We start from the raw sequence: 144179 nt of genomic DNA, 5'->3' as shown, positions 1-144179 counted from the left end.
CTAAAGAGGTGTTGTTATTGTAATTTTCTACCGTTTAAAGTAAATGAGAGTGAAGATTTTCGTAAGTATATTCCATTAAAATTATCGTTATCAATTTTTATCGTTATTATTATGTTTGTACATTTATATTTTCATGTTTACCTTAGTATAATGAGTAGCTAATTTCCCTAGTGTTTGCTTAGATGTAGAGCCCCTAGTGATGTGGATTGTTATCATTTGTAATAATTAAAATGCAACTTTAGTATTTTTAACATTGAGCCTAATTAAAAGAACCATTATTATGTATTTGGATATTTAACCCTTGTCACTTAATTTATTTGATTTAAATAACGAAAGTAATTGTTATCTATATAAATTAAGCTTCAACATTAAAAGTGATCTAGACGAACTTATGAATAATTTATTAACACTAAATTAGAAATAAAGTTCGGTGGTTTGGGTAATATCACGAGTCATATAATAGTGAAATTGTAAAAAGGGAAACCGTTATGATTTGGGTTTTGGCGAAGGTCAAAACTGGGTTGGGTCTCAATTTAAATACTTAAGGACTAATAACTATCTAAATATAATCCAATAAAAATTAGATTTAATTTAGTTAGTTAAAACTTTATATTTATTCGAAAGGAAAATATAAGTTTTATACTAAACATTTTAATACGAGTTTAAACTTAAAACAATCTATGGATCTAGAGGTGACACATTTAAGTAACCACTCCCATTTATATATATTGTAAAATTATTATTATTATTATTTACGTATTATTATTATTATTACACACTAAAATATAAAAATTACATCAAAATATTCAAATCTGTACCAGCACTGTTTGTCACCTGTACTATAACATACGCGGATCGTGTATAATTCTATACGATACGCGTATGTTTTAAAACATACGCGGAACGCGTACATCATTACGCGAAACGCGTAAGTATAAATACGAGTACTGTATCAATTAGGTTAAAATCTAGGGTTTTTAATATTTTATTATTATATTTAAGTTATTAATTTATAATTAGTATTAATTATTACAACTTTCTTTAATACGTGTTTTAATCTTACTAGAATTTATTTAAATCTCAAGGTTTTAATTAAAAGATTTATTATTAATTTTAAGTAATTAGTTTATAATTAGTTAATTATTATAATTCCTATTTTAAATTAATTAAAACTTGTTATGTAGTTAATTTATATAAATTTATATTATAATTGCTCAAAACAAAATTCTAATCAATTAGTTTATTTAAAAGTTATTATTTTATTAATTATCATTTAGTAATAAACTTATTAGTATAATTTCAATTAATTCACTTTTAAGTTAATAATTATAAATAATGTATTCATATAAATTAATAAGTAATATAATTAAGTTAAGATTAAGTTATATTTTATTATTATTATGTAGTATTATAAATTCCTAATCCAAAACCCCCTTTAAATAAGTTTAACTTCAAAGACTATTAAAAAAATAATAATTTGAACATTGTCTCCCTGTGGAACGAACCGGATTTACCAACAAACTAAACTACGCGAATAGGACTAGTTGCCTATATATGTGTGAAATCAACCTGAATTCATTAAAACACCACATATACAATAAATCAATTCGTGTAACAAAATAACTCAAATCCGTTCATAAATAAAGGTTACGATTCAGCACATCAATTTGTCAATATTTATGTATTTTATATTTATTACCATATACATACAATATCAGCTATGTATAAAAAGTCCTATTTACATATATAGAATCAATTTAATTATTTTATATCTTATTTTACTTATTTAACATTAATGTTTATATTATATTTTATTCTTTCTAATTATTATTATATATATACTTACATTTATATTTACATATTTATTTACACACAATTGTTCGTGAATCGTCGGGAATCGTCAAAGGGTAATCGATTACATGAATATAATTCCAAAACATTCGAGGCTTAACATTACATACTTTGCTTATCGGATCGGAATCAAATAAGATTCAAGTTTAAATTTGGTTGGAAATTCCCGGGTCATCACAGTACCTACCCGTTAAAGAAATTTCGTCCCGAAATTTGAGTGAGGTCGTCATGGCTAACAATAAATATGTTTTCCTGACGAATATGAGCTGATAAATAGAGTTTTATCATTATTGAATAATACAGATAAAATAATTTGATTATTCGAAAAGCACGAGTGAAGCTATCACAAAGAGTGAAATGAATATATGAAGTTTCATTTTAACTTTTGATGTTGTCTTGGTTGAATTACGGAATTCAAGGGATATAAAGAAAATCTTCGAAATCTAAAAGATTTGATTCTTTAGCGAGTAAGGAAATTAAGATCTCTATAGTTAAATACGGTGATCCGCCTCGATTACTCTGTCTAATATTTTCATTATAAATTAAACTCTTCCGTTCCATTATTTTCACCATTCCTATACTTTCTTTCTTAGTTCATGCATCCAAAAGATTGTGAAAATGCTTAATCTAGTTCTAATCCTTGATATTTCCTAATTATCATTTATACCATCCTTCTTTTTAATCTTCCGCCAGAAGAATCTGTTTACTTCTAGTATTACCTTGGGGTGATACTATTCTTAATTATACCGTGTCTTTATATTGCTATTCGTATTAATATCCATGGTTTGTAATTTATGCGTTGTTGTTGGATTTTATATTTTCCCTTATATTTCAATGTCCTTGCTTCTGTCTCCTATAATCATTGGCATCCACAGTTAATGCTCTCTCCTATTTGCTGCGATTTATACCCCCTTTCTATTTCGGAGCTTCATGCTTTTGTTTTCTTTTCGCAAGTAACGGTCCAAAATTCATAGGTGTGGAGTTTCGAATGAGATTAATGTTCTAAACAAGAAAGAACGTAATAACACGATTTGATTTGTCAAATTACCAGAATCACTGAGAATAGAACTATCAAGAATATATTTTCTTAATGTGTTCAGAAGTTAATCAGAATGAAAGAGTTATGTAACATGACACATGATGATGTTATAATCTGTGAATCATCATGTTCCATTTAGAAACTCAGCATGACTTACTGTAATATAATCACGTTGATCAAGTGTCATTATATTATACTAACTCTTGCATCAGTTCCCAACATTACTTCAATAACATTCATATTTTAAGCTCAAAAGTTTACAGAATATAGAAACTAACAGTTTTTATATGATGTAACACTGATAGCACGAAGATATTAATGATTTCAGATAAAAATAGTTATGAAAATATCTTCAGAAATATGGAGGATATTTACAATGAAAGATACGATGATAACTTGAAATTTCTAATATCGAAGGACGGTGAAGAAAATTTTGTCCGCAAGAGTTTGGAGTCAAAAGCAAGGTATTCGTTAATGACTTCAGCAGGTACTGAATCATTTAGATTATTTGAAGTCAAACTTATTCTTTGTGATTTGTCCACGACTTCCTTCATAGTTTGCTCAATTAGTTTTTCAGTTCCAACTTTTCTGAGCTTTTTCAACATACTATTCTTTATCATCAAACTTCCGATGATTAAGGTCATTTACAGTTGCCCACAGTTTCTGCTGCTTCATTCAGCTTTTTCAAAGTTCAATGTATTGATTCGTAGGCTGGGTACTTTTCAAAATTTCAGAAATGAAGGTCGTAATTCTAGGAGATAATTGTTATATGTATATATATAACTATTAATGTAGAAATACTACGAGATTCGAAGTACTAATTGCTGATTCTCGGTGATTGGTATGGCAATTATTGTTACATGGTATAGATGTATACATGATGGGGTCTCAATGAATATAATGATTTTTCGGAAAGTCCAAATTCATTGAAGTTGCTGGTAAGTTTACTGCTAATGTGGTGGAATATAAACGGCTCCCCGGTAATGATGACGACAGGCAAACTTATATATCGAGGTTATAATAAGGCTAATTCGAATGGAAGTCGAAGTTGATTTGCTGAAGCTATGACAAAATTGGCTAATTGGAAACAGAATTGAAATGTTATTTTCGGTAATAACAATGCCAAAGGAGCTAGAACAGACACGTGTTAAACGTTTACACAGGTTCCGAGTGTTTTCAGGTGCATAACTATATGCATCAATCTTTTCTTCCGTAGATGAAGTGCGGTTAGTTCATCCTCTCGATTGAGGTGTTTTTAAGAATCATGAAAGGTTTGAACGCAGATTGGAATCATCAAGATACAAATGAGGTTTAAGATGAAATCAAGTGGCAAACTTGAAGAATTATTTAGTTTCATATATTATAATCAATATTTTAATTCATTTTAATTGTCCAATGTCATTAGTCCACAGTCGATAATCCACAGTTAACAGTCCAATAATTCATATATAATTTAATATATAATATTCGAATTAATTAATTCGTATCGTGACCCGTGTACATGTCTCAAACTCGATCACAACTCAAAGTATATATAATATTATAGAATCAACCTCAACCCTGTATAGAGAATTTGATCATTACTGCATAAAGAGTGTCTATGGTTAATCCAAATAATATATATATATATATATATATATATATATATATATATATATATATATATATATATATATATATATATATATATGCGTCGATATGATATGTCAAAACCTTGTATACGTGTCCCGATATTTAAAGTGCGTAAAATAAATACAGAAATTAAATGACGATAAATAAAATTGCGAGAATGTAAATCGCGATAATTAAATTACGATAAATAAAGTGTAATCAGTTAGCTGTGAACAATTAGCTAGGAACAGTTAGCGTGGATTCTTAACAAAATTTCTCATAGTTAATTTGTTTGTTTCTAACAAATTTTATTTTGTCAAATGTTTTCTTCATTATGACACTTGTTGGATTCTGATAAGTCAAAATCCAAATATGAAATTGAATGAAAATGGTTATTCTTTGGTGAACGGATACGTATATCGGTCGTTGTAAATAGGATAGTAAATGACCGTTGAATAAGATTCGAAGAATGTACAGTGTAACTTATTAATGTGGAATATAAATATTCCTCGGGTATTACCTACCCGTTAAAATATTTTCACCATTAACAGTTTGTACAATAAAACTTTTAATTACAATCCTTATGAAAACATATATACGTATATATTTTCTTCAGACGTAATCATGAATTTAATGAGTCAATGTGATATTAAACTCATCAGATTTACGGCTAGAACTAGAGTACATAATCTCTAAAACATTAGAGATTACATAATCGCCATGAAGGACGAAGATAGTTTATGTAGAACGATTCGTAGAACGATGATTATGCTTGAGATATAGATTGCGAGGTTGAGACGTGTGATGATGTTGTTGTTGTTGGTACTGGTTATGCTGCTGGTGCTGCTGATGGTGGTACTGTTGCTGTCGGTGTTACAAGTGTTGTTGGTGCTGAGGTTGGTGATGATGTTGGTGTAGTAAGTATAGCTTGTAAATCACGCACCATTCTTGTCAGGGTTTCTATCCTACCCTCTATCATTTCTATCCATCTACTCATCTGATTCGATAGATCTTGATTATCAATTCGAAGTTCCCTAACTTCTTCTGATATTCCCCTTCGATTAGTATTCGGAAGTAGAGGTTGAATATTTTCTGAGATTGCAGTAATGCGACCTTCGAGGTGGAAAACTTTAGCAAGAAGGGTGAATACAGTGTTGCGCATAGGTTCACCGGTGAGTACATCGTTTTCTTCGATGTTAGGAGGTAAGTTTGGTTCGCGGTAGGGGTCGCCTTCTTCATTTCTCCATCGAGTGAGTAAGTCTCGGACCCACCCCCATCTTCTCCAGAAATAAAAATAACTAAATAGTTGAGGCACTTCTGGTTCATTGACTTCGGAGTCTGCTTCAATATACATCTCGAAATCGCTTCCGGAACTAATGGAATCCAAGCTAGGTGTAGGATCCATCTTTTATGATCATTTAGAGGATTTTTGATATGAAATGATTTTCGGTTATCGGATAATATTCTAATTATATAGAATATCTAATATAGTACAGAAGATCTCGTAGATTACGGAGGAAATTAAGGAAATGTGTCAGATAAAGTCTATAGTAACAGATACGCTAAGATATGAATTTTGTCTATACACTATTTATGCAGTCAATGCAGTAAAACGTGCCTAGACTAAGAATAATGAGCAGGTAATTTACTAAGGATGGTAAGCATATGATTTCCGACAAAAACGATAAGCAAAACTTTTGACATGCAGACACGGTCGAAGTCCAGACTCACTAATGCATGCTAATGACTATCAGTTAGACTCACTAATCAGACATGGTTCGCTAAGACCACCGCTCTGATACCAACTGTAGAGACCCGTCCTAATCCATCTGGACGAAGTCCATATTGATTATAAACAATTCACAACAGTTGATTACATCGCGACGTACTTGACCTCTATATGATACATTTTACAAACATTTCATTTGTTTTTGAAAAATCAATCTTTCATTACATCAAAAGTTGACGGCAGGCATACCATTTCCTAATATATCCAACTATAATTGACTTAATAATATTCTTGATGAACTCAACGACTTGAATGCAACGTCTTTTGAAATATGCCATGAATGACTCCAAGTAATATTTCTAAAATGAGCAAATGCACAGCGGAAGATTTCTTTCGTACATGAGAATAAACATGCTTTCAAGTGTCAACAAAAAAGTTGGTAGTTCATTAGTTTATCATAAATAATCATTTCATAATTTTAATAGAACACAAGATTTCATATTTCCATTTCTCATAAACATACGTCCCATGCATAGAGACAAAAATATCATTCATATGGATTGAACACCTGGTAACCGACATTCACAATATGCATATAAGTATATTCCCATCATTCCGGGATCCTCCTTCGGACATGATATAAATTTCGAAGTACTAAAGCATCCGGTACTTTGGATGGGGCTTGTTGGGCCCGATAGATCTATCTTTAGGATTCGCGTCAATTAGGGTGTCTGTTCCCTAATTCTTAGATTACCAGACTTAATAAAAAGGGGCATATTCGACTTCGATAATTCAACCATAGAATGTAGTTTCGATTACTTGTGTCTATATCGTAAAACATTTATAAAAGCAGCGCATGTATTCTCAGTCCCAAAAATATATATAAAAAGGGAGTAATGAAACTCACTGTACTGTATTTTGTAGTAAAAATACATATGACGATATTGAACAACTGAACAATGTAGGGTTGGCCTCGGATTCAAGAACCTATATCATTTGTATAACTATTAACACGTATGATTGTAATCGAGCGAGTTTATATATATTATTAATAATATGCTTGTTATATTATATATTATTTAATATATTTAATTTGTATATTTTATATATACTAATATTTATCTTTCTTTATAACAGGTTACAAATAAAAAACTTATACTAGGGTTTTTATATGATAAAAAGTATTTATATATCAATTGATATCTTTTATAACTTAATTAGTATCATAAAAAAAATATGGTGATATGTATTACTAATATTATACTAATGTAATTTTTATATACGAATATCTATTTGTACTAATTTTGATAATGATTAGTGATAATAATAATAATGATCTTTCATTTATAATTTCCATGAAAACAGTATATTTATTTAAAAAAAATATATTTTCATGAACCTGTTAATTTCATAAATAATGATATTGATAATACCAATAATAATACCAGTATTAGTTCTCATTTTATCAAAGTGTTAATATTTATAATGATAATGGTTTTTAACAATAACAATATTAATGATAATAATCGTGCTAGTAATAATAATAATGATGGCTTTAATAATAAAGACAATCTTATTAAAAAGTGATAATTTTAATAGAAATGTTAATTTTAGTAAAAATAATAACTTTAGTAAAAATGATAATTTTACTATAAAGGATATTTTTAATAATAATAAAATGATAGTTTTCCTAAAAATGATTCTCTTAATAATATAATTGTATTAATAATAATTTTTAATAATAAAAATTCTAATAATGATAATCATATTAATAATAATAATGATAATATAAATAATACTACTTATAATAATAGGTTGTATTGTTTTCTTAATAATGATGATAATAATAATAATCATAATCATATTAATAATGATAATACTTACTTATACTAGTAATAATAATAATAATAATAATAATAATAATAATAATAATAATAATAATAATAATAATAATAAGAATTTTATCTATAGTAATAATAACATTAATAATAATAATATTAGTAATATTAATGCTAATAATAACAATAACAATAATAATAACAATAATAACAACAATATCAATGATAATAAATAAAAGTAGGCTACCTTCCAAAAAACTTTAAAAAAAATAACCGCCGCCACCCGGGTTCGAACTCGAGACCTTCTGATCTCACTCAAACACACATAACCAATCCTCCAATCTCATTTTTCTGATAAACTACTAAACCGAAATATATATATCTTAAAATTCCTGTCTCTACTAACCTTCTTCTTCATTTTAATTTAATCGGCCAAAAATTAGATCATTATAACAATGATTTAATTACTTTCATATACATATACAAATCAGTACTTAAATAAATAAATAAAATTAAATAAAAAAACTAAAAAAACACCTGACCTGCTTGTTCGTCGCTGTCTACTTTAAAAAAAAATGATTTTGATTTCTGGGATGTTTTACAATATTATTATAATATGAAACATGTTTAAAATCATAATTAAAAACGTTTTGAATACACAATTTAATCTGAAGCAATCCCTAAAACTTCAATTTGATTATAGAACAAGGTTTGACTTTTAGAATTTAAAACTTTGACTTAAGAATTAGAAATCAAGAAGAGGAATTGAAGGCTAGAAATTTGCAGATAGTTTAAATGAAATATTCCTAGTAAAACGGCATTGTTAGTTTTTGAAAAATACTTCGAAATCAAGCTTTTGATTTTTACGAACACAAACAGGGGATACGAGAAAAAAAATATATTACAGTATCAGTTTAAAAAAAAACAATCACTGGATGCTGTAACTGATATAGAAGGTGGAGAACTCGTATAATTTTTCTTCATATTGAAAGGAAATCGATAGTTGTATAAAGGGAGCAAGTGGACGTACAGATATATTCGATTTAGATGGAGCAGATAGAAAGATAAATATAAAAAAATAAAGGGAAAATAGATAGCGATATACAACTGCTTCGTACTAGTTTCCTGTTTTTGATTTCCAATCAGTTTGTTTCTATATGAATTATTAGCTAATAATTATAAATATTACTAATAAATAAATATACTAATAATAATAAAGGAATTAATCATAATATTAATAACATTAATATCAAATAATAAAGTGTTATAGAAAATACTGATAATATAAAATAATAACAATAATATTACTAATCAAAATAATACTAATAATAATAATAGAAATACTAATAATGATAATAACATCACTAATACTAGTATTAATGATAATAAATAATGATAATTATAATTTTAACACTAATTATATTAATACTACTTATAATAATACAAATAATATTAATAATAATAATAATATAATAATTTATATATGTTTCAACTTTCATATTTATATGTTATCTATTGATATTGATAATACTAATAATAATATAACAAATTATTCATATCAAATTTTACAAATAATAATAATAATGAAAGTAATGATAATAACATTAATATAACAATTATATTCAACTTGTAATTAAATTTAATATAATAATATTACCTATGTCCTCTTTAAGATATATATACATATATACATAACAACATATTTTGAGCATTTAATTTATATCTTACAACAATATAATAATAATTATCCATAGAATTTATATTTGATTTATCAATATTTATGTATTTTATATTTAATACCATATACATACAATATCAGCTATGTATAAAAAGTCCTATTTACATATATAGAATCAGTTTAATTATTTTATATCTTATTTTACATATTTAACATTAATGTTTATATTATATTTTATTCTTTCCAATTATTATTATATATATACTTACATTTATATTTACATATTTATTTACACACAATTGTTCGTGAATCGTCGGGAATCGTCAAAGGGTAATCGATTACATGAATATAATTCCAAAACATTCGAGGCTTAACATTACATACTTTGCTTATCGGATCGGAATCAAATAAGATTCAAGTTTAAATTTGGTTGGAAATTCCTGGGTCATCACACCTTTATAGTGCTACCGGCTCCGTGGTTCGCACTTCGGTGTTACCGGCTCCGTGGTTCACACCTCATTTTATAGTGCTACCGGATCCGTGGTTCACACTTTGATGCTACCAGCTCCGTGGTTCACATTACAACACGTGCACCATGATGCTACCGGCTCCATGGTTCACATCATAGCACACTCGCACACACTATGGCACTCCCAGCTCCGTGGGTCATACCATATCATACAAATAAATATACTATACATATACATGCATAAATATACTGTAACGACCCGGATTTTTCCGACTACTTGATTATACTATTTACATGATTTAATAATTCCGACTTGATAAGCAATGAATTTTAATAAGTCTTGAACCTCCGGAGAGAGTTTTACACAAGCTTTTGGTCACCCTTTTATTCTTACGATTCACGAACGTCATAACTTGCATTAATTATATATATATATATATATATGTGTGTGTGTGTGTGTGTGTGTATATATATATATATATATATATATATATATAACTTGAAAATATGATAATTAAATATCTCATTAAGTATATTAACAAAGTATTATATATATATTTTCATACTACTAATTTAAAGAGTTTTTGAACAATATATATGTTACTATTTAAACGACGTAATTAACTTATGTTAAAATGTATTTACATATAATGTATTACGAGTGTAAATACATCCTTACAAGTATTGAATACACTTTATAATATACCAATACATATAAAGGATAGCTATACTCGTATTTTCATTCAATTTCCTCAAGAATTCTACTCGCATTCAAACGGTATTTTTATCCGTATTATACACAGCTTATAGAAGTATTTACTATTGGTATATACCAATAGAAATCTGCAATAATTTTTGTAATATGTCATCCAAGACCTAATCAATTTAATATGTCATCCATGACTTAATACATTTTAACTTATCTTATATATTTTCACTAAAAATCAAATTTTCAAGCCTATAAATAAGCACCATTTCTAACTCATTTTTACACATTCATTTTCCAAATTTTACTTCCAATTTTCACACACTTGCAAGAACTCTCTCAAGTTTTGTTCTACTACATCTTTTTAGCAACTTTACATTCTAAACTTGAGGTAAAAACTCTACTTTAACTCTTGTTCAATTCATATATTTATAGATATCTATATAAGAGTTTATAAACTAGAACATAGTTTAGTTAATTCTAAACTTGTTCGCAAACAAAGTTAATCCTTCTAACTTGACTTTTAAAAAACAACTTAACACATGTTTTATATCTATATGATATACTAAATTAATGAGTTAAAACTTGGAAACACAAAGAACACCGTAAAACCGGACATACGCCGTCGTAGTAAAACCGGGGGCTGTTTTGGGTTGGATAATTAAAAACTACCATAATCTTTGATTTAAAAGTTGTTCTTCTGGAAAAATGATATTTCATATGAACATGATACTATATCCAAAAATCATGGTTAAACTCAAAATTGAAGTATGTTTTTCAAAATGGTCATCAAGATGTCGTTCTTTCGACGGAAATGACTATCTCTTTCAAATATGGATTATAACTTGTAACTCCGACAACAAACCACCACTTTTTCAGTTTAGTTTCATAAATTATAGTTCGTTATAAAACCATAGCAATTTGATTCACTCAAAACGGATTTATAACGAAGAAATTATGGGCAAAACAATATTGGTTAGAAATGGATAATTTGACTACGGGATTAATTCATTAAAATCTATACTATCCATATCATAGCTAACTTTTCTTGTATTATACATGCATTCTAACATGTCATGGTTACACAATACATCGGATAAATCAAAAGACACCACATACACAATACGTGTAACTACAATAGCGGTATTGTGGGTCATGATTGAGTCTTATACAACACGTGTATACTATGTACTACTAATTGTGGACTACTAACTGTGGACTACTAACTGTGGACTACTAACTGTGGACTACTAACGTTGGACTGCTAACTTGACAATTTAAACAATCACACATGATTGAAAATATAAACTTAAACAATCACACGTGATTGAAAATATGAACTTAAACAATCACATGTGATTGAAGATACGATATGAATAATAGTTGTATTACATTTTGATATACATATATATTTGTTACAGGTTCATGAATCCAAGAACGACGGCCATATTTTTAATAAGTTGAAAACTTATTATTAATATACTTTTACTACCGTGAGTATATAGTCCCATTTTTAAACTCTAAAAATATTTTGGGATGAGAATACATGCATTTTATGTTTTACGTCGTGGACACAAGTACTTAAAATATATTCTACGTTGAGTTGTACCACCTTGCATATCTTCCCTAATAGCTTGGTAAATAATATTTACATGTTGTAAGAACATGTAAGCGCGAATTCTATTGATAGATCTATCGGGTTTGACAACCCCAACCGGGCTAGTCTGAAACGACCCGTCCATATTACTATAAATGCAGTACATTATTCATTGGTCCCATAGCGAGGTATTTGACCTCTATATGATACATTTTAGAAAAATATTGCATTCGTTTCATAAAAAGCACACCATTATTATACATAATGCATGTTTTAAACAAGTGGGCGATTATTTAAGAAATAATTCCCATGATACATCGGTTACCAAATACTACACACATGACATAACTGTCGAATATAATACATGACAAAGGTTTTATTGAATGCAACACTTCATTTAAACAAAAGCATGAGACTCCATGCACAGCTTGCGCAGATAATGCAACAGCGGAAGACTTTCTTAAGGACCTGAGAATAAACATACTTAAACAGTCAACACAAAGGTTGGTGAGATATATAGGTTTAGCATCGATATAAATATAGACCACAAGATTTCATAGTTATAAATATATGTACACTCGCAAGTGTATAAAAATATTCTATAAGTTGTTGAGCGCTTCGGTAACCATACTTAACCATTAATGTGGCATATTCCCTTTATTATGAAATCTCCCTACACTGTACCAAGTGTAGTAAAAATGAAGTACTATGCAACCGTTTACGATATTAGAGCGACTAGCCCGGTTGGGGTTGTCAAACCCGATAGATCTATCAATAGGATTCGCGTATACATGTTCTTACAACATGTAAATATTAGTTACCAAGCTATTAGGGAAGATATGCAAAGTGGTACAACTCAATGTAGAATATATTTTAAGTACTCGTGTCTATGGCGTAAAACATAAAATGCATGTATTCTCATCCCAACATATTTGTAGAGTTTAAAAATGGGACTATATACTCACAGTAGTAAAAGTATATTAATAATAAGTTTTCAACTTATTAAAAATATGACCGTCGTCCTTGGATTCACGAACCTATAACAATAATAACGATTCAGATAATAATACGACATATGAATAAAATAAAGCAAGTTCATAGAATACTTATATAATAATTTTTAACATTTTATGTTAGTAGTCCAAAATAGTCCAACAGTCCAATAATCGATATATATATATATATATATATATATATATATATATATATATATATATATATATATATATATATATAAAATCTTAGAATTACCCCACGACGTATTGTATACATATTGTCTTTGCATCAACCCAGAGACGTATTGTATACGTATTGTCTTAGAATTAACTAAGACGTATTGTGTACGTATTTTCTTAGGATTTATCAAAACATATTGTATACTTATTGTGTTAGGACGTACCAAGAATATTATTATACATATATACAATCACAGAATTAACCAAGATTATAATATTTTGTTATACTACTGATAACATGTCCAAATATATATATATATATATATATATATATATATATATATATATATATATATATATACATATAGGATATAGAAAAAGTTAACAAGGATATGGTTAATATAGTTTTTATAATATAAATTTCGTCCATTCAACGTTAATTTTAGCAGATTTTGTTTTGCTCGCCAAATATTCATTACAACTCCGTTTAAAGTGAATCAAATTACTATGGATTCATTAAGAAGTAAATTTTACAAAACCAATTCAAAAAGTTCATCCCATGTAGTAATTTTTAGAGCTTTACCCTCTTTTTGTGTCGGTGGACAGATTTGGAAAAATCCCGGCATCCACCCAATATATGATTTTTGATAAAAATACTTCCACTTTGTCTAAAATCGTGAAAAAATACTGGAAGTCTTATTTACATATATTAACATATTTCCAAAGTTTTAGCCTCGAACTCAAAGTCTAAGATAGGTTTTTAATTCCCAACCCAAAACAGCCCGCTTTTTACCGAATGGAGATTAAAGGATATATGTTAAGTTTCAAGGTGTTCTTCATATGTACAAGTTATAAGTTCTTATATTAACTTAATATAACATTATAATACATATAAATAAGTGTTATTAGAGTTAAGTTAGAAAGATTAGATTAGTTTTTCAAACAAGCTTGGTGTTCACCAAAACAAGTTCTAGTTTTTACAAGTTTTATAAATATAATAAGATAGCAACTATACAAGGAATTGAACAAGGATTTTGAGAAGTATTTTACCTTGATTATGAAGAGGAAAGTTGCTGAGATTAAAGTATGATATGAGAGCATTCAAGTGTGTGTTTTTAGTTTAAGAAAATGTGGAGTAATAATGAGTTAAAATGGTCCTTATTTTTGCTTTTAGTGAAAATATCTAAGATAAGTTAAATTGTATTAAGTCTTGCATGACATATTAAATTGATTAGGTCATGGATGACATATTACACAAATAATTGCAGATTTCTATTGGTATATACCAATAGTAAATACTTCTAGAAGCTGTGTATAATACGGGTAAAAATACCGTATGAATGCGAGTAGAATTCTTTGAGGAAATTGAACGGAAATACGAGTATAGCTATACTTTATATGTATTGATATATTATAAAGTGTATTCAATACTTGTAAGGATGTATTTACACTCGTAATACATTATATGTAAATACATTTTAACATAAGTTAATTACGTCGTTTAAATAGTAATATATATATTGTTTGAAAACTCTTTAAATTAGTAGTATGAAAAAATATATATAATACTTTGTTAATATACTTAATGAGATATTTAATTATCATATTTTCAAGTTAAATATATATAAATCCATATATATACACAATAATAAACAATTAAATCAAGACGTTCGTGAATCGTCGGAATAAAAGGGTGACCAAAAGCTTGTGTAAAACTCTTTTCAGAGGTTCAAGATTTATTAAAATTCATTGCTTATCAAGTTAGAATTATATAAATATTAAGTTTAAATTTGGTCAGAAATTTCCGGGTCGTCACATAGTCGCTCTAGTATCGTAAACGGTTGCATAGTACTTCGTTTTTACTACACTTGGTACAGTGTAGGGAGATTTCATAATAAAGGGAATATGCTACATTAATGGTTAAGTATGGTTACCGAAGCGCTCAACAACTTATAGAATACTTTTATACACTTGCGAGTGTACATATATTTATAACTATGAAATCTTGTGGTCTATATTTATATCGATGCTAACTTTAAACCTATAGATCTCACCAACCTTTGTGTTGACTGTTTAAGTATGTTTATTCTCAGGTCCTTAAGAAAGTCTTCCGCTGTTGCATTATCTGAGCAAGCTGTGCATGGAGTCTCGTGTTTTTTTTAAATGAAGTGTTGCATTCAATAAAACCTTTGTCATGTATTATATTCGACTGTTATGTCACGAGTGTAGTATTTGGAAACCGATGTATTATGAGACGACTCGTCCTAATCCATAAGGACGAATACAATAACATATGATTACATCGCGAGGTATTTAACCTCTATATGATACATTTTACAAACATTGCATTCATTTTTAAAAGACAAACTTCCATTTCATCGAAAGTTGACAGACATGCATATCCTTTCATAATATATCCAAACTATGAATGACTTAATAGTAATCTTGATGAACTAAATGAATCGAATGCAACGTCTTTCGAAATATGTCATGAATGACTCCAAGTAATATCTCTAAAATGAGTAAATGCACAGCGGAAGATTTCTTTCATACCTGAGAATAAACATGCTTTAAAGTGTCAACCAAAAGGTTAGTGAGTTCATTAGTTTATCACAATCATTCATTTTCATCATTTTAATAGACCACAAGATCTCATATATTGTCACGCGTAACTCGCGAATTAAAATTCATTCATATGGTGAACACCTGGTAACCGACCTTAACAGGATGCATATAGAATATCCCCATCATTCTGGGACTCACATCGGACATGATAAATCGAAGTACTAAAGCAGTTCAAATTCTCTGACTGGGGCTTGTTAGTGCCCATAGATATATATATATATATATATATATATATATATATATATATATATATATATATATATATATATATATATATATATATATGTATTTTATTTATTTATCAATATAGTAGTTCTAATTATATTAAGTTAATATTAGTACTGATAACAATAATGATAATAACATTAATAATATACTTATGTTAATAATTCTATTAATGACAATAACAATGATATTAATAATAATACTTGTAAAGATATTAATCTTATTGTTAATGATAGTCATGATACTGATTTTAGTAATTACCTTATAATAATACTTGTGATAATATAATTAATAATAATTATGTTAACATTAACAATTCTATTATTTATAAAAGGGTATTAATACTAATATTTACGAAAATAATAATAATCTGTATTATTTTCATAATAATAATAAGAATAATAAACCTTTTCATCATCACGATAATAATATTACAGCGTTAAAAATAATAATCTCATAACTAATACTCATAATAATAATGATAATAGGTATAATACTTATAATTATGATATTAATAATAATTATTATTATGATACTTATAACAATACTTATAATACTAATAATTTATTATAATACTAGTAATTATAATAATAATAATAATACTAAAATGATAAAATTTATAATAATATTAATAATAATAATAATAATAATAATAATAATAATAATAATAATAATAATAATAATAACAATCATAGTAATGACAATAATAATAATTAATAATAATAATAATAATAGTTATTAATAATAATTAATGATAATTGAAGGGTTACAACCTTTGTAGAAAGCTTTAAAAAAATACGCCACTGGAGGGACTCGAACCCGCGACCTCTTGAATACCCAATAACACCCGCAACCATTCCTCTTTTTTTATATTTCCTGAATAAAACCCATTCCATATCTATATATACATATCTATCTATTTACCACTCTATCTTCTTCTTCTCAATTTCCTAGTCGACCAGGGATCCAATTCATTTAATAACAAATTACTTTATTTGATTTAGGATTTAAAAAGGATACAGAATGTAATTTCTAAATGATTGATTTAATTAAAACAAAAGAAAAAAAATAAAAGAACAGATACTGTATTCAGCAAAAAAATTCGACCAAGAACTCAAATCCCAATCTGGAATTCTAGTTCGTTTTAGTTAAAAGTTATAACATGAAAGAAGTCGTAAACGATTCCTAGAAACTATATTGACCTTCAGTTGATCCTAAAACATCAAATTGCTCTCGAATTTCACGATGAACCAGAAAGTTGACTTTTTTTGATTTAAAGGTTTGACTCAAAAATTAAGATTCGATAGAACGAATTGGATCTTCAAATTTTGCAGAAAGATCATTTGAATAAATCCTAACAACTTTACATTTTTAGATTTTGAAATGTGTTTCGAAATCGAGCTTTTCAAACAATGAAACAAGAACAGAGGACCGACAGTTTTCTTGAGTTATTTTCTTTGATAAATTCAATCGGATAAAAACTGTAAGGATTTTAATTGATGGTGATAAATAAAGGACTGAATAACTCTCTCTAATATCATGTTTAATTGGTTGTCTTATAGCACTTTAAGTCGACTCAAGTTATTCGATCGGGTACAGATTTATATAAAAAAAAAACTAAAAGCAGAATTGATGTCTAACTGATTTTGGATGGAATTAAGTTTAATCTCCACAATTAGATACAGTATTTATCAATCAACTACAGTTTGAAAGGGATTTAAAACTGATATGGGTCCTTATGAGCATATAGTCGTATTTATAAGTGTATCCATAATTATATATATGAATTTATATATATATATATATATATATATAATGAATTGTATTATATATATAACTTGTATTTATTTATTTATCTATTTTATATATCTGTATTTTTATATTTATCTATATCTGTATATGTAATTTTGTATAATAATCTGTATTTTATGTAGGTATATGTATTCATATATATCTATAATTATTTATCTTGTTTATATATATATATATATATATATATATATATATATATATATATATATATATATATCAAATTCCTAATTTTTGAATCTAACCATTAATAATATATTAATACTATTAATAATTAATAATACTAATAATAATACTAATAATAATAATATTGTTGATAAAGATGATAGTATGATAATATTGATACTAACAATAATGGTAATCCAAATAATACTAATAATAACATTTCAAATTACATGTAACAAGTTTTATGTTTATACTTTTAATGATGCTAATAATAACTATAACAACAATTAATGTATTAATTATATTTTAAATTATAATTTAATATATTACAATTATTAATTATATATTTTTATAATATATATTATATAGTAATATATATATATATATTTAATATTTAATATTTATTAATTACATTATGTTAATAATTATAAGTAGAAATTATATACAGATTCATAATAATATGTATGTATATATATATATATATATATATATATATATATATATATATTCATTGTAATATTAACTTATTTATTATTATTTTACATTTTTAATCCTTCTGATGAAATTGTATTTTATGATTTCCAGTTATTATGTATTCTTATATTTATATTTATACATTACAATATATATAATAATAATAATAATTTGTTTATAATAATACTACTATTAATGATAATAAGATTAATATAACAATTATATTCAAACTTGTTACTTAAGTTTAATATGTTTTTATTATAACATATTTACCAATTGTATAATTTATTGAATCTTTAATATTTATTAATCATATATATATATATATATATATATATATATATATATATATATATATATATATATATATATATATAATGTTACCTGTGTATAGAATCTAGTCAAACATATATGTTTACATATTTATTTACACCTAATTGTTCGTGAATCGTCGGGATTAGTCAAAGGGTAATTGGTTATATGAACATAGTTTCCAAAACTTTTGAGACTCAACATTACAGATTTTGCTTATCGTGTCGGGAAAATATTTATAGATTAAGTTTAAATTTGGTCGGAAATTTCCGGGTCGTCACAGTACCTACCCGTTAAAGAAATTTCGTCCCGAAATTTGATTGGAATGGTCATGGTTGACAATAAGTATATTTTCATGACGCATACGAGCTAGAAATTAAAGTTTTATTACTGTAGAGTAATATGGATAAGATAATTGGATTACTCGAAGCGTGCGAGTGAAGTTATCACAACAGATTGAGATAGAGATTTAACTTTTGACGTAGTCACGGTGGAATTTCCGGAATTCAAGGGATTTAAAAGAAAATCTTGGAAATCTATAAGATCTGATTCTTCGAGATTTAAGGAAATTAGGATCTCTTTAATTAAATGCGATGATCTGTCCCGATTACTACGTCTGATATTTCCATTATAAATTTACCTTTTCCGTTCCATTAGTTTTCACCACTTCTATACCCAATTCCCAAATTCAAAAGATGGTGAAAATGCTTAATCCAGTTCTGATCCTTGTCCTTATCCTGACTATCGCAACAATCATTCTCCTCTTTCAACTTCCACCGGAAGAATCAGTTTTCTTCTACTTCGCCCTTGGGGTTATAGTGTTTTTAATTCTCCAGTATCTTTATGTTGCAATAAACATTGATTTACACGGTTTGTAATTTATGTGTTATTATCGGGCTTTATATTCTCCCTTATATTTCTGAGTCCCTGCTTCCGTATTCTATAATCATTGTCATTCACAGTTAATGCTCTCTCCTATTTGCTGCGATTTATACCCCCTTTCTATTTCGGAGCTTCATGCTTTTGTTTTCTTTTCACAAGTAATGGTCCAGAATTCGTAGATATAGAGTTTCGAATTATCATAATATACAAGGTAGAAAGGAAAGGTAGTAGCACGATTTGATTTGTCAAATTACCAGAATATTCGAAAAAGACCGAATCAACAAGAAAATATTTTCTTGATATTTTTGAGGTTAAATAGAATACAAGAGTCGTGTAACATGGCACATGATGACGTTATGATCTGTGAATCACCACGTTTCATTAGAAACTCAGCATGACTTACTGTAATATAATCATGTTAATCAAGTGTCATTATATTATACTAACTCATGCATCAATTTCCAACACTACTTCAAAAACATTCATACTTTAAGCTCGAAGGTTTTAGACTTTAGAAACTAAAACAGTTTCTTTTGTAATGTGACACAGATAGCGTGAAGAGGTAATTAATTTCGGATAACAATAGTTATATCTTCAGAAACATCAAAGATGTTTATAATGAAAGATATGATGATATCTTAGAATTTCTAATATCGATGGATGTTAAATAAGATTTGTCTATAAAGGTTTAGAGTCAGGAGCAAGGTATTCGTTAATGACTTCAGCAGACACTGAATCATTTGGATTCTTTGAAGGCAGGTTTATTCTTTGTGATTTATCCACAGCCTCCTTCATGATTTGCTCAATTCGTTTTCTAGTTCCAACTTTTCTGATATTTTCCAACATACTATTCTTTATCATTAAAATTTCAGCTGTTAAAGTCATTTACAGTTTTTGCTGCTTCATTCAGCTTTTTCAATATTCAGAATATTGATTCGCAGACTGGGTACTTTTTCAGAATTTCAGAATGAAAGCTCATAATCCTAAGAGATGAATGTTATACGTATACATATAACTGTTGATGTAGAAATGCTGCGAGATTTGAAATACTGATTGCTAACTCTCGGTAACTGGTATGGTAATTCTTGTGACAAGATGCGGATGAGTATATGATAGGGTTTCAATGAATATAATAATTTTTCGGGAAATCAAAGATCAATGGAGTTACTGGTACATCTGCTGATAATGTGGTGGAATATAAACGGTTCTCCGGTAATGATGATGAAGGTTTATTTGAATGAAAAATTGAAGCTGATTTGATAGAGCTGTGACAAAATTTGCTAATTTGCAAGGGATTACCAAGTTATTGTGGGTAATAATAACGCTAAAGGAATTAGCACAGCTACGTTTTAAACGTTTATTCAGGTTCCGAGTGTTTTCAGGTGCATAACTATATGCATCAATCTTTTCTTCCGTAGATGAAGTGCGGTTGGTTCATCCTCTCGATTGAAGTGTTTTCAAGAATCATGAAATGTTTGAACGCATATTGTAATCATTAAGATACAAATGAGGTTTAAGATGAAATCAAGTGGCAAATTTGAAGAATTGTTTAGTTTCATATGTTATAATCAATATTTTAATTCATTTTAATTGTCCAATGTTGGCAGTCCACAGTTAATAGTCCACAGTTAGCAATTCAATAATTCATATATATTTTCATATATAATATTCGAATTAATTAATACGTATTGTGACCCATTGTATACATGTCTCAGACTCGATCACAACTCCAAGTATATATATTATTTAAGAATCAACCTCAACCCTGTATAGCAAACTCGAGCATTACAACATATAGAGTGTCTATGGTTATTCCAAATAATATATATAGATGCGTTGATATGATATGTCAAAACATTGTATACGTGTCCCAACATTTAAAATACGTAAATAACAGTATTTAAATGACGATAAATAAAGTGCGTAAAATAAATAACAGAAATTAAATGACGATAAATAAAATTGCGAGAATTAAATTGCGATAAAATAAATTGCAATAATTAAATGTACAATAAGGAATTAACAGTTAGCTAGGAACAGTTAGCTAGGATTTTGTTAGCGTGGATTCTTAACAAAATTTCTCATAGTTAACTTATTTGTTTTTAACAAATTTTATTTTATCCAATGTTTTCTTCATTATGTCACTTGTTGGATTCTGATAGGTCAAAATCCAAATTTGAAATTGAATGAAAAATGGTTATTCTTCAGTGAATGGATACATATATCTGTGGATGTAAGTAGGATAGTAAATGTCTGTTGAATCAGATTGGAAGAATGTACAGTGTAACTTATTAAGGTGAAATCTAAATATTCCTCGGGTATTACCTACACGTTAAAATATTTTCACCATTAACAGTTTGTACAAGAGATTTTTTAATTACAATCTTTATGAAAACATATATACATATATATTTTCTTCAGATGTAATATGGATTTAATGAATTAATATGATATTAATCTCATTTGCTTTTCGATTTGAGCTAGAATAAATAATCTCTAAGACTTTAGAGATTACATAATCGTCGCCTAATAGTTCTCCAATGAAGTTATGAATCAATACTTCATCATTGATTCTTATTAATACTCCTTGGTATCTATGGTACGTACGACGTTGTTGTTCGAGGTACAGATTGTGATATTGAGGCGTGTAATGCGGATGTTGTTGTTGGTGGTACTATTGGTGCTGGTGATGTTGCTGAAGCTGGTAAGTTTTGCACCATATTTTCCAAATTGATTACTCGAGCGTGAAGCTTGTTGACTTCTTCCATTATTCCGGGATGATTGTCGGTTCGGACGAGCGGATAAATAAGATCTAGAATTTGGTATAGTATATAATCGTGACGAGATACTCTGGAAATGAGAGAGAAAATGGTGTTTCGAACAGATTCGCCGGTAAGTGCTTCAGGTTCTTCGCCAAGAGGGCAATGTGGTGAATGGAAGGGATCGCCTTCTTCTTGTCTCAAATGACCAAGTAGACTACGAACCCATCCCCAATTCATCCAGAATAGATGATGGCTAATTGGTTGATCCATTCTGGTCACACTGCTTTCGGAGCTCAAGTAGGATTCCATTTCGGAATCTGAGGGACTTGAACTAATGACGAATTCCATTTTGTACGATTGAATAAAGGATTTTTCGATATGAAATGATTTTCCGGCTATCGGAAGGTATTCTAATTACATAAAATATCCATATATAGAGAGCAAAAGATTTCGTAGATTACGGAGGAATTTACGGAATATGTCAGGCAAAGTTTACAGTAACAGATACGCTAAGATATAAATTTTGTCTATACACTATTCATGCAGTCAATGCAGTAAAACGTTTCTAGACTAAGAATGATAAGCCGGTAATTTCCGACAACAAATGATAAGCAAAACTTTTAACATGCAGACACGGTTGAAGTCCATACTCACTAATGCATATAAACAACTATCAGTTAGACACACTAATGCAAGACCTGGTTCGCTAAGACCACCGCTCTGATACCACATGAGATGATCCGTCCTAATCCATAAGGACGAATACAATAACATATGATTACATCGCGAGGTATTTGACCTCTATATGATACATTTTACAAACATTGCATTCATTTTTAAAAGACAAACTTCCATTTCATCGAAAGTTGACAGATATGCATATCCTTTCATAATATATCCAAACTATGAATGACTTAATATTAATCTTGATGAACTCAACGACTCGAATGCAACGTCTTTCGAAATATGTCATGAATGACTAGAAGTAATATCTCTAAAATGAGCAAATGCACAGCGGAAGATTTCTTTCATACCTGAGAATAAACATGCTTTAAAGTGTCAACCAAAAGGTTGGTGAGTTCATTAGTTTATCACAATCATTCATTTTCATCATTTTAATAGACCACAAGATCTCATATATTGTCACGCGTAACTCACGAATTAAAATTCATGCATATAGTGAACACCTGGTAACCGACCTTAACAGGATGCATATAGAATATCCCCAGCATTCCGGGACTCACATCGGACATGATAAATCGAAGTACTAAAGCAGTTCAAATTATCTGACTGGGGCTTGTTAGTGCCCATAGATCTATCTTTAAGATTCGCGTCAATTGGTGGCAATTATCATAAACACCAATTCTTAGGCTACCAAGCTAAAAAGGGGCATATTCGGTTCGATAATCCAACCATAGAATGTAGTATCGATCACTTGTGTCTATTTTGTAAAGCATTTATAAAAGCAGCGCATGTATTCTCAGTCCCAAAAATATATATTGCAAAAGCATTTAAAAAGGGAGTAATGAAACTCACAATACTGTATTTTGTAGTAAAAATAATATGATGATATTGAACAATGCAGGGTTGGCCTTGGATTCACGAATCTATAACATTTATATATTTATTAATATACATAATTGTAATCTAACACACATATATATAAATTCATTAATTATATCCTTTTCGTATTAGTAGTATATATATATATTTCATATATTCATTTTGTTTAAAATAAAATATTAATTTTTGTTATGTTATATATATATATATATATATATATATATATATATATATATGTATGTATTTTATTTGTTTATCAATATAGTAGTTCTAATTATACTAAGTTAATATTAGTACTGATAACAATAATGATAATAACATTAATAATATACTTATGTTAATAATAATTCTATTAATGACAATAACAATGATATTAATAATAATACTTGTAAAGATATTAATCTTATTGTTAATGATAGTCATGATAATGATTTTAGTAATTACCTGATAATAATACTTGTGATAATATAATTAATAATAATTATGTTAACATTAATAATTCTATTATTTATAAAAGGGTATTAATACTAATATTTACGAAAATAATAATAATCTGTATTATTTTCAGAATAATAATAATAATAATAAACCTTTTCATCATCACGATAATAATATTACAGTGTTAAAAATAATAATCTCATAACTAATACTCATAATAATAATAATGATAATAGGTATAATACTTATAATTATGATATTAATAATAATAATTATTATGATACTTATAACAATACTTATAATACTAATAATTTATTATAATACTAGTAATTATAATAATAATAATACTAAAATGATAAAATTTATAATAATATTAATAATAATAATTATAATACTAATAATAATAATAATAATAATCATAATAATGACAATAATAATAATTAATAATAATAATAATAATAATAATAGTTATTAATAATAATTAATGATAATTGAAGGGTTACAGCCTTTGTAGAAAGCTTTAAAAAAAATACGCCACTGGAGGGACTCGAACTCGCGACCTCTTGAATACCCGATAACAACCACAAACATTCCTCTGTTTTTATATTTCATGAATAAAACCCATTCCATATCTATATATACATATATATCTGTTTACCACTCTATCTTCTTCTTCTCAATTTCCTAGTCGACCAGGGATCCAATTCATTTAATAACAAATTACTTTATTTGATTTAGGATTTAAAAAGGATACAGAATGTAATTTTTGAATGATTGATTTAATTAAAATAAAAGGAAAAAAATAAAAGAACAGATACTGTATTCAGCAAAAAAATTCAACCAAGAACTCAAATCCTAATCTGGAATTCTAGTTCGTTTTAGTTAAAAGTTATAACATGAAAGAAGTTGTAAACGATTCCTAGAAACTATTTGGACCTTCAGTTGATCCTAAAACATCAAATTGCTCTCGAATTTCACGAGGAACCAGAAAGTTGACTTTTTTAATTGAAAGGTTTGACTCAAAAATTAAGATTCGATAGAACGAATTGGATCTTCAAATTTTGCAGAAAGATCATTTGAATAAATCCTAACAACTCTACATTTTTAGATTTTGAAATGTGTTTCGAAATCGAGCTTTTCAAACAATGAAACAAGAACAGAGGACCGGCAGTTTTCTTAAGTTATTTTCTTTGATAAATTCAATCGGATAAAAATTGTAAGGATTTTAATTGATGGTGATAAATAAAGGATTGAATAACTCTCTCTAATATCATGTTTAATTGGTTGTCTTATAGCACTTTAAGTCGACTCAAGTTATTCGATCGGGTACAGATTTATATTAAAAAAAACTAAAAGCAGAATTGATGTCTAACTAATTTTGGACGGATTTGAGTTTAATCTCCACAATTAGATACAGTATTTCAATCAACTACAGTTTGAAAGGGATTTAAAACTAATATGGGTCCTTATGAGCATATAGTCGTATTTATAAGTGTATCCATAATTATATATATGAATTTATATATATATATATATATATTGAATTGTATTATATATATAACTTGTATTTATTTATTTATCTATTTTATATATCCGTATTTTTATATTTATCTATATCTGTATATGTAATTTTGTATAATAATCCGTATTTTATGTAGGTATAAGTATTCATATATATCTATAATTATTTATCTTGTTTATATATATATATATATATATATATATATATATATATATATATATATATATATATTAAATTCTTAATTTTTGAATCTAACAATTAATAATATATTAATACTATTAATAATTAATAATACTAATAATAATAATATTGTTGATAAAGATGATAGTATGATAATATTGATACTAACAATAATGGTAATCCTAATAATACTAATAATAACATAACAAATTACATGTAATAAGTTTTATGTTTATACTTTTAATGATGCTAATAATAACTATAACAACAATTAATGTATTAACTATATTTTAAATTATAATTTAATATATTACAATTATTAATTATATCTTTTTATAATATATATTATATAGTAATATATATATATATATATATATATATATATATATATATATATATATATATATATATATATTGAATATTTATTAATTACATTATGTTAATAATTATAAGTAGAAATTATATATAGATTCATAATAATATGTATGTAGTTATATATATATATATATATATATACATATATATTTATTCATTTTAATATTAACTTATTTATTATTATTTTACATTTTTAATCCTTCGGATGAAATTGTATTTTATGATTTCAAGTTATTATGTATTCTTATATTTATATTTGTACATTACAATATATATAATAATAATAATAATAATTTGTTAATAATAATACTACTAGTAATGATAATAAGATTAATATAACAATTATATTCAAACTTGTTACTTAAGTTTAATATGTTTTTATTATAACATATTTACCAATTGTATAATTTATTAAATCTTTAATATTTATTAATCATATATATATATATATATATATATATATATATATATATATATATATATATATATATATATATATATATATACATACATATATATATAATGTTACCTGTGTATAGAATCTAGTCACACATATATGTTTACATATTTATTTACACATAATTGTTCGTGAATCGTCGGGATTAGTCAAAGGGTAATTGGTTATATGAAAATAGTTTCCAAAACTTTTGAGACTCAACATTACAGATTTTGCTTATCGTGTCGGGATCATATTTATTGATTAAGTTTAAATTTGGTCGGAAATTTCTGGGTCGTCACATATTATGGGGATTATTTATTAAATAATCGCTCACTTGTTTAAAACATGCATTATGTATAATAATGGCGTGCTTTTTATGAAACGAATGCAATATTTTCTAAAAACATATCATATAGAGGTCATATACCTCGCTATGGGACCAATGAATAACGTACTGCGTTTATAGTAATATGGACGAGTTGTTTCATATACCACTCACCTTAACACCAAGGTGATGATTATAATCCGCACGCCTCAAGCGAAGTACCTAATACATTAAGTACCCAAATCAACATACAAACTTGTGGAGCTAACCACCAATACTTAACTCTTGAGCATTTAATGACCCAAATGCATTAAATGACTCACTTACACCAAAACCGCCCATTAATGGCCAAGACTCATCATAAATCACTAAAAGCTAGTGATTAAAGTCTACCAACACCAACTAACATAAATTATGGGTATTTCATACCCATCTTACCCAACTAGGTCAACCATTAACCATTTGACCCATTTTAACACTTAGTCTTACAATTTTGGTCAAACTTAACCCATTAATAAATCTTTCATCACTTTACAAGTGTATTAGTGACTAACAACACAATTAACACTTACAAACCTCAATTTACATGACCAAACCCTAGATTATCACCATTAGGGTTTCCTTACATTAATTTAACCCAAATTCGCCTATTTAACCCCCAAATGGGTCTTACAAGTCTCAAATGAACAAACCCTAGCCCTAAATAAACTAAAACTCAAAACACGGAGTTAAGACTTACCAACACTATCAAATCGTAGCTAAGAACGAGGAGAACAAATTTACTTCTTGCTCCAAAGATCGATTCACAAATCTTCACCTTCAAAACTCAATTTAAATCTAAGTGGGTTTTATGTTTTGAGAGAAAATAGAGAAAGAAAAGAGAACAGAAATGAATAAATGAGATATGTGGCTGAGATTTTGTGCCACAATCTGCTCCACATGCGAAAAGACAAAAATACCCTTGAACCAACCCTTTTAAAAATTGAAATTCAGATCAGATTGGTAACATGGTCGCGGCGTGACCCCACTATGCCGCGGCGCGGTATTTAACATAAATTTCGAGCTGTTTGTTTCGCCTCCTAATCTTGATTCGTGTTAAGTGTCGCAGCGCGACCTATCCCCATCATGGCACGACAATGGGCTATAACTGACCCATTTTGACAACTTAAACCAACTATTGATTTACACGACTTGTACACTTCGTTCCCGCTTCCTATATACACTTAGACTACACCACAAAGTCTCACACGACTTAATACCTTCCTGACCCAGTGCATATACTTATACATGCATACATTCTCATATGTATATATATATGTGTGTGTGTGTGTATATATATATATATATATATATATATATATATATATATATATATATATATATATATATCGTGTACATCAAACTAAAACACTAAATCATTTAATCACAAATACGACCAAGTATAAACGTTCTTGAGATCAATACGTACCTTAAATCACATATGGGAAAAACGGGATGTTACATTTTCTTTTTCCATGATGATGGTGTTATCAGGTGGGTATGTATTTTTTAAGCCCAACTTATTTTCTTGATGTAATCTCCAATTTTTCACAATTCCGTGAAAAAATATTTTTAATTTAATTTCTAGTTTTTTTGCCAAAAATAAAAATACCCCTATAAGCTCACCATTAATTCCACAAATTGCTCAATAGATAAAACCAAAATTATTTTTCTAACTTTTATACCCTTAACAAACATGGAGTTTTTTGTTTCTCCTATTTTCTTTTCACTGTTGGCTTATTTAATGCAATTGTTTTCATGTATCTGATTTCACCCATTTCTTCTTTCATCAACATTGGGATTTAGGGTGTTACATTCTTGCTTCTAATTGTTTAGCTATTGCAATATTAGGGTTTGTGGTGAATTTTCTTTTTTACCGTTTGTCATTATTTGAATGACAAATTAGGGTTTATTAACCCTTTCATCAGCATGAAAGAAATTTGAAATATTTGTTATGTTTTACCGTTCGTCAATCTCCTACCAAATTACAATTCAATTTCAATAACCTGCCTACACTCGCATCAATCATTTTATGATGTCTAAAACGAAATGCGCCTTCCAATATTTATATTAGAATTGGCTTCTCTACGGTTAGGTCACAAGCATGTCGAATTATTCCTAATTGAATCCATCTTCATAAATAATAAATAATATATTATATTTATAATTTTTTTGGTGAAACCTCTCAAGCCAATTTCATTCGTTGGAGAGATAAACAGGTGGAAGATTCTTCAAATACCTAAAACATAAATGATAGTGAAAGATGAACAAGAAGCCACAACTCGAAGGCTATTTTTTTGGAAATTCCGTATAGAAGAAAAGGAAAAGACTTTTTTCTAGGACGAGCTTTCTCTCGTAAAGCCAAAGACACCCGAAGTCAAGTTCCATCTTGAGGGTCTCAAGCTAGTAATAAAATAAATAGAGATAATAAATAATATGTCTTTTATATTTATTTTTACAAACCTTATAACATAATCAAGATTATGTTTCTTGTAATTTGGATCTTTTAAAAAATCCTCTTTTAATTAATTTCTCGTTAAAAAAGTAAAATTACTCCACTCGTCTAAAAAATAGTATTTTTTGACTTTTTGTTGAATTTAAGATATAGTGATAAATTGTTTAATTAACAAATTAATTGATATATTTCTAAAATTAAAAGCCACATAATTGAAACTTTAATAATATTTAATAGTTATTTAAAAAGGACAATAATTTTGAGATAAATAAAAATCTATAATATCTAATAAATCTCTATAATGATTAATGATATCTATAATGATGATGTCATAAATAAGGACTATTCAATTTTCAAAAAAATAAAAAGAAAAAGAAAAATTTTAAACCCCCATCGGGGGTTCTCCTCCCTCGGTCAATGTATTCTTACTTACCGAAAAGAAAGACTAGTTAGGTACCGTAGGTAGAGCATATTCCAACACTTCGGATAACCACTTGACATTGGCACCTTGGCCAGGTAGATCTGTCCCACTCTCTGGACCGCATCTCTGCTTTTTTGGAGTCCGAGATTGTTACCAAAAAATGGTGTGTGTCTGTAGCCTGTTGATCGACTTTCTCCTATATGTTCTTCTGAACAATTCTAGAAAAAAAGGTGGTCCTATTTCCAATTCGTTAGATTCAAAAAGAAAGCGAGTCATTTTAGTCTGTAATATTGTAAAAGAGGGTTTCAACTAGACTACGGGTTGTTATTATAGTAAGCATAACCCGAAAGCCGCGCAAACTAGATCACTCTATACTTTATAACTCGCGAAGTTTCCCGGTGCAAGATTGCGCATTCAAATTGGCAACAAACCTCGGAGACAGCTTCTTTGGGAAAACGACGCATAAAAAAGGGTTGGCCCTTCAAAAGTGAGTCATAGGGCTTCCCCTCAGCTCAGTCTTTTTGGTTCTTGAGAATGGTCGTATGTTTCATCTTTCGTTTCCTTTTTGTTTGTTTCGAGAAATATATTGATCAATTCCGATTCTTTCTTTTTCTCTTGATTCTTTTCCGATCGAGATGTATAGATCCTGTTCATGGATTAATGAAAATGTGCAAAATCTCTATTTGCCTCTGCCATTCTATGAGTCTCTTCCCTTTTGCGTATGGCATCGCCACTCCCTTTGGCAACATCCACTAATTCGGAACTTAATTTGAAAGCCATATTTCGACCCGGATAAGGAATTAGCATATCGACTCGCTTTCATCCTTCCCGTTCGTGTTCGTAGGCCTTTTTTTAGTTTTTAATTTAATTTTAAGAAGGGTTGCAAGCAAGGAGGTACTTCATTATGATGTCCTTAAATAATTAATTGTATTTAATTAAAATATTAATATAAAATATGAACATTTTAAATGTATAATATATGAAGCAATATGTACAACCTTAGGCCGGATGCAATGGTCCGCCACCCACATCGGTAACGATCCACCACCCATTCACCACTGTCTGCAGCAAATCGTGAGCGGGTCCGCCAGTTGGGCCTGCAACGAGGGTAACGGTCCTCTGGTGGCCCCCTTGTGACAGATTTTGTGTTTTTTATTTGCAACGGTTTTTCATCATCATCTTAAATTCATCATCATCTTCATCAATTTGAAAAGCTTGTTGCTAGATTTGAGTTGTAAGAAATTAGGGAAACAAAGCTTAACCAAAAACGAAACCTTATTGTAAGAAACTAAGGAAACAAACCTTGTTGTTAGATGTTAGAGTTGTAAAAAATTCGAAATGCAAAGCTTAAATTCATCATCATCTTCATCAATTTGAAAACTAGGGTTCTTGGATGTGTGTGTGTGTTTTGGGTCGTGAACCAAAGAGGGAGAAGGGGACGAACGAGTCAGGGAAAAAATAAAAGAATTTTGATATTTGCTAACTTAAATAAGTGATAAAATCGTTACCCGATAACACACAGGTATTTAACTATTATCTGAACTCTTACGTACCTCGTTCGGTAACCCAAACGAAGTCCAATTTTAACAAACGAATGTAATGTTATTATTTTATTTAATAAAATGTTATTTATATTTATCTATTGTATTTGTATTTAAATAATAATTTTAAATTGACTAAAGTTTGAAATGAAGTGTATGATAGTGAGGGTTTAGTGAAAGGAATGTGAAAGGAATGTTAAAGTGTTTGTGCTGATTTGGCGCTGATGTGACGGATAAAAGTTGTGTTAAAATCATGAACCATTGCATGTGGCCTTTTAATAAAACACCCTCATGATCATATGTACAATATTTGAAGCACTATGTACAACCTTATGATAAAACACTTTCATGACCATATGTATAATATTTGAAGAATTATGTACAACCTTATGATAAAACACCATTGTGATCATATGTACAAACATAAAAATAAATTGTACAATCTTTTACATAACACCTCATGAACACATGTACAAACTTTGAAGCATATTGTACAAACTTCATAAAATAATTGTATTTTAATTTTTTTAATAATCAAAAAGCTTTTATTATTTATAGTAATTATTATTAAAAATTAAAAATATAAATACTCAATTTAAGCAAACATTATTATTATTATTAGTTATAATAATAATAATAATAATAATAATAATAATTATATTATCTATAGTTTCTATTAAATACTATAATGATGATGTCATTATTAGGCTATTCATTTGTTAAAAATAATAAAAAATAAAAGAAAAAAATCTAAGCATGATGGGTGATGTCATTAATCTAAATAATTTTGAATTAAAATTAAATCTTATTAATTAATTATTATTATTAAATCTTATTAATAATTATTTTAATTGTTAAAATTAAATAATTTTGAATTATCTTAATTAAATTTTTTGAACTGAGTACGAGAAGGTATAAAAGCTAGGTAGAAGGAAATCGATTCTAAATTTATATTTTAATTTACATTTTTAAAATAAAATGACAACCAATATTATCTTTTATGATTGGATGTGGATTATTTAATATGCATTTTAGGTATTAGATGAAATGTTCAGCTGACGAGTTTCTTAGTCAGATTATGTGGTTCCACGGATCATTAAATTAAATGACTTTAACATTTACGTTCACTTAATACCTACAACATATCATTAAACTGTTTCGTTTAAATAAACTCGTGGTTCCACGGGTCATTTCACTAGTTATTATTCAAATATGAGTTCCCTTTACGAGATTAATTACGTTACATATGTATGCGAAATACATATCTCAATAAAATGTTATAGTGTATGATTTTATGATAAGTAAAATAGTATAAATTAAAAAAATGTGGTGGTAGAATAAATGTAAGTCATTTATTCTTCTGACCAATTTAAGTACATCAACGTGTTTATACACAAATTTTTTAGTCGAAATCCGTAATTTTATGAATAAATCATTAACATTCACTTACTAGCTAAAATATATGATTATTAAATTTCAATTCAATTGCGTATTGATGTCACTGACGTCACCGTTAAGGCCAAATCATCACCTCCTATCTATCACTCTATCTTCCAAAAAATATCCATATGCAATTTCTTTGCAGAGCTGAAACTAACAAAAATGGCTTCTTCTCCACTTTCACGTAAATTCATCACCACATCACGAGATTCCATTTCTACTCCGACCGTTATTAACCGCCTCTCACCGCCGATCTTCCTCAGCGTCCACTCTCCAACCACCGCTGTACTTCACTCCTCTAAATTCAAATGCTCCGCCGCAGGTTCCGAAACCGGATTCTTCACAAAATTAGGTCGGTTAATTAAAGAAAAAGCGAAAAAAGATGTTGAGAAAATATTCTCCGGTGGATTCTCGAAAACCAGAGATAATTTAGCGGTTATTGATGAATTGCTTCTGTACTGGAACTTATCTGATACTGATCGTGTTCTCGATGAATTAGAAGAGGTAGTTTCGTAAACAGTACTATGTTTTATGTATGTGTATTCTGATGGTAAATGTGTGTATGATCTTTGTGTAATTGAAGGATCAGGTCAAAGTTTTAAAAAATAACGTTGACTTATTTGTAACTTGTTGTAATTAGATTAGATTTGAATATTGCATGATTATTGATATAAATGTGTAAATAAGAAATAGTAATTGCTAACTAACTTTAATCAAGTGATTGCCATTTAGAAAATTAGAGGAGATTTGTAAGACTTTTGTGCTAGTATATAACTTCTTATTGATACTTTATGGTGATGGTGATTTGCTAGTTTTTATTTTATTTTTTTATTTATTTATTTTTTTGTGGTTAATGATCCTAACTCCAAAAGTAGGGGTTGCTTGCATAGAAATGGAAAATTTGTTTTGTGTTTATAGAAGAATATAATCTGAGGATCAGTTGCTTGTATACTTTTAGAAAATTGTGGCATGAAATTGTTTCTTTTATCTATGCATTTAGGCATTATTGGTTTCGGATTTTGGTCCAAAGATCACTATAAAAATTGTGGAAAGCTTGCGGGATGATATATACGCCGGAAAGCTTAAATCAGGGACTGAAATAAAGGTAATTTATGTAAATGTGAACAAGTATTTGTTATCTTTGTTGGCCTACTTTAGACTGATAGATTGTGGTGGATTCAAGATTTTCATGGTGATATCGGAGAGTAGTTTAACCGTAACAATCTTTTGCCCGAAGATAACTTCAAAGTGAATTTTTTTTATTATTGTAAACGCTACAAGTAAATTCTTAGATTTTTTTTTTATACAAAACCACTAAAAGTAACCAAATGAAGTTGTCCCATTTTTTTTACTCTTTAGAATTTAGGGTCCAACGATATTTCTCTGTATTGTTGTTGGTATATAGGATGCTCTGAAGAAAAGTGTGTTGGATATCTTGACGAAAAAAGGTGCTAAAACAGAGCTTAGACTTGGATTCAGGTTTGTGGAATGCATAATCTTTAGATTTAGGATCTTATGTATGTTTGTACGTTTGGATTTATGAATGGGTTGTTATTCATGGTGTTTGTGTTCATAGGAAACCTGCAGTAATCATGATCGTTGGTGTCAATGGAGGTGGAAAAACTACATCTCTTGGTATGTTTGATAATAATGGTTCTTACATCTTTTTTTGTTGGTGAAAATTATGCTACCACAAGTTTATTATAATATAGGTGCTGAATATATTACCTTCGTACTCATGTGAGTATGTGAGTAGTGTAGAACCCAACTAATTGGAATGGCTTAGGTTGTTAGAAAGAAAAAGAAGACTTTTTCAAAGCATTACATATTGCATATTTTAAAGACAGTGAATTAGTAATCAACATAATTCAATATGTCCATATGGTTCCTATGCATATGCTAGTGAATTTCATAGTAGTTATATACTTATATAATGCACACACCTAGAAGAAACAGAGTTAAGAAGCCTATCTTGTAAAAAAAATATCAATGGAGAGGGGTTCCTATTCACCAATTTGATTTTGGGGTTCATCTATTATAGGGTTTTGAATTTATTTTTAACCTGAGCATGAAAGTGACCTTGTTAATAGTTTAGTTTTAGTTTGGTTAAACAGACTTGTGACTTTGGTAGTTGGTTTAGAAAACCTAAATTCAAAGTGAGCACACTAATTCGATAGAAAAACATTTTCATACTAGTGTGAATTTCTTCGCTAGAAAATGAGTGCTGTTTTCAAGTAGACTAGTAGTATAATATTATATTGTTATTAAAATATAAAATATATAATTCCTTCTAACGCTCAGCTTAATTTGGGTATTTCGGTTGCAAACTGAAAATTAACATCTCTTACAGTTTCTGATTGTCAAATGCAGGGAAATTAGCTCATCGGCTGAAGAGTGAAGGCGCGACAGTGAGTTCATAGTTTGCTGATGCTTTTATGTTTCTGCATACATTATTAGATATACGGACTTCAAAATCAAATCTTACGTAGTACTATTTTTTTGTTCTGTCCACTGTACTATGAAGTTATGTATTTTTGTGGTTACTCAGCTAATGGAATTGTCTATTTGCCCGTTATAGCACCTTATATTCATCATACTTCTGTTGAAATTTGTGTAGATTCTATTGGCGGCTGGTGATACATTTAGGGCAGCTGCGAGTGACCAGCTTGAAATTTGGGCCGAAAGGACCGGTTGTGAGATTGTTTCAGCTGAAAAAGAGAAGGCAAAAGCATCATCAGGTAGACAACTAAACTGAGTTGTAATTTGCTAGCTTGGTTTTGTAACAACTACTATTGCTAACATGTTATCTTGAAGTTCTCTTTGTGTAGTTTTATCACAGGCTGTTAAGAAAGGGAAAGAACAAGGTTACGATATCGTGTTATGTGACACTTCTGGACGTAAGACATGCTTTTGGTCGATATCGTTACTTCAACTTTCGTCATAATGTGTGCTTGCTGACTGTTCTTTTGTTATTATATGGTGAACAGGTCTACACACTAATTATAGCTTGATGGAAGAATTGATTTTGTGCAAAAAGGCAATTGCTAAAATTGTTCCTGGTGCTCCTAATGTACGGTATTATAACCAGCCAACTCATTCTTATTAGATGTACTACCCTGTCGTCTCATAAACATTGGAACAATTGATCTCGTGCATTGTATAAAACGAAATGCCCAAGTGAACTTCTCTAAAATCAAGAATTAAGATAGAGGAACTTTGAGTATCAAGATTAATAAGTTTGTTGTTTTGTAACGATGAGTTGATGACAACAGGCAAATAAGCAATAAGCAAGTATTGTTATTATAAAAATATTTCTTTTTTTAGGGACAATGGAAATACTATGATCCTTGCACCTGGAAAATAGTAGAGCATGAAAAAGATTAAACGAAATAAATTTATTTCTTTCGTTACACCAATGCCAACATGCATTTTTATGTTACCTTTATATTACTTTTCTCAGTTACTTATTATTGTTCTTTCTTATATCATTTTTTCATATGGTGGGCCCTATTTTTTGTACGAAATTCTTCTAGTTTTTAATATTAGACTATCGATTGTATTGGAGAATCTTTATTCTTTTTGCATATTGATACCATTATTATATATTTTTGATTGTAAGTTTCATCTATATTTTACAAGTTCACTTCGCTTACCATGTAAAGAGAGCACATGAAATGAAAATACTGTATGGCTTAAATGCCTAAACATTGTGTCAAGTCTTGTGGATCTAATTGATTGTTCATAATCTTATAGGAAATTTTACTCGTATTGGATGGTACTACGGGTTTGAATATGCTCCCACAAGCTAGGGAATTCAATGAGGTGAAGCTTCCAAATCCATTTTTTTGCAAAAAGACATATCACATTGAAATCATATATTCATATTTTATATACAAAAATATAAAAATTACTAAAATAAAAGTTGAATATCAATAATTCAATTGTGGCAGGTTGTAGGAATAACTGGTTTCATTTTGACTAAACTGGATGGCTCTGCAAGAGGTGGCTGCGTGGTATGTGAATGTTTTCTTTCTGTTTCGGGATTTAACAAAAAATGTCGTATTAAAATCACTCCATTATGTTCTGCGTGCAGGTTAGTGTAGTTGATGAATTAGGAATCCCAGTTAAGTTTGTCGGTGTTGGGGAAGGGGTGGAAGATCTTCAGCCGTTTGAGGCAGAAGCTTTTGTTAATGCAATCTTCTCATAAGGCGTCACAAAAGGTTACTTTGTTTCATTACCCTTTAAATTTGCAATGTTAATCACATGGTTTTAGGAGATTCTAGAATGTTAATCACATTGTTTCATCACTTCGTTTCATTAGACTTTTTGTTCTAATACTTCTGATTTACATGAATGCTGTCATCAGTTTAGTCCCTCCCTTAATGACATTAAGTTATTCGTAGTTGTTTAGCTGACATTATAAAAGTCAAACAAAGTCTACCCTTACTAATCAACGGTGTTCTTGCAAGTGCAGGTATTATTGTTGTCTAAGATTCATTAAAGGAGTATAGTGCTTAAGAGAAGGGGCTGAATAGCAGAAGGGTTTAAATTTAAAGCTAGAAACATGCGGACCATGGGCGGTTGTAGGGTGGGCAGCTGCCCCACGAATCTTCGTACAATTAGTGTTATTGTTTTGAAAAGGTGATGCTATAATTGTTTCCGGCCCCTGTAAAAAACTGAGATAGTTGGGTAACAATGAAGTTGTAGCTAAGTAGCTTGATGGTTGAGCTATAGTTTCCCCTCTGTGTGGACACAAGGTATTTTCTTATCATTGTTATCTATTCATTTTTCCTTATATTGGTTTATCGCATGTGCGCGCACGCACTTACACAGACACAAAATACATACTTATTAAGCTATATGTAAATTGGATTTTTATTCTAACTCACACCAATGTCCCCGTTAAAATATAACAGCTGAAATCGCCCGTCCAAATATTATTATTCATTAAGGTATTGTTGTTATTGTTCATATTCTTGCCTTCTTTAGCTTTTGAAACATTTCAATTAGTTGATTCGCCTTTTTTGATTTATGCTCTGACTTTGTTTTCGCTTTCGGTGAGGCTCCTTTTTTTGTCTTCATAAAGAAACTTTTTGTACCAAAGTGCCGAGTTCTTTGGGTACCTTTGTAGATCTTTCAAGTAATCAACATAGATTAGACCAAATCTAACACTATATCCTGCAGACCATTCGAAACTATCCATGAACGACCATACGAAGTATCCCATTACGTTTACTTGCTTCCTGCAACGTTTTACAAGACCAAGATCTTGTCAAAAATATGTACCCATTACATGTTACTAGGATGAACATTCTCGATATAATCAGATTCATACACTAAAATAAATGAGTTAGGGTTGGAAGTATTAACCCGTCAACTCATTTAAACTTTCGATCCGGCTTTAAAAAATCCAAACCCACCAAATTGGAACTAACCCATCAAATTGGACCCGAAAATAACCTCCCTCAATTTAAAAACCTTGACCTAGTTGACCTGAAATCGACCCGCCAACCCCTTTACCTAAGCACTTTGCGTGAGTCCTGATTGAGTACTTTTGATCTGCCAATGGGTAATCCCACCCCCAACCCAAACCTGCCAAACTGACCTGACCCAAATTGCCACCCTTGCATTATACATTATGATACTATAGTAACATATGTACTTCGACTTACTCTCTTGCATTTCTAATTGCTTTTAGATGCTCTTTGATGTAATTCATCCGATACGTATCATTGCGCACTTGTTCATAAGTTTTTCCTGCATCATTCTCATCAGAAGATCCTATATTCAACATATCAAAATGTCAGTCATAATTCATAAACTGAAAGATAATTAGAAACATATACGACAATAACTTTTTTACCATTCTCAGTGATAAAAATTTCTGTAGTAACTTTATACGTTTCCTTGATGTAAACCAAGAGTTCTGTAAGCTGTTGAGGACAAAAGATAAATCCACGAGCCTTCATATGACTGTAAAAATGGATATATCAAATCAATCAATTAACAACTATAAAATAAACAATTAAATCCATGAATATGATCATAAACATGAACATGAACTTGCACATGAGTACTGTTTATGCTTTTGTGCAAATAACATCGTCTTACCGGCTCTCCAATATTATTTCCATCAGGATCTTGACCTAATGTAAAGGAAACAAAACTTATTACCGAATTTTAAACCTTTCGTATACGTTTAGATGAATTATCTTTTACTAGTAAACATTGTTGCGAATGAAAATTTCTAAGTTTTTTGTACCTGATGCCACATAATGACAGTCGGTAGAATATCCAAGTGAAAGTTTATCAGAAGAAGTAGGCAATCGGGCATAATTCGAAGTGTAGTAGTTTATTCCCAAAAAGTCGTATGAATTGATCAACTTTGTAAGTTGATCTGAGGAAAATGTAGGCAAAACGCGACCATTTGGATAGTCAGAAGTTGGAGTTTGAGCGAACGTCAGCATACTCTCCGGCCAATTACCTTTCGTTAACGGCTCCAGAAACCTTAAACATGTTTCATCATAACATTAGTACACGAGTACTAGTTTTCAACATTTAGTGAACTACTAATGTATATTGTTTGCTATGTTTCATTGTTGTAAATTTAGTGTAATTTTGGGTTTTAATCTACACTTGTAAATGGGTTTGGAGGTACGGAGTGTACACCCATTAAGTGATAGATTACCCGAACCCAAAAGTGGTTTTCCATTATTTACTATCATGACTTGGTCTACCTGAAATTTGACTAAGTGTTTTCAGTACTAAGTTTTCTTAGTAAGCTGAAATTTGGCTAAGTGTTTTGTGCTGGTTGTTCTGCATTGCTGGTCCTTGTACTGGTTGTTCTGCATTGCTGGTCCATGTGCTGGTTGTTCTGCATTGCTGGTCCTTGTGCTGGTTGTTCTGCATTGCTGGTCCCTGTGCTGGTTGTTCTGCGCAGCTGGTCCCTGTGCTGGTTGTTCTGCGCAGCTGGTCCCTGTGCTGGTTGTTCTGCGCAGCTGGTCCTGTTTGCTGGTTCCTCTGCGCTGCTGGTCCTGTATGCTGACTTTTGCGCTGCTGGTCCTGTATGCTGACTTTTGCGCTGCTGGTCCTGTTTGCTGATTTTTGCGCTGCTGGTCCTTTTGCAGTGCTGGTTCTTAAGAGACAGCAGTAAGAAAACACTTAACACAATTTTGAGTGATTACGGAAGAATTATTCTTGCACCCACTTTTGCTTTAGTGGTTGAAGGAATAATACTTGTTTATTATAAAGTGATCACTCATGCTTTGATAGTTGTAAAATATAATATTTGTTTATTGTAAAAGTAACAACTTTTACTTTAATGATGGAAGTGATAATATTTGTTTATAGAAATATTCTTCCTGTAACCACTTTTGAATATTATAGAAGATACTTTTATTAATCAATCGGCCAATTGATTTTAATAAAAGACTCTTTCATGATAAGGGTGTATATAAATATATTAACCAATATGCATGAGAATATATACAAGTTATGAACACCAAAATATTCTTCTGAAAAAGGAATTCTTGTTTCTGCCAAAACAAGAATTTAATCTCTGTCTTATCCCAAAGTGATATTCGTGTAACCCAGGCTATAAGGGTCGAATAATTACTTTCGGAAAGTGATACCACGATTCAGTGATTTATCCGGCTATCGATTATTTTACCCTACACGAAAGAATTTAATAAAACCTCCAACAATCGAAAGTAATTATTTGTTATAATCGATGGCGGCTACGATGAAACACATGACGGCGAATTTCTCCAAACTTGATAAGTTTGAGGGAATTGATTTTAGGAGATGGCAAAAGAAGATGCACTTCTTTCTGAGCAGCATGAGTGTGGTGTACGTACTCAGCACACCAATTCCTGAAGATCATGGTGATGATGCCACTATTGAACAAATTCGGAAAAGGTGCAAGTGGGAGAACGATGACTACATCGCTAGAGGTTTAATCCTCAATGGTATGGCTGATTCCCTTTTTGATATTTACCTAAATATTGAATCTTCTAAAGAACTATGGGACTGTTTAGAAACCAAGTATATGTCTGAGGATGCTTCTAGTAAAAAATTCCTTGTGAGTAATTTTAATAATTACAAGATGGTCGATTTTAGACCGGTCTTGGAACAATACAATGAGCTCATTCGTATACTTGGTCAATTCACACAACATAAGATGAACATGGATGAGTCTATTCAAGTCTCAAGCATAATTGATAAACTACCTCCATCTTGGAAAGAATTTAAACATTCTTTGAAACATAAGAAGGAGGAGTTAACTCTTGTTGAGTTGGGTAGTCATCTGCGTATTGAGGAATCCCTCAGGTTGCAGGATAATGACAAGCCAAAGAGCAACGAAGTTGCTGGTACGTCTGTTGTCAATATGGTGGAACATAAAAAGTTCACTAGTAATAATGACAAAAAGGGCAAACGTAAACATCAAGGTTATAACAAGGCTAATCCGAACAAGAAGTCTAAATTGACTTGTTGGAAGTGTGGTAAAACTGGACACATGAAAAAGGATTGCAAGGTTATTTTTGGTAATAATAATGTCAAAGGATCTAGCACAAGCGGTTCGGGAAATGGTTTAAACAACCACAACTCGAAAGGTCAGAATATATTTAATAATTCAAATGAGAATTATTATGTTTCATATATATCTGAGGCTTATTTTGTGCAGGATGATGATGTCGCGTGGTGGGTTGACTCGGGAGCCACCACCCATGTATGCAAGGATAGATTTTGGTTCAAGACTTACGAGTCCGTGACTGATGGATCAATTCTTCATATGGGAAATGAGTCAACAGCCTCTGTTCATGGACGTGGAAGTGTGGATTTGTGTTTTAGTTCTGGAAAAACTATTTGTTTGTTTGATGTTTTGCATGTACCACAAATAAGAAAAAATTTGGTTTCCAGTAGTGTGTTAAATTGTTGTGGTTATAAACAAGTGATTGAATCTGATAAGTTTGTTTTGTCAAAACATGGTATGTTTGTTGGTTTTGGTTATTTATGCAATAGAATGTTTAGACTTAACATTAATCACTTGAATGTTAATTTTGCTTTTATATCTACTTCTAGCATAAATAATTCTACACTTTGGCATGCTAGACTAGGACATATACACTTTAAAAGAATGCAAGATATGTCTAAAGATGGATTAATACCGGCTTTTGACATGAACAATGAAAAGTGTAAAACGTGTATGTTAACAAAGATCACTAAGAAACCATTTCAAAATGTACATCGTGATACTGAAATTTTGGAATTAATACATAGTGATTTATGTGATTTGCATGCTACTCCTACTTTAGGGAACAAGAAATATTTTGTGACTTTTATTGATGACGCTTCTAGATTTTGCTATGTTTATTTGTTACATACTAAGGATGAAGCATTAGATAAATTTAAAATATTTAAAACTGAAGTAGAATTACAACAAAAGGCTTTGATTAAAAGACTTAGAACAGATAGGGGAGGTGAATACATTGACCAATCGTATTTCCAATCCGTTGGTATTATCCATGAGACCACAGCTCCTTATACTCCACAACAAAATGGTATATCTGAAAGGAAGAATAGGGTCCTTAAGGAAATGGTTAATTCCATGTTATCCTATTCGGGTTTAAGTGAAGGATTTTGGGGGGAAGCTATGTTAACAGCTTGTTATTTGCTTAATAGAGTTCCTAACAAAAGAAACAAGATTACACCTTATGAACTTTGGAATAAAAGGAAACCTAACTTGAATTATCTTCGGGTATGGGGCTGTAGGGCGGTTGTTAGACTACCTGATCCCAAGAAGAAAAGTTTAGGTGAAAGAGGTATAGATTGCATATTTGTTGGATATGTTGAACATTCCAAGGCATATAGGTTCTATGTAATAGAGCCTAATGAGTTTGTCTCAATCAATTCTGTGATTGATTCAAGGGATGCAATCTTTGATGAAAATCGATTTTCATCTATACCTAGACAAAAGGATATGATTTCAAGTAACAATGGAATCAATAAGGATTGTAATGATGAAGTCTCTGAAAAGGCTGTTGATCAGTCACTTGAGCTTCGAAAAAGCAAAAGAAAAAGGAAACCTAAATCATTTGGACCAGATTTTCAACTATACTTAGTTGAAGGTTCTAGGGATGATGTTTCTACCCAATATTCGTATTGTTTCAATGTTGATGATGATCCTAAAACATATGATGAAGCAATGAGGTCTCAGGATGTTGCATTCTGGAAAGAGGCAATTAATGATGAGATAGATTCTATCATGGGCAATAACACTTGGGTGTTAGCTGATCTACCTCCTGGTTGCAAACCATTGGGTTGCAAATGGATTTTCAAAAAGAAGATGAAGGTGGATGGAACTATTGAAAAGTTCAAGGCAAGGTTAGTCATTCAAGGCTTTAGACAAAAGTCTGGAATTGACTATTTTGATACTTATGCTCCCGTGGCACGTATCACTACCATTAGACTGCTGATTGCTTTGGCTACGATTCACAATCTAGTTATTCACCAGATGGATGTGAAGACAGCATTCTTGAATGGTGAATTGGATGAGGAGGTTTATATGAACCAACCTCAGGGCTTTGTCATGCCAGGAAATGAAGGCAAGGTGTGCAAACTTGTGAAATCCTTATATGGTTTGAAACAAGCACCTAAGCAATGGCATCAAAAGTTTGATGAAGTGATTTTATCTAGTGGTTTTAAATTAAACCAAGCAGATAAATGTGTATATAGTAAATTTGATGATTCTGGTAAAGGAGTTATAATTTGTCTATATGTTGATGACATGTAAATCTTTGGGACTGACCAAAGTCAGGTTGATTTAACAAAAGAATTTTTGTCATCAAAATTCTCCATGAAAGATATGGGGGAGGCTGACGTTATCCTTGGCATTAGGATCAAACGTGAAAGCAAAGGAATTTCGATTTGTCAATCTCATTATATTGAGAAGGTGTTGAAAAAGTTCAATTGCTTTGAATGTAATCCTGTGAGTACCCCTGTTGATCCAAGTGAGAAGCTTATGCCTAATCAAGGTGAAGCTGTATCACAACTTGAGTATTCTCAGGTGATTGGCTGTTTGATGTACGCCATGACTTGTACAAGGCCGGATATTGCTTTTGCTGTGGGAAAACTGAGTAGATATACTAGTAATCCTAGTACTCATCACTGGCAAGCAATTAGGCGGGTACTGAAGTACTTGAAGAAAACTATGGACTATAGTTTATCTTATAATGGGTTTCCTTCGGTAATAGAAGGATATTCTGATGCGAGTTGGATAACCAATATTGAAGATCATTCTTCAACGAGTGGTTGGGTGTTCTTGCTTGGGGGAGGTGCTATTTCATGGGCTTCTAAGAAGCAGACATGTATTACCAACTCAACGATGGAATCTGAGTTTGTTGCTTTAGCTGCTGCTGGTAAAGAACCAGAATGGCTTAGAAACTTGATCCATGAGATACCATTATGGCCTAAACCTATAGCACCCATGTCTATCCATTGTGATAGTACTGCGACATTGGCAAAGGCTTATAGCCAGATGTACAATGGAAAGTCTAGACACTTAGGTGTCAGACATAGCATGATTCGTGAACTCATCATGAATGGGGTGATTTCTATAGTGTTCGTAAGGTCACAACAGAATTTAGCTGATCACTTGACGAAGGGATTGGCAAGAGACTTGGTGAACAAGTCTGCTGTGGGGATGGGTTTAAAGTCCGCATAAATTTCTAATTATAAGATACCTAATTCCCTTCTGATGAAAATTAGAAGTTGAATTCAATGTGGAAGGCTTATACTTAGAAATTTGGAGTACAAAAATTTTGTATCATCCCAAGGTAAGGTATGTACTCGGACCTGTTGAATGTGAGGATGAAGTTTAGCTTCTTAATGGTTTATTTGAAAAAGTGCAATAGTAGGTGCATGACTGAAATGAACTACCTATGTGAATGTGAAGTTTTGCCGCTTCAACAAAGCTTGGACTTTTGCTTTAGATACATTCATGAATGGATATGGACACATGGCTTGTAAAGTGTCAGGATAGCTTTAGAGTATTTGAAAACTTATGTGTATGTTATTTTCAGTTATTCAAATGGGTTGAAGGGTTCAATTCTTAGAACACCCCGATTCTCGAATATTTGGAATGTGTAATGTACTAAGGTGAAAATTCAATCTTCAAGATATTTTCATTTATGCATGAGTTTTGTTTTAATTTGTTTGATTCTCATGAAACGAATTGCACTAAATTGGGGAGGATTGTTGTAAATTTAGTGTAATTTTGGGTTTTAATCTACACTTGTAAATGGGTTTGGAGGTACGGAGTGTACACCCATTAAGTGATAGATTACCCGAACCCAAAAGTGGTTTTCCATTATTTACTATCATGACTTGGTCTACCTGAAATTTGACTAAGTGTTTTCAGTACTAAGTTTTCTTAGTAAGCTGAAATTTGGCTAAGTGTTTTGTGCTGGTTGTTCTGCATTGCTGGTCCTTGTACTGGTTGTTCTGCATTGCTGGTCCTTGTGCTGGTTGTTCTGCATTGCTGGTCCTTGTGCTGGTTGTTCTGCATTGCTGGTCCCTGTGCTGGTTGTTCTGCGCAGCTGGTCCCTGTGCTGGTTATTCTGCGCAGCTGGTCCCTGTGCTGGTTGTTCTGCGCAGCTGGTCCTGTTTGCTGGTTCCTCTGCGCTGCTGGTCCTGTATGCTGACTTTTGCGCTGCTGGTCCTGTATGCTGACTTTTGCGCTGCTGGTCCTGTTTGCTGATTTTTGCGCTGCTGGTCCTTTTGCAGTGCTGGTTCTTAAGAGACAGCAGTAAGAAAACACTTAACACAATTTTGAGTGATTACGGAAGAATTATTCTTGCACCCACTTTTGCTTTAGTGGTTGAAGGAATAATACTTGTTTATTATAAAGTGATCACTCATGCTTTGATAGTTGTAAAATATAATATTTGTTTATTGTAAAAGTAACAACTTTTACTTTAATGATGGAAGTGATAATATTTGTTTATAGAAATATTCTTCCTGTAACCACTTTTGAATATTATAGAAGATACTTTTATTAATCAATCGGCCAATTGATTTTAATAAAAGACTCTTTCATGATAAGGGTGTATATAAATATATTAACCAATATGCATGAGAATATATACAAGTTACGAACACCAAAATATTCTTCTGAAAAAGGAATTCTTGTTTCTGCCAAAACAAGAATTTAATCTCTGTCTTATCCCAAAGTGATATTCGTGTAACCCAGGCTATAAGGGTCGAATAATTACTTTTGGAAAGTGATACCACGATTCAGTGATTTATCCGGCTATCGATTATTTTACCCTACACGAAAGAATTTAATAAAACCTCCAACATTCATACCATCCAAGCTGAAAGTCGAAAGCGTATTTGACAGCTTGAACATCACTAGGACCATTATAAGGTTGAAAATAGTTGCTATTAAGTGTGATACCCACTTTTCCCTTTTGAATATCCTACAAGATCCTTAAGTTAAAAAAGTTTGATTTTAAAGTAAAACAATTTAAAATCATCTTAATTATATTACCTTGTAGCCTTCGCAATATTTTCTATATGCGGCTGCGTGACAATTGAGTAAGTTATATGCGACTGTATATGGTTCAGTTTGAGGGTCACCATCTTCGTTGTCTCCACCGCGACCTGGTGCCCATCTGCCGGCTACATATCCGCTGACGGTGAATTCACACGGTTCATTAATTGTCACCCAGTTCTTCACCCGATCTCCAAACTCCCAAAAACAAATATCCGCATAGTTAACAAAATCATCCCTGCATTATAAGTATAAATTATCAATGAATAAATAACTAGACCACTCTGTTGGACATAGTCTAAATTATTGACAAATATTTATGTTGTCAAATTGGAATTGAAGTTTGCATGCTAAACAAGTGGCTATGACTATTATATGCTTTCACATGCTTGCCTAACTTTGTTGAAGTTAAAGGAAAAGTTTGATTTGTATTTTGCATCTTCACATGTCAAGTTGGTTATTGGTTTCACATATAGTTTTCACATGTATATGTTGATCTATAAATACATAGCATGAAGAGATGAGAAGATCATCCAAGAGTGGGATTAAGTGATTCAAGAGAGAGAGGATCAAGATATCACAAATGAGAGAAAAACATAGTTGATAGGGTTTATCAACGGAGTGTGTTTATTTGTGAGGGTATCACAAAGTAGATAGGGAGTTGATCGGTAATATCAACGGGAACATTTCTTTGTGAGGTTGAGAGTTAAAGAGAGTACGAGAAACTTAGATTTTATACTAAAATCTAAGGGGCTTGGGTTTAACTCATAGTGTACTTTTTACTTGTACCGGATACTTTTATATTATAAGAATAAAGGAGACTCTTGGGGTGGATGTAGGCAGGGTTTTGCCGAACCACGTTAAATTGTTGTGTTATCAGTTACTTTATTTTGCTTTCTTTTATTTCTCGCAAGTTTGTCTCAAACAATTATATCCACGCTTCCGCTGGTGTGGGTGCGCTAGGCAAATTGTCATAACAAGTGGTATCAAAGCGTATCCAGGTTTATCGGATATTTTTTGGAGATGGCGGGAAATAGCGGTATGCATTTTAAGGTGGAGCCTTTTGATGAAACCGAAAATTTCACTTTGTGGCAAGCAAGGGTGAAGGATGTTCTGGTTCAACAAGGCTTGGCAAAGCCGTTGAAGGGTAAAAAGGACGGCAAGCCAGAAAAGAAGACGGATGACGATTGGAATGACATCGAGGAAAGATGTGTCAGTACCATTCGCATATCCATCAGTGATAAGATCATTAATAATGTCAGTGGCGAGACAACCGCTACGGGGTTGTGGGTGGCCCTCGAGAAGTTATATCTCGGGAAGAACATGACTACAAAGCTAAGCTTGAAGCGTGATCTGTATCGGTTGAAGATGGAGGAAGGTTGGAATATCATTGAATACATGAACGTGTTTAATGGTCCGGTGGATCAACTTGGAAAAGTTGAGGTTTATATTGAGGAAGAAGATAAGACCCTTATTCTTCTTGCCTCTCTTCCCAGTTCGTATGATATTATGGTCACTACTGTTCTTTATGGTAAGGCTACTGTAAAGATGGAGGATGTACTACCGGTAATCTTATCACAGGATAAGAGACGAAGATCCATTGACCATTTTTGAGCATGGGTTTGCTATGGTTGGTCATGAAATGGGAAGGTTTGCCAAGAAGAGATCTAGTGATAACAGTAGGTCTAGGTCAGGAGACAGCGTGAAGGGTATCCAGTGCTTTAAATGTCATGAGTGGGGTCATTAAGGAAGGACTGTCCACTCTAGAAGAATGGTGAAGGTAAATCTGGGGGTTCATCGGCTGCAGTGAACCGGTTAATTTGGGAGATGTTCTCACAATCTTCAAAAGTTCTACTTCTGCTCAAGATGAATGGATTTTAGATTCTGGTTGTACGATGCATGTGTGTTCCAAGGAAGCTTATTTTGATAAGCTTATGTTAAAGAAAGCGGGGTGCTGACTTTAGGTGATGGTTCAACATGTGATGTTGAGGGTGTTTGCATGGTGAAAATAGAATTGTTTCACGGAGTTGCTTACGCTCTTGGTAGTGTGGCGTACACACCAAGGATGTGCAAGAATCTAATTTCCTTATGCGTGTTGGATTCTCAAGGATACGGTTATTAGGCCGTAGGTGGAGTTATGAAAATCACACGTGGCGTGAAGGTGCTGATGAAGCGAGAGAAGTATGAGGGTTTATATCGTCTGGTGGCGAGTACAAAATGTACTCGTGTCTCGAAGGTTTAGAAAGCGTGCACGCGGGAAACATGTCGGGAACATGTTGGGACATGTTTGACCAAGGTAGACGATGGTGAGAAGGAAAATCCTAATGTGGTGGAAGAGGTGATTCGAGACTCCTCTTCGGTGTCAACTAGGTAAGTTGAAAGGGTTAGCTGCACATGATTATTGGCCAGTTTATTTGAATCGGGGTTCAGGATCAAGGTGATTCAAGGTGTGTGCAGCGGTAATAAGGAGACCAATGGTGAAAGTACTAAGTGATAGCATTTTCGGTGACAAAGAAGATAAATGTTCGTCAAGATGGAGATTGTTGGACATAGTCTAAATTATTGACAAACATTTATGTTGTCAAATTGGAATTGAAGTTTGCATGCTAAACAAGTGGCTATGACTATTATATGCTTTCACATGCTTGCCTAACTTTGTTGAAGTCAAAGGAAAAGTTTGATTTGTATTTTGCATCTTCACATGTCAAGTTGGTTATTGGTTTCACATATAGTTTTCACATGTATATGTTGATCTATAAATACATAGCATGAAGAGATGAGAAGATCATCCAAGAGTGGGATCAAGTGATCCAAGAGAGAGAGGTTCAAGATATCACAAATGAGAGAAAAACATAGTTGATAGGGTTTATCAACGGAGTGTGTTTATTTGTGAGAGTATCACAAAGTAGATAGGGAGTTGATCGGTAATATCAACGGGAACCTTTCTTTGTGAGGTTGAGAGTTTTATTCTTGTAAGGAGTGTAAAAGAGTGTACGAGAAACTTAGATTTTATACTAAAATCTAAGGGGCTTGGGTTTGAGTTTAACTCATAGTGTACTTTTTCCTTGTACCGGGTACTTTTATATTATAAGAATAAAGGAGACTCTTGGGATGAATTTAGGCAGGGTTTTGCCGAACCACGTTAAATTGTTGTGTTATCAGTTACTTTATTTTGCTTTCTTTTATTTCTCGCAAGTTTGTCTCAAACAATTATATCCACGCTTCCGCTGGTGTGAGTGCGCTATGCAAATTGTCATAACACACTCATATTTGTGTCGCCCTCAAAATGTTCTCAACAAGTTCTCAAGAGAACTCCAACATTAGCGTTCAACCCTTTAGAGCGAAGGCCCTTCGAGACCAATGCAGAAGGAATAAGAGCCTTTATGCCTTGAGCAGTGGCGAATGTAAGCTTTGGCACGCCGCACATGGGGTCACAGGACATCACTAATTGGAAAGTTTTGTGTAGAAATTAACCTTTAAAGTGTATAGGACACCATTAAATTTAACTACACGATCACATATATTTTTCGAATTTATAGCATTTCTATTAAACTATATAGCATACAACTAAATTTAGCTAGTCGGACCTCATATATATTTTGAATTTGTAGATTTTAAGAGTACACAACCATTGAAATATAATTAGTATTGAAAAAAAAATCAGGACCCTATTGAGTTTCATTTCTCGAATCGCCACTGGCCTTGAGCCTTGAGCGAAATCATTAGAGTTCTGATAAGTTCTCAACTTCTGCCCTTGGTTTCGTGACAGAGAGGAAGTGCGAACACACATTCTCAATAGTTGCTTTGTACATTTTGCGTTAACATATATACTTAGTGTTGTAAATCTCCTTATTTCTTCTCGAGATCTCTCCGAGATCTCATTTCTGGAAGTTCGCCGAGACGAGATGTCCCTCTCCCGAGATTTCTTGGTCAACGGGGTCAAACTTGGTCAAAGCCACGATTTCTCGAAATTTCTCGCTCATTTCTCGAAATTCCTCATAAAATCTCGTAATTTTCGAATTTTCTCGTTCATTTCTTGGATTTTCTTGCAAAGTCTTATAAAAATGTATATAAATATACATATATTGATATATTTGTATATATTTATATTATAAAAACTAAAAAGTCAACGTAAGTCAACGTCCGAGATCTCCTCGAGATTTTTCCGAGATGCTGAGATCTCCCAAAAAATGTCCAAACGAGATCTTCCCGAGATCCGAGATCTCCAATATAGTACTTTAATTTAATTAAGAGATTATATATTCAGAGGCCAACAAATTATCAAAATACTTTTATAAGTCACCTATACTTAAAAATGCTGATTTTGTAGTCATCCAAGTTTACAGTTTATCGAATTTATGTCAAAATGTAAGAAAGATCCAAGTAACCATTTGTTTATTGATTAATATACTTTATTATTATTATTATTATTATTATTATTATTATTATTATTATTATTATTATTATTATTATTATTATTATTATTATTATTATTATTATTATTATTATTATTATACATGATTATTTTCATTCTTTTTTTTGAAAGACAAATATAAGTTTATTACTCAAAATCACATAATACATGAAGATAGAAACCTATCTAATGTTCTCAACATCTATCTCTATATACATACAGTGTAGTCCAAGATGTCAACATGACAACTTGAAATTTGAAGCTCTCAATTTACTCGTTACTCATTGAAGAAAAATTTGAGGATTGTGTATCCAATTATGCCAATCGATAACCTTGTCGTTGCTCCTCTTCGCGACCCACTCATAACTTTTAACTTGGATTTCATTAAGAGCAACCGGTGCATTCCAAGTCTTATTTGAAAAGACCTTTTGATTACGGTTTTTCCAAATAAGGTAGCAACTTGACCATAATACCGCTTGCCAAATGTTATTCCCCACTCCCGAATTTGCTTGCCCCGTATCCGAAAAAACTCCCCCAAGTTACGGGGTTGAAGTTACTGCACCCCCATCAATTAAATACTTTGTTCCACACCTCAGTGACATGTTTGCACAAAAAAGGGAGTGATCGACCGATTCGATGTCGTCATCACAAAGTGGACAACTTACCGAGTGTAAGTCAATCCCTCTTTTATCCAATTCCACTAGAGTTGGGAGTCTTTTCCTCCTTGCACGCCACACAAACACTTCTATCTTCTTTGGGATCGAATTATTGCATAGAGTTTCATCACTATGATTACCCCGAGGAATTAATTTTTCTTTGATCAACACCGTTAAGGACTTTGTTGTGAAATTCCCATTGCTTCCCGCTCTCCACCTCCATGAATCATGCTTTAAAGGATTGATGACCGCGCCTACTAGTAGCTCATTAAGGCTTTCCAATTCGTCACTAGCACGCCCGGAAGGAGTTCGAACCCAAGACCAATTACCCGCACAATTTATCCCATCCCAAAGTAGCCGATGTAGTGACCCGAACTTTTCCATGTTTATATATATATATTAAATGAAATTATTATTTACATGATTAAGTGTTTCCAACATGTTAAACAATCAAACTTGTTAAGACTTGATTAATTGAAATAGGTTTCATATAGACAATTGACCACCCAAGTTGACCGGTGATTCACGAACGTTAAAACTTGTAAAAACTATATGATGACATATATACGGTTATATATATAGTTAACATGATATTATGATAAGTAAACATATCATTAAGTATATTAACAATGAACTTCATTTGTACAAACAAGACTACTAACTTAATGATTTTGAAACGAGACATATATGTAATGATTATCGTTGTAACAACATTTAATGTATATATATCATATTAAGAGATATTCGTACATCATAATATCATGATAATATAATAATTTAAAATCTCATTTGATATTATAAACATTGGGTTAACAACATTTAACAAGATCGTTAACCTAAAGGTTTCAAAACAACACTTACATGTAACGACTAACGATGACTTAACGACTCAGTTAAAATGTATATACATGTAGTGTTTTAATATGTATTCTGTGACAACCCGAAAATTTCCAACCAAATTTAAACTTTAATCTTTATATGTTTCCGACACGATAAGCAATATTTGTTAAGTTAAATTTCAAGAATTTTAAACTATGTTCATACATTCATTCAACCTCGACCAAGTTCCAACGATTCACGAACCATTAAACGAATATGATTATATATGTATATGTGTATATATATTATATGTGACAACCCGGAAATTTCCAACCAAATTTAAACTTTATCTTTATATTATTCCGACACGATAAGCAAAGTTTGTTAAGTTAAATCTCAAGAATTTTAAATTGTGTTCATACATTCATTATAACCTCGACCAAATTCCGACGATTCACGAACCGTTATATATAAATAAATATGTATATATATGTATATATATATTATAACTTGAGAATATTAATAAAGTATTAAACGTATAATACTTTACATGAACGTATTTGTTTCAATATGTTTATCGATGAAATTAGAAGATAATATCAAATAATTGATTTATCAGATACATTATGATATGATTACGGGTCTATGTTATGAGGTCCACTGTGATTTAAGAAATCTATTCTTTTTGACAACATTCGGAAAATGGTAAAGTGATTTATGAGTAAGAACGTGAAGTGTAAATAACTTAGATGTTGGATATCGACAAGTTATGTAACTCGACATTTTTCATTAAGATGATTTCATATGTTTATTTAACCTTTGAACTTTATCCCATGCTTCACCAACAAACTGTAATTTAAAAACTTGAAACCTATTATGAATATATATGATTCTACTTTTCTAAAACATTTTATGATATAACGATTTCCATTATTTTAACCTTTAAACAAAATGATTCTTAAAAATATATTTGATTTTGGAAAACAAAATTATTATATTTATTTGATTTAGTTTCAAACGTACAAAAACGTTTTCAGTTTAAAAAGAACTTTATTATTAAAACGTATATAACTTTTATAAATATCTAAAACCACTTTTGACAACTCATTACTTAACCAGTATGATAAAGATAACGATATTTATATTTTATTTTATTAAATATATATAACGATTTAAATTAATATTATATATATTTATACGCGTATTATACGTACATAGTTTTATACTTTTACTATAGTTAAACTTTACCTTTACTTTATTTTTACTTTACTTTAACTTTAATAATTCACTTTAATAATTCATACTTTAATAATTCACTTTAATAATTCATACTTTAATAATTCACTTTAATAATTCATACTTTAATAATTCACTTTAATAATTCATACTTTAATAATTCACTTTAATAATTCAAAAATCTATTATAAATAGAATTCAATAGGTTTCATTATTTTATAAGAAACTTGAAAATATTTTTCTCTAAACTCTCTCAATCGATTTACATATATATATTTACTCCGTATTATTTCAAGATATTATTAGTATACATAAAATATTACGTCAGAGTGCTGTCCGAGTGATTTCGAAATTGTTTTTCGAGTGGGATTGGATTAAGGAAATTATGGGTTATAGCTATGGAGGTGATTGGGTATGGTTTATGGGTATGCTCGTGAGATCAATATAGTGTTTATCATCTCCGTTGCGTCTACGTACCTTTCCTGCAATATTGAATCTCAATATTGATACGTGAGTACTCATAATTTAACTTTTACATACTAATAGTGTATCCCTGACTAGTGCTCGAGTATATAGGATTATGCATGTTTGTACTTTTGATATTGCCTTTAGTTAGGTTATGTTGAATCCTGAATTAGTTATATATGCGACTGAGATAAGGTATAAGATATACATGTCGTTGAAAAGCTAGCGAAAAATTAAGAACTTTTCATTTAGATATCGAATGATTTCGATGAACGGATTTGAAGTTATAGTCCATCGAATTTTTGTATTATTATTAAAAATGATTATTATTATCGTCGTTATTATCGTTGTTCTAGTTTTATCTTATTATTATTATTATTATTATCTTTATCAATAAAAGGATTTATCATTAAAAATTGTTATTTTTTTTATTATTACTATCGTTATTATCGTTAAAGTTATAATTAGTATTATTATTATTATCCAATTATTATTATTATTATTATTATTATTATTATTGGTATTATTATTATTATTATCATTATTAATATATATATCATTATTTAAAAATGGTTATTGTTATTGTTATTATTATTATTACTATATTATCATTAAGATAATTATTAGTATTATCGTTAATAATGTTATAGTAACTATCATTATTAATATTAGTGTAATTAAAACAAATATTTGTAACACCTAATTATTTTGATTACTATTATAATCATTATTACGAACACGATATAAAAGACGATTAAAAGCTATTAAACGAAACGATTAGGAAATAATGGGTAAGAGTATCATGATGAAATTAAAATATTATAAGATATTGATTTAGATAAAATTATCGTTCTTATTATTTTTATCATTACTATTATTATTAAAATTATCGTTAGTATTAAAACTATCATTTTAACAAAAATTATCATTTTAATAGAAATCTCATTGTTACTATAAAATATCATTATTATTATTATTATTTTAAATAGAATTATTGTTTTAAAGATAATATTAAAAATTATCGTAAATATTAAAGTTATCATAATTAGAATTATCGTTTTATCATAATGTCATCTTAGTAATTATAAATATTGATATTTTTATAATAATAATTATTATTACAAAATAATACAACTTTTACTTACTATCATTATAGATATTATTTTATCAAATAAATATTTGATACAAATATATTTTACTACGTGTAATAACTTACTTTAATAATACCTATCATATTATCTTTATAATATTAAATGAACCCTATAAATTTTATTACTTAATATATATAAAAGTATATTTTATTATATAAATATAATATAAAATTTTATTTATTAATAAATAAATTATATTATTTACTCTAATAAATCTTTTAAAAATATTTAAAAATATAAAACGACGATATTTAAACTATATATTAATCATGTATAGATTTTTGGAAATTATTTTGAGTCAAATTTACTTTTGTTGACTTTTGCATATTAGTCTCGAGCATTAGGATTGTGGTACACTATGACTTGACCTAATTTGTTAGACAAATATTGACCAACACATAAATATATATAATTAATTTAGGTTCGTGAATCCGAGGCCAATCTTGCACTTGTTCAATGACGTTATATGTATTTTTACTACGAAATACAGTATGGTGAGTTTCATTTACCTTTTTACCCTTTATATTTTTGGGACTGAGAATACATGCGCTTTTATAAATGTTTGACGAAATAGACACAAGTAATTGAAACTACATTCTATGGTTGAATTATCGAAATCGAATATGCCCCTTTTTATTAAAGTCTGGTAATCTAAGAATTAGGGAACAGACACCCTAATTGACGCGAATCCTAAATATAGATCTATTGGGCCTAACAAACCCCATCCAAAGTACCGGATGCTTTAGTACTTCGAAATTATATCATGTCCGAAGGAGGATCCCGGAATGATAGGGGATATTCTTATATGTATCTAGTTAATGTCGGTTACCAGGTGTTCACCATATGAATGATTATTTTTTTTGTCTCTATGCATGGGACGTATATTTATGAGAACTGGAAATGAAATTCTTGTGGTCTATTAAAATGATGGAAATAAATGATTATGATAAACTAATGAACTCACCAACCTTTTGGTTGACACTTTAAAGCATGTTTATTCTCAGGTGTTAAAGAAATCTTTCGCTGTGCATTTGCTCATTTTAAAGATATTACTTGGAGTCTTTCATAGCATATTTCGAAGAACGTTGCATTCGAGTCATTGAGTTCATCAAAGATTATTATTAAATCAATTTATAGTTGGATAGTGGATATTATGAAATGGTATGCATGCCTGTCAATTTTTGATGTAAAGAAAGATTGTCTTTTAAAAACGAATGCAATGTTTGTAAAATGTATCATATAGAGGTCAAATACCTCGCAATGTAATCAACTATTGTGAATCCTTTATAATGTATATGAACGGGTCCTTTCAGTTGGTATCAGAGCGGTGGTCTTAGCGAACCAGGTCTACATTAGTGTGTCTAACTGATAAGTCGTTAGGATGCATTAGTGAGTCTGGACTTCGACCGTGTCTGCTTGTCAAAAGTTTTGCTTATCATTTCTAGTCGGAAATCATCTGCTTATCATCCATAGGAAATTACCTGCTTATCATTATTAGTCTAGACACGTCTTGCTACATTAATTGCATGAGTAGTGTATAGACAAAATTCATATCTTAGCGTATCTGCTAAATCATATCTTATCGCATCTGTTACTTTAAACTTTGCCTGACATATCCCGCAAATTCCTCCGTAATCTATGAAATCTTTTGATCTCTATATATAGATATCCTATGTAAATAGAATACCACCCGATAGCCGAAAAATCATTTTATATCGAAAATCCTTTATCCAATCGTACGAAATGGAATTTGTCATCAGTTCAAGTCACTCGGATTCCGAAATGGAATCTCACTCAAGCTCCGAAAGCAGTATGACCGGAATGGATCAACCAATCAGTCATCACCTATTCTGGATGAATTGGGGATGGGTTCGTAGCCTCCTCAATCATTGGAAACAAGAAGAAGGCGATCCTTTCCATCCACCACATTGCCCTCTTGGCGAAGAACCTGAAGCACTTACCGGCGAACCTGTTCGAGACACCATTTTCTCTCTCATTTCCAGGGTATCTCGTCACGATTATATACTACATCAAATTTTAGATTTTATTTATCCGCTCGTTCTGACCGACAATCATCCTGGAATAATAGAAGAAGTCAACGAACTTTACGCTCGGGTAGTGGCTTTGGAGAATATGGTGCAGAGATTACAAACACCAGTAGCAGCACCAGCAGCATAACCAGTACCACCATCATCAACGCCAACAGTACCATTACCACCTCCAACCACAACCGCGTTGTAAACCTTAACTTCATAATATGTCCCATGAGCATTAACGTCATACGCACCATAGATACCAAGGAGTACCAACAACAATAACTGATGAAGTATTAATTCATAACTTCATTGGAGAAACATTTCGCGGCGATTATATAATCTCTAAAGTCTTAGAAATTATCTAATCTAGCCCTAACCATAAATCAGTTAAGCGAACCAAAATGATAGAAGGAAGAGTAGAAACCCTGACAAAAATGGTGTGTGATTAACAAGTTAAACTTGTTTTACCAACAACATCAACAGTACCGTCAACGTCACCAGCATCGTCAGTACAGTCAACATCAGAATCAACAACACCTATAACATCACAAACTCCGTCAGTTCAAGAATCACTGTGGACATCATTACGAATCAATAACGTGTATATTGTATCAACAAGTTATGAAGAATTAACTCATTCCCTCTGAAGAAATTATATATATATATTATATATATATATATATTATATATATATATTTTGAAATAAAAAATAAATCTTTCCGTGCTAAGCTATTGTGTGTGAATAATAACTACTCGGTTAATTCATATTACAAATATGCAATAATGTACGTCCCTCGCCCGCGACTTAACCATCGTTAACTACAATCTCTGTCTCAATTCAACAAGTTCCAATTCCTAATAAATCAAGTATATATTTGATTTTACACTTCATCATTGATGTAACCGAAACTTTTCAGATAATTCGTACTTTGCGAAGTTCACAAGAATTTAACGAAAACCAACGTCACATCTCAACAAATAACGAAGTATTGATTCATAATTTCAATATTATTGAAGAAATACTTATGTAACCTCTAAAGCCTTCAAGGAATTATTCAATTCTAGTTCCAACCGTAAATCGAATGAGTTTACTTTAGTATTAACTCATTAAAATCTATGTTACATCTGAGGAGAATATATACATATATATTTTCATAAAGACTGTAATAAAATTCTTATGTACAAAATATTAATTGTGAAAATTTTTTAACGGGTAGGTAATACCCGAGAGATATATATAAATTCACAATTAATATGTTACATTCTTCGAATCAGATTAAGCAAATTATCAATTATACTTCCTACTTTCACAATAATATACATTCTTTTATAGAAATCAAAACAACCATACTCATTCAAACCCTATTACATATTCTGATTTTAAAATCTCAGAATTCAATTCGAGATATAACCAGTACCATCACTTTTAGATTCCTACATCTTTCAAAGCTATTCTTTGACTTCAAAAGTGTGTTAGAATATCAAATGTATACAAACGATTACAATATGTGTTCAAAACCTTTGAAAATCTCTGAAGGCACTTCAAATAATGAGCAATCGAGATGATGATCCAACCACATATTACCCACAGTTATGTACTTAAAAAGCTCTCGAAACCAAAGTCATAATTCAACACATATCTGTGTCAGATCTTTTGGCATTTATTAGCAAAAATAACCTTGCAATTCCTTTGCAAAGTAGCAAATTATATCACAGCTCCAGCAAGACAACTTTGATTTTTTCATTCGAAGTAGCCTTATCATAATTTTGATATATGTGATTACCCTTTTGTTACCAGAGAACCTTTCATATTCCACTACATTAGCAATAAACTTACCAACAACTTCACTGATCTTGGGCATTCCGAAGAATCTTTATATTTATCGAAACCTCATCATTTACTCATCTGCCTCTTGTAACGAGAATTGCCATACGAATCATTGGGAATTAGCAATCAGTATTTTGAAATCTCACAGCATGTTGACACCAACAGTTATACATAACGTCTATTTCCAAGGCTTACATACTTCGAATGTGAAGTTTCTGAAAAACACTCTGAACCGCGAACTAGTTCTCGAAATGCTGATGAAGCAACAAAAACTGTAAACGACCTTAGCAGTAAAAAGTTTGATGATAAAGACTAGTGTATTAACAAAGCTCAGAAATAGAGAAGTTTTGGAACTGAAAAATGGATTGAGCAAAGTATGAAGGAGGCTGTGGACAAATCACAAAGACTGAACCTGCCTTTAAAGAATCCAAATGATTCAGTGTCTGCTGAAGTCATTAACGAATACCGTGCTCCTGACACTAAACCCTTACAGACAATATTCTTCATCATCCTCTGATATTAGAAATTCTAAGATATCATCATATCTTTCATTATAAATATCCTCCATATTTCTGAAGATATTTCCATAACTATTCTTATCTGGAATCATTTATCTCTTTGCGCTATCTGTATTACATCAAAAAGGAAACTGCTTAGTTCCTATACTCTGTAAACCTTTGAGTTTAAAATATGAATGTTTTTGAAGTAGTGTTGGAAACTGAAGCATGAGTTAGTATAATATAATGACACTTGATCAACGTGATTATATTACAGTAATTCATGCTGAGTTTCTAAATGGAACGTGATGATTCACAGATCATAACATCATCATGTGCCATGTTATATGACTCTTGTATTCTATTTAACCTCTAAAATATCAAGAAAATATTTCTTGATGATTCGGCCTTTTCCAAGGTATTCTAGTAATTTGACAAATCAAGATCGTGCCATCACAATTTCCTTCCTAGAACATTAACAATGTTCATTCCGAAATTCATATCTGTGAATTCTGGACCATTACAAGCGGTGCTTAATCGCAAGAAGAAGAAATGAAAGGACAAAACTCCGAAATAGAAACTGGGGTATAAATTGCAGCAAATAAAAGAGAGCATTAACTGTGGATGACAATGATGATAGAAGATAGAAACAGAGACTTTGAAATATAAGGGAAGATATAAAGCCCAACGACAAACCAAAAATTATAAACCATATATATCGATGCATATAGCAATATAAAGACACGGGAGAACTAGAAACACTATAAACCCAAGAGTATAGTAGAAGTAAATAGATTCTTCCGGCGGTAGATGAAAAAGAAGAATGACCGATATGAAAGTTATAAGTATATAGAGAATCAGAACTGGATGGAGCATATTGATGAATACTTTAAAATATGAGTTGAGGGGGAAAGAATAGAAGGTGATGAAACATGACTAGGAACTTAGAAATCAACAGATTTAACTCACACAATGACGGAATAAGTGAATCAAACCCTCTAGTAAATAGGTTAAGCTTTTTGGGATTAATTTAGTCATACCACAACTAAATCAAGTGTGATTAGATCAACACCTAGAGCTATTATTCACCACCTGGGTGATTTGGGTTGAGAGAGAATCGGAGGAGCTCACCAGATCTGAGTGTGTGTAAAAAATGAGAGGCTTAACCTAAAATGAAGAACATAAGACTTTATATACCCCTGCTGTTGACTCACCCGTACGATTCATCCATCACACATACGAGTTGGCTTCATCAGCCGTACGGGTGATCACTCACTCGTGTCTTCTCATTTAGGTTGTAATTGTGACTTAGCTCAGCATCAACCGTACGTATGAGCCTGTCAGCCGTACGAGTGAGGCTTCACTCGGACGTCTGACTAAGTCTAACATAATCAAACATCCAAATCTCATTCTTGCAGTTGCTGTAACTACATACAAACACGGATAGGATAATAACGAACGATCATGGTGGCCTGTAAACCGTTGTACCTGCAATGGACGTGGGTAGATGTCTAGGGACTTGCATAAAATGCATCAACAGAAGGTGTGAGTTGTAAGAAAATGAAGGAGGTGAATTTATAAGAAAATCTCCGACAGAACAATTAAAATGGACGATCGCATTTAAAGCGGATCCTAATTCCTTTTGTTACCGAAGAATCAAATCTTATTACAAAGATTTTCTTCAAATCCCTTGAAATCTGGAAATCAATCATATCTACGTCAAATGATAAGATGAATCTACACTTACTCATTTCACTCTTCTATGTTAGCTTCATTCGTACTCTTCATATAAATGGATTGTTTATCCAAATTATTCGCTGATGATAAAAATCTAATTTTCAGCCTGTATGCATCATGAAAACATACTTATTATCATTCACGACCTTTTCACTCAAATTTCGGGACGAAATTTCTTTAACGGGTAGGTACTGTGACAACCCGGAAATTTCCAACCAAATTTAAACTTTATCTTTATATTATTCCGACACGATAAGCAAAGTTTGTTAAGTTAAATCTCAAGAATTTTAAATTGTGTTCATACATTCATTATAACCTCGACCAAATTCCGACGATTCACGAACCGTTATATATAAATAAATATGTATATATATGTATATATATATTATAACTTGAGAATATTAATAAAGTATTAAACGTATAATACTTTACATGAACGTATTTGTTTCAATATGTTTATCGATGAAATTAGAAGATAATATCAAATAATTGATTTATCAGATACATTATGATATGATTACGGGTCTATGTTATGAGGTCCACTGTGATTTAAGAAATCTATTCTTTTTGACAACATTCGGAAAATGGTAAAGTGATTTATGAGTAAGAACGTGAAGTGTAAATAACTTAGATGTTGGATATCGACAAGTTATGTAACTCGACATTTTTCATTAAGATGATTTCATATGTTTATTTAACCTTTGAACTTTATCCCATGCTTCACCAACAAACTGTAATTTAAAAACTTGAAACCTATTATGAATATATATGATTCTACTTTTCTAAAACATTTTATGATATAACGATTTCCATTATTTTAACCTTTAAACAAAATGATTCTTAAAAATATATTTGATTTTGGAAAACAAAATTATTATATTTATTTGATTTAGTTTCAAACGTACAAAAATGTTTTCAGTTTAAAAAGAACTTTATTATTAAAACGTATATAACTTTTATAAATATCTAAAACCACTTTTGACAACTCATTACTTAGCCAGTATGATAAAGATAACGATATTTATATTTTATTTTATTTTATTAAATATATATAACGATTTAAATTAATATTATATATATTTATACGCGTATTATACGTACATAGTTTTATACTTTTACTATAGTTAAACTTTACCTTTACTTTATTTTTACTTTACTTTAACTTTAATAATTCACTTTAATAATTCATACTTTAATAATTCACTTTAATAATTCATACTTTAATAATTCACTTTAATAATTCATACTTTAATAATTCACTTTAATAATTCATACTTTAATAATTCACTTTAATAATTCATACTTTAATAATTCACTTTAATAATTCAAAAATCTATTATAAATAGAATTCAATAGGTTTCATTATTTTATAAGAAACTTGAAAATATTTTTCTCTAAACTCTCTCAATCGATTTACATATATATATTTACTCCGTATTATTTCAAGATATTATTAGTATACATAAAATATTACGTCAGAGTGCTGTCCGAGTGATTTCGAAATTGTTTTTCGAGTGGGATTGGATTAAGGAAATTATGGGTTATAGCTATGGAGGTGATTGGGTATGGTTTATGGGTATGCTCGTGAGATCAATATAGTGTTTATCATCTCCGTTGCATCTACGTACCTTTCCTGCAATATTGAATCTCAATATTGATACGTGAGTACTCATAATTTAACTTTTACATACTAATAGTGTATCCCTGACTAGTGCTCGAGTATATATAGGATTATGCATGTTTGTACTTTTGATATTGCCTTTAGTTAGGTTATGTTGAATCCTGAATTAGTTATATATGCGACTGAGATAAGGTATAAGATATACATGTCGTTGAAAAGCTAGCGAAAAATTAAGAACTTTTCATTTAGATATCGAATGATTTCGATGAACGGATTTGAAGTTATAGTCCATCGAATTTTTGTATTATTATTAAAAATGATTATTATTATCGTCGTTATTATCGTTGTTCTAGTTTTATCTTATTATTATTATTATTATTATCTTTATCAATAAAAGGATTTATCATTAAAAATTGTTATTTTTTTTATTATTACTATCGTTATTATCGTTAAAGTTATAATTAGTATTATTATTATTATCCAATTATTATTATTATTATTATTATTATTGGTATTATTATTATTATTATCATTATTAATATATATATATCATTATTTAAAAATAGTTATTGTTATTGTTATTATTATTATTACTATATTATCATTAAGATAATTATTAGTATTATCGTTAATAATGTTATAGTAACTATCATTATTAATATTAGTGTAATTAAAACAAATATTTGTAACACCTAATTATTTTGATTACTATTATAATCATTATTACGAACACGATATAAAAGACGATTAAAAGCTATTAAACGAAACGATTAGGAAATAATGGGTAAGAGTATCATGATGAAATTAAAATATTATAAGATATTGATTTAGATAAAATTATCGTTCTTATTATTTTTATCATTACTATTATTATTAAAATTATCGTTAGTATTAAAACTATCATTTTAACAAAAATTATCATTTTAATAGAAATCTCATTGTTACTATAAAATATCATTATTATTATTATTATTTTAAATAGAATTATTGTTTTAAAGATAATATTAAAAATTATCGTAAATATTAAAGTTATCATAATTAGAATTATCGTTTTATCATAATGTCATCTTAGTAATTATAAATATTGATATTTTTATAATAATAATTATTATTACAAAATAATACAACTTTTACTTACTATCATTATAGATATTATTTTATCAAATAAATATTTGATACAAATATATTTTACTACGTGTAATAACTTACTTTAATAATACCTATCATATTATCTTTATAATATTAAATGAACCCTATAAATTTTATTACTTAATATATATAAAAGTATATTTTATTATATAAATATAATATAAAATTTTATTTATTAATAAATAAATTATATTATTTACTCTAATAAATCTTTTAAAAATATTTAAAAATATAAAACGACGATATTTAAACTATATATTAATCATGTATAGATTTTTGGAAATTATTTTGAGTCAAATTTACTTTTGTTGACTTTTGCATATTAGTCTCGAGCATTAGGATTGTGGTACACTATGACTTGACCTAATTTGTTAGACAAATATTGACCAACACATAAATATATATAATTAATTTAGGTTCGTGAATCCGAGGCCAATCTTGCACTTGTTCAATGACGTTATATGTATTTTTACTACGAAATACAGTATGGTGAGTTTCATTTACCTTTTTACCCTTTATATTTTTGGGACTGAGAATACATGCGCTTTTATAAATGTTTGACGAAATAGACACAAGTAATTGAAACTACATTCTATGGTTGAATTATCGAAATCGAATATGCCCCTTTTTATTAAAGTCTGGTAATCTAAGAATTAGGGAACAGACACCCTAATTGACGCGAATCCTAAATATAGATCTATTGGGCCTAACAAACCCCATCCAAAGTACCGGATGCTTTAGTACTTCGAAATTATATCATGTCCGAAGGAGGATCCCGGAATGATAGGGGATATTCTTATATGTATCTAGTTAATGTCGGTTACCAGGTGTTCACCATATGAATGATTATTTTTTTTGTCTCTATGCATGGGACGTATATTTATGAGAACTGGAAATGAAATTCTTGTGGTCTATTAAAATGATGGAAATAAATGATTATGATAAACTAATGAACTCACCAACCTTTTGGTTGACACTTTAAAGCATGTTTATTCTCAGGTGTTAAAGAAATCTTTCGCTGTGCATTTGCTCATTTTAAAGATATTACTTGGAGTCTTTCATAGCATATTTCGAAGAACGTTGCATTCGAGTCATTGAGTTCATCAAAGATTATTATTAAATCAATTTATAGTTGGATAGTGGATATTATGAAATGGTATGCATGCCTGTCAATTTTTGATGTAAAGAAAGATTGTCTTTTAAAAACGAATGCAATGTTTGTAAAATGTATCATATAGAGGTCAAATACCTCGCAATGTAATCAACTATTGTGAATCCTTTATAATGTATATGAACGGGTCCTTTCATTATAACTTGAAACGTAAACAAAATATTAGATTAAATACTTTATATGATTGTATCTGTTTCAAAATGTTTATTAATGGAATTAGTAGATAAGATCAAATGACTGAATTATCAGATATATTGAATTATGATTACAAGTCTCTGTTGAAAGGCCCACGTTGATTTGAGAAATCTTTCCATTTTAACAATATTCGAAAAATGGTAAAGTGATTTATAAATAAGAACAAATTGTCAATCATTGAGAACTAGACAAAGGATAGTGGAAGATTGAATCTCATAAAGACTCGATTGATCTATTTAGTTTCAAACGTACAAAAATGTTTTCAGTTTAAAAAGAACTTTATTATTAAAATGTATATAACTTTTATAAATATCTAGAACCACTTTTGACAACTAATTACTTAACTAGTATGATAAAGATAACGATATTTATATTTTATTTTATTAAATATATATAGCGATTTAAATTAATATTATATATATTTATACGCGTATTATACGTACATAGTTTTATACTTTTACTATACTTAAACTTTACCTTTACTTTATTTTTACTTTACTTTAACTTTAATAATTCACTTTAATAATTCATACTTTAATAATTCATACTTTAATAATTCACTTTAATAATTCATACTTTAATAATTCACTTTAATAATTCAAAAATCTATTATAAATAGAATTCAATAGGTTTCATTATTTCATAGAAACTTGAAAATATTTTTCTCTAAACTCTCTCAATCGATTTACATATATATATTTACTCCGTATTATTTCAAGATATTATTAGTATACATAAAATATTACGACGGAGTGCTGTCCGAGTGGTTTCGAAATTGTTTTTCGAGTAGGATAGGATTAAGGAAATTATGGGTTATAGCTATGGAGGTGATTGAGTATGGTTCATGGGTATGCTCGTGAGGTCAATATAGTGTTTATCATTTCCGTTGCGTCTACGTACCTTTCCTGCAATATTGAATCTCAATATTGATACGTGAGTACTCATAATTTAACTTTTACATACTAATAGTGTATCCCTGACTAGTGCTCGAGTATTTAGGATTATGCATGCTTGTACTTTTGATATTACCCTTAGACAGGTTAGGTTGAATCTTGAATTAGTTACACTTGCGGTTAAGATAAGGTATGAGATATGCATGTCCTTGGAAAGCTAGCGAAAAATTAAGAACTTTTCCTTTAGATATCGAATGGTTTCGATGAACGGATTAGAAGGTATAATCAATTGAATTTTCGATATTTTTATTAAAAATGATTATTATTATCGTCGTTTTTATCGTCGTTCTAGTTTTATCTTATTATTATGATTATTATTATCTTTATCAATAAAAGGGATTTATCATTAAAAATTGTTATTTTTTTTATTATTACTATCGTTATTATCGTTAAAGTTATAATTAGTATTATTATTATTATCCAATTATTATTATTATTATTATTATTATTATTATTATTATTATTATTATTATTATTATTATTATTATTATTATTATTATTATTATTATTATCATTATTAATATATATATCATTATTTAAAAATGGTTATTGTTATTGTTATTATTATTATTACTATATTATCATTAAGATAATTATTAGTATTATCGTTAATAATGTTATAGTAACTATCATTATTAATATTAGTGTAATTAAAACAAATATTTGTAACACCTAATTATTTTGATTACTATTATTATCATTATTATGAACACAATATAAAAAACTATTAAAAGCTATTAAACGAAACGATTAGGAAATAATGAGTAAGAGTATCATGATGAAATTAAAATATTATAAGATATTGATTTAGATAAAATTATCGTTCTTATTATTTTTATCATTACTATTATTATTAAAAGTATCATTAGTATTAAAACTATCATTTTAACAAAAATTATCTTTTTAATAGAAATGTCATTGTTACTATAAAATATCATTATTATTATTATTTTAAATAGAATTATTATTTTAAAGATAATATTAAAAATTATCGTAAATATTAAAGTTATCATAATTAGAATTATCATTTTATCATAATGTCATCTTAGTAATTATAAATATTGATATTTTTATAATAATAATTATTATTACAAAATAATACAACTTTTATTACTATCATTATAGATATTATTTTATCAAATAAATATGTGATACAAACATATTTTACTACGTGTAATAACTTACTTTAATAATACCTATCATATTATCTTTATGATATTAAATGAACCCTATAAATTTTATTACTTAATATATATAAAAGTATATTTTATTATATAAATTTAATATAAAATTTTATTTATTAATAAATAAATTATATTATTTACTCTAATAAATCTTTTAAAAAATATTTAAAAATATAAAACGACGATATTTAAACTATATATTAATCATGTATAGATTTTTGAAAATTATTTTGAGTCAAATTGACTTTTGTTGACTTTTGCATATTATTCTCGAGCATTAGGATTGTGGTACACTATGACTTGACCTAATTTGTTAGACAAATATTGACCAACACATAAATATATATAATTAATTTAGGTTCGTGAATCCGAGGCCAACCTTGCACTTGTTCAATGACGTTATATGTATTTTTACTACGAAATACAGTATGGTGAGTTTCATTTGCCCTTTTTACTCTTTACGTTTTTGGGCTGAGAATACATGCAAATGCTTTATTAACTATTTTACAATATTTATATGCGTGAGTTTCATTATTCCCTTTTTAAATACTTTTGCAATATATATTTTTGGGCTGAGAATACATGCGCAATTTTTATAAATGTTTTACGAAATAGACACAAGTAATTGAAACTACATTATATGGTTGAATTATCGAAATCGAATATGCCCCTTTTTATTAAGTCTGGTAATCTAAGAATTAGGGAACAGACACCCTAATTGACGCGAACTCTAAAGATAGATCTATTGGGCCTAACAAACCCCATCCAAAGTACCGGATGCTTTAGTACTTCGAAATTTATATCATGTCCGAAGGAGGATCCCGGAATGATAGGGGATATTCTTATATGTATCTAGTTAATGTCGGTTACCAGGTGTTCACCATATGAATGATTATTTTTGTCTCTACGCATGGGACGTATATTTATGAGAACTGGAAATGAAATTCTTGTGGTCTATTAAAATGATGGAAATAAATGATTATGATAAACTAATGAACTCACCAACCTTTTGGTTGACACTTTAAAGCATGTTTATTCTCAGGTGTTAAAGAAATCTTCCGCTGTGCATTTGCTCATTTTAAAGATATTACTTGTAGTCTTTCATAGCATATTTTGAAGAACGTTGCATTCGAGTCATTGAGTTCATCAAAGATTATTATTAATCAATTTATAGTTGGATAGTGGATATTATGAAATGGTATGCATGCCTGTCAATTTTCGATGTAAAGAAAGTTTGTCTTTTAAAAACGAATGCAATGTTTGTAAAATGTATCATATAGAGGTCAAATACCTCGCAATGTAATCAACTATTGTGAATCGTTTATAATGTATATGAACGGGTCCTTTCAGTTGGTATCAGAGCGGTGGTCTTAGCGAACCAGGTCTGCATTAGTGTGTCTAACTGATAAGTCGATAGGATGCATTAGTGAGTCTGGACTTCGACCGTGTCTGCATGTCAAAAGTTTTGCTTATCATTTTGTGTCAAAAATTAACTACTTATCATCCTCAGGAAATTACCTGCTTATCATTTTTAGTCTAAGACACGTCTTGCTGCATTGATTGCATAAATAGTGTATAGACAAAAATTCATATCTTAGGATATCTGCTAAATCATATCTTATCGTATCTGTTACTTTAAACTTTGCCTGACATATCCCGCAAAGTCCTCCGTAATCTACGAAATCTTTTGATATATATATATATATATATATATATATATATATATATATATATATATATATATATATATATATATATATATATTCTATGTAATTAGAATACCATCCGTTAGCCAAAATCATTTCATATCAAAAAAAATAAAATCCTTTATCCAATCGTACGAAATGGAATTCGTCATCAGTTCAAGTCACTCAGATTCCGAAATGGAATCCCATTCAAGCTCCGAAAGCAGTGTGACCGGAATAGATCAACCAATCAGTCATCACCTATTCTGGATGAATTGGGGATGGGTTCGTAGCCTCCTCAATCATTGGAGACAAGAAGAAGGTGAACCCTTCCATCCACCACATTGCCCTCTTGACGAAGAACCTGAAGCACTTACCGGCGAACCTGTCCGAAACACCATTTTCTCGCTCATTTCCAGAGTATCTCGTCACAATTATATATTACATCAAATTTTAGATTTTATTTATCCGCTCGTCCGAACCGACAATCACCCCGGTGTAATAGAAGAAGTCAACGAGCTTCGCGCTCGGGTAGTGGCTTTGGAGAATATGGTGCAGAGATTACAAACACCAGCAGCAGCATCAGCAGCATAACCAGTACCACCATCATCAACGCCAACAGTACCATTACCACCTCCAACCACAACCGCGTCGTAAACCTCAACTTCACAATCTGTCCCACGAGCATCAACGTCATACGCACCATAGATACCAAGGAGTACCAACAACAATAACTGACGAAATATTAATTCATAACTTCATTGGAGAAACATTTCGCGGCGATTATGTGATCTCTAAAGTCTTAGAGATTATCTAATCTAGCCCTAACCATAAATCAGTTAAGCGAACCAAAATGATAGAAGGAAGAGTAGAAACCCTGACAAAAATGGTGTGTGATTAACAAGCTAAACTTGCTTTACCAACAGCATCAACAGTACCGTCAGCGTTACCAGCATCGTCAGTACAGTCAACATCCGAATCAACAACACAGATAACATCACAAACTCCGTCAGTTCAAGAATCACTGTGGACATCATTACGAATCAATAACGTGTATATTGTATCAACGAGTTATGAAGAATTAACTCATTCCCTCTGAAGAAATTATATGTATATTTTATATATATATATATATATATATATATATATATATATATATATATATATATATATATATATATATATATATATATATATTGAAAAAAATCATTCCGTGCTAAGCTATTGTGTGTGAATCTTAACTACTTGGTTAATTCATATTACAAATATGCAATAATGTACGTCCTTCGGCCGCAACTTAACCAGCGTTAACTACAATCTCTGTCGCAATTCAACAAATTCCAATGCATAATAAATCAAGTATATATTTGATTTTACACTTTCATCATCGATGTACCCGAAACTTTTCAGATAACATCATTCGTACTTTGCGAAATTCACAAGAATTCCACGAACCGAACATCATACATCAACAAATAACGAAGTATTGTTTCATAATTTCAATGTCATTAAAGAAATACTGCGTAAAAGTTATGTACTTTTTAAAGCCTTTAGGGATTATTCAATTCTAGTTTCAACCGTAAATCAAATGAGTTTAATTTAACATTAACTCATTAAATCTATGTTACATCTGAAGAAAATATACATATATATATTTTCATAAAGACTATAATAAAATTCTTTTGTACAAAATATTAATTGTGAATTTTTTTTTTAACGGGTAGGTAATACCCGAGAGATATATAAATTCACAATTAACATGTTACATTCTTCGAATCTGATTCAGCAAATCATCCATTATACTCCCTACTTTCACAACAATATACATTCTTTTATAGAAATCAAAACAACCATACTCATTCAAAATTTAATTACATATTCTGATTTTGAAATCTCAAAATTCAACTTGAGATATGACCAAAATCATCACTCTTAGATCCTTACATCTTTCACAAGCTATATTTTGACTTCAAAACTGTGTTAGAACATCAAATATATGTTAACAATTACAATCTGTGTTCAAACCCTTCGAAAATTTCTGAAGACACTTCGAATGATGAGCAATCGAGATGATGATCCAACCACATGTTACCCACAGTTATGTACCCGAAAAACTCTTGAAACCAAAGTAAAAGTTTAAACAACGTATCCGCGTCAGATTCTTTGGCATTTATTAGCAAAAATAACTTTGCGACTCCTATTCAAAGTAGCCAGTTTTGTCACAGCTCCAGCAAGTCAACTTCGACTTTTCAGTCAGACTAACCTTATTATAACCTTGAGATATACACCATCGTTACCAGGGAACCTTTTACATTCCACCACATTATTAGCAGATGTACCAACAACTTCATTACCCTTTGACTTTAGCCTCTCCAAAAAGTCATTATAATTATTCATTGAAACCCCATCATTTACTCATTCGCATCTTGTAATGAGAATTGCCATACGAATCATTGAAAATTAGCAATCAGTATTTTGAAATCTCGCAGCATGTCTACGCCAACAGTTATATGTGTATATATAACGTCTATCTTCTGGACTTAATTTGAATGTGAAGTTTCTGAAAAACACTCCGAACTACGAATTGGTTCTCCGAAAGAAAAAAAAATGCTGATGAAACAGCAAAAACTATAAATGACTTTAAACGGTAAAAGCTGGATGATAATGATGAAGTGTGCTGGCAAAGCGCAGAAAAAGAGAAGTTTTGGAACTGGAAAACGGATTGAGCAAAGTAGGAAGGAGGCTGTGGACAAATTACAAAGACTGAACCTGACTTCAAAGGATCCAAATGATTCAGTACCTGCTGAAGTCATTAACGAATACCTTGCTCCTGACTCTAAACCCCTGCGGACAATATTCTTCATCATCCTCTGATATTAGAAATTCTAAAATATCATCATATCTTTCATTATAAATATCCTCCATATTTCTGAAGATATTTTCTTAATTTTTCTTATTTGAAATCATTTACCTCTTCGCGCTATCTGTATTACATCATAAAAGAAACTATTTTAGTTTCTAAATTCTGAAACATTCAAGTTTAAAATAGGAATATTTTGAAGTAGTGTTGGGAACTGAAGCATGAATTAGTATAATATAATGACACTTGATCAATGTGATTATATTACAGTAAGTCATGCTGAGTTTCTAAATAGAACGTGATGATTCACAGATCATAACATCATCATGTGCCATGTTATACAACTCTTGTATTCTATTTAACCTCTAAAATATCAAGAAAATATTTCTTGATGATTCGGCCTTTTCCAAGGTATTCTAGTAATTTGACAAGTCAAGATCGTGCCATCACAATTTCCTTCCTAGAACATTAACAATGTTCATTCCAAAATTCATATCTGTGAATTCTGGACCATTACAGGCGGTGCTTAATCTCAAGAAGAAGAAACAAAAGGACAAAACTCCGAAATAGAAATTGGGGTATAAATTTGCAGCAAATAAAAGAGAACATTAACTGTGAATAATAATGATTATAGAAGACAGAAGCAGAGACTTTAAAATATAAGGGAACATATAAAGTCTAACGACAAACCAGAAATTATAAACCATATATATCGATGCATATAGCAATATAAAGACACGTGAGAACTAGAAACACTATAAACCCAAGAGTATAGTAGAAGTAAATAGATTCTTCCGGCGGTAGATGAAAAAGAAGAATGACCGATATGAAAGTTAGAAGTATATCGAGAATCAGAACTGGATGGAGCATATTGATGAATACTTTAAAATATGAGTTGAGGGGGAAAGAATAGAAGGTGATGAAACATGACTAGGAACTTAGAAATCAACAGATTTAACTCACGCAATGGTGGAATAAGTGAATCAAACCCTCTAGTGAATAGGTTAAGTTTTTTTTTTTTTTGATTAATTTAGTCAAACCACAACTAAATCAAGTGTGATTAGATCAACACCTAGAGCTATTATTCACCACCTGGGTGATTTGGACTGAGAGAGAATCGGAGGAGCTCACTAGATCTGAGTGTGTGTAACAAATGAGAGGCTTAACCTAAAATGAAGAACATAAGACTTTATATACCCCTGTTGTTGACTAACCCATACGATTCATTCATCACACGTATGAGTTGGCTTCATCAGCCTTACGGGTGATCACTCACTCGTGTATTCTCATTTAGGTTGTAATTGTGACTTAGCTCAGCATCAACCGTGCGTATGAGCCTATCAGCCGTACTAGTGAGGCTTCACTCGTACGTCTGACTAAGTCTAACATAGTCAAACATCTAAATCTCGTTCCTGCAGTTCCTGTAACCACATACAAACACGGATAGGATAATAACGAGCAATCATGGTGGCCTATAAATTGTTGTACCTGCAATGGACGTGGGTAGATGTCTAGGGACTTGCATAAAATGTATCAACAGAAGGTGTGAGTTGTAAGGAAACGAAGGAGGTGAATTTATAAGAAAATCTCTGACAGAACAATTAAAATGGACGATCGCATTTAAAGCGGATCCTAATTCCCTTGATTACCGGAGAGTCAAATCTTATTAAGAAGATTTTCTTCAAATCCCTTGAAATCTAGGAATCAATCATATCTATGTCAAATGATAAGATGAATCTACACTTACTCATTTCACTCTTCTATGTTAGCTTCATTCGTACTCTTCATATAAATGGATTGTTTATCCAAATTATTCGCTGATGATAAAACTCTAATTTTCAGCCCGTATGCATCATGAAAACATGCTTATTATCATTCACGACCTTTCCACTCAAATTTCAGGACGAAATTTCTTTAACGGGAAGGTACTGTGACAACCCAAAAATTTCCAACCAAATTTAAACTTTAATCTTTATATGTTTCCGACACGATAAGCAATATTTGTTAAGTTAAATTTCAAGAATTTTAAACTATGTTCATACATTCATTCAACCTCGACCAAGTTCCAACGATTCACGAACCATTAAACGAATATGATTATATATGTATATGTGTATATATATTATAACTTGAAACGTAAATAAAATATTAGATTAAATACTTTATATGATTGTATCTGTTTCAAAATGTTTATCAATGGAATTAGAAGATAAGATCAAATGATTGAATTATCAGATATATTGAATTATGATTACAAGTCTCTGTTGAAAGGCCCACGTTGATTTGAGAAATCTTTCCATTTTAACAATATTCGGAAAATGGTAAAGTGATTTATAAATAAGAACAAATTGTCAATCATTGAGAACTAGACAAAGGATAGTGGAAGATTGAATCTCATAACGACTCGATTGATCTATTTAGTTTCAAACGTACAAAAACGTTTTCAGTTTAAAAAGAACTTTATTATTAAAACGTATATAACTTTTATAAATATCTAGAACCACTTTTGACAACTCATTACTTAACTAGTATGATAAAGATAACGATATTTATATTTTATTTTATTAAATATATATAACGATTTAAATTAATATTATATATATTTATACGCGTATTATACGTACATAGTTTTATACTTTTACTATACTTAAACTTTACCTTTACTTTATTTTTACTTTACTTTAACTTTAATAATTCGCTTTAATAATTCATACTTTAATAATTCACTTTAATAATTCATACTTTAATAATTCATACTTTAATAATTCACTTTAATAATTCATACTTTAATAATTCACTTTAATAATTCAAAAATCTATTATAAATAGAATTCAATAGGTTTCATTATTTCATAGAAACTTGAAAATATTTTTCTCTAAACTCTCTCAATCGATTTACATATATATATTTACTCCGTATTATTTTAAGATATTATTAGTATACATAAAATATTACGACGGAGTGCTGTCCGAGTGGTTTCGAAATTGTTTTTCGAGTAGGATAGGATTAAGAAAATTATGGGTTATAGCTATGGAGGTGATTGAGTATGGTTCATGGGTATGCTCGTGAGGTCAATATAGTGTTTATCATTTCCGTTGCGTCTACGTACCTTTCCTGCAATATTGAATCTCAATATTGATACGTGAGTACTCATAATTTAACTTTTACATACTAATAGTGTATCCCTGAATAGTGCTCGAGTATTTAGGATTATGCATGCTTGTACTTTTGATATTGCCCTTAGACAGGTTAGGTTGAATCTTGAATTAGTTACACTTGCGGTTGAGATAAGGTATAAGATATGCATGTCCTTGGAAAGCTAGCGAAAAATTAAGAACTTTTCCTTTAGATATCGAATGGTTTCAATGAACGGATTAGAAGTTATAATCAATTTAATTTTCGATATTTTTATTAAAAATGATTATTATTATCGTCGTTTTTATCGTCGTTCTAGCTTTATCTTATTATTATGATTATTATTATCTTTATCAATAAAAGGGATTTATCATCAAAAATTGTTATTTTTTTTATTATTACTATCGTTATTATCGTTAAAGTTATAATTAGTATTATTATTATTATCCAATTATTATTATTATTATTATTATTATTATTATTATTATTATTATTATTATTATTATTATTATTATTATTATTATTATTATTATTATTATTATCATCATTATTAATATATATCATTATTTAAAAATGGTTATTGTTATTGTTATTATTATTATTACTATATTATCATTAAGATAATTATTAGTATTATCGTTAATAATGTTATAGTAACTATCATTATTAATATTAGTGTAATTAAAACAAATATTTGTAACACCTAATTATTTTGATTACTATTATTATCATTATTATGAATACGATATAAAAGACGATTAAAAGCTATTAAACGAAACGATTAGGAAATAATGAGTAAGAGTATCATGATGAAATTAAAATATTATAAGATATTGATTTAGATAAAATTATCGTTCTTATTATTTTTATCATTACTATTATTATTAAAAGTATCATTAGTATTAAAACTATCATTTTAAAAAAAATTATCATTTTAATAGAAATGTCATTGTTACTATAAAATATCATTATTATTATTATTATTTTAAATAGAATTATTATTTTAAAGATAATATTAAAAATTATCGTAAATATTAAAGTTATCATAATTAGAATTATCATTTTATCATAATGTCATCTTAGTAATTATAAATATTGATATTTTTATAATAATAATTATTATTACAAAATAATACAACTTTTACTTACTATCAATATAGATATTATTTTATCAAATAAATATGTGATACAAATATATTTTACTACGTGTAATAACTTACTTTAATAATACCTATCATATTATCTTTATGATATTAAATGAACCCTATAAATTTTATTACTTAATATATATAAAAGTATATTTTATTATATAAATTTAATACAAAATTTTATTTATTAATAAATAAATTATATTATTTACTCTAATAAATCTTTTAAAAAATATTTAAAAATATAAAACGACGATATTTAAACTATATATTAATCATGTATAGATTTTTGGAAATTATTTTGAGTCAAATTGACTTTTGTTGACTTTTGCATATTAGTCTTGTAATGACCCGGAAATTTCCGACCAAATTTAAACCTTAATCTTTATATATTTCCGACACGATAAGCAAAATCTGTAATGTTGAGTCTAGAAAGTTTGAAAAACTATATTTATGTAATCGATTAACCATTGACCATTCCCAACGATTCACAGAAGTTTATTTGTAAATAAATATGTATATATATATATATTACTTGCATTTATATATACAAAGATATTAAATTTATTTGCTTAAAAGTTTATAAGTAGTATAGTCATTTATGTAATAAAACATGTTAAGAGATAATTAGGTATATAGTATTTTAGAATATATAATTATATAAAAACTTTGAATACATTATTTAGAATTTCTCGTTTTATCTTTCTTAACGAAATTAATATTTATATACTTAAAAATTTTAGGGTAACATATGTAATTGTATATACACATAATTATTTAAATGATTGTTGTAATATAAATAAATTAGAAATATTATATATAGGATTTTGTAATGTTTCATTAAAATTAGAGGAATTATGTGATAATATTGATATTAATATCATTATTATTATTATATTTATAATTATAATTATTAATAATATAAATAGTAATATCATTATTAAAACATTTATAATTATGTTACCATTTACTAAACATAATATAATATATAATATATAATATATATATATATATATATATATATATATATATATATATATATATATATATATATATATATATAATAAGAAAACAGATATTATATGTAAAAATCTGATTTCTACCTGTTTCAACTTTTTATTTTTTTTTTCTTCGATAACACTGTATGCCCGTGAGTGTAGGTCAGTTCATCCCTTCCATTATATAAATAGATTTTCTTTATGTGGATTAACCAGACGAGTTCCAGTATCATCAATAACTAAACCCTATTTTTTTTTTCTATTCTTCGTGGCTGCTTAAAACAGAAAAGGGTGAAGAACACCCAAAAGAACCCTGTCCTTCCTTCTATAATTAAAAGGCCCGATTTCTTATTAATCTTTAAAATCTAGAAATGCAGTTAAGATAGAAATACTTTGTATAAACTATCTGCAAAGATTCAAATTCCAATTTCTTTTATCGAGTTTCAATTTTGATAGTCAAATCTTAATTTTAAAAAGTCAACATTCGTTCTTCGATAAAATTTGAGTTTGTGTTAATGTTTTAAGTTAAATTAATGATCCAGAAAGATTATAGAGATGATTTAAAATCTTTTTCATGTTGGATTCATGGTCTATAACATTCTCTATGATCGTAATCGATTTTGAATTCCTGAAAAATATAAACGAGCTTGTTCCTGTTTTAATTTTTATTTTTCTCTGTTTTAAATTAATTTAATTGATCAATAATCGTTTTTGTATCTTTTTTCAATCCTAAAACTATTATGTAACACGATAATAGTAGTCTCAAACTCTGGTCGAATTTAATTGATGAAGAAGAAGAACATTTAAGTTTCGGGTTATAAATAAATAAAGTGGATTAAAAACAGAAAAGTAAGCTGGAGCAGACGGTTTAAGTGTTGTGTCGGGTTTCAAGAGGTCGCGGGTTCGAGTCCCGTTCGGGACATTTATTTTTAGAAAAGTTTTTTGAAGGTAATTGTTAATACAAAATTTATTATTATTATTGTTATTATGATTTTGATGATTATTATTAGTCTTAAAATTTACAATAATATTAATGATACTAATAAAAATATTAACTACCAAATATTATTATTATTATGATTAAGTTAATTATTAGTATTACTATAACAATGTAACTACATAATATTATCATTACAAAGACTACTATTATAATTATTATCATCATTAATATTAATATTAAATTTATTATTATTTTTACCACTGATATTATTAGAAGTACTATTATTAAAAATTAATAATATTTTAACATATATTATTATATGTATTATCATTACTATTATTATCATTATTATTTTTATTATTATTATTATTACTAAGTATCAATAATATTAATATTATTTCTATTATTAATATTAAAAATAAATAAATATTAAATAATTTAATATATATTTAATGTATAACATAATTATATCATTATTTTGACCAATAATAATATTTTTATTTAAAATATATGAATATATATTTTATCAAGATACTAAATAAATATATGATTTATTAATAAAACAACTATATCATTAATAATAAAATATAATAGTTGTTCGATTACGAATATGTATTAATAAATATACAAATGGTATAGGTTCGTGAACCCGAGGTCAACCTTATACTTGATCAATGATGATAAATGTATTTTTACTACAAAATACATTAGGTGAGTATATAGTCCCTTTTAAACTCTAAATATTTTGGGATGAGAATACATGCATTTTATGATTTACGTTATGGACACAAGTGATCAAAAATAAATTCTATGTTGAGTTGTACCATGGCATATTTCTTTATACTTGGTAGCTAATATTTACATGAGAAATGTAAACGCGAATCCTGTTGATAGATCTATCGGGCCTGACAAACCCAACCGGGCTGGACGACCAGTTTTCAACGGTTGCACAGTAATTCGTTTCTGTATACTACACTTGGTACGGTGTAGCGATTATTTGAGAATATGCTGCGATGATTTAAATGTTAAGTATGGTTACCAAGTGCTCAACTACTTTTACATACACTTGCGAGTGTATTATGTTTAAATATATGAAATCTTGTGGTCCATAGTTATAACGCTGCTAGCATCAAACCTATATCTCACCAACTTTATGTTGACGTTTTAAAGCATGTTTATTCTCAGGTATGAATTAAGTCTTCCGCTGTGCATTTGCTCATGTTAAGGACATTACTTGGAGTCGATCATCGCAATGGGACCAAATGTTGATGACTTTGTCCAGGAGGATTAGGACGGGTTGTTAAAATTGGTATCAGAGTGGTGGTCTTAGCGAACCAGGTCTGCATTAGTGTGTCTAACTGATAAGTTGTTAGGATGCATTAGTGAGTCTGGACTTCGACCGTGTCTGCATGTCAAAAGTTTTGCTTATCATTTCTAGTCGGAAATCATCTGCTTATCATCCATAGGAAATTGCCTGCTTATCATTCACAAGTCTAGACACGTCTTACTGCATTTACTGCATTGATAGTGTATAGACAAGATTCATATCTTAGCGCATCTGTTACTGTAGAATTGCCTGACACATGCCGTAAATTTCTCCGTAGTCTACGAAAACTTTAGTACCAAATATATATAGATATTCTATGAAGTTAGAATATCATCCGATATCTGAAAATCATGTCACATCGAAGATCCCTTCCATCCACCAAATTACCCTCTTGGCGATGAACCTGAAGCACTTACCGGCGAACCTGTTCGAGAAACCATTTTCTCTCTCCTTTCCCGAGTGTCTCGTCACGACTATACACTATCTCATATTCTAGATCTTATTTATCCGATCGTCCGAACCACCGATCATTCCGGTATAAGAGAAGAAGTCAACGAGCTTCGCGCTCGGGTAGTGGCTTTGGAGAACATAGTGCGAAGGTTACAAACACCAGCAGCAGCACCAGCAGCATAATCAGCATCACCATCATCAACGCCAACAGTACCCTTATTACCCCCAATCACAACCGCGTCGTAAACCTCAACATCACAATCTGTACCTCGGATATCAACATCACACGCCTCAATATCACCATCTGTACTTCGAGTATAATCTTCATTCTACATATCGTTTTACATCGATTATCTTCGCTTTACGTATCATTCTACCTCATTTATCTTCGTTCAATATGGCGATTATGTAATCTCTAATGTTCTAGAGATCATGTAATCTAGTACTAACGATAAATCAAATGAGTTTAATATCTTATTGACTCATTAAATCCATGATTACATCCGGAGAAAATATATATGCAAGTATATTTTCATAAAGATTGTAATAAAATAAAAAATAAAAAATTTCTTTCGTACAAACTGTTAATGATGAAAATATTTTAACGGGTATGTAGTACCCGAGGAATATTTAGATTTCACATTAATAAGTTACACTGTACATTCTTTGAATCTGATTCAACGGTCATTTACTATCCTACTTACAACCACCAATATACGAATCTGTTCACCGCAGAATAACCATTTTTATTCAATTTCATATTTGGATTTTGACCTATCAGAATCCAACAAGTGGCATAATGAAGAAAACATTGGACATGATAAAATTTGTTAGAAATAAACAAATTAATTATAAAGAATTTTGTTAAGAATCCACACTAACTGTTCCTAGATAACTGTTCCCAGCTAACTGTTAATTCCGTATTACATTTTATTTATCGCAATTTACATTCTCGCAATTTTATTTATCGTCATTTAATTTCTGTTATTTACTTTTACGCACTTTCAATCGGGACACATGTACACAATACGTCGGATTAATTCTGAGACAATACGTTGTACACGGGTCATGATATATATTTATTTATTTTACGCACTTTAGATAACGGGACACGTATACAAGGTTTCGACCTATCATATCGACCCATCTATATATATATATTTCGGAACAACCATAGACACTCTATATGTGAAGGTGGGAGTTGGCTATACAGGGTTGGAGTTGATTCCAAAATATATATATGGTTTGAGTTGTGATCAATACTGAGACCGGTACACGGGTCACGATACGTATTAATTAATTTGAATATTATATATATAACTGTATATGAATCATTGGATTATTGGACTATTGGACAATTGGACTGCTAACTTTGGACAATTAAAATGAATTAAAATATTGATTATAACATATGAAACTAAACAATTCTTCAAGCTTGCCACTTGATTTCATCCTAAACCACATTTGTATCTCGACAATTACAAACCACGTACAAACCTATCAGGATTCTTGAAAATACCTCAATCGAGAAGATGAAACCGCCGCACTTCATCTACAGAAGAAAAGATTTATGCACCTGAAAAACTCTCGAACCCAAAGTCATAGTTTAGCACGTACCGCGACGAATTCTTTAGCATTTATTAGCAAAAACAACCTTACAATTTCTTTCCAAGGTAGCCAATTTTGTCACAGCTCCAGCAAGCCAACTTCGATTTATCGCTCGAATCAACCTTATTATAACTTTGATATATACGATTAGCTTTTCTCATCATTACCGGAGAACCTTTTATATTCCACTATACTACTATCAGCGTTTAATCATCTCAAAACGCAATTCTTCTAAAAACACCTCAATTTGATGATCCAGATCTGTTAACTTTGAAAATGCTGATGAAGGAGCATGTAGTAAGTGGTCTTAATGACCAAAAGTTGATGATAAAAGAAGGAAGTGTTAGGAACGCTAGATAGAAAATTTGGTACTGAAAAACCGGATTGAGCAAACCGTGAAGGAGACTCTGAACAAATTACAAGGACTAAACTTGTACATAAAGAATCATGACGATTCTGTAGCGAACACCTTGCGTCTGAATCTAAACCCTTACGGGTAAATCTTCATCATCATCCTTTGATATTAGAAATTCCAAGACATTATTGTATCTTTCATTATAAATATTCTCAATATTTCTGGAGATACTTTCACAACTATTCTTATCTGAGATCATCTATCTCTCTGTAATATCTGCATTACAACATAAAAGAAACTGTGTTAGTTTCTAAATTCTGAAACCTTCTAGTTTAAAATATGAATGTTTTAAAGTAGTGTTGGGAACTGATGCATGAATTAGTATAATATAATGGCACTTGATCAACGTCATTATATTATAGTAAGTCATGTTGAGTTTCTAATGGAATGTGATGATTCACAGTACCCTCATCATGTGCCATGTTACACGGCTCTTACATTCTATCTAAATTCTAAAAAAAAAAAAATATCAAGAAAATATTTCTTGATGATTTGGTCTTTTCCAGGATAATCTGGTAATCTGACAAATCAAAATCGTGCCATTACCATTTCTTTCTAAGAACATTAGCTATGTTCATTTCGAATTTCATATTTACGAATCACGGACCATTACTCGCTTGACTCGAATTCGGAAAGAGAAAACGAAAGCATAAAGTTCCGAAAAATAATGAAGGGTATAAAACTCAACAACCACCCAGAATTTACAAACCGTGTATATCAATGCATATAGCAATATAAAGACACGGGAGAACTAGAAACACTATAAACACAAGAGTATAGTAGAAGTAAATAGATTCTTCTGGTGGTAGATGAAAAAGAAGAATGACAGATGTGAAAATTAAGAGTATATCAAGGATCAGAATAGGATGGAGCATATTGCCGAATGTCTTAAAGTAGGAATTAAAGAGAAAGAGTAGAAGATGTAAGTTGTGAAAATAAGGAACGAAGGAGTGGATTTATAGTAAAGTATCCGACAGAGAAATTGAAACAGATTGCGGCATTAAATCAAAGAAGATCCTGATCGCCGAAGAACCAAATCTTATTACGTAAGATTTTCTTTAAATTCCATAAATTCTGAAAAATCAATCATAACTACGTCAACGGGTAAAATGATTCCATTTTTACTCATTTCACACTCTCGCGATAGCTTCACTTATACTCTTCGCATAATCGAATTGTTTTATCTATATTACTTAAATATGATAAAACTCCATTACTACCTCATATTCGTCATGAAAACATTCTTATTGTTATCCATGACGACCTCTATCAAATTTCGGGGATGAAATTTCTTTAACGGGTAGGTACTGTAATGACCCGGAAATTTCCGACCAAATTTAAACCTTAATCTTTATATATTTCCGACACGATAAGCAAAATCTGTAATGTTGAGTCTAGAAAGTTTGAAAAACTATATTTATGTAATTGATTAACCATTGACCATTCCCGACGATTCACAGAAGTTTATTTGTAAATAAATATGTATATATATATATATATATATATATATATATATATATATATATATATATATATATATATATATATATATATATATATATTACTTGCATTTATATATACAAAGATATTAAATTTATTTGCTTAAAAGTTTATAAGTAGTATAGTCATTTATGTAATAAAACATGTTAAGAGATAATTAGGTATATAGTATTTTAGAATATATAATTATATAAAAACTTTGAATACATTATTTAGAATTTCTCGTTTTATCTTTCTTAACGAAATTAATATTTATATACTTAAAAATTTTAGGGTAACATATGTAATTATATATACACATAATTATTTAAATGATTGTTGTAATATAAATAAATTAGAAATATTATATATAGGATTTTGTAATGTTTCATTAAAATTAGAGGAATTATGTGATAATATTGATATTAATATCATTATTATTATTATATTTATAATTATAATTATTAATAATATAAATAGTAATATCATTATTAAAACATTTATAATTATGTTACCATTTACTAAACATAATATAATATATAATATATAATATATAATATATATATATATATATAATAAGAAAACAGATATTATATGTAAAAATCTGATTTCTACCTGTTTCAACTTTTTATTTTTTTTTTCTTCGATAACACTGTATGCCCGTGAGTGTAGGTCACTTCATCCCTTCCATTATATAAATCAATTTTCTTTATGTGGATTAACCAGACGAGTTCCGGTATCATCAATAACTAAACCCTATTTTTTTTTCTATTCTTCGTGGCTGCTTAAAACAGAAAAGGGTGAAAAACACCCAAAAGAACTCTGTCCTTCCTTCTATAATTAAAAGGCCCGATTTCTTATTAATCTTTAAAATCTAGAAATGCAGTTAAGATAGAAATACTTTGTATAAACTATCTGCAAAGATTCAAATTCCAATTTCTTTTATCGAGTTTCAATTTTGATAGTCAAATCTTAATTTTAAAAAGTCAACATTTGTTCTTCTATAAAATTTGAGTTTGTGTTAATGTTTTAAGTTAAATTAATGATCTAGAAAGATTATAGAGATGATTTAAAATCTTTTTCATGTTGGATTCATGGTCTATAACATTCTCTATGATCGTAATCGATTTTGAGTTCCTGAAAAATATAAACGAGCCTGTTCCTGTTCCAGTTTTAATTTTTATTTTTCTCTGTTTTAAATTAATTTGATTGATCAATAATCGTTTTTGTATCTGTTTTCAATCCTAAAACTATTCTGTAACACGATAATAGTAGTCTCAAACTCTGGTCGAATTTAATTGATGAAGAAGAAGAACATTTAAGTTTCGGGTTATAAATAAATAAAGTGGATTAAAAACAGAAAAGTAAGCTGGAGCAGAAGGTTTAAGTGTTGTGTCGGGTTTCAAGAGGTCGCGGGTTCGAGTCCCGTTCGGGACATTTATTTTTAGAAAAGCTTTTTGAAGGTAATTGTTAATACAAAATTTATTATTATTATTATTATTATTATTATTATTATTATTATTATTATTATTATTATTATTATTATTATTATTATTATTGTTATTATGATTTTGATGATTATTATTAGTCTTAAAATTTACAATAATATTAATGATACTAATAAAAATATTAACTACCAAATATTATTATTATTATGATTAAGTTAATTATTAGTATTACTATAACAATGTAACTACATAATATTATCATTACAAAGACTACTATTATAATTATTATCATCATTAATATTAATATTAAATTTATTATTATTTTTACCACTGATATTATTAGAAGTACTATTATTAAAAATTAATAATATTTTAACATATATTATTATATGTATTATCATTACTATTATTATCATTATTATTTTTATTATTATTATTATTACTAAGTATCAATAATATTAATATTATTTCTATTATTAATATTAAAAATAAATAAATATTAAATAATTTAATATATATTTAATGTATAACATAATTATATCATTATTTTGACCAATAATAATATTTTTATTTAAAATATATGAATATATATTTTATCAAGATACTAAATAAATATATGATTTATTAATAAAACAACTATATCATTAATAATAAAATATAATAGTTGTTCGATTACGAATATGTATTAATAAATATACAAATGGTATAGGTTCGTGAACCCGAGGTCAACCTTATACTTGATCAATGATGATAAATGTATTTTTACTACAAAATACATTAGGTGAGTATATAGTCCCTTTTAAACTCTAAATATTTTGGGATGAGAATACATGCATTTTATGATTTACGTTATGGACACAAGTGATCAAAAATAAATTCTATGTTGAGTTGTACCATGGCATATTTCTTTATACTTGGTAGCTAATATTTAAATGAGGAATGTAAACGCGAATCCTGTTGATAGATCTATCGGGCCTGACAAACCCAACCGGGCTGGACGACCAGTTTTCAACGGTTGCACAGTAATTCGTTTCTGTATACTACACTTGGTACGGTGTAGCGATTATTTGAGAATATGCTGCGATGATTTAAATGTTAAGTATGGTTACCAAGTGCTCAACTACTTTTACATAAACTTGCGAGTGTATTATGTTTAAATATATGAAATCTTGTGGTCCATAGTTATAATGCTGCTAGCATCAAACCTATATCTCACCAACTTTATGTTGATGTTTTAAAGCATGTTTATTCTCAGGTATGAATTAAGTCTTCCGCTGTGCATTTGCTCATGTTAAGGACATTACTTGGAGTCGATCATCGCAATGGGACCAAATGTTGATGACTTTGTCCAGGAGGATTAGGACGGGTTGTTAAAAGTCTCGAGCATTAGGATTGTGGTACACTATGACTTGACCTAATTTGTTAGACAAATATTGACCAACACATAAATATATATAATTAATTTAGGTTCGTGAATCCGAGGCCAACCTTGCACTTGTTCAATGACGTTATATGTATTTTTACTACGAAATACAGTATGGTGAGTTTCATTTGCCCTTTTTACTCTTTACGTTTTTGGGCTGAGAATACATGCAAATGCTTTATTAACTATTTTATAATATTTATATGCGTGAGTTTCATTATTCCCTTTTTAAATGCTTTTGCAATATATATTTTTGGGCTGAGAATACATGCGCAATTTTTATAAATGTTTTACGAAATAGACACAAGTAATCGAAACTACATTATATGGTTGAATTATCGAAATCGAATATGCCCCTTTTTATTAAGTCTGGTAATCTAAGAATTAGGGAACACACACCCTAATTGACGCGAACTCTAAAGATAGATCTATTGGGCCTAACAAACCCTATCCAAAGTACCGGATGCTTTAGTACTTCGAAATTTATATCATGTCCGAAGGAGGATCCCAGAATGATAGGGGATATTCTTATATGTATCTAGTTAATGTTGGTTACCAGGTGTTCACCATATGAATGATTATTTTTGTCTCTACGCATGGGACGTATATTTATGAGAACTGGAAATGAAATTCTTGTGGTCTATTAAAATGATGGAAATAAATGATTATGATAAAATAATGAACTCACCAACCTTTTGGTTGACACTTTAAAGCATGTTTATTCTCAAGTGTTAAAGAAATCTTCCGCTGTGCATTTGCTCATTTTAAAGATATTACTTGGAGTCTTTCATAGCATATTTTGAAGAACGTTGCATTCGAGTCATTGAGTTCATCAAAGATTATTATTAATCAATTTATAGTTGGATAGTGGATATTATGAAATGGTATGCATACCTGTCAATTTTCGATGTAAAGAAAGTTTGTCTTTTAAAAACGAATGCAATGTTTGTAAAATGTATCATATAGAGGTCAAATACCTCACAATGTAATCAACTATTGTGAATCGTTTATAATGTATATGAACGGGTCCTTTCATATTCATACACTTTTGAAAGACTTCAAGGCACTTATCAAAATACTTCTACTTAACAAAAATGCTTACAATTACATCCTCGTTCAGTTTCATCAACAATTCTACTCGTATGCACCCGTATTCGTACTTGTACAATACACAACTTTTAGATGTATGTACTATTGGTATATACACTCCAATGATCAGCTCTTAGCAGCCCATGTGAGTTACCTAACACATGTGGGAACCATCATTTGGCAACTAGCATGAAATATCTCATAAAATTACAAAAATATTAGTAATCATTCATGACTTATTTACATGAAAACAAAATTACATATTCTTTATATCTAATCCATATACCAACGACCAAAAACACCTACAAACACTTTCATTCTTCAATTTTCTTCATCTAAGTGATCTCTCTCAAGTTCTATCTTCAAGTTCTAAGTGTTCTTCATAAATTCCATAAGTATAGTTTCATAAAAATCAAGAATACTTCCATGTTTGCAAGTCTACTTCCAAGCTTTCTAATCCATTCCAAGTAATCATCTAAGATCAAGGAACCTTTGTTATTTACAGTAGGTTATCTTTCTAATTCAAGGTAATATTCATATTTAAACTTTGATTCAATTTCTACAACTATAACAATCTTATTTCGAGTGAAAATCTTACTTGAACTGTTTTCGTGTCATGATTCTGTTTCAAGAACTTTCAAGCCATCCAAGGATCCTTTTAAGCTAGATCCATTTGTCTATTTTCCAGTAGATTTATCCACAAAACTTGAGGTAGTAATGATGTTCATAACATCATTCGATTCATACATATAAAGCTATCTTATTCGAAGGTTTAAACTTGAAATCACTAGAACATAGTTTAGTTAATTCTAAACTTGTTCGCAAACAAAAGTTAATCCTTCTAACTTGACTTTTAAAATCAACTAAACACATGTTCTATATCTATATGATATGCTAACTTAATGATTTAAAACCTGGAAACACGAAAAACACCGTAAAACTGGACATACGCCGTCGTAGTAACACCGCGGGCTGTGTTGGGTTTGATAATTAAAAACTATGATAAACTTTGATTTAAAAGTTGTTCATCTGGGAAAATGATTTTTCTTATGAACATGAAACTATATCTAAAAATCATGGTTAAACTCAAAGTGAAAGTATGTTTTTCAAAATGGTCATCAAGACGTCGTTCTTTCGACTGAAATGACTACCTCTTACAAAAACGACTTGTAACTTATATTTCCTACTATAAACCTATACTTTTTCTGTTTAGATTCATAAAATAGAGTTCAATATGAAACCATAGCAATTTGATTCACTCAAAACGGATTTAAAATGAAGAAGTTATGGGTAAAACAAGATTGGATATTTTTTATTTTTGTAGCTACGGGAAATATTAATAATTCTATACAAATCATATCCTATCTAACTTATATTGTATTATACATGTATTCTAATATATTATGTAATCTTGGGATACCATAGACACGTATGCAAATGTTTTGACATATCATATCGACCCATGTATATATATTATTTGGAACAACCATAGACACTCTATATGCAGTAATGTTGGAGTTAGCTATACAGGGTTGAGGTTGATTACAAAAATATATATACTTTGAGTTGTGATCTAGCCTGAGACGTGTATACACTGGGTCGTGGATTGATTCAAGATAATATATATCGATTTATTTCTGTACATCTAACTGTGGACAACTAGTTGTAGGTTACTAACGAGGACAGCTGACTTAATAAACTTAAAATATCAAAATGTATTAAAAGTGTTGTAAATATATTTTGAACATACTTTGATATATATGTACATATTTGTTATAGGTTCGTGAATCGACCAGTGGCCAAGTCTTACTTTCCGACGAAGTAAATTTCTGTGAAAGTGAGTTATAGTCCCACTTTTAAAATCTAATATTTTTGGGATGAGAATACATGCAGGTTTTATAAATGATTTACAAAATAGACACAAGTACGTGAAACTACATTCTATGGTTGAATTATCGAAATCGAATATGCCCCTTTTTATTAAGTCTGGTAATCTAAGAATTAGGGAACATACACCCTAATTGACGCGAATCCTAAAGATAGATCTATTGGGCCTAACAAACCCCATCCAAAGTACCAGATGCTTTAGTACTTCGAAATTTATATCATATCCGAAGGGTGTCCCGGAATGATGGGGATATTCTTATATATGCATCTTGTTAATGTCGGTTACCAGGTGTTCACCATATGAATGATTTTTATCTTTATGTATGGGATGCATATTGAAATATGAAATCTTGTGGTCTATTGTTACGATTTGATATATATAGGTTAAACCTATAACTCACCAATATTTTTGTTGACGTTTTAAGCATGTTTATTCTCAGGTGATTATTAAGAGCTTCCGCTGTCGCATACTTAAATAAGGACAAGATTTGGAGTCCATGCTTGTATGATATTGTGTAAAAACTGCATTCAAGAAACTTATTTCGTTGTAACATATTTGTATTGTAAACCATTATGTAATAGTCGTGTGTAAACAGGATATTTTAGATTATCATTATTTGATAATCTACGTAAAGCTTTTTAAACCTTTATTGATGAAATAAAGGTTATGGTTTGTTTTAAAATGAATGCAGTCTTTGAAAAACGTCTCATATAGAGGTCAAAACCTCGCAACGAAATCAATTAATATGGAACGTTTTTAATCAATAAGAACGGGACATTTCAACCGATCCTTAACCGAGACCACCAAGTCATTTTATAGTTTCGCCAATCACTTAAATCTATTTTTAAACGCTTCCTCTCAGCCAAATATCATTCCAAAATGAAGACGAAGCACCATCACCTATATCTTTGACAAAAAGTTTTCTAAAAGGAATGTTAGTTTTCTCAATGTCTAACCCGCACTTAATGATGCCATTCCATATTGATTTAAAGGAATCAAAATGAGATGGATCATTAAGTGTAAGTCCACCTGAAGAACCATAGATGCTCGAGATGACTTTGACCCACAAAGAGTTGGGTTCGGTTTTAAACCTCCACCACCATGTGCCAATCAAAGCCATATTTTTACATTTAAGAGAACCCAAATTTAGCCCGCCCTCACAATAAGGTAGAATCGTATCGTCCCATTTGACCCAAGACATTTTTGACTTATTACCCGACCCGCCCCAAAAAAATGAACGTCTTACATTCTTACACTCTCAAGACGTTTAATCACACATGGCGGAGTGCGGAAGAGCGAGAAGTAGTACACCGGGAGACTATTGAGTACCGCTTTAACAAGTGTTAAACGTCCACCAAAAGATACCGTACGAGCCTTCCAGTCCGAAAGTCTTTTCTCGAATTTACATACAACCGATTTCCAACTCTCCTCCTTTTTCATATTACCACCAACGGGGAGTCCAAGATACATGAAAGGGGTTGAACCAACCTTGCACCCGAATAAACTAGCCATATTCTCAACCTCCACGTTTTCTACCCTATACCGATTAAGTTACTTTTGTGATAATTTACCTTAAGACCCGAAGTTAATTCGAAACATTTGAGTAGTTTCAAGAGGTTACGAACATTCCCTTCATTCCAGGCTTCAAAAAAATTTGTATCATTCGCGTATTGTAGATGTGATATCATAACTTTGTCCACACCTACTTCCACCCCCGAGAACATTTTCTTTTCGACCGCATTTTTAGTTAACACATCTAGCCCTTCCATTGCAAGAATAAAAAGAAAGGGAGAGAGTGGGTCGCCTTGTCTAACCCCCTTGCTAGACTAAATTCACTAGTGGGTGAACCGTTGACGAGGATTGAGATGGAGGCCGATTTGAAACATGAGAGAATCCACTTTCTCTATTTTGACCCAAATCCCATAATGCTCATTACTTCGATTAAGAAATCCCAATTGAGGCTATCAAAAGCCTTTTCAAAATCAACCTTGAAGATAAAACTTTTACGTTTTAGAATAGAAAGAGTTTCATTAGCGATAAGTACACCATCCAAGATATTCCGCCCTTTTATAAACGCACTTTGTTCAGTACCAACAAGGTTAAGGACCACCTTTTTGAGTCGGTTTGAGAGAAGCTTCGCGATGACCTTATAGTAACTACCTATCAAACTAATTGGTCGATAGTCACTTAAGTAAAAGGGGATCCGACTTTTTGGGAACCAATGTGATAAATGAGGCATTGCACCCCTTAGAGATCTCGTCGTGTTCCCAAAACAAATTAATCGCCTCAACTAAATCTTCTTAATAACTTACCAAAATTTCTTGTAAAATCCCATATTAAACCCATCCGGACCGGGTGCCTTCGAACTACCACATCCTTTGATCGCCTCCCATATTTCAGCTTCGCTAAACTTCTCTTCTAATGCATTTGACTCCACCTTTGATAGCCTGTTCAGACCCGTCCCATTGTGAAATGAGTGTGCATTAAGCCTACTGCTTGAATTTTGATCTTCCCTCTCAGGCCCAAACTGCTCGCAATTAACCGCAGGCCCAACCAAACCAGTTCGTCCAGCAGCCATGGCCTGATCCGAAGGCCCAATAGCTGCATTCTGAACCACAACAGGAGCAAGTACAATAGCCTGTTGTGCAGCCCCATGTGGTCTGTTATTGTTCGCAGCATCAGGCCAATTATCGACCCCAAACGTGGCCCACAATGATGGTGGGTTGGTGTTTTTTCGCCGAAAATGTTTTTATAATGCGCAAGTATAGTGTTTTTTTTACCTCCGAAGGTTCCTCGTTCCATGACCCATTTATGTTCAAGCCGCGAATATTACATTTATTTTATTTCCTTCGGATAGAAGAGTGGAGGTACTTTGAATTTTCATCTCCCTCTAGAATCCACCGGACACGAGCCTTTTGTTTCATCATGCCCGTCTTAGTTTTTTCTTTTTCAATCCATTGTCTCCGAGTTTCTAACCATGTTGCCCGGTCATCATCACTTATCACCCCCAATTCGACTAAGTTTTTCAATCTAGAAGCCCTTCCTTTTAACTCATTTATCTCCGCGTCCAAGTTCCCGAATTCATTTTTACTCCAAGTCTTCAACTCTTTTTTTAACATTTTTTAACCTATCTCAAAAAATGCAATCCCTTCTAGAACCGTGTAACCCTTTACCCCAAGCTTCAAGAATTACCTTGTCCACTCCTACCTTGTTGAACCATTCATCAAAGACTTTAAAAGGCTTCGGGCCAAAGTCAATAACCCGATCCCTAAGCAAAATCGGGCAATGATTCGACTCTCTACGATCAATTGGGTTGACAAACAGTAAATTTAAGTGACCCACAAAAACATTTTGAATTATAGATGATTTATAAAAACATTTTGAAATATGAATGCCTTATAAAAACATTTTTGTTATAATAATAATAATAATATAGATATGGATAGTCAATTTTGGTGTATACATATAGTCAATTTTAGTACACAAAGTATGTATTTTTATATTGAGATTTTAGGCTATAAATACTCATGAATGCAAACATTAAACTTGCACCATTTCTCACACTTACAAAGTGTTTCTTTCTTTCTCTCCATTATCATCTTTGTTCTTACACTTCATTATTAGTATTCTAAATCAAGAATCAAATCACTAAAGGTAGTTATAAGCCTACTGAATTATAACATCAAGAATCAAATCACTAAAGGTAGTTATAAGCCTACTGAATTATAACACGTTATCAGCACGATAATCTTAATACTAAATATGGTTGGCTCTGCCACCAAAATGATATATGGTCGGTTATACCACCAAAATGATATATGGTCGGTTATACCACCAAAATGATATATGGTCGGTTATACCACCAGAATGATATAGGTCGGTTATACCACCTGAAAAAATATATGGTCGACACTGTCGCCAAATTTTCATTTATGTTTACTAATATTTATATTTTTGTTATATAACATTTATTTATGATTGCTTACACATGGTCGACACTGTCACCTACTTATCATTTATGTTATATTAAATTTATGTTTAATGTTTATATACTTATGAATATAAATTGACTCTAATTTATCATGATGTTTGTTTTAATTTTTGATAATAGAAAATGTCGAATCTGGAAAAGCTTAAATTTACTCCTTTAGAATCAACTGGAAACAACTACATGCCATGGGTTATAAAAGTAAAAATGCATCTTAAATCAATGGGCATTCTTGAAACCATAAATAAAAACAACACTTGTTCTGAAAAAGAACAAGCTACGGCATGTTGCTTTATTCATCAACATATTGATGAATGCTTACAAAATAATTATGTGACTGTAGAAGATCCCCATGTTTTATGGGAAGGTCTCAAAAGCAGATTCAATAATCAAAGAGAAATTTTACTTCCAGCTGCAATGGAACAATGGAGAACATTAAGGTTCCAAGACTTTAAGAAAGTAAATGAATACAGCTCAGCTCTGTATAATACATGTTCACAACTTAAATTCTGTGGACATGAAATTAGTGATGCAGACATGATGGAGAAAACTTTCTCCACAATGAATGCTGCAAACATCACAGTGCAAAGAAATTTGAGAATGCTAAAGTTCAAAACATATCCTGAACTTAATTCATATCTCTTAGTTGCAGAGCAAAATGATGAGCTATTAATGAAAAATCAGCAATCCCGTCCTACTGGTACACTTGCAATCCCTGAAGCAAATACTGCAAATAATTATAAACAGGGACAAGGACGCGGGCAAGGTCGTGGTTATAATAACCATCACCATCATCATGCCAAAAGCCATAACTATGGTAGAAACCATCCTTATGGTAATGGTAATGGGCGTGGACGTGGTCGTGGTCGTGGCCGTGGTGGTCAAAGAAATAGTAATCCACGAAAATATAAATATCAACCACAAAACAAGCCCATTAAACAAGATGTTGAAGAAAATTCTTCTAAAAATTCTGAAGAATCTTGCTACAGATGTGGTAGAATGGGCCACTGGGCTAATACTTGCCGAACATCTAAACATCTTGTTAAGATGTATCAGGATTCGCTGAAAGGTAAAGAAAAGGAAGTAAATTTTGTGGATAATATTGATCCAACAGTCACTGAGAAACCATCTGATTTATATGAAGATTTCTTGAATGTTTAAGTTGTGTGTTTTTTGAAAAATAAACGATTTAATATCGTCTGTCTTTGTCATTATGTTTGCTAAATGTTTCAGTACTATCTATTTGCGTTTAAAATATTGTGTAATATTAATGTACTCACTATTTATTTCTTATATATGAAGTTCAATATGAATTTTGCTGGAATACAACATCAATCAAGTGGTGGAGATCTCTGTATAGCAGACAGTGGAACTACACACACTATACTTAAATCCGAGAAATATTTTATTGATCTAAAACCAACGGAAGGAACTATACATACAATATCAGGACCTGCTAACTTGATAAAAGGGATAGGAAAGGCAAATTTCATACTACCAAATGGTACAAAATTTTTAATAAATGATGCCTTATTTTCTCCCAAGTCAAGCAGAAATTTATTGAGTTTCTCCGACATATACCTTAACGGGTATGATTATCAGTCAGTGACAACAGAAAATGAGAAATATTTAAGTATCACTGACAAGAGTCATGTGGTTGAAAAACTGCCAAGACTTAGTTCTGGATTACATTATACACATATAAATGTACCAGAAATACATATGGTAGTTAACGAAAAATATATTGATCCTGGTGTATTCAGTTTATGGCATAACAGATTAGGCCATCCAGGATCAACAATGATGAAAAGGATTATTGAATGTACTCATGGACATCCACTAAAGGATAGAAAAATCCATCATGATACAATGGTTCCATGTACATCTTGCTCTCTTGGAAAATTGATAACTAGACCCTCACCACTTAAGGTTGAGAAAGAATCACCAATGTTTCTTGAAAGAATTCAAGGTGATATATGTGGACCAATTCATCCACCATGTGGACCATTTAGATATTTCATGGTTCTAATAGACGCATCTAGCAGATGGTCTCATGTTTGTCTGTTATCAAGCCGTAATGTGGCATTTGCAAAATTTCTTGCCCAAATTATTAAATTGAGAGCTCATTTTCCTGATTACACCATTAAAAGGGTGAGACTTGATAATGCTGGTGAATTTACATCTCAAGCATTTAATGACTATTGCATGTCTATAGGAATTGTTGTTGAACATTCTGTTGCTCATGTGCATACACAAAATGGTTTAGCCGAGTCATTGATTAAACGTTTACAGTTAATCGCTAGACCATTGATAATGAGAACAAAACTCCCTGTATCTATATGGGGTCATGCAATTTTACATGCTGCTGCATTGATTCGTATCAGACCAAGTGCAAGTCATAAATATTCCCCCCTACAACTTGCTTTTGGTCAAGAGCCAAATATTTCCCATCTTAGAACATTTGGTTGTGCAGTGTATGTTCCAATTGCGACACCACAACGTACAAAAATGGGTCCTCAAAGGAGGTTGGGAATATATGTTGGATATGAAACATCTTCAATATTAAGGTATATTGAACCTATGACAGGTGACGTTTTTACAGCACGTTTTGCTGATTGTCATTTTAATGAAACATTGTTCCCTAGATTAGGGGGAGAAATGAAAAATAAAGAAAATGATGTTTCATGGTGTGAACCTCAATTAAAGTATCTTGATCCTCGCACAAAAGAATGCGAGACAGAAGTTCAAAAGATAATGCATATACAAGAACTTGCAAATCAATTGCCTGATGCATTTACAGATACAAAAACGGTGACAAAATCATATATACCAGCAGTAAATACTCCAGCTCGAATTGAAATTCCAAAAGCTGGCAATAACGTCACTCATGAATCTTTGCCACGTCAGAAACGTGGAAGACCAATCGGTTCAAAGGATAAAAATCCTCGAAAAAGAAAAGCAGCTGATAATGAAGTAAAAGAAAGTGTTCAAGAAGAACCACAAATCAGTACTCCTACTGCAGAGGAGATTGATGATGTCAATACAGAAATTGCAATCAATTATGCATATTCAAAAATATTATGGAACCGAAATGAAATGAAAAATCTTGATGATAAATTTTCATTTAATGTTGCATATGACATCATGAATAATGATGATGATCCAGAACCAACATCTATGGTTGAATGTCAAAATAGACATGATTGGGCTCAATGGAAAGAAGCAATACGAGCTGAATTAGAATCACTCAATAAAAGAAAAGTTTTCGGATCCATCATTCTCACTCCTAAAGATGTGAAACCTGTAGGATACAGATGGATTTTTGTCCGAAAAAGAAATGAGAAAAATGAAGTTACAAGGTATAAAGCTAGACTTGTAGCTCAAGGTTTTTCTCAAAGACCGGGAATTGATTATGAAGAAACTTATTCTCCTGTTATGGATGCAATTACTTTTAGGTACTTAATCAGTCTGGCAGTTTCTAAAAATTTAGAAATGCATCTCATGGATGTTGTGACTGCTTATCTATATGGATCACTTGATAGTGATATATATATGAAGATACCTGAAGGATTTAAGGTACCAGAAGCATCAAATGCAAAACCCAAAGAAATGTATTCGATTAAATTACAAAGATCTTTATATGGGTTAAAACAATCGGGACGTATGTGGTATAACCGATTAAGTGATTACTTGATATGCAAAGGGTATACAAATAACCTTACTTGCCCTTGTGTTTTCATTAAGAAAAAAACATCCGGATATGTGATCATAGCTGTTTATGTTGATGATCTTAACATCATAGGTACAAATAAAGAGATCTATGAAGCCATTCAACTTCTAAAGAAAGAATTTGAAATGAAAGATCTCGGAAAAACCAAGTATTGCCTTGGTTTACAAATTGAGCATATGCCTAATGGTTTACTTGTACATCAAACAACATATACTGAAAAGATTTTGAAACGTTTCAATATGGACAAGGCAAAACCATTAAGTACTCCTATGGTTGTTAGATCACTCAATGTTGAAACTGATCCATTTCGTCCATGTGAAGATCATGAAGATATTCTTGGACCAGAAGTACCATATCTTAGTGCAATTGGAGCTCTTATGTATCTTACAAATTGTACAAGACCTGACATTTCTTTTGCAGTTAATTTGTTGGCAAGGTTCAGCTCTGCTCCTACCAAAAGACACTGGAATGGGATCAAACACATATTTCGATACCTTCGAGGAACTACTGATTTAGGATTATTTTATTCTAACGAATCAAAACAAGATTTGGTTGGTTATGCAGATGCAGGTTATTTATCTGATCCACATAAAGCTAAATCTCAAACTGGATATGTATTCCTAAATGGAGGTACTGCAATATCATGGCGTTCTCAAAAACAAACACTTGTTGCTACATCGTCAAATCATGCCGAAGTGATTGCATTACATGAAGCTACTCGGGAATGTTTTTGGTTGAGATCAATGACACAAATCATTACTGATTCTTGTGGACTAGAACGCGATAAAAGTCCAACAATTCTCTATGAAGATAATGCAGCTTGCATAGCACAGATGAAAGAAGGGTATATCAAAAGTGACCGAACCAAACACATACCTCCTAGATTCTTCTCATACACTCAAAATCTCATTAAGGACAACGAGATTGAAATGAGATATGTTCAATCCAGCAAAAACTCTGCTGATCTTTTCACGAAAGCACTTCCAACTGCTATTTTCAGAACACACGTTCATAACATTGGCATGAGACATGTTCAAAAGATGTAACAGCTGAAGCGATGTCTACTTGAGGGGGAGTCAACTCCATGCTGCACTCTTTTTCCCTTAGCTAAAGTTTTTTCCCACTGGGTTTTCTTTAGCAAGGTTTTTAACGAGGCAGTAATTTATAGTTGATCTTCAACAAAATAAAATTGCTATCCAAGGGGGAGTGTTATAATAATAATAATAATATAGATATGGATAGTCAATTTTGGTGTATACATATAGTCAATTTTAGTACACAAAGTATGTATTTTTATATTGAGATTTTAGGCTATAAATACTCATGAATGCAAACATTAAACTTGCACCATTTCTCACACTTACAAAGTGTTTCTTTCTTTCTCTCCATTATCATCTTTGTTCTTACACTTCATTATTAGTATTCTAAATCAAGAATCAAATCACTAAAGGTAGTTATAAGCCTACTGAATTATAACATCAAGAATCAAATCACTAAAGGTAGTTATAAGCCTACTGAATTATAACAATTTTGACAAATTTGAGTGACCGCTAAATGTATAATCTCTATTAAATTATATAGTGGGTCTTCGTTTTTATATGGAGTGTGACATGGATGTCATGGTTTAGTTATGTGAAGAAAGTGTTATTTTGGAAGAAAATTTAATGATAAATATGAAAAGGATTTGTGCGGTGAGGTATATTATTCCTGAAAGTAAATAGCAAATACTTACACAATTTTAGAACTCAAAAAACCCATGTACTCTTCTTCTAAAGCATTTGGAAGATCCCAATGGAATAAAGTGACAAATGGCTGAATCCCATTAGCTAGTAATTCATCTATCAACTTGTTGTAGTGGTTGATCCCTTCTGTAGATGTACCCATGCTCACCTTTCCACCTATTTATTCACGAAAACATATTTTAATATGAAGTACATGCTTGACTATAAGATTTTTTCGTGTATACTATTGAGTTGCGCCCTTAGCAACTTGTTTTGAGTCAACTTCTATAGCATCCAGAATCGTGTATGTAACTGGACTATAGTTCGTGTTGTATGGATCGGGCTTCCGGTTGATCTCTTTTCGTGTTCACAAAATTTTACTTTTTGAAAAAAAAAAAAAAAAAAGCAATACAGAATTATGAGAATTTGAACAATTGAACAACAATACAGAACTATGAAACTTTTTACTTGCACTATTTTTTTTATTTTTTATTTTTACATGTAAATGCAATAATTTACATAAAGTTATTACCTAATGCTGATATCAATGACAATCAAATGTTAAAACCTATAAAACATATATATATATATATATATATATATATATATATATATATATATATATATATATATATATATATATATATATATATATATATATATATATATATATATATATAGGTTAATTATAAAATGTTCACATAGTCATAAATATGTGTGCAAACACTAACATGAATTAAATAAAAGTTTATTGATAGATAACTTTAAAGTATTTTTATAACTATTTTACAATTCACATGTGATATATTGTTACATGCAAAAAATTTATAATTTAAAAGTTATCACAAGTTTCATACTTTTTTTTTTTGTAATTCTCGTTTGAACATTTAACTATATATATAATTTTTTTGAATCATGATATATAGAACCTGTAACGGAGTATTACTCTAAAGGTGATACATTTGATGACTAAAATAAGAGTTTTAATGAGCTAAACCGAGTTGAGATGAAGCTCGACTAGGCTCGAGCTCACCTCGTATTAAAATTAGAAGAGCTTCAGTTTGGCTTATTAATTACTCCGTATATGATATTATGTTTTATTATTATTATTATTATTATTATTATTATTATTATTATTATTATTATTATTATTATTATACTATTCATAATTGATAATTGATAATTGATAATTGATAATTGTTATTGTCAATGTTATTATTATTATTATTTTATTATTAATATTATTATTATTATTATTATTATTATTATTATTATTATTATTATTATTATTATCACTATTATTATTTTTACTATTACTATTATTATTATTATTAAATTATTATTCAATTTAATTATAAGTATAAATCTCATTTTTTTTTATTTTTATTTTTTTTTTGGCATTTCTAACTACATGTAATAGATTTTACATTAATTATAAGCATTATATACAATAATTATATTTTGTGTGATTATATGTAATGTATATTATATAATTGTAATATAATAAAAATAAAAAGTGACATTAACGTATATCTATATAGAAAAAACTCATTTATGCTTGAGAGTTTGTTCGAGTTTGATATAAGAAACTAGAGCCCGAGCTCGTTTGGTAAATGATCTTCAAAGTATGTTCAAGCTCGAGCCCGTTTAACCTCGGATTGAATCAAACATTTAACAAATCGAGTAGGAGTAACTCTCATTTACATCCCTAACTAAATACTCCATATCAAAGTAATTGGTCCTTGAGTTTGTAAGCAATATAAATTGAAAAAAATAAAAAAATGCTATTTCAAGTACCTGGTAGTATTCTTGACCATGAAATAGAGAATCTATAAGAGTTGATACCCATTTTCTTCAACAATTGAACGTCTTCCTATTTAGTTTGTTTACATAGATGTCAAATTACACCAATCAGAGAAATAATAAACTTTCGTTTGACTCACGGAATCCAATGGGATTCCGGCGGAATTGGAATCGAATCTAGACGCGCGTCATGTCTAAATTCAATTCTAATTTCGCCGAAATCTCATTAAATTCCGTGAGCCAAACGGAGCCTTACCAATGTTGAGAAATATTAAAGTGTACATATTGAAAATTTACACAATGATGTGTACCAATCACATGATGAGAGAAAAATAGCGGAGATAAATAAAAACAACTTTGATTGATTTATTTATATATGTTTTAAAGTAATTGTATATTTGTAAGTGATAATTATTAAATATCATTAAACTCTTCAATTAAATTACAATCATTTATTGTTTTTATTAGTAATCAAAGAGTCTGTGGTCCGGTGGCCCCTTCAAATTGTGCAGAAAATTAGATGTTATTTAGACTTAATTATAGCAGTAATAATTAAAAATACTTGATTTGTCGTCATGTACGCCATCTTTACCTTCATTCTTGAATAATTTTCATTACTATGGCATCCATTTGCACCTCCTTCAATCTTATCTGCAATGATCATGATCATAATAAGTAATAACGTCTCATCTTAAACGACTCAAATTGCAAAATTAAAACTTCATTAGATACGAAGAACATATATCGGAGTATCATCATATATGATAATATATATCGGAAACAAAGTACCAGGGTGTCGCAAAGCGAAAGTATCCCAAATACTTAAACCTTTCCCATCTGCCCTCCAACTACCTTCAACCTTAACAAATAGACATGACACAATTAGATAGAATCAATTATCAATTATTATCTATAAAATATACGTTTATTATAGTCATGAATGCGCGCACAATCGCTTATATATACCTGATAAGCAGATGATCCTACGCCAAAAACGAAATCATCTGGAAAGTCGATACGTTTGATATCAGAAGCATTGCTGCAACTACGATCAAACTCAACCATCTTTTTACTCGTAATTAATAAATATCAAACTATGATATGTAAGTTGGTTCAAGAGGAAACATACAATAAGAGTAATTAGGTTTGTAAAGATGAATATTCATTATGTTGGACAAAGCTCATTTGCTCCATATTTATATATAAACTTGTGAACAAGGAGTAACATTCTAAAGGGTAAATTAATACCCTCTTGTTGTCAAATGATACACTTACTTTTTGTACTGTTTTTAATTATATTATTTTGTATCACTGTTGTTGGTGCATTATAGCCCCCGAGTTCATTACGATCAAGTCGAAATGCTTTAACGTTTAACTTTCACTATTGGAATGCAACCGCACGGATGCAGGAATGCATCCGTACGGGTACACTAGGCAACCGCACGGTTGCAGAATGCAACCGCACGGTTGCACATGCTGTGTATATATAATGGGAATTACAGGTTCATTGTTAGGGTTACGAATCCTAACCTATCCTAAACGTTTAAACTTCCCTAATCTTGTAGCATTCGTTTTGGTTGATCTTTATCACCTAAAAGTCGATTATCATATCAAGATCAAAGTAATATTGTGTGTTTTGAATATAAAACCCAATATCGAGTTTTTTCGCACTAGATATTGAATACAAGATCGTTTAATCCGGTTTACACGATCCTACAAGTGGTATCAGAGCTTGTGTGATTGATTAAATGATCGGTTTTGTGTCAAAATCGATTAAAAAGTTTGGGGTTTGGTGTTTTTGTTGAAAAATCACTAAATCTAAGATTTTTTAAGTGTTTGTTTGTGTTTTTGTTAAATCAAAGTGTTAATCTGATCAAAATGAGTGTTTTGAACGTTAAAAACATTAACTTTTTGATCCAGATCGAGTGCTAGAACCAATCAAAGCCAAAACCCTAGTTTTTGTGCAGTTTACTGCCCAGATTTGACCAAGAATACAACCGTACGGTTGCACACTGCAACCGTACGGTTACATCACCCGGTTACTACAACCGCACGGATACACGTTCTTCCAGTACCACTGCTGAGGCTATCGGCTCTGGTTCCGATCGTCCTCGTGCTGACAAGAGATCTAAACCAAGGCGTGTGACTAAGTCTAGATCGAAGAAGGCCACTGAACACAACAACGAGCTTCAGGTGGGTCGCAACAACAACATGCTGGCTAATTTGAACAAGATTGAGTCTCTAGCTGATTATCATGGGATTATGGAGTTTTTAGAGAGGTCTCACATCTACAAGGCAATCTTTCATGATGTGCCTGCTTATATCTCACATCAACGTGAGTTCTGGAAGAACGTGTCTCTTTCTAAAACAATGGATGGTGATCGTCGGGTAGATGTTTTGAATAGCACTGTTCAAGGGAAGCCTATTGTTGTTACTGAAGGGCACATCCGAAGGTTATGGGAATTCAGTGACTTTGCTGAGATGAAGAGCAGGTTAAATATGGGACTGGTTAAAGGTTGTCTCCAAAGAGCTGGTTATACTGGGGATTTGACCAAGTCAAAGGTGCTTAAGTATGGGTTTTGTCCGACATTTCGTTATCTCGCTCATGTTGTAGTCACCGTTTAAGCTCAGGGAGAGAAGGTCATGATGAACTGAACTCAGTGATGCAGTCAACTATGGTTGCTTTGATTCTGAACTTGCCGTTCAACTTCTCTGGCATGGTGTTTGATTACTTGGTGGAGAATAACAAATTTAAGTCTGATCCCTATCTGTTATATCCGAGATTTTTTCAGCTTGTGATAGATTCTCAACATAACGAGCTCATCAAGGAGGATTCAGATCGTATTGAGTTAAACATTATGACTGATGAGATGGTGAGAAGAAAGATCTTTTACAGGGGTAAGCCGGCTCCACCGAATCGTCCATTGTTTGGACATCTGTTGAAGGCTGATTATGTGGCACGTAATCCTAGAATGTGGAGGAACGACGATAGTGATTCAGGTAAGGAAGATATTGCTCCGGTGCTTACGGAGTCGGATGATGAAGAAGAGGTTCGAGAAGTTGGTTCTCAGTCTGCTCGGATTGCTGATAACTTGGAGAATTATACTTTGGAGGACGAGGTTGATGTGACTGAAGGTGGTGATATTTTGATGTCATTGAAAAGGAGGGAGGTTCCGAAGAATGAACCATTGAGGAGGCCGAAGAGGAAGAGGGCACATGTAAGGAGGATGGAGCTTCAGCATCTCAAACTGCTACTCCTCAAACTAAGGTGCCTATAACTCAACAATCTCAAGCACCTCCAGTGCCACCTACTTAACCAACTCAACAAGTTCAACCACCACAAGTTGTTTCTATACAGGAGGGTAGTTCGTTGGCTCTTGCAACTACCGATCCTGTTTTTGTGAACCTTCAGGCCACTGTGCTCGGCCTGGTTAATAAAGTTGATGATTTAACTGCCTAAAACAAGGAGAAGAAGAATGAGGTTAATGATTTGAAAGCTAAAGCGGGTGAATTGACCACTGAACTTGAGAAATCGAAGAAAGAAGCTGCTGATCTCAAAAAGCTAACTGAGAAACAAGCTAAGAGAATAAGACGCTTGGATCGTCGTGATAGAAGTTTTAAAGGAAAGTTGGAGGCTGATTCCAAAGAGGGGATGTGACGACCCGACAAAATCACCATTGACGGCGCCGTCAACTTAGGTCCAGTTACGTGGTCATAGTCCCTAAATGAGACGCGTTTGACCAAAATTATGTCGCATTCATTTGAAACGTGTATGACTTGCAAAGTTTTAAGTTACCAAACGGTTCGACAACTAGTTTAAGTTTACAGAAGTTGTAAAGTATAAATGAAATAACTTGCGACATAATATAAGTTGAAAATCACGAATGCTATCAATAGCGTATGCATGTAAACATTAAGCTTTAATCCTGATAGTTAAAGCTAAGGGATATAAAATAATATTAATTTTTAGCAGGAAATACTAATAAATACGATACAATTTTACACAAGATATTTATTTATTTAGAGAATGGATATACTTAAACCTTGCTACAACACTTATAGGCAGTGTACCTAATCGTACAGTAGTGTAGTTTTTAGTAAGTCCGGTTCGTTTCACAGGGAAAATCTTTAAACAAAGCTTAACGCTATATTAGTTTACTTTTATAAAAATACAAATACATATATAAGTAATATTATTGTTATAAAGGGGGGTTTTTACCGTTTAATGACCGGTTTGTCGATTTTAAAACTTTAGTCGCAGTTAAAACCAAATGTAAAATAATAAATAAATACAAGACTTAATTTAAAGCGTAAAGTAAATAACGATAATGAAATTGCGAATAATAAAAGTGCGATAAAATAAACTTGCGATAATTAAAAAGTACGATAATTAAAAGTGCAATTAAATACAATAACAATAAAAATGCGATAATTAGAAGTGCAATTAAATATAAAATAAAGGAAATTAAATATGAAATAAAAGAATTATGCTTATTTAAACTTCCGTAATCACGATGTTTGACGTGTTGATTTTAGTTTTATGCCCATGGGTTAATTGTCCTTTGTCCTGGATTATTTAATATGTCCATACGGATTTTGTCCATAATAGTCCATCAGTCATAAATATAAAGAGCGAAAGCCTTCGTCAAATTATTCTTATTCCCGAAGTCAAATATTCCAACTAATTGGGGATTCGAATTGTAACAAGGTTTTAATACTTTGTTTAATGAATACACCAGGTTATCGACTGCGTGTAAACCAAGGTTTTACTACTTTGTTAACAATTACACCAATTACCCTTGAATGTAATTCACCCCTGTTTCAACAAGTCTATTAACTATTAATCCAGTTCCGTATCCGGTAAAATGAATAATTATTGGTATTTATAGATATCCCGCCCACCGTACCCAGTCAAGCGTATGTGGTTATATATAAATATGTCGAATTATAAGTTTGTATATTAAATTAACAAGGTATTGTTTAGTTAATATAAAACCCATTAATAATCCATAGTCTAATTTCCACAAGTGTCGTTCTTTTATCCAAACCCCAATTATGGTACAAAGCCCAATTACCCAATTTTAGTAATTAGCCCAACATCATGATTACTTCGGATTTAAATAAGCATAATAATAACTTAGCTACGAGACATTAAATTAAAAAGGTTGAACATAACTTACAATGATTAAAAATAGCGTAGCGTTACACGGACAGAATTTCGACTTACACCCTTACAACATTTACTAACATACCCTTATTATTAGGATTAAAATTAAAATTAAAATTAAAATATAAATTATAAATATAAATATTACGTATATAGATAGAGAGATTGATGGATATTGGATGAAAAAATGATCAGAATTCGTTGGGCTTTATAGGGAGTTTCAGTTTTTGGGGCTCCGCGACTCGCGGCCCATTCCTTCTTCAAACTCCGCGAGTCACGGAGTTTGTAATTACAGCTCACTCCATTTTGGCTCTTTGTTTACTGACGGTTTATTATATAAATATAATATATATATAATTTATATAATTAATTATATATTATATTATATTTATATACATAGTTAACTTGTAATTATTAGTCCGTTGCGTCGAGCGTTGAGAGTTGACTCTGGTCCCGGTTCCGGATTTTCGAACGTCCTTGCGTACAATTTAATATCTTGTACTTTGCGTTTTGAATCTTGTACTCTTGTAATTTCGAGACGTTTCTTATCAATAATTGGAACCTCTTTGATTGTCTTTTGTACTTTTGAGCTTTTTGGTCATTTGCGTCTTCAATTCGTCGAATCTGTCTTTTGTCTTCACCTTTTATTATTTAAACGAATATCACTTGTAAAAAGAACAATTGCAACTAAAAGCTTGTCTTTCTTGAGGAATAATGCTATGAAATATATGTTCGTTTTTAGCATTATCAAATATTTCCACACTTGAGCGTTGCTTGTTCTCAAGCAATATCGTCTTGAAATACTAGAATCACTTCTTTATTCTTCACACTTTGTACATCAGTGATTTCTATACGGCGGTATAAACAATGGTAGTAACGATATGGTTTACAGTCCCACATGACTATAAAAATTTAGATCCATTAAGGAAATTGGATCTTTTTGAAAACATTTGATCTTTTGAAAATTAAATCTAGTTTTTACCCTAGATAAGTTTTCTGGAATAACCCTTCACCGGTGTTTGCAAAATATTTTTGTGGGTTTGGTGGGTTTCAGATTTGAAAATTTTAGCTCAAAACTTATGGTTTTGTGTCAGCCACTTGCTAACCTTGTATTTGGAAAGCAACACGTCCAGTTTACTTGTCCTGTATATTACCTTTCGGTAAACTACCATCCGGTTGTAAAGGAAAGCGTTGAACAAGCAACTGTTAAGGCAATGTCCCCTGACATGCTTTTAATTATGGTCTATAACATGTCGGACGCAATTACTATCCTTGGTAGGAGCAATAGTAAAGCTTACCCTTATAATTTTCCGGTCTGGCACAAGGTCCTGTCTTTGACCACTATGCAACCACCGTTCTTACGGTTGACATCCGATTTGGTTCAGGTGACCTAATGAATTCCAGGTGAATTCCTAGGATTTTACGTTCAATGGTAATGAACGCATTGAAAATAGGGTTGTCAGAAAACAAATTGGTTTGTAATTTTATCAAAATATTTTCTCGTTCAAGCTCGAGTTTAGATATCATTGAATTCCATGAGTTTGAATTCTCAATCTTTAAGGTCAATCTCTAGGATTGAGTAATATCAGGCTTAAAAGCTGATTTTTGATCTTTTAAGGAGATTATCCTTTCTGGGGATCTGATTCATTAGTCTTATCCAGCTAATTTGTATGGTGCCCCCCATTGTACGAGATAAATCCTTCTCATGGTTAGGATAAATCTGACCACTTGGCGACCCTGTTTAATGCTGAGGTCCGTGGATTTTCTGCTGATTTTAGTGATGACTTTTCTAGGTTTTTCGTCAACCTACAGTTGGTCTGGACGACAACTTCCTGACCTAAATCAAGAAGCGCGTTTCTTTTTCGGAAGACTTTACTTCCTTTTAATGATGGAATTGATTCATCGTGTAGATCCATCTCTTCTTTTCTTTCATCGGGTAAAACAGTTTAGTTTAGTCCAAAGCAAAAGTATTTTCAGTTATTTGTTACAGAAATATGTGACATATGTTTAAAATATCTTGGTAAATTTTCCCATACTTGGCTTTTATTTTCCTTTTTATTGTCCTCTATTCCATTTTAAATGAATTTTAACATTTTGGTTTGTTTCTCAATTTATGTCCTTTCCGAGGTAACAATAATTTCGGTGTTAAAACCTAGTTTTATCATTCATAAATATGTATAAACATGATTTTGAGTTCATTTAATTGAAAATTTTGAAATTTTTTACTAGAATTGGGTAGTCAGTATATAAGACTAGGGCTGTTCTTTATTATCAGAGAGCACTAGATTCTAATACAACTACTACTTTACTAGTATTTTTTTTTAATGGTAACCAAGCGTTTAAGATAAAAATTTTAAAAATTCGAAAGAATTTAACCCCTTCCCACACTTAAGATCTTGCAATGCCCTCATTTGCAAGGAATTAGTAACAATTTAAATTATTGAGGGTGATTTGTGTGAAAATGATTAAATTTTACCAAAGTTTCCAAATATATTGGCGTTTATTTGCTGAATGATAAATGGTGCACATCATTTGTTCATTCCGTCTTGTTGTTATTTCACATATATTTTGCATCTTGTCGTCAAAATTAGTTGCTTTTGCTGAACTTAATGCCAGTCTTTGAAAATGCGTTGTTTTACCCTGTTGTGTACATAAGATAAACTGCAAACATATATACATATTTTTGAAGTTTGGTATATTACCCCACATTCAAAAATTATTAAAATCTAATAATAAAATTTAGAAAATAATAAAACTATTACAAATCCAACATAAGTATTAAATGTATCAACATTACAAATAAAAAAACAAAAAAAAAAACTAAGTAGACTAGGGATGATACTGATACCAGTAGGGGTTCCATGCATAACCATAGGTGCTATAAAATGCTTCGGCTGGGTTATACGTAGGATACAGTGGTTGAATCTCTATAGACCAGGGAGGAAATATGGGCGATGGAGTAGGAATATAGTTTCTACCTATATGTTGGCAATAAGCTATGATTTAGTTTTGATGAACTTGCCAATCTTCAAATGCTCTATTTCTAGCATTTTCGTACTCCTGTGAAGCTATAAACCTTTGCATTTCTTGCATTTCATTTCCCCCTCCTACATTACCTTGCTGTTGGTTTCTCTCAACCTGTGGATGTATACCATGGTATTGTACTGCGGCGTTATTTCGCCTCTTCAAAACCTTCGCACCATGGTATACATTTAAACCTATTGTATCGCGGGGTTTTGGTTCTTCGACTAATAATCCCCCCCGACTTATATCCACACCGAGATATTCAGCAATCAAAGTAATAAATATACCACCTCCTATTATGCTATGCAGTCTCATCCCCCTAACCATAGCTGATAAATAATAACCCACACAATAAAGTATACTTACAGCGCTTTGTGGGTCTCGAATACACATATGGTAAAACAAATCCTGTTCATTTACCTTTTCCTTGTTCTTACCTCTTTGTGTAATCGAATTAGCTAAAAACCTATGAATTACTCTTAATTCAGCTCTATCTATATCCAAATAAGAGTAATTTCCCCCTTTGAATCGGTGATGGCTTGTCATTTGACTCCATACACCATGTGTATCAAAATTTTCATCTATCTTTCTACCATTTAGTATCAACCCTCTATAATCGGCAGATGCTAACTCCTCAGGCGTATATATACGTAAAGCCTGAGCCATGTCTAGTAAAGACATGTGGCGCATCGAACCTCCTAACAAAAATCTAATAAAAGATCGATCGGTTAAACTAGCTATCCGATCATTTAATTCTATACTACACAACAATTCTTCACACCATACTTTATATACAGGTCTACGCATGGTGAATAAACGTACCCAGTCGTTAAAAGTAGAATTACCATACCTCTGTGCAAGTAATTTCCTAATTGGCCCGGCCAATTCTACAGCTTCTAATGGTCCCCATTCTATGACCCTAGGTACCTCAACAACTTTAGAATGAAGAGTATGCAAACCCCTTTGGTATTTTGGATAATCTATCCAAAGTCTGTCAAATCTCAGGTTCGGGTGCAAATCTTCCAAGTGCATATCAGAAAATGTCATGACTGGATGAGGTATATCTTGTTTGTAGTAGTTATCCACCTCCTGTTGTTTCGCATTTTCAGCAGGAGCATTGCGAGCTTGGGATGAAGATTCACCCCTTTCAGTCTGCAAAACACATCAAACACAATTTTTGTGCATCCAAATATGCATTAGTGTCAGCAAAATCATCAATCAAAATAATTACAATGACATGATCAATTTATATCAAACTTAAGCTCATTTTCATATTTTCATCAAATCTACACTTTTTCAAATAAGCATATACGAAAATGTTCGCCAAGTTCATAAGCATTCAACTCAAATAACATGTCAAAATAATCATCACTAGCAATTAAACAAGTTTCAAATGGCATTATCTCTTAAAAATCAAGTTCATGAATTTTTAGACTTGAAAAAGTCCACTTTAATTCTCAAAATCATGTTTAGGCTCAAAGTTTAGATCATTTAACTACCTAAACATGTTACACTACTTAATTTAGCAACAATTCATGACAAAAATCGGCCATAACCGGTTTATATCCAAAAGCCCCAAATTTGCTCAAGAACACAAACCCTAGATTACTCAAAATTTGAAGTTTAAGGCTTCTAATCATGTTAAATAGCATCAATCTAGGTTATACAAGCATAATACATAAACAATTTAAGCATAATTACACTAAAAAGCATTAAAATCAAATTGGGGAAAAAATTGCTCAAGAACACTAATTTTCGGATTAAATGGTGTTTAGGTGTAGAAATTTATCGTTTTTCTTGAGTAATTCCTTGATAGCATCCTTGTCAACATGATTTTAGTAAAAGATTTGATGATTAACGGTCAAAAATTGTGAATTTGGGGGTGTTTTTTCGGGTTTTTGCGGGTTTTATCGCAGTGTTTTCGTGGGTGTGGGTTGTGGACTGATCAGTTCTGCCCCTTTTATTTTTTTTCGGTATTTTTGGAACTCCGCGAGTCGCGGTTTTTTCCCTTTCAAACTCCGTGAGTCGCGGAGTTTGTATTTTTTATTTTTTTTAAACAAACCTTAACTTGTAAAACAAATATAAAATAAATTTAAAATTTTGTTTTCCTTTGTTTTAGGACGAGGTTGTTTCCGATCGATGTCCTAGTCCGTCCTTCGACAAAATTTTAAAATTTATCTTTTTCAAGCGATTGTTTTAAAAGCTTAGATTTTTTTTTTAGTTTTTTAATGTTTTTGGCATACTTTAATTCAATAAGATTAAAAATAATGATAATAAAAGTTCTCGTCCCTCCCTCGGGTAAAGCAATTTCGGTTCAACGACCTATTCTTCAACTTACGACGAATTTTAAAAATCATATTTTTAACTTAATGAGATAAAGTAAATTTTTGTTTTTAAATTCACACAACTTAAATATAAAATTCAAAATTAATATTAAAAATTCACACCCAACTTAAAATTTGAAATGCATAAAATTAAAAATTCATATTTTAAAAATTAAAAATTCACACCAAACTTAATTTAAAAATTCATATTATAAATTCACACCAAACTTATATTAATTTTTCAAATATTTATAATTTTAAATATATTGATTTTACAAAGTTTACAATATTAATTTAAGATTTATATATTAATTTTAAAAACATGGTAAAAATAAAATTAAAAATCTTTTTGGCTTTTTATCCCACTTTAATCAATCAAATATTATCAAAAATATGCGCCCCTCTTTTCGGTAAAGTAATTTCGGTTCCAAGACCTAATTTAACTCATGACAAATTTTTGAAATATTTTGGGTTGATTGATTAAAGATATTTATACCTTAAGAATAAACGTTAAATTTCGCAGTGATGTAATAAATTTTTGAATGATATCAATAATTTCGGTCGCCAAACCTAATTTTATTCAATACCAATTTAATACTTTATAGCGAACAAATTAGCGTTTATTATCAAAAGGTTAAAAATAAAAATAAAAAAAATAAAAACTGTACAAACATACCTGTGAAATAGATTTCTTAGTTATATGATCTATCCCATTCATAAGATAGTCTGTTTAATTGGTTTTCCATGGGTACATAGGCGTAACCTCGAGCATTCAGTGTTTTTTCTTCTAAACATATGAACGGTCCGTCTCTGCATAAAGTAACAAATTCGGTGTTTGAATAGGTTTGATTATTTGAACATTTACCTCCATGTGACCATTTTCCGCATTTGTGACATCTTTCTAGGTGTCGTGCTCTTCTTTTCGCTGCGGATTTTGATTTTCCTTTACCAAATTGTAACTTATTATCTTCGCATCTGGATTCTTTTCTAACTCCGTCCAATCTTTCTCTGATTACTGATACTATTTCACTCGGAAGTGTGTCATTATTACGTTTAGTGATCAAAGCGTGTAGCATTAGACCATGGTTTAGTTCACATGCAGTCTTCATTTCCTAAAAAAATAAAAATTCAGAATGGGGGGAGAAGACTAGTTCTTTAGGGTCTGCTAGGGAAAGACCGTTCGGGTTCCATTTTCGAGAACTACACGAAAACAGACAATCTAACTCTAACAGAAATACATAAACCCCCTATACTTAGTTAGCTGTGGTATCAAAATTGTGATTAACTTCATTGTCTTCTTCCATCAGACCATGTATGTAATGTTTAACTCTGTGATCATTAACTTTAAATTCAATCCCATTTGAATTTATTAATTCTATCGTTCCGTATGGGAAAACTCTTTTGACTATGAATGGTCCAGACCATCTTGATTTCAATTTTTCAGGAAATAGCTTGAATCGTGAATTGAAAAGAAGAACTCTGTCTCCTTCTTTAAATTCTTTTGAACTTCTGATTCTTTTATCATGCCATTTCTTCGTTCTTTCTTTATAGATTAACGAATTTTCGTATGCTTCATGTCTTAATTCTTCTAATTCGTTTAGTTGACTTAATCGTAGACGTCCGGCTTCATGTAAATCAAGATTACATGTCTTCAAAGCCCAAAATGCTTTGTGTTCAATTTCTACTGGAAGATGACATGCTTTTCCATAAACAAGTCTAAAAGGTGTGGTTCCAATTGAAGTTTTGTAGGCTGTTCTAAAAGCCCAGAGTGCATCCTCCAATTTAATGGACCATTCCTTCGGATTTGATCCTACGGTTTTCTCTAGAATACGTTTTAAAGCTCGGTTGGTATTTTCAACTTATCCACTTGTTTGTGGATGATATGCAGTGGAGATTTTATGAGTTACTCCATATCTTTTAAGAACTTTCTCAAGTTGATTATTACAGAAATGAGTACCCCGATCACTTATTAAAGCTTTCGGTGTTCCAAACCTTGCAAAAAGACGTTTTAAAAAGTTGACTACAACTCGTGCATCGTTAGTTGGGAGAGCTTGTGCTTCCGCCCATTTAGATACATAATCAATGGCTACGAGTATATATAGATTATTATGAGATTTTGGAAATGGACCGATAAAGTCAATACCCCAAATGTCAAATACTTCACATACTTGGATGACATTTTGTGGCATTTCATCACGTTGACTTATTTTTCCGGCCCTTTGACAAGCATCACAGGATTTGCAAAGAAGGTGTGCGTCTTTGTAAATTGTAGGCCAATAGAATCCAGCATCATAAACTTTTCTTGCTGTTAGTTGAGGCCCATAATGCCCTCCTGTTGGTCCTGTGTGACAATGGTTTAAAATTTTACTAGCTTCATCTCCAAATACACATCGGCGTATTATTCCATCTGGACAACTTTTAAACAGATGTGGATCTTTCCAAAAATAGTGTTTTATATCACTGAAGAATTTCTTTCGTTTTTGGTATGATAATCCTTTTTCAAGGAATCCACAAACTAAGTAGTTTGCATAGTCTGCAAACCATAGAATTTCATTATAATCTATCTTCAATAGATATTCATCAGAAAAGTTGTCTTGTATGGCCGATTCATTTAAAACTTCTAATTCAGGATTTTCAAGACGAGAAAGATGATCAGCGGCGAGATTTTCTGCTCCTCTTTTATCTCGGATTTCAATATCAAACTCTTGTAAGAGTAAGATCCAACGGATTAATCTTGGTTTAGCATCTTGTTTTGAAAATAGGTATCTAAGAGCAGAATGGTCGGTATAGACCACCGTTTTTGCTAGAACGAGATATGATCGAAATTTGTCAAAAGCAAAGATAATAGCAAGGAGTTCTTTTTCAGTAGTTGTATAGTTCGTTTGTGCCCTTGTAACATCTTACTAGCATAATATATAGGTTGAAATCGTTTTTCAATCCTTTGTCCTAAAACGGCTCCCATTGCAAAATCACTTGCATCGCACATTAGTTCATATGGTAGATTCCAATTTGGTGTTATCATGATCGGCGCATTAGTGAGTTTCTCTTTAATAATATTAAAAGATTTGATACACTCATCTGAAAAAATGAATGGAGCATCCTTTTCTAGGAGTTTATTCATAGGAGTGGCAATTTTAGAAAAATCTTTTATGAAACGTCGGTAAAAACCGGCATGCCCTAGAAAACTCCTAACTCCTCTAACATTGGTGAGATGTGGAAGTTTAGCAATTACATCTACTTTAGCTCTATCCACTTCAATTCCTTCTTTTGAAATTTTATGTCCAAGAACGATGCCCTCTTTAACCATGAAATGGCATTTCTCCCAATTAAGTACTAGATTTGATTGTTCGCATCTAATAAGCATTCGTTCAAGATTAGCTAGACATGTTTCAAATGTATCACCGAAGACTGAAAAGTCATCCATGAAAACTTCCATGCATTCTTCTATCATGTCATGAAAAATCGCCATCATACACCTTTGAAAGGTTGCAGGGGCGTTGCAAAGTCCAAATGGCATGCGTTTGTAAGCAAAAGTACCATAAGGGCACGTAAATGTGGTTTTCTCTTGATCTTCGGGTGCTATTGGAATTTGAAAATATCCGGAAAATCCATCTAGAAAACAATAGTAACTATTTCCGGCTAATCTTTCCAACATTTGATCAATGAAAGGTAAGGGAAAGTGATCTTTTCTGGTGGCGTCATTTAATTTTCTATAATCAATACATACACGCCATCCTGTTACAGTCCTAGTAGGAATAAGCTCATTTTTCTCATTTGTAATGACAGTCATGCCACCCTTCTTAGGCACGCATTGAACTGGGCTTACCCATGGACTATCAGAAATTGGATAAATTAGACCTGCGTCTAGCAGTTTAATAATTTATTTTTTAACTACATCTTGCATATTAGGATTTAGTCTTCGTTGGCGTTGCACATACGTTTTATGACCTACTTCCATAAGGATTTTATGTGTGCAATACGAAGGACTTATTCCTTTATTATCATGAATCTTCCATGCAATGGCTGGTTTATGAGCTTTCAACACAGAAATGAGTTGTGATTTCTCATTTTCAGTAAGAGAAGACGATATTATTACAGGTAATTCAGATTCACCATGTAAATAAGCGTATTCCAAATGGTTTGGAAGTGGCTTTAACTCTAATTTCGGTGGTTCTTCTATCGATGATTTATATCGATATCTGTCTTCTTCTTTTAGCATTTGAATTTCTTCTGTTGTTGGTTCATATCCATTAGCTATAAGTGTAGCTAACATTTCAGCTTCATCAATTTGTTCTGTTCCTTCTCCTAAAGAACATTCTCCCGTTCCTTGTAATTCTGGAAATTCTTCTAATAATTCTGCATGTGCATCTATAGGTTGAATATAATAACATGTATCATCTGCAGATTGTGGTTGTTGCATTGCTCTATCAACTGAAAAGGTAACACTCTCATCCTCTATACTTAGGGTCAATTTCTTACCGAACACGTCTATCATTGCTTTAGCCGTGTTTAAGAATGGTCTTCCTAATATGAGAGGAACTTGAGAATCTTCTTCCATGTCCAGAACAACAAAATCTACTGGAAATACTAAAGTACCAACTTTAACTAGCATGTTCTCCATTATCCCTCTAGGATATTTTATTGATCTATCGGCTAGTTGTATGCTTATTCTGGTTGGTTTCAATTCTCCAAGGTCTAGTTTAGCGTATAGTGAATATGGCATTAGATTTATACTAGCACCTAAGTCTGCCAATGCTTCTATTGAACTAAGACTACCCAGAAAACATGGAATTGTGAAACTTCCTGGATCAGATAATTTTTCTGGTATCTTATTCAACAGCACTGCTGAACAATTAGCGTTCATAGTAACAGCCGAGAGTTCTTCCATTTTCTTTCTATTCGAGATTAGATCTTTCAAGAATTTAGTATATCTAGGCATTCCTGAAATTACATCAATGAAAGGAAGATTTACATTTATCTGTTTAAACATATCCAAGAATTTGGATTGCTCGGCTTCAAGTTTCTCTTTCTTCATTTTACTCGGGTAAGGAAGTGGTGGTTGGTATGGTTTAACATAAGGTTTATCCTTAATTGTGTTATCTTCATTAACCTTTTCAACTACCGGTTCTTTTTTCTTATCTTGATTAGGTTGTGGTTCTTGTGGAGTAGGAATAGCTTCATCAGAAGTTACAGGTATTTCAGGTGGTTTAAGTGTTGTACCACTTCTTGTGGTAATAGCTTTAGCTGTTTCATTCCGGGGGTTAGTATTTGTATCACTAGGTAGACTTCCCGGTTTTCTTTCACCTATTAACCTTGCTAGGTTACTTACTTCTTGTTCCAAGTTTTGAATAGAAGCTTGTTGATTTCTAAATGCTTGAGCATTTTGTTCATTGGTTTGTTTTTGAGATGTGAAAAACTGCGTTTGAGTTTCAACTAGCTTCGTCATCATATCTTCTAAATTCGGCTTTTTATCATCGGGTTGTGGTGGTTTGTTTTGAAAATTAGGTCTTTGCTGATTGTAAGTATTATTGGATACTTGATGATTGCTAGGACCTTGTTGGTTATTGTATGGAATATTTCGGTTATAATTCTGGTTTTGATTGTAAATCGGTCTTGGCGGTTGATAATTATTCTGATAATTATTTCCAGGCCTTTGGTTTATGTATGAAATATTCTCTCTTTGTTCCATTGTTAATTCAATACTGAGACAATCTTTTGTTAAATGTGGTCTTCCACACTGCTCACAACTAATTCGTATTGAGTGAATATCTTTAGTCATCTTTTCCATTCGTCTCTCGACAGCATCTATCTTTGCGGAAATGGAATCTAAGTCATGGCTAGAATCGGCTCTAGCTGCTTTAGATGATCTAACGATATCTTTTTCTTGGTGCCACTCATGTGAGTGGGAAGCAGTGTTATCAATAATTTTGTAAGCATCAGTTTCGGTTTTCTTCATAATGGAACCACCAGCTGCTATATCTATGTCTTTTCTTGTAGTGATGTCGCATCCTTGGTAGAATATTTGTACTATTTGACAGGTATCTAAACCATGTTGCGGACATCCTCTCAATAACTTTCCAAATCTTGTCCAAGCCTCATATAGAGTTTCATTTGGCTTCTGTGTGAATGTAACAATTTCTCCTTGAAGTCTTATGGCTTTAGATGCAGGAAAGAATTGTTTAAGAAATTTTTCAACTAAAACGTCCCATGTATCAATCGCCCCTTCAGGTAATGATTCCAACCAATCTTTGGCTTCTCCCTTTAAAGTCCAGGGAAATAACATGAGATATATCTGTTCATCCTCTACTTCTCGGATTTTAAATAGTGTGCAGATCCTATTAAAGGTACGTAGATGTTCATTTGGATCTTCCTTCGGCGCACCACTAAATTGGCATTGATTAGTCACCATGTGTAGAATTTGTTCTTTGATTTCATAATCTGGCGCATTAATGTCTGGATGAGTAATTGCGTGACCTTGGCCAGTGCGTTTAGCTCTCATTCGGTCTTCCATACTTAAAGGTTCCAGATTCTCCATAATTGAATTTGTTGAATCCGAATCACTAGAGGATTCTGATTTAATGGTTCGTTCCTCAACAATCTCTGTTTGAATGATTGGTGGTTCCGGAGGAAAGTTTAGTGGTTCAGGATCTACGAATCGTCCCTGAATATTCTCCGGATTCTCAATTGTGAGGTCGGGTTCAAAAAATGGATTATCAACGGCGACAATATTAGTTAGATGTCTTGATCTAGTTACAGGTGGTGAACGTACAAAAGGTGATGAACATCTTGCTCGGTGCATTCACTGAATATCCTATTAGTTTTTAAAAGGAAAGAAAAATTATAATAAGTTATCCAATCAATAGACTTTTCTGATTTTGCCCACGTTTCGAATAGCCAAAAGATGCAACAGAGGGGCAGGATTCGTTTGGTCTCAATATAATTGAGGACTGTTTGGCTCCAATAACCCGGTCCACGTACAAATCCAACTATTACTACGAACCAGGAAATTTTGATGTCTATCAATTTAACTACTTAAAATAAATTTTCGTAATTTTAAGAAATTTAGATAAGAAGTAGAATAAAAATCTATGTCCTAAAAACTAGAATGACGAGAAATAAGAAAGAAAAAGAGCGTGTCGGAAAAAGATCGAAAAATAAAAATAAGAAAGAAAAAGAGTGACTTATAGAACTTAAAAACACTAGACTAATCCAACCTTATTACTATCACTAACTTAAAATTATAATCGCAAATTGAGATTACTAATTGGAATGATAATTGATACATAGGTAAAAGGTGTCTAAAAATATTAAAGCTTACAAGAAAAACTATATCCCAAATGACAATAACTTAAAAAGAAACTAAAACTTAAAAAGGCGTCGCAAAATTCTAAAGTACCTAAATTTTAGTCTAGAAAAAGTACTTAAGGGATTTTACGGCAAAGCCTAAAAATCTAGAACTAAAAAAAATAACTATGGCAAAAACTAAGTTTAAAACTAAAAACTAGCGAAAAATACAAATATTACGCTAAAACAATTAAAAAGGGACAAAATATAAAAATATACAAAAAGTTGTAAAAATTACAATTTTTATAAAAATATTATTTTTATATTATTTATTTTATAAAACTATTAATTTTTATATATAATAAAACTAATTATAATTAATTAAAACTAAATTATATTAATAATAAACTAATTAGGGTTTAAATAATAATAATAATTAATTACACCGTATTAAATGCAGATTAGGGTTTTGGTCTGGCCTGTCAGGGCGGCTCCGCGAGTTGCGGTGCCCGAAGCAGCAAACTCCGCGAGTCGCGGGGTTTCAAAATTCAAATGACAGGTTGTTTAAAATTCGACGCGTTTTTTTTTTTTTTTTTTTATATTCTGTTTTATATTTTCTGTTTAAATCAAAATATTTATATAATAAAAACTTATATTTAAAAACTAAAATAAAAATAGAACTACTTTATAATTTTAAAAATATCTTAAAAATAGATTTATATATATATTAATTTTTTTTTTTGGTTTTTTTTATGTTCTAAATAAACACAAAATATTTAAATAAAACTTATATTTTTATAAAATAAAAATATAGAAACTTTATAAAACTTAAATATTTAACAAACTCTTAAAAATATTTATATTTTTGTTTTCTTTTTATATTTTCGAATAATTAAAAACGTATTTTTTTACAAAAACGTATTTTTATAAAAGTAAACTAAAAATAAAAATCTTTTTTTTTATATTAGCGTTGCGCTTCCGGCTTTTAAGAAAATCTCCGGCAGCGGTGCCAAAAATACTTGATAGTTAAACCTAAGGGGTATAAAATACTATTAATTTTTAGCAGAAAATACTATTAAATACGATACAATTTTACACAAGATATTTATTTATTTAGAGAATGGATATACTTAAACCTTGCTACAACACTTATAGGCAGTGTACCTAATCGTACAGTAGTGTAGTTTTTAGTAAGTCCGGTTCGTTCCACAGGGAAAATCTTTAAACAAAGCTTAACGCTATATTAGTTTATTTTTATAAAAATACAAATATATATATATAAGTAATATTATTGTTATAAAGGGGGGTTTTTACCGTTTAATGACCGGTTTGTCGATTTTAAAACTTTAGTCGCAGTTAAAACCAAATGTAAAATAATAAATAAATACAAGACTTAATTTAAAGCGTAAAGTAAATAACGATAATGAAATTGCGAATAATAAAAGTGCGATAAAATAAACTTGCGATAATTAAAAAGTACGATAATTAAAAGTGCAATTAAATACAATAACAATAAAAATGCGATAATTAGAAGTGCAATTAAATATAAAATAAAGGAAATTAAATATGAAATAAAAGAATTATGCTTATTTAAACTTCCGTAATCACGATGTTTGACGTGTTGATTTTAGTTTTATGCCCATGGGTTAATTGTCCTTTGTCCTGGATTATTTAATATGTCCATACGGATTTTGTCCATAATAGTCCATCAGTCATAAATATAAAGAGCGAAAGCCTTCGTCAAATTATTCTTATTCCCGAAGTCAAATATTCCAACTAATTGGGGATTCGAATTGTAACAAGGTTTTAATACTTTGTTTAATGAATACACCAGGTTATCGACTGCGTGTAAACCAAGGTTTTACTACTTTGCTAACAATTACACCAATTACCCTTGAATGTAATTCACCCCTGTTTCAACAAGTCTATTAACTATTAATCCAGTTCCGTATCCGGTAAAATGAATAATTATTGGTATTTATAGATATCCCTCCCACCGTACCCAGTCAAGCGTATGTGGTTATATATAAATACGTCGAATTATAAGTTTGTATATTAAATTAACAAGGTATTGTTTAGTTAATATAAAACCCATTAATAACCCATAGTCTAATTTCCACAAGTGTCGTTCTTTTATCCAAACCCCAATTATGGTACAAAGCCCAATTACCCAATTTTAGTAATTAGCCCAACATCATGATTACTTCAGATTTAAATAAGCATAATAATAACTTAGCTACGAGACATTAAATTAAAAAGGTTGAACATAACTTACAATGATTAAAAATAGCGTAGCGTTACACGGACAGAATTTTGACTTACACCCTTACAACATTTGCTAACATACCCTTATTATTAGGATTAAAATTAAAATTAAAATTAAAATTAAAATATAAATTATAAATATAAATATTACGTATATAGATAGAGAGATTGATGGATATTGGATGAAAAAATGATCAGAATTCGTTGGGCTTTATAGGGAGTTTCAGTTTTTGGGGCTCCGCGACTCGCGGCCCATTCCTTCTTCAAACTCCGCGAGTCGCGGAGTTTGTAATTACAGCTCACTCCATTTTGGCTCTTTGTTTACCGACGGTTTATTATATAAATATAATATATATATAATTTATATAATTAATTATATATTATATTATATTTATATACATAGTTAACTTGTAATTTTTAGTCCGTTGCGTCGAGCGTTGAGAGTTGACTCTGGTCCTGGTTCCGGATTTTCGAACGTCCTTGCGTACAATTTAATATCTTGTACTTTGCGTTTTGAATCTTGTACTCTTGTAATTTCGAGACGTTTCTTATCAATAATTGGAACCTCTTTGATTGTCTTTTGTACTTTTGAGCTTTTTGGTCGTTTGCGTCTTCAATTCGTCGAATCTGTCTTTTGTCTTCACCTTTTATTATTTAAACGAATATCACTTGTAAATAGAACAATTGCAACTAAAAGCTTGTCTTTCTTGAGGAATAATGCTATGAAATATATGTTCGTTTTTAGCATTATCAAATCTAAAGGTGCTATCACTAGCGTATGCATGTATGCTTGACCCCAAGCAAGTAATCAAAGTGTGTGGAAGCATGTATCAAATAGCCAAGTATGAACCTGAGAAGCATATAGAAAACTGTCAACGAAAAAACGTTGGTGAAATCATAGGTGTATTTGTAAACATTGTTTTAAAACCACAAGATTTTGTATAAGTTGATTATCCAAATCGTTTGCATTCCAAAGTTATTGTACGTTGTGGAGCACCCAATTATCAAGACTTAACTGTATACGAAACCCGTTATCATAGTGGTAGAACCTACACTATACCTAGGGATGGCAATGGCCACCCGATCCGGTGGATATCTACTCGATCCACCCGCTTCGTGATGGATATGGACGAACCTAAATGGATATGGATACGGATATGGATGAACCTAAATGATATGGCTATGGACATGGATGAAAAGTTTCATCCTTAGATATATCTATTACCACCCGAAATACATGTAAAAATACATAAATATAGATATATGCTTACATATTTACTATTACAAGTTCATTTACCGTTAGATTTATATTTTACTTTCAACCTTATAATAAAATATCTATAATATATTACAATAAAACATGCATATCTAATAAAATAAACTTACAATATTCATATTTAATTTTTCATAATCCATATTTTATAGTAAAATTTAACAAATTTTGTTATATCTTCGATAAAGATTACATATTCTTATGGATGATTTTAAATATGTTATGTTATATTTATTCCTGCTATACTACATTTTTATTTTAATCGCATATAAGAAAATATCATAACATTTTTTTAATATCCATTGGATATCCATTAACCCGCTTAATCCGCTGCATATGGATATGGATGGATGACGTGAAACTAAACGGATATGGATATGGATATGGATGAACAAAAACTAAATGGATATGGATGTGGATACGGCATCACCCGCTCCATATCCGATCCATTGCCATCCCTAACTATACCCGAAAATATATTTCATTCGCTAACGATAGCGAACGGTCCGAATGAGGGCTCGTCAAGCCCGTATGGATCCACACAACATAAGTTCACGCTTACACTCTACAAGTGTAACTAATGATAATTGAATTGAGGCTTTTTGTTCTAAGTCGCACGTGGAATGTTTGTTTTCGTTCTTGTGTTCAAAGTATAAAAGTATAAACCGTATATGTTTCTCATCCCATGATTTAAAGCGTAAAAGTTGTTGAAAAGGTGGAACTATGATCTCACCGTAGTTGCATGCCAAAGTACTTCATTTTAAATGTTTTGCAATGAAAGTTGTTTAGTCTTGACCTAAACAAGTAAGATATATCAATACCGGGTAAGACACAAGGTCGGTCGAAATGTGTTCAATTAGTCCTATGGCTCGGTATTTTGACAAGGAATACAACTAAACACATATCACCAATCAAATCCATCATTTACAATAACGAAAACCTCGTCGAATGATCATTATTCAACATTTCAAGCTCAAAAATGCAAACGGTGATTCGGAAATCCAATTTACACACACGATATGCCGTTTCGAAGGTAATTAAACATACATTGCAACTAAACACTTACTAACAACATTTCATAGCATTCAATGCATCAAAAATTCGTATTTAAGTCTATCAAACCCTAACCAAGAATCATGAATTCAACAATTTTGTTAATGAAGTTTTTCTAAATCAACCTACATACCAAAACGAAGCTAATGATGCTAGTAGCACATTTAATACATGAGCTTTAATATTTAACAACATTAAATCACCCAAAACTCAAGATTAAACAAACCCTTTTTCAAGTTCATGCTAGTTTATGCAAAATAACAAGATCGAGCAAATAAATCACATATTCATGTTAGACTCGAGCCATAGACACTAATTAACATACTTTTAAGTTTAAAGGTCTAATTTATGGAAATTAGAGATTTTGAAAAGCTTACCCCAAGCTATGAAATTGGTACCAAATTGAAGAGGATGAAGAGAGGATTACAAATATGTAATTTGTTTTGTTGTAAGCTTCCTAGATCGAATTTGGATGATGATTCTTTGATTTGGATAAAATGGTGTTCTTGAACTAGAGATAAAAAGAGAGATGAGAGGTGAAGTGAATGAGTGGTGGTGGTGGGGTTTGACTAGTTGACCTTGTCAACTAGTTTGGCCCCTTGGCAACTTTGGTCCCTCAAGTTTGAAAACAGGTGCGTGAATTAACCAAACGAATTATTTTAAATACGCGAGAGTAAACGGAAGATGTTAAAATCCAATAACGGGAATATTAAGAACGTTAGTTAACGGAAGATACGAATTTAGATAACGAAAGATATTATCTAAAAAAAAAAGACGGGCGTTAAAATAAATTAACGAAAAAAGGCGGGTTATTACATTACCTGCACCTTAAAAGAAATTTCGTCCCAAAATTTAGTTGGAAGTAGTAGTCTTTGTTTCTTCCTCGAGATCTTGCGTCGCCAATTCTACGAATAAGTGAGGGTACTTTCTTCTCATTTGATCCTGGCATTCCAACGAACTTTGACGATCGAGATTTTACTTTGTTTCTAAAGTTTGGTTTCACGATTAATAATTTCAACCGGTTTTCCCATGAAGTGGAGTTTGTCATCGATAGTAAGCTCATCGAAAAGGGATAACAAGTTCTTGTTCGACGAGAGACTTTTCAAGTTCGATACATAGAATGTAGGATGAACGTAATTTAATTGAGTCTGAAGGTCTAAACGGTAAGCAACGGGTCCAATACGCTCCAAGATTTCAAAAGGATCAAAATATCGTGGATTTAGCTTTCTACATTTCTCGAAAAGGATTACACCTTTTCAAGGCGCGACTATTAATATTACGCGGTCACCCACTTGGAATTCGAGAGGTTTACGTATGAAAGGACCCATTCATATACATTATAAACGATTCACAATAGTTGATTACATTGCGAGGTATTTGACCTCTATATGATACATTTTACAAACATTGCATTCGTTTTTAAAAGACAATCTTTCTTTACATCAAAAATTGATAGGCATGCATACCATTTCATAATATCCACTATCCAACTATAAATTGATTTAATAATAATCTTTGATAAACTCAATGACTCGAATGCAACGTTCTTCGAAATATGCTATGAAAGACTCCAAGTAATATCTTTAAAATGAGCAAATGCACAGCGGAAGATTTCTTTAACACCTGAGAATAAACATGCTTTAAAGTGTCAACCAAAAGGTTGGTGAGTTCATTAGTTTATCATAATCATTTATTTCCATCATTTTAATAGACCACAAGAATTTTCTTTCCAGTTCTCATAAATATACGTCCCATGCATAGAGACAAAAAAAATAATCATTCATATGGTGAACACCTGGTAACCGACATTAACTAGATACATATAAGAATATCCCCTATCATTCCGGGATCCTCCTTCGGACATGATATAATTTCGAAGTACTAAAGCATCCGGTACTTTGGATGGGGTTTGTTAGGCCCAATAGATCTATCTTTAGGATTCGCGTCAATTAGGGTGTCTGTTCCCTAATTCTTAGATTACCAGACTTTAATAAAAAGGGGCATATTCGATTTCGATAATTCAACCATAGAATGTAGTTTCAATTACTTGTGTCTATTTCGTCAAACATTTATAAAAGCGCATGTATTCTCAGTCCCAAAAATATAAAGGGTAAAAAGGTAAATGAAACTCACCATACTGTATTTCGTAGTAAAAATACATATAACGTCATTGAACAAGTGCAAGGTTGGCCTCGGATTCACGAACCTAAATTAATTATATATATTTATGTGTTGGTCAATATTTGTCTAACAAATTAGGTCAAGTCATAGTGTACCACAATCCTAATGCTCGAGACTAATATGCAAAAGTCAACAAAAGTAAATTTGACTCAAAATAATTTCCAAAAATCTATACATGATTAATATATAGTTTAAATATCGTCGTTTTATATTTTTAAATATTTTTAAAAGATTTATTAGAGTAAATAATATAATTTATTTATTAATAAATAAAATTTTATATTATATTTATATAATAAAATATACTTTTATATATATTAAGTAATAAAATTTATAGGGTTCATTTAATATTATAAAGATAATATGATAGGTATTATTAAAGTAAGTTATTACACGTAGTAAAATATGTTTGTATCAAATATTTATTTGATAAAATAATATCTATAATGATAGTAAGTAAAAGTTGTATTATTTTGTAATAATAATTATTATTATAAAAATATCAATATTTATAATTACTAAGATGACATTATGATAAAACGATAATTCTAATTATGATAACTTTAATATTTACGATAATTTTTAATATTATCTTTAAAATAATAATTCTATTTAAAATAATAATAATAATAATAATATTTTATAGTAACAATGACATTTCTATTAAAATGATAATTTTTATTAAAATGATAGTTTTAATACTAACGATAATTTTAATAATAATAGTAATGATAAAAATAATAAGAACGATAATTTTATCTAAATCAATATCTTATAATATTTTAATTTCATCATGATACACTTACCCATTATTTTCTAATCGTTTCGTTTAATAGATTTTAATCGTCTTTTATATCGTGTTCGTAATAATGATAATAATAGTAATCAAAATAATTAGGTGTTACAAATATTTGTTTTAATTACACTAATATTAATAATAATAGTTACTATAACATTATTACTGATAATACTAATAATTATCTTAATGATAATATAGTAATAATAATAACAATAACAATAACCATTTTTAAATAATGATATATATTAATAATGATAATAATAATAATAATACCAATAATAAAAATAATAATAATAATAATAATAATTGGATAATAATAATAATACTAATTATAACTTTAACGATAATAACGATAGTAACAATAATAAAAAATAACAATTTTTAATGATAAATACTTTTATTGATAAAGATAATAATAATAATAATAATAATAATAATAATAATAATAATAATAATAATAATAATAATAATAATAATAATAATAATAATAATAATAAGATAAAACTAGAACGACGATAATAACGACGATAATAATGATCATTTTTAATAATAATACAAAAATTCGATGGACTATAACTTCAAATCCGTTCATCGAAATCATTCGATATCTAAATGAAAAGTTCTTAATTTTTCGCTAGCTTTCCAACGACATGCATATCTTATACCTTATCTCAGTTGCATATATAACTAATTCAGGATTCAACATAACCTAACTAAAGACAATATCAAAAGTACAAACATGCATAATCCTATATACTCGAGCACTAGTCAGGGATACACTATTAGTATGTAAAAGTTAAATTATGAGTACTCACGTATCAATATTGAGATTCAATATTGCAGGAAAGGTACGTAGACGCAACGGAGATGATAAACACTATATTGATCTCACGAGCATACCCATGAACCATACCCAATCACCTCCATAGCTATAACTCATAATTTCCTTAATCCAATCCCACTCGAAAAACAATTTCGAAATCACTCGGACAGCACTCTGACGTAATATTTTATGTATACTAATAATATCTTGAAATAATACGGAGTAAATATATATATGTAAATCGATTGAGAAAGTTTAGAGAAAAATATTTTCAAGTTTCTTATGAAATAATGAAACCTATTGAATTCTATTTATAATAGATTTTTGAATTATTAAAGTAAATTATTAAAGTATGAATTATTAAAGTGAATTATTAAAGTATGAATTATTAAAGTGAATTATTAAAGTATGAATTATTAAAGTGAATTATTAAAGTATGAATTATTAAAGTGAATTATTAAAGTATGAATTACTAAAGTGAATTATTAAAGTTAAAGTAAAGTAAAAATAAAGTAAAGGTAAAGTTTAAGTATAGTAAAAGTATAAAACTATGTACGCATAATACGCGTATAAATATATATAATATTAATTTAAATCGTTATATATATTTAATAAAATAAAATATAAATATCGTTATCTTTATCATACTGGTTAAGTAATGAGTTGTCAAAAGTGGTTCTAGATATTTATAAAAGTTATATACGTTTTAATAATAAAGTTCTTTTTAAACTGAAAACGTTTTTGTACGTTTGAAACTAAATCAAATAAATATAATAATTTTGTTTTCCAAAACCAAATATATTTTTAAGAATCATTTTGTTTAAAGGTTAAAATAATGGAAATCGTTATATTATAAAATGTTTTAGAAAAGTAGAATCATATATATTCATAATAGGTTTCAAGTTTTTAAATTACAGTTTGTTGGTGAAGCATGGGATAAAGTTCAAAGGTTAAATAAACGTATGAAATCATCTTAATAAAAAATGTCGAGTTACATAACTTGTCGATATCCAACATCTAAGTTATTTACACTTCACGTTCTCACTTATAAACCACTTTACCATTTTCCGAATGTTGTCAAAAAGAATAGATTTCTTAAATCACAGTGAATCTCATAACATAGACCTGTAATCATATCATAATGTATCTGATAAATCAATCATTTGATATTATCTTCTAATTCCATCGATAAACATATTGAAACAAATACGTTCATGTAAAGTATTATACGTTTAATACTTTATTCATATTCTCAAGTTATAATATATATATACATATATATACATATTTATTTATATATAACGGTTCGTGAATCGTCGGAATTTGGTCGAGGTTATAATGAATGTATGAACACAATTTAAAATTCTTGAGATTTAACTTAACAAACTTTGCTTATCGTGTCGGAATAATATAAAGATAAAGTTTAAATTTGGTTGGAAATTTCCGGGTTGTCACAGTACCTACCCGTTAAAGAAATTTCGTCCCGAAATTTGAGTGGAAAGGTCGTGAATGATAATAAGTATGTTTTCATGATGCATACAGGCTGAAAATTAGAGTTTTATCATCAGCGAATAATTTGGATAAACAATCCATTTATATGAAGAGTACGAATGAAGCTAACATAGAAGAGTGAAATGAGTAAGTGTAGATTCATCTTATCATTTGACGTAGATATGATTGATTTCCAGATTTCAAGAGATTTGAAGAAAATCTTTGTAATAAGATTTGATTCTCCGGTAACAAAAGGAATTAGGATCTGCTTTAAATGCGATCGTCCATTTTAATTCTTCTGTCGGAGATTTTCTTATAAATTCACCTCCTTCATTTTCTTACAACTCACACCTTCTGTTGATGCATTTTATGCAAGTCCCTAGACATCTACCCACGTCCATTGCAGGTACAACAGTTTACAAGCCACCATGATCGTTCGTTATTATCCTATCCATGTTTGTATGTGGTTACAGCAACTGCAGGAACGAGATTTGGATGTTTGACTATGTTAGACTTAGTCAGACGTCCGAGTGAAGCCTCACTCATACGGCTGACAGGCTCATACGCACGGTTGATGCTGAGCTAAGTCACAATTACAACCTAAATGAGAAGACACGAGTGAGTGATCACCCGTACGGCTGATGAAGCCAACTCGTATGTGTGATGGATGAATCGTACGGGTGAGTCAACAGTAGGGGTATATAAAGTCTTATGTTCTTCATTTTAGGTTAAGAATCTCATTTGTTACACACACTCAGATCTGGTGAGCTCCTCCGATTCTCTCTCAACCCAAATCACCCAGGTGGTGAATAATAGCTCTAGGTGTTGATCTAATCACACTTGATTTAGTTGTGGTATGACTAAATTAATCCCAAAAAGCTTAACCTATTCACTAGAGGGTTTGATTCACTTATTCCGTCATTGTGTGAGTTAAATCTGTTGATTTCTAAGTTCCTAGTCATGTTTCATCACCTTCTATTCTTTCACCCTCAACTCATATTTTAAAGTATTCATCAGTATGCTCCATCCAGTTTTGATTCTTGATATACTTGTAACTTTCATATCGGTCATTCTTCTTTTTCATCTACCGCCGGAAGAATCTATTTACTTCTACTATACTCTTGGGTTTATAGTGTTTCTAGTTCTCCCGTGTCTTTATATTGCTATATGCATCGATATATATGGTTTATAATTTTTGGTTTGTCGTTGGGCTTTATATCTTCCCTTATATTTCAAAGTCTCTGTTTCTATCTTCTATAATCATTGTCATCCACAGTTAATGCTCTCTTTTATTTGCTGCAATTTATACCCCAATTTCTATTTCGGAGTTTTGTCCTTTCGTTTCTTCTTCTTGCGATTAAGCACCGCTTGTAATGGTCCAGAATTCACAGATATAAATTTCGGAATGAACATTGTTAATGTTCTAGGAAGGAAATTGTGATGGCACGATCTTGACTTGTCAAATTACTAGAATACCTTGGAAAAAGCCGAATCATCAAGAAATATTTTCTTGATATTTTAGAGGTTAAATAGAATACAAGAGTCGTATAACATGGCACATGATGATGTTATGATCTGTGAATCATCACGTTCCATTTAGAAACTCAGCATGAATTACTGTAATATAATCACGTTGATCAAGTGTCATTATATTATACTAACTCATGCTTCGGTTTCCAATACTACTTCAAAAACATTCATATTTTAAACTCAAAGGTTTACAGAGTATAGGAACTAAACAGTTTCCTTTTTGATGTAATACAGATAGCGTAAAGAGATAAATGATTCCAGATAAGAATAGTTATGGAAATATCTTCAGAAATATGGAGGATATTTATAATGAAAGATACGATGATTTCTTAGAATTTCTAATATCAGAGGATGATGAAGAATATTGTCTGTAAGGGTTTAGTGTCAGGAGCAAGGTATTCGTTAATGACTTCAGCAGACACTGAATCATTTGGATTCTTTGAAGGCTGGTTCAGTCTTTGTGATTTGTCCACAGCCTCCTTCATACTTTGCTCAATCCGTTTTTCCAGTTCCAAAACTTCTCTATTTCTGAGCTTTGTTAATACACTAATCTTTATCATCAAACTTTTTACTGCTAAGGTCGTTTATAGTTTTTGTTGCTTCATCAGCATTTCGAGAACTAGTTCGCGGTTCAGAGTGTTTTTCAGAAACTTCACATTCAAAGTATGTAAGCCTTGATAATAGATGTTATGTATAACTGTTGGCGTCAACATGCTGTGAGATTTCACAATACTGATTGCTAATTCCCAATGATTCGTATGGCAATTCTCTTTACAAGAGGCAGATGAGTAAATGATGAGGTTTCGATAAATATAAAGATTCTTCAGAATGCCCAAGATCAGTGAAGTTGTTGGTAAGTTTATTGCTAATGTGGTGGAATATGAAAGGTTCTCCGGTAACAAAAGGGTAATCACATATATCAAAATTATGATAAGACTACTCCGAATGAAAAAATTGAAGTTGTCTTGTTGGAGCTGTGATATAATTTGCTACTTTGCAAATGAATTGCAAGGTTATTTTGGCTAATAAATGCCAAAAGATCTGACACATATATGTGTTGAATTATGACTTTGGTTTCGAGAGCTTTTTAAGTACATAACTGTGGGTAATATGTGGTTGGATCATCATCTCGATTGCTCATTATTTGAAGTGTCTTCAGAGATTTTCGAAGGGTTTGAACACAGATTGTAACCGTTTGTATACATTTGATGTTCTAACACACTTTTGAAGTCAAAGTATAGCTTTGAAAGATGTAGGAATCTAAAAGTGATGGTACCGGTTATATCTCGAATTGAATTCTGAGATTTTAAAATCAGAATATGTAATTGGGTTTGAATGAGTATGGTTGTTTTGATTTCTATGAAAGAATGTATATTATTGTGAAAGTAGGAAGTATAATTGATAATTTGCTTAATCTGATTCGAAGAATGTAACATATTAATTGTGAATTTATATATATCTCTCGGGTATTACCTACCCGTTAAAAAAATTTCACAATTAATATTTTGTACATAAGAATTTTATTACAGTCTTTATGAAAATATATATGTATATATTCTCCTCAGATGTAACATAGATTTTAATGAGTTAATACTAAATTAAACTCATTCGATTTACGGTTGGAACTAGAATTGAATAATTCCTTGAAGGCTTTAGAGGTTACATAAGTATTTCTTCAATAATATTGAAATTATGAATCAATACTTATTTATTTGTTGAGATGTGATGTTGGTTTTCGTTAAATTCTTGTGAACTTCGCAAAGTACGAATGATGTTATCTGAAAAGTTTCGGTTACATCAATGATGAAGTGTAAAATCAAATATATACTTGATTTATTAGGAATTGGAACTTGTTGAATTGAGACAGAGATTGTAGTTAACGATGGTTAAGTTGCGGGTGAGGGACATACATTATTGCATATTTGTAATATGAATTAACCGAGTAGTTAAGATTCACACACAATAGCTTAGCACGGAAAGATTTATTTTTTTATTTCAAAATATATATATATATATATATATATATATATATATATATATATATATATATATATATATATATATATATATATATATATATATATAAAATATATATATAATTTCTTCAGAGGGAATGAGTTAATTCTTCATAACTTGTTGATACAATATACACGTTATTGATTCGTAATGATGTCCACAGTGATTCTTGAACTGACGGAGTTTGTGATGTTATAGGTGTTGTTGATTCTGATGTTGACTGTACTGACGATGCTGGTGACGTTGACGGTACTGTTGATGCTGTTGGTAAAACAAGTTTAACTTGTTAATCACACACCATTTCTGTCAGGGTTTCTACTCTTCCTTCTATCATTTTGGTTCGCTTAACTGATTTATGGTTAGGGTTAGATTAGATAATCTCTAAGACTTTAGAGATTATATAATCGCCGCGGAATGTTTCTCCAATGAAGTTATGAATTAATACTTCGTCAGTTATTGTTGTTGGTACTCCTTGGTATTTATGGTGCGTATGACATTGATGCTCGTGGGACAGATTGTGAAGTTGAGGTTTACAACGCGGTTGTGGTTGGAGGTGGTAATGGTACTGTTGGCGTTGATGATGGTGGTACTGGTTATGCTGCTGGTGCTGCTGCTGGTGTTTGTAATCTCTGCACCATATTCTCCAAAGCTGTGATGACCCAGAAATTTCGACTAAATTTAAACTTAATCTTTGTATGATTAACATTTCCGACACGATAAGCAAAGTCTGTAAAACTGAATCTCAAAATTTTTGAATTACTTTTATATATTTAAATACCTTCGGTTGTTTTCGACGATTCGCGAACAATTATATGTAAAAAGATACATATATACTATAACATGAAAAGGTAACAATGTATTAATTGTTTGATACCGTACATTAAACTTATTGGTTTAAATATCTATTTTAATGTATATGATAAATTTAAATATTTATTATTAAAATTTATTTATAAATAACGTCCAATGTGTATTTAAAAACTGATTTATGTATATTAAAAAGATATATACATATATATAATAAACGATAGTAACATTCGTTTATTGATTCAATTGATATTTAGATAAGTTAACTAAAGCGTTTAAGATGAACCAGTTAAACACTAATTTGCTACAGTGTTTTCAAATTGCCACATTACTCAAAATGCTACAGTGTTTTCGAAAATCACTATTTGCTACAGTGAAATTGACTTTGCTACAGTGAATTGCTACAGTAAAATTTGGCTTTGCTATAGTAACTTTGCTACAGTAAAACGCTATTTTAAAATGTATTTTTAGCAAATAACGAGATGATGATTTATAGAAGTAAATGACCAAAATACTCGAAAGTTTAAGATATACTATGAGTGGTATAGTTTATGGATAACTTAAGGCTATATTTTGACAAAGGTACGTGTCACGAAACGTAAAATGCAAGTTTTCTCAGCGTACGAAAGGACATTCGAAAAACCAGAACCGGGACATAAGTCGAGTGATGACGTACGACTTATCGGAACAAAAATTACAAGTCAACTATGCACGTGAATTTAATATAATATATAATTAATTATTTAAATTATATATATTATATTAATATTTAATTATGTCGACGAGCTAAATTACAAAACAATGTGAGCTATCCCTGGTCCTCATGCGAGTCGCATGGCCAGAAGGCCATTTCCATGCGAGTCGCATGACTCCAGATTTCAGGCCAAGTGCTATAAATTCTCGAGTTTTGGCCAGATAAATCACACACACATATATATTATTTTTACTCCGTATTTATTTATTTTATTATTATTATTATTATTATTATTATTATTATTAATAATAAGATTATTATTAATCTTATTATTTTTATTATTAGTGTTATTATTTTTGCGATACAAAAATAATAATGTACATAAAATATTACGACGGAGTGCTGTCCAAGTAATTTTCAAAATGAGTTTTCGAGCAAGCTAGAGCTAAGGAAATTATGGGTTATTGCCAAGGATGTTATGGGTAATGTTCGGGGGTATTTTTTTTGTGAATCAAACCTCGTGTTTATCATCTCCGATGCGTCTACGTGCTTTCCTGCAATATTGTATATCAATATTAAACAGTGAGTTCATTTGATCCCTTTTTACATATATTTTTGGGCTGAGAATACATGCGCAGTTTTATAAACTGTTTTACTAAATGGATACAAATACTAAAACTGATTTTGTGTGAGTTCATTTGATCCCTTTTTACATATATTTTTGGGCTGAGAATACATGCGCAGTTTTATAAACTGTTTTACTAAATGGATACAAATACTAAAACTGATTTTGTGTGAGTTTCATAAGATCCCTTTTACTCTCTACATTTTTGGGCTGAGAATACATGCAAATGCTTTATAAACTGATTTACAATATTTATATGCGTGAGTTTCATAAGATCCCTTTTACTCTCTACATTTTTGGGCTGAGAATACATGCAAATGCTTTATAAACTGATTTACAATATTTATATGCGTGAGTTTCATTTGCTCCCTTTTTAATTGCTTTTGCAAACTATATTTTGGGCTGAGAATACATGCACGTTATTTTAAACGCAATGGATACAAGTACATACTAAATTCTACACTGAGTTTGAACCGAAAATCCCTTAGCTTTGGTAACTAGTAACTGCCGGTTATAAGAACTGGTGGGCGCGAGTAGTTATATATGGATCCATAGGGCTTGATATCCCCGTCCGAGCTAGAGCACTAGCCTTTTAACGGATGTATGCTATTTGAGAAGCGTACACGTTGGTTTGCGTGTATTATTAAGATGATTATACAAAGGGTACAAATTATATATACGTTAAGTTTAGTTACCAGGGTGCTCAATTTCGTAGTATATTTTTGATAAACGTTTCTGGATGAAACAACTGAAATCTTGTGATCCACTTTTATAGAATATATTGATAAACGTTTCGGATGAAACAACTGAAATCTTGTGATCCACCTTTTATGTAAAACCTATTGATAAACGTTTTGAATAAAACAACTGAACTTTTGTAAATCCACATTGATATACGGATTATGTGTAATATTAAAACTATGAACTCACCAACCTTTGTGTTGACACTTGAAGCATGTTTATTCTCAGGTTTCCTAGAAGTCTTCCGCTGTTTGTTTAGATGTTAGACAAGCTATGTGCATGGAGTCTTATATGACACATTTTTCAAGGAAACGCTGCATTCACCAAATCATCACCATGTATTTTATTTTGACTGCATTGTCAACGGAAATAATGTTGTAAACTATTATTCATGGTGATTGTCTATATGTAGAAATCATCAGATGTCAAAAACCTTTGATTTAAATATTCATTTATGGTGTGCCTTTTCAAAAGAATGCAATGTTTACAAAATGTATCATATAGAGGTCAAATACCTCGCAATGAAATCAATAAATGACGTGTTCGTCCATATGGATTTGGAGCGATCGTCACAAAAGCCACTACCCGAGCGCGAATTTCGTTGACTTCTTCTATTATTCCAGGATGATTATCAGTCGGAATGAGCGGATAAATAAAATCTAGAATTTGATGTAGTATATAATCGTGACGAGATACCCTAAAAATGAGAGAGAAAATGGTGTCTCTAACAGGTTCGCCGGTAAGTGCTTTAGGTTCTTCGCCAAGAGGGCAATGTGGTAGATGGAAAGGATCGCCTTCTTCTTGTTTCCAATGATTGAGGAAGCTACGAATCCATCCCCAATTCATCCAGAATAGGTGATGACTGATTGGTTTATCCATTCCGGTCACACTGCTTTCGGAGCTTGAGTGAGATTCCATTTCGGAATCCGAGTGACTTGAACTGATGACAAATTCCATTTCGTACGATTGGATAAAGGATTTTCGATATAAAATGATTTTTTGGCTATCGGGTGGTATTCTATTTACATAGGATATCTATATATAGAGATCAAAAGATTTCATAGATTACGGAGGAATTTGTGGGATATGTCAGGCAAAGTTTAAAGTAACATATACGATAAGATATGATTTAGCAGATACGCTAAGATATGAATTTTGTCTATACACTACTCATGCAATTAATGTAGCAAGATGTGTCTAGACTAATAATGATAAGCAGGTAATTTCCTATGGATGATAAGCAGATGATTTCCGACTAGAAATGATAAGCAAAACTTTTGACATGCAGACACGGTCGAAGTCCAGACTCACTAATGCATCCTAACGACTTATCAGTTAGACACACTAATGCAGACCTGGTTCGCTAAGACCACCGCTCTGATACCAACTGAAAGGACCCGTTCATATACATTATAAACGATTCACAATAGTTGATTACATTGCGAGGTATTTGACCTCTATATGATACATTTTGCAAACATTGCATTCGTTTTTAAAAGACAATCTTTCTTTACATCAAAAATTGATAGGCATGCATACCATTTCATAATATCCACTATCCAACTATAAATTGATTTAATAATAATCTTTGATAAACGCAATGACTCGAATGCAACGTTCTTCGAAATATGCTATGAAAGACTCCAAGTAATATCTTTAAAATGAGCAAATGCACAGCGGAAGATTTCTTTAACACCTGAGAATAAACATGCTTTAAAGTGTCAACCAAAAGGTTGGGGAGTTCATTAGTTTATCATAATCATTTATTTCCATCATTTTAATAGACCACAAGAATTTCCTTTCCAGTTCTCATAAATATACGTCCCATGCATAGAGACAAAAAAAAAATAATCATTCATATGGTGAACACCTGGTAACCGACATTAACTAGATACATATAAGAATATCCCCTATCATTCCGGGATCCTCCTTCGGACATGATATAATTTCAAAGTACTAAAGCATCCGGTACTTTGGATGGGGTTTGTTAGGCCCAATAGATCTATCTTTAGGATTCGCGTCAATTAGGGTGTCTGTTCCCTAATTCTTAGATTACCAGACTTTAATAAAAAGGGGCATATTCGATTTCGATAATTCAACCATAGAATGTAGTTTCAATTACTTGTGTCTATTTCGTCAAACATTTATAAAAGCGCATGTATTCTCAGTCCCAAAAATATAAAGGGTAAAAAGGTAAATGAAACTCACCATACTGTATTTCGTAGTAAAAATACATATAACGTCATTGAACAAGTGCAAGGTTGGCCTCGGATTCACGAACCTAAATTAATTATATATATTTATGTGTTGGTCAATATTTGTCTAACAAATTAGGTCAAGTCATAGTGTACCACAATCCTAATGCTCGAGACTAATATGCAAAAGTCAACAAAAGTAAATTTGACTCAAAATAATTTCCAAAAATCTATACATGATTAATATATAGTTTAAATATCGTCGTTTTATATTTTTAAATATTTTTAAAAGATTTATTAGAGTAAATAATATAATTTATTTATTAATAAATAAAATTTTATATTATATTTATATAATAAAATATACTTTTATATATATTAAGTAATAAAATTTATAGGGTTCATTTAATATTATAAAGATAATATGATAGGTATTATTAAAGTAAGTTATTACACGTAGTAAAATATGTTTGTATCAAATATTTATTTGATAAAATAATATCTATAATGATAGTAAGTAAAAGTTGTATTATTTTGTAATAATAATTATTATTATAAAAATATCAATATTTATAATTACTAAGATGACATTATGATAAAACGATAATTCTAATTATGATAACTTTAATATTTACGATAATTTTTAATATTATCTTTAAAATAATAATTCTATTTAAAATAATAATAATAATAATAATAATATTTTATAGTAACAATGACATTTCTATTAAAATGATAATTTTTATTAAAATGATAGTTTTAATACTAACGATAATTTTAATAATAATAGTAATAATAAAAATAATAAGAACGATAATTTTATCTAAATCAATATCTTATAATATTTTAATTTCATCATGATACACTTACCCATTATTTTCTAATCGTTTCGTTTAATAGATTTTAATCGTCTTTTATATCGTGTTCGTAATAATGATAATAATAGTAATCAAAATAATTAGGTGTTACAAATATTTGTTTTAATTACACTAATATTAATAATGATAGTTACTATAACATTATTAACGATAATACTAATAATTATCTTAATGATAATATAGTAATAATAATAACAATAACAATAACCATTTTTAAATAATGATATATATTAATAATGATAATAATAATAATAATACCAATAATAAAAATAATAATAATAATATTAATAATTGGATAATAATAATAATACTAATTATAACTTTAACGATAATAACGATAGTAACAATAATAAAAAATAACAATTTTTAATGATAAATACTTTTATTGATAAAGATAATAATAATAATAATAATAATAATAATAATAATAATAATAATAATAATAATAATAATAATAATAATAATAAGATAAAACTAGAACGACGATAATAACGACGATAATAATGATCATTTTTAATAATAATACAAAAATTCGATGGACTATAACTTCAAATCCGTTCATCGAAATCATTCGATATCTAAATGAAAAGTTCTTAATTTTTCGCTAGCTTTCCAACGGCATGCTTATCTTATACCTTATCTCAGTTGCATATATAACTAATTCAGGATTCAACATAACCTAACTAAAGACAATATCAAAAGTACAAACATGCATAATCCTATATACTCGAGCACTAGTCAGGGATACACTATTAGTATGTAAAAGTTAAATTATGAGTACTCACGTATCAATATTGAGATTCAATATTGCAGGAAAGGTACGTAGACGCAACGGAGATGATAAACACTATATTGATCTCACGAGCATACCCATGAACCATACCCAATCACCTCCATAGCTATAACTCATAATTTCCTTAATCCAATCCCACTCGAAAAACAATTTCGAAATCACTCGGACAGCACTCTGACGTAATATTTTATGTATACTAATAATATCTTGAAATAATACGGAGTAAATATATATATGTAAATCGATTGAGAGAGTTTAGAGAAAAATATTTTCAAGTTTCTTATGAAATAATGAAACCTATTGAATTCTATTTATAATAGATTTTTGAATTATTAAAGTAAATTATTAAAGTATGAATTATTAAAGTAAATTATTAAAGTATGAATTATTAAAGTGAATTATTAAAGTATGAATTATTAAAGTGAATTATTAAAGTATGAATTATTAAAGTGAATTATTAAAGTATGAATTATTAAAGTGAATTATTAAAGTATGAATTACTAAAGTGAATTATTAAAGTTAAAGTAAAGTAAAAATAAAGTAAAGGTAAAGTTTAAGTATAGTAAAAGTATAAAACTATGTACGCATAATACGCGTATAAATATATATAATATTAATTTAAATCGTTATATATATTTAATAAAATAAAATATAAATATCGTTATCTTTATCATACTGGTTAAGTAATGAGTTGTCAAAAGTGGTTCTAGATATTTATAAAAGTTATATACGTTTTAATAATAAAGTTCTTTTTAAACTGAAAACGTTTTTGTACGTTTGAAACTAAATCAAATAAATATAATAATTTTGTTTTCCAAAACCAAATATATTTTTAAGAATCATTTTGTTTAAAGGTTAAAATAATGGAAATCGTTATATTATAAAATGTTTTAGAAAAGTAGAATCATATATATTCATAATAGGTTTCAAGTTTTTAAATTACAGTTTGTTGGTGAAGCATGGGATAAAGTTCAAAGGTTAAATAAACGTATGAAATCATCTTAATGAAAAATATCGAGTTACATAACTTGTCGATATCCAACATCTAAGTTATTTACACTTCACGTTCTTACTTATAAACCACTTTACCATTTTCCGAATGTTGTCAAAAAGAATAGATTTCTTAAATCACAGTGAATCTCATAACATAGACCCGTAATCATAACATAATGTATCTGATAAATCAATCATTTGATATTATCTTCTAATTCCATCGATAAACATATTGAAACAAATACGTTCATGTAAAGTATTATACGTTTAATACTTTATTAATATTCTCAAGTTATAATATATATATACATATTTATACATATTTATTTATATATAACGGTTCGTGAATCGTCGGAATTTGGTTGAGGTTATAATGAATGTATGAACACAATTTAAAATTCTTGAGATTTAACTTAACAAACTTTGCTTATCGTGTCGGAATAATATAAAGATAAAGTTTAAATTTGGTTGGAAATTTTCGGGTTGTCACAACGTATAACATTGGCCTAACTCTTTTGGCGACTACGACCTTGAGCCTTTCTTGGATTTGAACGATCTTAGCGGTTATTTCATGAATGAGTTCGGTCCGGGGATTTGCTTATCACCTACTTCGGCCCAACAAATAGGAGAACGACATTTGCGGCCATATAAAGCTTTGAAAAGGTGCGGCGTTAATACTCGAATGATAACTATCATTGTAAGAGGAATCGGCTAAGGGCAACAATACAAGTTCGTAATATGTCTTCCAAGGTTTGAATCATACGTTTGCTTGGTCCGTCGGTTTGTGGATGATGCGCAGTACTCATCTTTAAACGTGTCCCCAAGGCTTCTTGTAAGGCACTCCGAAATTTAGAAGTGAAACGAGTATCTCAATCCGAAATAAATGACAACGGTACACTGTGTCGAGATAGAATTCCTATAAAGCATAGTTGTACAAGTCTTTCCCATCTTGTCGGTTTCTTAAAAAACGTTTGTTAGAACAAATTTCTTATCGATTTCTGAAAAACGTTCGTTAGGACTATTCACCCTCGTGGCGAATACTAGTATAACGTGAAGAGTCTCTCTCTCCATTGAGAATTTAGATAAAAGTTTTCCTTATACGGAAGTACGAGTGTAATGCGAGAGAAGTTTCCGCCTCGATGTGAGCATATCAAGCATTTTGTAGTTCATCGGTAAAACTGTGCGAAAACGAGATAGTATACACGTATAACATATGTTTTGAAATTGAAAGAATTGATCATTTATTCAGAAGCATAAATATGGTTTGGCAATAATCAAAGGTGTGTCATTGGTATGGTTGTTATCAATATTCTCGGAGTTTTCGGATGGCAACAAAGAAAAATAAAGTCATGTACATGGCACATGGTGGTGATTAGGTTGATCAAGTCCAATCACCATCATGAGTCATTAGAACTTTGGTTTGACTTACCATAATATAACCACGTTGATCGAGTGTCGTTATATTATGCTAACTCATACCTCCATTCCCACATCACTCCATAGAATTAAGTTCGTGTAATCGTGAAGATTTAAAATGAACGAAGTGTAACGACATCTCTAACGTGACTCGTATTTAATCGAAAGAATTAGTGCAACTCTGAAGATGCGTTTCCCGAGGGAAGTGTATAACTGGTTGTTCACGTCAATGCGGTTCAAGTTGAACAATAATGTCTTTAGGTACGAAAAGAGTAAGGAATTATGATAACAAGTAGTACGCAATCGTAGTGATAAGTAGTGATGACGATACTCACCTAGAGTAGTGATGGTAGTAACAAGAAGTGATAGATAGTGAAGAACACCAGTGTAACATCGGTAGTGGTTAGTGATTGCCATAGTAGTGGAAACTTTACAGCACTTGTGGATAGTAAGCTGGAACGGTGGTGAATAACAACCTGGGAGATAGAGTTCCCAAACTAGTATAACTAATGAAGTCGTCGTCATCCTTACGTGTATGAATTTTGAATTTACGTGTGTTACCAGAAAGTGGCAGAATACGGATTCGCATGACGAGAGTTAGGTACAATTAAGAAGTTCGCCTAAGAAAGATTCAAGTATAAATGCACAAGTAGTCAAGTAAGTGCTACCTATAGAAAATGCAAGTCAGAATGCAATGGTTAACTATCGGGTTGTAGTCTAGACTCACCAATGCATCCTAACGACTCTGTCAGACACAGTAATGCATATCCTAGATCCCCACAACCAACGCTCTGATACCAACTGTGATGACCCGACAAAATCGCCATTGACGGTGCTGTCAACTTAGGTCCCGTTACGTGGTCATAGTCCCTAAATGACATGCGTTTGACCAAAATTATGTCGCATTCATTTGAAACGTGTATGACTTGCAAAGTTTTAAGTTACCAAATGGTTCGACAACGAGTTTAAGTTTACAGAAGTTGTAAAGTATAAATGAAATAACTTGCGACATAATATAAGTTGAAAATCACGAATGCTATCAATAGCGTATGCATGTAAACATTAAGTTTGAATCCAAAGGTGCTATCACTAGCGTATGCATGTATGCTTGACCCCAAGCAAGTAATCAAAGTGTGCAGAAGCATGTATCAAGTAGCCAAGTATGAACCTGAGAAACATATAGAAAACTGTCAACGAAAAAACGTTGGTGAAATTATAGGTGTATTTGTAAAAGTTGTTTTTGAACCACAAGATTTTGTATAAGTTGATTATCCAAATCGTTTGCATTCCAAAGTTGTTGTACGTTTGTGGAACACCCAATTATCAAGACTTAACTGTATACGAACCCCGTTATCATAGTGTTAGAACCTACACTATACCCGAAAATGTATTTCATCCGCTAACGGTAGCGAACGATCCGAATGAGGGCTCGTCAAGCCCGTATGGATCCACACAATGTAAGTTCACGCTTACACCCTACAAGTGTAACTAATGATAATTGAATTGAGACTTTTTGTTCTAAGTAGCACGTGGAATGTTTGTTTTCGTACTTGTGTTCAAAGTATAAAAGTATAAACCGTATATGTTTCTCATCCCATGATTTAAAGCGTAAAAGTTGTTGAAAAGGTGGGACTATAATCTCACCGTAGTTGCATGCCAAAGTACTTCATTTTAAACGTTGTTGATGTTATGCGAGGTGTACTAGGAAATAGTATTATTTTTACAACGAAATACTATCAAATGCGATACAATTTTACACAAGATATTTATTTATTTATAGAATGGATATACCTAAACCTTGCTACAACACTTATAGGCAGTGTACCTAATCGCACAGTAGTGTAGTTTTTAGTAAGTCCGGTTTGTCCACAGGGAACTCTTAAACAAGCTTAACGCTATATTAGTTTTAAATTTATAAAAATACAAATATATATATATATATAAGTGATATTATTATTATAAAAGGGGGTTTTTACCGTTTAATGACCGGTTTGTCGTTTTTTAAAACTTTAGTCGCAGTTAAAAGCTAATGTAAAATATTAAAAATAAATATAACTTAATTTAAAGCGTAAAGTAAATAACGATAATGAAATTGCGATAAATAAAAGTGCGATAAAATAAAATTGCGATAATTAAAGAGTACGATAATTAAAAGTGCAATTAAATACAATGATAATAAATAAAAGTGCGATAATTAAAAGTGCAATTAAATATAAAATAAAGGAAATTAAATATGAAATAAAGGAATTATGCTTATTTAAACTTCCATAATAATGATGTTTGACGTGTTGTTTTTAGTTTATTCCCATGGGTTAATTGTCCT

General features: G+C 30.5%; 3 protein-coding genes across 4 annotated transcripts; 2 read left to right on the top strand and 1 right to left on the bottom strand.

Moving 5' to 3' along the window:
* The first annotated feature begins 33789 nt into the window (after positions 1-33789).
* On the top strand, positions 33790-38490 carry LOC139844798 (cell division protein FtsY homolog, chloroplastic-like). Of its 2 annotated transcripts, XM_071835022.1 has the most exons (12): positions 33793-34189; positions 34686-34790; positions 35091-35164; positions 35262-35320; positions 36056-36093; positions 36303-36423; positions 36514-36582; positions 36673-36755; positions 37439-37507; positions 37636-37698; positions 37779-37905; positions 38160-38490. In XM_071835022.1, the coding sequence occupies exons 1-11, from the start codon at positions 33848-33850 to the stop codon at positions 37890-37892; spliced, it is 1137 nt and encodes a 378-aa protein (XP_071691123.1). In that variant the 5' UTR covers positions 33793-33847; the 3' UTR covers positions 37893-37905; positions 38160-38490. The 2 variants fall into 2 exon arrangements, 1 of the variants encoding a protein (XP_071691123.1); XR_011758092.1 differs by lacking the exon at positions 38160-38490 and having other exon boundaries at positions 33790-34189; positions 36673-36760; positions 37779-37851.
* A 224-nt stretch (positions 38491-38714) lies between these two features.
* LOC139842467 (strictosidine-O-beta-D-glucosidase-like) lies at positions 38715-102549 on the bottom strand. Its single transcript, XM_071832605.1, is given in 13 exon segments — positions 38715-38928; positions 39358-39466; positions 39549-39630; positions 39632-39658; positions 39797-39831; positions 39948-40192; positions 47051-47163; positions 47235-47475; positions 99693-99858; positions 101479-101554; positions 102077-102135; positions 102274-102343; positions 102451-102549. Coding segments are annotated over 13 exon segments (1536 nt in total).
* On the top strand, positions 41855-42598 carry LOC139844797 (uncharacterized). Its single transcript, XM_071835021.1, has 2 exons — positions 41855-42297; positions 42369-42598. The coding sequence occupies exons 1-2, from the start codon at positions 41865-41867 to the stop codon at positions 42371-42373; spliced, it is 438 nt and encodes a 145-aa protein (XP_071691122.1). The 5' UTR covers positions 41855-41864; the 3' UTR covers positions 42374-42598.
* Positions 102550-144179: the final 41630 nt, after the last annotated feature.

Source organism: Rutidosis leptorrhynchoides, chromosome 4 (genome assembly GCF_046630445.1).
Source record: "Rutidosis leptorrhynchoides isolate AG116_Rl617_1_P2 chromosome 4, CSIRO_AGI_Rlap_v1, whole genome shotgun sequence".
Classification (NCBI taxonomy): Eukaryota; Viridiplantae; Streptophyta; class Magnoliopsida; order Asterales; family Asteraceae; genus Rutidosis; species Rutidosis leptorrhynchoides.
This window is presented reverse-complemented; position numbering and strand designations above follow the sequence as displayed.

Bases quoted from the DNA above. Each gene is read 5' to 3' on its own strand.
- LOC139844797 (XM_071835021.1), top strand. From the start codon at position 41,865: ATGAACATGGATGAGTCTATTCAAGTCTCAAGCATAATTGATAAACTA.
- LOC139844798 (XM_071835022.1), top strand. From the start codon at position 33,848: ATGGCTTCTTCTCCACTTTCACGTAAATTCATCACCACATCACGAGAT. The intron at 34,190-34,685 runs GTAGTTTCGTAA...CTATGCATTTAG, and splicing joins TTCTCGATGAATTAGAAGAG to GCATTATTGGTTTCGGATTT. The intron at 37,508-37,635 runs GTGAAGCTTCCA...CAATTGTGGCAG, and splicing joins AAGCTAGGGAATTCAATGAG to GTTGTAGGAATAACTGGTTT.